The 144,179-nt window shown below is 41.2% G+C and overlaps 2 protein-coding genes across 2 annotated transcripts; both read right to left on the reverse strand.

Annotated features, from left to right (window-relative positions):
- Nucleotides 1-19,443: 19,443 nt before the first annotated feature.
- LOC149167840 (golgin family A protein) lies at nucleotides 19,444-120,765 on the reverse strand. Its single transcript, XM_089433187.1, has 6 exons — nucleotides 120,303-120,765; nucleotides 59,224-59,346; nucleotides 21,095-21,277; nucleotides 20,890-20,971; nucleotides 20,647-20,711; nucleotides 19,444-20,038 (listed from the first exon to the last, which is right to left on the reverse strand). Exons 1-6 carry the CDS (start codon nucleotides 120,579-120,581, stop codon nucleotides 19,634-19,636), a joined length of 1,137 nt encoding a protein of 378 aa, XP_089289313.1. The 5' UTR covers nucleotides 120,582-120,765; the 3' UTR covers nucleotides 19,444-19,633.
- On the reverse strand, nucleotides 88,442-88,873 carry LOC149167841 (uncharacterized). The gene has a single exon (XM_089432624.1). The coding sequence runs from the start codon at nucleotides 88,853-88,855 to the stop codon at nucleotides 88,442-88,444; it is 414 nt and encodes a 137-aa protein (XP_089288750.1). The 5' UTR covers nucleotides 88,856-88,873.
- Nucleotides 120,766-144,179: the final 23,414 nt, after the last annotated feature.

A 144,179-nucleotide genomic window follows, 5' to 3' on the forward strand; every position in this document is an offset into this window, starting at 1 on the left:
GTTGGGCATTTTTTAGAGATACAAGGAAATCAAACAGAGGAATAAGGCCATTCATGACAACATATCAACTCAGTTCAGAAAGCAATCTTCCTCCATTCAACATAAACTCATCTCAGCATATGATACAGCGAAGGGAAGAATGCATATGGCATTCTTGTCGGCCTAGGTCCCTCAACCAAATTCAACCACAGATTTCAAGTAGACCACTTTTGAATTTGATGCAAACGATGTCCATCCTTTACATCAAATAGATATGCACAGATGGGCAAAAGAGATGGTATATTCAACTTTCACTCAAACTGCCATCATTGCCTCAAAACTACATCTTACTCTAAATAATGTGAAGTCTCAACTCAAATTGGAGAAAATCTCCTCACTTGCCAAAGATAACATAATCAAATACTTGGAGGAAATGGTGGTCAAAGCAGGCCTTGATCCAGACAATGCAAAATCTACAGAAGAAATAATTAGAAAGAAGAATGTTGATATTGCAGCATTAAAGAAGAAATTGAAGCTGCCAGCAACAGAAGACCCCCAGGCTAAAGAACTTGGAGAGACAAAGATACAAAAGGAAGAGATGCTAAAGCTGCTAGAGGAGCAAGGTGCCCATATTAAAGCAATGGAAGAAGAAATGGATAAGCTTATAAAGGAAAAGGAGTAGAATTCACAGCTTGCAATTGTTCCTCTTGATGCAGTTCTAATTGCATCTCTACTACATATAGGATTTCCTAGAGAAACTACTATAGCAGGAACATCATCCTCAATGGTGCTTCCCACATCAGTTGTGGATGACTCAGTGAAATTAGATCAGTCTATGGAAAACATGAATATACAAGCAAAAGAGCTAAAGAAACTGAAACTGGAGATAAATGTTTTACAGGAGCAGAGTCTAAAGATTGAGAATGCTTATTTAACAAAAACATAGAAGACCCAAACACTGTCCCAAAGAGTGCAGAAAATGGAAGAAGACTGTGCCATGGGAAAAAAATTGGCACAAGTGAAATAAAATATCTGGAAAACAATTAATGAAGACATGGGAGAAATTAGGCCTTCAATCCAAATTATTTTTCAACAGAAGAAATTTTTTGAAAGGTCAACTGAAGCCATTGAGCAGGTTAGAAAGCAGCTAGGAGATAAACCAAATGAGGCCACTGAACTTATTAAATTTCTAAATTCCAAGAACAGTCAAGAATTGGAAGAATTACAAATTGAAGATAGGACTGAAAAAATTTTGGAAGTTAGGAAAGTGTTGAATAAAAGGAACCTGATGAGACATCTTGAAGAGAAGGGACAAAACATGAACACATGCATACATAGATTCTTTGCCAAGATGGAGCCTCTCTACAAGAAAGGACTTCCAAACTTGTTAGTAATTAATGACAATCTCAGTATGTGGCCAGATTATAGTGCACATATTATGAACAAAGCGAGAGACAACTCGAAATTTATAGTCGGAAGACTCAACATGATAGGAAGGGAATTCCTAGAAGCACTATCGTTTGATCTTAACATCTATTATGCAATTCCAAACTTGTTCATCACCCAACCGACATTTTCCAGGTATACTGAAGTTGACGAAGTGTACAGGAAATTAATGAAGATGAATATCCCAAGCGAGCAGTGCTAGGATAAAATTTGTGAGTTAGTAGAGTAAAACGTAATTCAATAGCACAACTCAGCATTACAAGATATCCAGTTTTTCAGCACCAGATAGCCAGTTGTTCCTTCTTTTCAGTGCCACCACTTCAAACAATTCAATTTTCCTCATTTCATTGTAATAAGTTAGCTTAATTTAGTCCTATCATTTTATAGATACATCCTCGTCATCCTGACAGGATATTTTTTGTAAATTAGTTATAAATACTTCAATTGTTGAAGTAGTAGAGGTAGGTTTTTGTATGAAGAAACACTATTTATATCTTTTGCTAAAGCATTAGTTGATTTTCCAAAGTAATAAAAAAGCTCTTTCACAGGATTCATGTGTCAAAGTGGTGGTGAAGTACATCTATCTATTATATGTGTTTATATCTCTATGTTTATAACATATAATTGTTTTCTAAAATCTGAATTATTCAATAGATAAATAAAGGGAAGAATTTGTTTAAATCTACACTCTGCACCTGGCTATGAATAATTTCTATGTTTTCTTCTGATCTTTGAATATAGAATTCAGGTAACAATGCTTTATATTTTAAAGTGAACCTTATTCTGTTCTTCTTCTCCATTTCACAGACTTTAAATAATCCAGTTGGTTTGGCTACCTTTCCTTGTGAGATCTATCTGTAGATACTCTATTAAATTTGTATTTTATGTAACAGAGCCCATAGCCAAATGGAAATCTAAGTTATCAACCAACCACTCAAATACAAATCAAACCTCAAACTTAATAACTAGCCCAATATTCAATCAAATAAAGTTATATCTTATAGAGAGAGACCTCTCTGAAGCTGGCAGGGCTAGATCCCAGCTTCCAAAGTTGGTTTATGGTTCCCTTGGTGATTTTCTTCTGCAACCTCAGAAAATTACTGAGTGCTAACAGGGTCCCTAGGGTCATTTTGGTCAAGTTTTGGGTCAATTTTGTAATATCTTTTTGTAACGAATGTAAAGTCTCTACGAAATGTGGAAGCGGAGCGCGAAGCTAATACAAGTCAAAGGGACTTTAGTCCCTTGGGTGGGTAGGTGATAGAGTGGTTTGGAGACCTGCCCATGGTCCGCGAACCATGGTATTGTAAAGAAAATGCTATATATAGATGAGTCATAGTGAATCTTAAAAAGTATCAAATAGTGAAGAATCATTCAAAGGGAAAGGTATTATAGCAAGAAAGGTTTGTTTCCTGTACTTAGGTGAAAGGGGAAGGCTCCTGCAGTTGAGTGTGTGAAGACCTTGGTAAGTCTGCAGGATGAGTGCGTAGGCCCCTACAACTGAGTGCATAGGGAAAATAAGTTTGTATCTAAATGATTATACTTAATAAAGATTATTTTGAGCCAATTGTGATGCATCTGTGTCTTAATTATTACTTTTGAAAAGTTTATGTAGCTTCACTACATGTTATGATTTGTACAAATTAATGCTTATTTACTGTGCGAAACTAGTATATATGTACTCTTTATGCATGTTAAGGATAATTAAGGACCTTCGTGAAGATCTGGAAGTCATTTAGATAGATTTACAATAGTTTTTTGTTCAGAAGGGTTAAAGGTGCATGAAGGTAGATCTAATCCTTGAGGACTACAAGAACACATCACACAGGCCTCTGGATGCAGAAACCTGGTTCTAGCATCCCCCAATATTGCTTCAGGTGAGACTTCAACTTGCACTACATGGGTTGTTGCCAAAAGGGATAGCAGTTAGGGTTTTTTTGGTTGACATAGATAAAGCTGAACCTAGGTTAGGCCCAATCAAGCCAACAAATGGTTCTGTTGCCAAGACCAGGATCTGTTCGAGGAATATGTGGTGTTGAATAAGTGGTTTCCTACTAAGAAGGAAATGCAGAAGTGGATCGATTGAAATTTTCACGTGTTTGTAGGTCAGGATTAAAAAAACCCAAAGTTATCCAAGGAATAGTGGTTGAATAGATAGCTGTCCACAGACGAGGCATAAGCCTTCTTCTGTTTCTTCCCTTGCAAACTACACGAGTCGCTTTCCAGACTAGAAAATAGTTAGGGTATGTGAAGGCTTGACTACCCTATTGTGTGGAATCCAGAGCTGGTACAGCGCCTAGAAGCTTCAGAAAATAACATCGCACGGGTTGTGATCACTAGATTGATCGTATCTTAGGAGGATTCGTCATTGAGCTCGCGATTGATATGACCATCAACTATAGCGAAGTAGAGCGCAGGTTCTTCAAGGGACTGCAAGGTAAGTATTTAAAATCTCTAAAAACTTGGATTTAGATGTTGTTGTATGAAAAAATATTTATTCCATTACCTTGATGTTTGAGACTACACGACGCGAAAAACCATTCAAAAGGAACGGAGAGTCAGGCTCTGAATACAGTCTGCCGTTAGGATCCTCTTCTAGGGATGGCGAAGGAACTATTCTAAATACATTGTGAAGTGCGTTGCAATTGGTAAGTCAAGATATCATTGGGATACCTCTTCCATCCACTCCACCTCGACCTCCACCTCCACCTCCGCATCAACCATTCAACACGACGAGCACCATGAAGATGCCAATATTTAAAGGAGTAGGAAGCAAAGACCCCGAGAAATTATGGTTCGTTACATATGTCGTGTGGACAACACAAAAAATTAATGATAATAATATAAATAAAGCATAGCTGGTCACAGCACTGCAGGATAGGGCACTAACTTGGTATATCAAGTTTTGTCAAGATAGGCCTAGTGTGACGATGGCAGAGACTCAACAGGTGTTGAAGAGTGAGTTTAAGAAGCTTAAGTCTCAGGCGCAGTCTGTAATCGAGTTTAAGGAAATTCAACAGAGGGTAAATGATTCATCATGGGATTTCGATCAGAGGCTAAAATTCCTAATCGGGCAAGCTAATATGAAGATCACGTATGATCAACATAGAGACTAGTACATTGCTTCGTTGTTGCCTCATGTGAGATTACCATTATCACAGCAGAAGATAGGAATGAAATCAGAAGCCATGGAGATCATGATGAGGTTGGAAGCCTCACTAGTTCAAGATACGAATGTTGGAGTACAACAGATTTAGTTGTAGCTTGCAAGTCTGCATATGGAGTTGCAAAGTTTGAAGATAGGAAAGGATGCTCAGATCGAGGTGCGTGCTGAAGTGTGGTGCATAAAATGTAAGGATAAGGGATATGATAAGGATCATTTCCCTGTTTATCAGAATTATTTGATCGGAGGAGGTCGTGTGCCTTTGAAGCTTGAAAAAATTGTGGGACCAAATGCAGGAGTACCCTTATGGTGCACTATTTTCTAAATAGTTGGGAAACACGTAACTGACCATTGTCACATTTTGAAAAAGTTTGTTCAGACTCCGCAACAGCTGTTTTGTACCTTCTGTAATTCAGTTGGACATGATGATATTAATTTTTGAAGCTACAAGTTAATGATGGAGCGAACCCCTACGTATCGAATGTAGGCAGAAAATCGGCCTCAGGATCAGGGAGCAGGTGCGACCCGTGGAGGATTCTAAGGTCGTGGAAGAGGAAGAGGAGGAGGGGTTGGCAGAGGTCAGGGAAAAATCATTTGTTACAACTGTGGTGAAGTAGGACATTTTGTGCATGACTATCAGAACCCAAAACATCCATATTGTCAGTATTGCAGACAATTTGATCATGTGATAGAATATTTCCCAACACTGATAGCCAAGATGCAAGATAAAAAGATGAAACAACTTACACAAAACATACAAATGATGACGACAGAGCCTCGCAAGGAAGATCACAGCAGTAATATAGTGATGCGAAGTGGTATGGCCACAGGGGAAGATAACAAAAAGAAGCCAGAGACCGAAGGATGGGTGCACACGGATGCCTAAAAGGAAGTCAAATTTGATCTCAACTGGGCTAGAGAAACTTTTATGGTGGCCAAGAAGAATTTTTCTGAAGCTTCTACATCAGGGAGCAAAGAGAAATCGACTAAAAACAGTGAAGTGTAGGATGTGGATGCATTGCTATTAGCCACTTTTTTGAAAACTTGTATGAAATTTTTGAGAGATAAGAAGGCAGTGGAAGGGCTCCAGGAGCTGATTGATAATTGTTCAAGAAAAATTAAGATTCCTTTAGAAGAACGCGTTGTGAGAAAGTTGGGTAAACATAAGAAGCGGATAGGGCATGAGATGAGGTTGATCGCGTAGATTGGAGAGTATGAAATGGATCAAGTTATCTTGGACTTGTGATTTGATGCGAATGTATTGAGTAGACATGGGAAAGGATGGGGATACTTGCGCTACAATGGCCTCCTATACAACTATGCATGACCAATCAACAAAACATCATTCCTATGGGCCACTTGTATGGGGTAAAAGTAGACATTGAGGGAGCGAGCTCTCTGGTTGATTTTAAGTAATTGAAATAGTGGATGACAACAATCCTTACCCTGCGCTAGTAGGAATTGATTGGGCCTTTGACATGGATGAAGTAATTAATATGAAGAAGTGAAGAATAACATTTTAGAAGAAGAATCTTAGGGTTATTGTGCCATTGGATCCTGCTAAAGGAGCACGCTACACTGAACCAATCCACGACTATGAGGAAGATGATGATTTGGATCAGATATACAAGATTATTGCACACGATGAAGATTGGATCAATCCCACTACTGATGGACAGATTACATGGGATAGGGATAGCTCATGTGCCTCAGATTCAGATGAAGAACTTGAGCACTGGCAGAATAGGCTACATGAAGTCTCTACACTATGTTGCAATATGATGACAAAATCGTTGCAGCGTGTATCCACAGAGGTAAGGAATCTTCCACATTATGTTGGCCTAGATGATGTTAGTTTATTTTTGGATAAGTTTGAAAGGGAGGTTCCTGAAGAACATCAATTCCAAACACTTGATATGGCACTATGTGCTATGCCTTCCCATTAGTGGGGTACACATAAGGATAGCTTCGCTGACTGGAAGGAGTATAAGAGAATGATGAAGCTAATGTTTGGATACTCTGATACTCATATAACTAAGAAATATAGTAGAAAGGATGATCCACCCGAACACTTAGCTCGATGGACTAAAGATTGGGGAGAAGAGCCTCAACCCAAATGGGTACATATCTTTTGTCATACCCTAGATACTATTCCCATGAATTGTTACTTGGAAACAGAGCTACGCCATGGGACGACTGAATGGGATATCCTAAGGGAAAGTTTCTTGTTAACTTTCAGCTTTGGGGATGGATTTCATTGTATTGATGAAGCGCTCTAGGAAATCAAGGCCACAATCTTTAGGACACCTGAGGAGTTGGTAGAATGGGTCCAACAAAACTAGAATACACAATTGTGCCATGCATTGGAATGCTACAATGCGACTGTAGAAGAAGGAGAGGATCCACGAAATATCAACATTCCAGAGGCCGAAGGACAACGTGAGGTTCAAGGACCTAAAGTAGTGAACCTTGATATAACAGAACCCCTAAGGACTAGGCAAGTAAACATTGGATCCGACGCACAACCTAAGCTTGCAAAGATAGGTGATTATTGGGATGAAGATACAATTGATAAAGTTGTGGAGTTGTGAAGTTGTTGCGCAAATATCAGGACTTGTTTCCCACCAAGTTCTCGGACCTGAAGGGAATTATAGGAGATCTGGGTGTAATGAAGATCACTCTAAAGCCCGATGTGAATCCTGTGAAACAAAGAGCCTGTCCTCTAAATCCTAAGTATAAGGAGAAGGTGCGTAAAGAGCTGGACAAAATGCTGGAGGCCAGAATCATTGAGCTAATAGAAGAGTCTAATTGGGTAAGCCCTATGGTTGTCCAGGAAAAGAAGTAGCAAGGTGAAATTAGGATATGTGCAGATTTGAGAAAAATTAACGAAGCATGCATTCATGACCCATTTCCAACGTCATTTGCAGATGAAGTTTTGGAGAATGTCGAAGGGCAGAAACCTTATTCGTTCACTAATGGGTTCTTAGGGTACCATCAGATTAAGATCACGCTGGAGGATTGTAGCAAGACTACCTTCGTAATGGAGTGGGGATGGTTTCAGTACACAGTGATGTGATTCGGGTTGAATAATGCGCTTGCGATCTTCTCTAGGGTTGTAATTGCAATGTTTAAAGAGTTCATCCATAAATTCTTAGAAATGTATTTTGATGACTAGAATGTGTTTGGATTGGTAAAACGCCACGTTGCAAGTCTATGCCTTATGTTGGATACTTGTCACAAATACCAGATTGCCCTGAACTTTAAGAAATGTATATTTTGTGTGCCTTATGGGATCTTGCTAGGCCGTGTGGTATGAAGCAAGGATTGATGGTAGACCCTGTAAAATAGTAAAACAGTTGCGCACAACGCTAGGCCACACCAGCTACAATAGAAAGTTTATCAAAGATTATGGGCAGATAACTACACCGATGGAGAAATTACTAATGAAGGAGGCGACTTTTTGTTGGGTTGAGGAGTGTCAACACATTTTGGATGTGTTAAAGGAAAAGATGGTGACTATGCCAATTTTGGTGTTCCCAGACTGGAAGAAAGAGTTTCATGTACATGTGGATGCCTCCTATATTGCGTTGGGCGAGATATTGACCCAGCCAGGGAAAGGCGAAATTGATCATCCTATATCCTTCGCAAGAAGAAATTTGTCAAAGGCCAAGAAGAACTATTCACCTACAGAGTGCGAAGGACTAGCGATGGTCTACGCGCTACAGAAGTTTTGAAATTACCTATTGGGTGCGCATTTTAAGATGTATACAAATAACTCCACTCTCAAGTACATAGTCAACAAGCCTTTGTTGGGGGGGAATATCTGTAGGTGGTTATTGCTCTTTCAGGAATATGATTTTGACGTGATTGTGAAGCCTGATCAATTGAATGCGAGATCGGATCATCTATCCAGAATTGAGACAAGCGAAGAACCTACTCATTTGGAGGAAGTATTTTCAGATGCACAAATATTTGTTGTACGTGTACCAAATGATCATTTTTTAGATATAATTCAGTTCTTAACCACTGGTACAACCCTAGAAGGATATTCTACACAATAGAAAAAGGAATTGGTGGTCCACACCGTTGATTTTTCTGTAATATATGGACACTTGTATAAAATGGGCAATGATGAAATACTACGTTGATATGTCCTCGAGTTTGAACGATCCAGCATCCTCGCCAAAGCACATGGAGGAGTGGCGGGAGGACACTATGCAGGCAGGGAAACCACACAGAAGATTCTGTGTGCAAAATTGTTGTGGCCAATGGTGCATAAGGATTCTAAGGCATATTGCAAGGCATGCGATACTTGTTAGAGTATGGGGAAGCCATCACAGAGGGATGAACTGCCCTTGAACCCAAAAAGCTCATTGCAGGTATTCAACAAATGGGTGATTGATTTTTTGGGTCTGATACAACCACTAAGGAAGAAAGCATGAGCGCGATATATTATTACTACGACCGAATACTTGACAAGATGGGCAGAAGCACAACTAGTGAAATATTGTAGCGCTACTACAGCTGCGAAGTTCCTATTTGAATATGTGTTGACAAGGTTCGAGTGTCCTAAGATACTGATGAGCAATAGGGGTACACATTTTCTAAATGAAACTATTACCATGATGCTCGAAGAATTATAGGTTGTTGTGGCCAGCGACAACCCCCCTTCTTATTGAGTGTTATTCCTAATACTAAATAAGTGGGGACCCTTAGTTAAAAAATCTAAAAAATCAAAGTAGTGGTTAAATTTCCTTTTCAAATAAAATTACCATCATAAGCTTAGGAAACCTCCCTTGGAAAATCTAAAAAAGCTAAGTTTTATGATAAGGTAAAACGCAAATCTTTCCTTAGGAAATATCGCATAAGATAACGGAATGCCACCTTACAAGCACAATTACAACATTTGCGAGATCGCGATATGCGATAATAAATAGATATCACATCGCATTTAGTACAACTCACATTGAAACACTTCAATTTGCCAATATGCGATGAGACCAATCGCCAGATCGCATTTCGCAGAAAATAGGTTAACAAAGATTGTCATGCATAACATTTTGCGATTTGCGATATTGTGATTTCGCGATATAGCGATGCAACGATAATACGATAATGCGATGTCATGAGTAGCTAACTTTGCGATTCTGTGATTTTGCGATGTTGCGAAGCAATCGCAAAATCGCTCCATCGCAGATCTTTCGGGCACACTATTCAAGAAAAGTATTTTCCATAAGCTGACACCTGGTTATGCGCTTTAATGCTAATAAATGAGTTTGTTGTTAGTTATTAATGGAATGTGGGTGCATGCTTTTCAAAGAATCATTTCACGTAAGGTGGTATACTTGGTATGTCTGCGGCATTTAAAACTTTCCCATCACCCTTCCTTGTCATTCATGTTCGCTTCATTTGTGAATTGCAGGAACGGAGAATAGAGGCCAATACAAAGCAATACGCAGGATCAAATGGGAAAGAAAAGCAAAGCCCTGAGCTCAGAAGAAAAGGAAATGGCGCCCTTATATATAGACACAGCCTGTAACAAAGACGTGGAAATAGCTACGTGGGAAGGCATGTATAAGTTGCTCGAAGAGGAGAATCCCAAAGTAATGGAAGTAGTTGCTACCGCGGGCTCAAATGGTTCTTCTGAAGCATCTCTCACAGAGCTAACTTGCTCATTCTTTCACCGGATATCAGAAAGGCCTAAAATTCTCCCATATACAGACATGGTGAAGTGGATACCAGACAACGTAGAAATTAGAAATAGGCAGTTCAAAATTCAGGGTCAAGGACTCATCAGTTCATTCGCTACGCAGGATTTAAAGCTCATGTATCATCTACCGGAGCCACAAGAAACTTATAACAAGCAGTTTATGGAGAAATTTGTAAAGGAAAATCAGGACCTGGCAGAAACCACCAAAGACTGGTCTAGGAGGGACGAAGCGCTGAAGAAAGATAAACACGGTATGTATAGTACTGGTTCTCTTACCTCCCTATATTGCTTTGCTGCTGCCATGCTCTGTATATTGTTTGGAATGCCAGATATCAACAAATTTTCATCAGAATGGCTACCATTATTAGATGCCACCACAAATGCCACCATTGTATATTGGGCCAAAATCTTGTCTGATAACCTAGTCACGGCCATTGTCAGTTACCGGTCCAAAAGAGCTGCAGCTCAGAGAATTTATCCTCCTTTTTACCTATCTGCCTATGTAATGGATGCGATATGTTATGTTTCTAAATTTCCTGTTATGGGTTGGAAGTGGACAACTCAAGACCCCTTACCCATCCATGTCTATCATAAAGAGTTGTGGGACTCTCAGTTCACTCCATACTTCTACCAGATTTGTCATGGAATTATGCTGCCCTTGTACAGAATGTTATATGATAAAGATGCTCTGAGATGCTCTCTTGAAGCAGAGGTAGACATCCTCCCTGTCGCAAGATGGTTCAGGGAAGAATTGTTTACTTATGTTAGCGTATTTGGAAGTTCTGCTTCCTCTCATGTCCTACCTTTGTATGTCCCTGATAAACTGTTAGCTCGAGAGATTGCCTATCAAACCTGTGGGGAAGGCGGTCTAACTAAAGATTTGAAAGACAAAAAGAAAGTTATATGGCCACAGTTTCCTATAGCCTGTGGGGCCTTTTTGCTATTTGATGTAGGCCACGCATTTACAGAAGTAAAGAATATGACGTGTTTACAGTTATTCAAATTTTCAGGAAGACCATTTGACCCTAATGAGGTTGCCCAAACTTTCACCACTACAATCAAGATAAAGGTGTTCTCTGGAGAAAAGGATTTATTCAATGATATATTCCAACAGAAAAGCACACTTGAAGAAATTCTGCATGCAGCCCAATTGCAATTCTCTCCAGAAGAATTTCAAAAGTTCAAAATATACAGGGAAAGAAGGTTAGCCAGTATTCCTTTAGAGAAACTACGCCTAAAACCCGCAAGGGAACCAACTCCAAGCATTAGTCTTAGCGGGAGTTCAGGCACTAACGGATCTAAATCCAAGTCTGAAAAAGAAATGTCTAAACATTCTAAAAGATCCGGAAGTGAACAGGATAAGAGCGAAGGGTCAGTAAAGGATACTGCCCAGTCAACAAAATTTCTACAGCAACAAGTTTTTGCCTCTCCACAAAGAGATCCTCCCCCTCTCGTCATTCAGCCACCGCCAGTCACAACCGAACTAGACAAAGAATGGGAAACCTTCAATGACCTGATCAATCTTGAAGGGAAAACCCTAAAAACACCTGTGAGCGATGCACAGGTAACAATAGAAGTAGTCACAAGAACAGTGAGCGATGTCTCAGATATGGAGCATATTCCTATTGCCCCATCCTCTGAGCTTATGCTCAAAATAGAAGAAATTCCTCCCCTTGTTGTGTTTTATAGCCCACAACACAAAGTAATAGTAAGAAGACAGAGGAAGAAAAGGAAATTGGAAAACGTGCTCCCTCAAGACACAGAACAATTAGATGTCTTGTGGCAAGATCCCACTAGCAATCCTACTGAGAATCTCACCAAACTATCTCAGATCGCAGGAGCATATGCCTCTGCGACTATTGATAAAGCATCTAAGGTACAGCAAGCTAACGCCAACAATGAAGCATAGAAATAGCTTGAGAGGTTGCAGCAGGACTTCCAGCAAATGCAGATAGGATATCAGAAAAGTTTGGATGAGAAAGGAAAGCAGTTATAGGATCTACAGGAGATGCACAAGGACAATCCTAAACTTACAGAATTTATCATAGAGTCCATTTCCTTGAATGAACAATTACTACAATAGCAAGAAGCATTGGGCCAAAAGATATCGCAGTGGAACTATTATTGTGAAATAAGTGATAAGATCACTAATCAAGTGGTAGATTTACGAAGTGACTATCACCTAATTGATAAACAGGTGACTGAATACTTGGCTTGGCAAGAAAAAGACAAGGGAAAAAGAGCAGGTGCACCAAGAATCAATGAAAACCACAAAGAAATTCTCTTTAGCAAATGGGACGAGCAAATCAGGGAGGCAGAGCAAGCAGCAGAAGGAGCAGCCACGGCAGCAAGCAGTATTATTGATTGTGTAAATGAAAATTTGCACAGGGCAAATTTGATCACAGAGACCACTCCAGGATATTTACCTAACGCACAGCAACTAGAGGCAAATTGGAAACAGAGAGCTCAAGAAAAGGCAAAAGCAATCCAAGGGTTAACCAAGTTGAACTGGGATTATTACAGGGCATACTTGGTAAAGCCACATAGCCAGTGGATGACTGTTAAGTGTATCATTAATTCAGCCGAAAAAAATGGTGCCAGCTCTTGTCGATTATGTTTTCTCAGCTCAGCTAAAAGCGGAAGTCAGCCAGCCAACTCTTCTCAAATAGATGCTGCATGGGTGCGATTTTAAAGACCAAATACAGAAGTAGTTTAATTTTATATTCAATTTTAGCTTTAATTTTGTTTTATTTTCTTGAAAAGAGGACGGTCATTTAAACCGCATCCTATATTTTTGTACTAATTTATTTTTAGAATTAGTTAGTAGTATTTAAACCCTTCTCATGCATTTAGAGAAGGGTCTTGAAATTTATCAAAAACTTATCCCCAGAACATGCACTTCTGTACCCTCTGAGGACTGGTTTTGATGAATGAATGGAACAGGATTTATCGATATTTGCATTTGATTTGATGTTGCACTTTTGTACTCTTAGTGGATATTTGATCAAGGAGAAATAAATCGTTATCACTTGAAGCTCATGAGTAGGACTAGTTATAAATGGTATTTCTATCTCTTAACTATTTTTGCCTTGTGTTAGAGTGATTTCCAGTTCAGTTATTTATATATTAATGTATGAATGCCTCAGTTATCATTTGGCACTTTTGTACAGTGATAGCTATTTATTTATGCTTAGTGTATGAATAGCTCATTATGCGATATGTTTTTCACAACTGTTTCGTCTAACTTTTTATACGAAGTGGTTCATCTTTATTGAATTCTTTTCTCATAATCGCTGAATGATCTTTATTACCAGTTGTTGTTTGAAATCATTTTAGATCGCATAGAAGAAAGATCACACCCCAGGTTAGCGTAGATTTACATATTTTTGTTTATTAGAATATATTTTCCTTATTATTAGATTAGAATTAGAGTAGAAGTATTCCATTTAGAAACTATTAGAAATAGAAATATTCATCTTTCTCACACACACGGAAATTGAGAAACTGGTCCCATATCCCCAGTCGGACCCACTATACCAAACGGAAAAGGAGCTGCCAACCAAGGTCTGGACCGGGCGGGTATCCCCCTTGTTGTAGACCCGATTTTTGGGGCTTCAACACAGGTCTATCATCAAAAGAGTACGCCCTATCATCCTCAAGCAAATGGTACGGTTGAAGCATTCAATAAAATCCTAGAGAACACATTAACCAAGGTATGCAATGCACAATAGCGATTGGGATGTATGCATACCCGCGGTCCTATGTGCATATAGGACGACGTGTAAAAAGTTGACAAGCAAAACTCCATTCAGATTGGTCTATGGGATAGAGGTTGTGATGCCCATGGAGTATATTGTGTCGAGTCTGTAGATTGCAGCATTGAATGATATGGCGGATCGTGAGACTATGGAGGAATTCCTTGCGCAGTTGTTGGAATTAGAAGAAGACCGATTTCTAGCAGGATTTCACCAACAGGTGCAAAAAGAGCGTGAGAAGGCTTGGCATGATCGACATATTAAGTTGTGCACCTTCAAGGTAAATGATTTAGTCCTACTTTATGATAGAAAATTCATGAAGTTCCCTGGGAAGTTTCAAATGCATTACCTGGGACCCTATGTAGTCAAGGAAATTATAGATGGTGGTGCAATTCAACTTGCGAAGCTGAATGGGGAATTATTTCTAGGTAAAGTTAATGGAAGTCACTTAAAGTTGTAAAAAGGGGATCTCACCCTTGTGTAATGACTACATGATGGCGGGATAGTCTTAGTACTCCAGGCAGTTGCAAGGAAGTACGAGACTATTAGCTACACTACCCAAGAAGTGGAAAAACGATGTAAGGGGGCTGCACGATGGAAGTAAGGGGGTTGTGTGATGGAAGCAAGAAGCGCGCCAAGAGGAGCTGTGCCAAGAGGGCTGCTCCATGAAGGGTGGGGGCGAGGAGAAGAGAACTTCCTTTAAACTACAAAAGTTGACCAAGGAAACGACTTCTAGACCTCAAAAGAAGCAAAAATCCAACAAGGATTCACACGTTGATCCAATGGTCCTCACAGACGGGGACTTGGATGAAATCAGAGATAAGGTCTGCGACACCACAATGGAAATGTCGCAATAGTTCGAACATATGTAGCAGCAAAAGTATGACAAGGTCAAAGTGACAGCACGCACCGTCGCCATCACCCAGAGGTTGGCGAAGCTACAAGGAGCAAAGGCACTGAAGGAACAAGTGGACACAACACAAAACAAGGAGGAAATACTGAAGGCCAGATTGGGGCTTTGGATAGATGAAGCCTATGTGCTCACAGCCACCATTGAAAGAAAATTGGCTAGTCTGTAGGAAACACAGCAGAAAATACAGGCACATAGCGGAGGACCAATGACGGAGCAGCTGGTCGAGCAGGTTAAGCAAGTGGCGACGTAGTGTACCGTCGAGGTTGCAGTAGTACAAGTGGAGCTGGGAGGTCTTCACAACAAGATCTTCGTGCCAGTGGAGTGACTCGGGGGCTTGTTAGGAACATGTCCCCTAAGGTCAATTTTGGGGTTAAAAGCCCAAGTTTTGGGGTTAAAGGCCCAAGTTTTGTATAAAGAATGTAAAGTCTCCGCATTTTGTGGTCGCGGAGCGCGAAGATGTAAAGAGTCATCAAGGGTTTCTGCCCTTAGTTTATGTAACTTGTGTCGACTTTATGAGATCCACCCTTGGTCCGTGGACCATGGGATTGTATAAAAAGGGAAGTCTTAGAAGAGTCTAAGGCAATTTTAGTTCAGTTCATATATGTTTTGAAGAGTCATTGATGTAATGGGTCTGTGAGAGCTAAGAGCGAAGAGTCTTAGCGTAGGAAAGAGGCTTTGCAGTTGTGTGCACAGAGGCCTAGGGTAGAAGTCTGCAGTTGAGTGTGCGGACCCCTGCAGCTGTGTGCGCAGGGTAGTTAGAGTCTGTAAAAGAGATCTGAACATCAATAAAGAGAATTATTCTGGAATTACCTGTGTATGAGCTATTTTTCTTCTATTATGAATGCATGCGATTATGTAGTGTTGAATACTCGGTTTATGACTTAATGTTGTATTGATGCGTGAATCTATGTGTTTTACTTTGTTATATGAACGCAAGTAAGAATATATGTTTACGCGAAGATAATCATAATGCATGTTGAAGTGATCCATTACTTAAGCTAATATGGGTAAATACAGCAGTAAGAGTAATTACAGAGGCGCGTAAGTGTCTGAGTCACCTATTTAGGGTAAGCAAAAGACAGTTGTAGACTTTCGCAGAGGTCCAGAGGACGACTAAGGGAAGTATATCGATAAGCCCTAAAAGGATTATTAATCTGCGCGAAGGAAGGATTAGGGTATAAGCAATATCACTGCCATCTCAGGGTGCGGAAACTTGGTTCCTGCATTCCCCCATACTGCTTCGGGTGAGACTTCATTCCACACTCCACAGATTGATGCCGAAAGGGCCAGTAGTGTAGGGTTTTTCTTGACTACTTAACATTGAACCTAGGTCAGGGCCCATCAAGCCAACACCCACCAAAATGGGAGTTTGGTACATGGATCCTTCTTCCATGGTCTACATCCGCTCCAAATTGTTCCTTGTTGCCTTAAAAAATAGTCTTTTCCCGAGTGCTGATGGATTAACTAGTGTGCATCATATCGGGAGAAAAATTGGGAACCGCTGATGGATTAAATGTCAACGTTGTCTTAAAACAGAGCAAAATCCACGTTGACAATTTAATTGTCAGCACTCATCCAAAATGAAACAAAAATAGCATTGACAGATTGATTGTCTGCACTTTATCAAAATGTTTCCAAAACATTGCTTCCTACTATGCATTTGGTTGTCCATATATTAACACGAACCTTGCAACTCTTACTATGAAATCTGGATACGAAACCCTGGGTGTTTGAATGGCCTTATACTTACCATGATGACTTGAACATGACCAATTCTGAGCTATCCACACAACACACTTGGGTGCCTTCCCTTTTAATAGCTCACAGGAGGGTTATAACACACACACACAGTGTTGCATTTATTTTTATTATTTATCTTTTATTAGCTCGCAGGAGGGTTATAACACACACACAGTGTTGCGTTTATTTTTATTATTTACACCGTAGGATATATCCCACATCGATTGTGTAAACAATTTTATTGCTTTTTATATGTTCCAACGCTCTCAATCACCCTCAACACATAGTGCAACGCCCCTTGTGGGCTCGACCCTTGGCTTTGATGCTTGGCTTGTGTTGTGACTAAAGATGAGTGCTTGACTCCTATGTGTTGGCTTGCAAGTTTGGCACTTGGTGCGTGGTGGATTTGAAGAACAATTAGGCCTTCGAGCCCCTTAAATTTTTTAAATAAGAATTAAATAAAACCCCTTTCAATTAGCCCTAATTCCATAATTTTGTCGTTGACAAAATTATCACCAACAACTAGTTTCAAGCACTACGAATTGGCCAAATTTTTAGGCACTACGAAATAACTTGGCAATGCCCATGAGCCTGCATAAAATTTATATAGTGCTAACAAGGTGTGTGCCCTTATTTTGTGAGTCTATAGCCCCCTCTGGAAGGGACACCTCACTCAAGTTCTCATTTGTCTTATCTCATCTCAAACCTTTGATCTAAATACAAAATGTTATAAACCTAAGAGCATTTAATTTTCACATTCCCACCTCTACCCCTTGTTTCCTCCTCCAAGGCATCCCTCTAGGGAAGTCTTATTGTCACCCTAGGCAGTTTTATGTATCACTTCAATTTTCCCAACAACACTTTCTTTTCCCTAGGTAGATCTTATTTATATCTTCTTCTTGTCTTTTATATAGGGTCAATTTGTGCTCCTCCAATATATGGTTATAATTGTAATTAGCACTCTGATTGACCTATTTATGGTTATTTGTTGGACAATAACATTTTTTCTTATCTTATCCTATCTCTTGTGAACGACATCTTTCTCATAGGCACACTTAAGTATTTCTATTTTTCAACACTTGTTATTGAGTTTCGCATTTTATCTCTACCACCTTTAGACCTATCTCACTCTAGTGCATTTGTGAGGAGGCTATTTCAGGATTTGGATGAAATTTGGCCCCATCAATTATTTTGTTGACCCTTATAAATCTCATCTTCTTATTGACTACCTTCTTAGATTTGTAGAAAGCTTGTGGGAAAATTTTAGAAGTATCATAAAGGCATTCTGAAATATGTATTTGATCATATCCTTCAATGGCCATCTATAAATGCCACATATGCCACTCTATCTACAATCTCGCATACCAAACTACAAAATTAAAAGAGGTCCGTGAGAGAAGAACTGTGCAACATATTGCAACATGGCAAATCCATTAGGACACTTAGTTAAGTGTAATCTCCAAGTCAACATAACCAAATACAGCTTTTGTCAATTATATATGTTATTTAAGTTTTCCTTTGACATTTTAGCTCTTGAAAGCTCCAAAGACGTTTGATATATGGATATATGATGATGGTTATCTCCTTTATGTGAAGTTCAATTGTAAAGTGTTAAGAAGAGGAATAGGAGATTTGCCCGATCGACAACAAACCATGATGCCTTGAAAAACTCAATAGATTTCCAGTAAAAGTGGCAAGGTAAAGTAGAGGAATAGGAAATTTGCCCAACAATAAACCATGATGCCTAGAACAGCACAATATATTTCTAGCATATGATCATGCGTCAACAATTATATCCTCTAAATGAAAAAGTGCTCATAGATGAGAAACTTTAGGGAGTGAACAATTTGTTGAATTGCACGTCATCCAAGTGCAGTAAACCACGACATCTAAAATGGCTAAGTTTCATATCGCACTGTCTTTCTTTTAGCACTAAACGTCCTTGACAGCTTACATGATAACCATGGAGTTTAAACTGAGTGGATTATAAGATCAACTATAAAACTTAGAATTAGTAGAGTCCCGAAAGAAATGGTTTAGAACCAGACGATGTGCAAAGCTTAGACACTTCCATCCAGTGCCCCAGTGGCTCAGTTATACTACGAACATATTGATCTAAATGAACACCTTGTATGTTGCACTTTATATTTGATGCCTAAATCAGTTACTTTAGAGAAAACTGGGGGACTGAAAAATCCCAGAAAATGTGAGGAACAAACTTGTTAAAACAAATTATGTAGAATTACAGCAAATGAAACGTAGTTACTATTAAGGGTAATTAGGCCCAACGGAAAAGTCCTTGTCTTTTTATTTATCTTATTTGTATTTAATAATTTCCCTTCTCACTGAATATATATTATAAACGGACTAATAGCAGCCAATAGAAAGATGCCCCTTTAAACCATACAATTCAAAACAGGATGATAACTGTCCAAACATAGACCAAAAAATTCAAATTCCATATTGCATATTCATATATATATGTCAGTTGGATGTAATTTGGTTGGTTGGGAGAAATGTTGTTATCTTCCCCACCCATATTCAATTCTCGCATGTGACATGTTGAGCTCATAATTAGTAAATCCTTGTAATGGCTTCAAGCCTTGTTGTCTGAGAGCCCCTCAAAGACCAAAACATGTAGATTACTTATTTATATATATATGAGAGCATAATAATTAATGTTAAATAAGCCTATCATCTTTCACCAAAAAATGATAAAACAAATTCATAGCATTCACACTATGGGCAACATTGCTGTGGGAGATTGATAAAATACTTGTCTTTGTAGTTTCTTGACATGGATTTCCTCGATAATTTTACAAATTATTTCCAACCAAAGTGTTCAGGAAATAAATTGTTTATAGAGATAACATAAGTTCATCCATAAGACACCATGCTACATAGAAGCTTTTTTTCCTAAAATCTTAATGTTATCGACCCAACTGTGCAAATGAAATTATAATAAACACAACAATATGAAGGGCTAGGATATACACAGCAATCAAGGAACGGAACAGCATAAATCTCCGATGGCCTCCTGTTTTGAAGCAAAAAGCATCCACTGCCTGTGTAAGCTTGCTTCCACTCTCTAGAAATGCTTTAACCACCCTTGGACAGATTGCAGTTTTTGAAACTTCAGAATGCACCTTTGATTCGCTGATGTCATAAGTTCCACTTGCAGGGGTCATTGTTGATATTATCCCAGAACTCCCTATTTTGTTTCTCTTAAAGTTTGTCTCCGCATTCACAAGATGCAATTGCCTTCTTGTCTCGTTTGCTGCTTCTAACTGGAACTCAAGGGCATTCCTCTCGTTCGCAAATGCTTCTGCCTGTGCCTGCCACGGTTACAGTTTTTAATGAGATGCTATACACTTCTATATAGGAATCCAAGAAAGCCTTTAAATAGTTGAACTTGCTTAGTATTTGGATTTCTTATGATCCAGTTAGCAATTCTCCAAAAAGGGGGTAAGAGGAAAACACAATAGCCAAGGTTGATTTCTTTGCCAACAAATTGCAGCCATTTATTTATGATTTCTGATTATCAAAGGCATGCCTATTTTGGATTTCCACATCAAACTTATTAAATAATAAGCAGTTCAAACTGAAAACTGAAAACTGCAGGTGAACCAAGAAATCTATACTTCATCAATGTATTATCACCACCAAAATTTAGATACATTATGAACCCGCCCTTCCCGTGACAATTTTCTCATCTCTGGTTGACATGATATGCTATTACATTTTCTCCTAGGCCCAGTTTCCCATAGGCACAAAATGTCTCATCAGAATGGAACCTTGGCATCCCTAGGGGAAAAAGTTATGTTCTTCATTGGGACTAAACTCGGGAATTATAGTTGAACAGCTGTGAACAATATCTTCACATAATCCTCTGCCCACACAAAATGACTGCTTTAAAGCCTTCTGTTAGATTATTTGTAAATACCTGCTTGGTCACTAGTTGCTCTGTCAAGCTGCGCAGTCTACGCTCCAACTCCTTTTCCCTTTGTGCTGCATTCAATGAAAAAGACAGGCTTATATTGTACATTTCAAAAGACAGAAAATAAAGTTTAAAAAATAGATTTCACTGTTAACTTTAATGTAAAATTCACAAGGTAATAACTAAGACCAATAAGCCTCCTATAAATGAGGGAGAGAGAGATATCCTCATCGTAAACATCAACCATACCTGGTGACAGTTGTTGTGCTAGATTATGCTGCATGATTGTCCACTTTTCCTCTAGTTCTATTAACTTTTCTTCCCACAATTTCTAGAGAAAATATCAACCATTGCTTAGGCCTGTACTTTAGTGTTGAGAGTAGAAAAAAATGCATATGCATCCTACTTTTGTTTTTTAAATATCTTACATTAATAATGCTAGACAAGAACCTACCAGCTCATTTCTCTTGTTTTCTAGATCCTCTAACTTCACTGTTACCAGAGATGATAAATAGAGTGAATCTTGTTCACTGTCCCTCTTGGGTTCATCTCCAGGTCCATTATTTTCTCTTTCTTGAAGTAAAGCTTGTAATTCCTCTAATTCATTTCTTTGATTCCTCCCGAACTCATCAATGTCCTGTGGATTGTGCACATTTAGAGGTGACACAAAATAAACTTTCAAAGAAAACTTCTACCAGGAAATTAACAGTATTTACAGGATCACACAACAAAAAATTTCTAGTGACAGAAAAGGTAACTTCCAACAAAATGCATAGCAAGGGAGAAAATGAAGATATTAACTGACAAGATTATACCTTAGCTCCATTGTGTTTAGTCATAAAATTCTTCGATGTCTCAGAGTACTTTGGGAAAACTGCAGCATGAGCTTTTAGATTATTTCCACTTTGCCATATACAGAGAATGGCAATAGTATTTTGAAAATAAGAAACTGCCAGCAATTGTCATGGCAGACTTTATCAGAAGGCCAGTCTATCACCAAATAAACTGTTGGCCCTCCCACTCTAATGTGTGGTAGACAATGAATACCTTCAGGATAACATAGTAAGCTTTACCCAATATTATGTGATCCTTGCAAGCAAGTCAATAATTCCCAAAAAATAGTCCACTTTCAGCAGAAACGATGTCGGAAGATTGTCATTTATAAATTTTCCTTCTTAACAAAATGAACAGGACTCGTTTTCTTTGTCATTACCAACATCCTAATTCCTTTGCAAAGACATCAAAGTAGATAAAATCCACTAGCATGAGGGTGTTAGAAATTATGGTCATACTTAGGCCATTATTAAATGTTCTCTTCTTACATAATGAAGTCATAGTAAATGACTAACTCCCTTCCTTTGATGACTAAACTGAGAAGCTAGGTATTTGGGAGTTATCAAATCTACTCTAAATACATCTCCCATGTTCACTATATATTGAAACACTATGCATGAATGAATGATCCAATATATACTCTGTCCTGTTTTGTCTTGTTTATTATGCCTACGTGAGTATATATAAATATGATACAGTATCAATATCAGAATGAATAGAGAAGTCAGTGAAGGAGTGGACCCAAGGGACTTGTTACCCAGTGACTGTTGTGTTGATTTTTCAAGTGCAATAGATACAAGCACTAATTTCTGAAACACTGATAATTACTTCTAATGATATAGATATTCTTTTAGCATTTCCAGTTTATCATTAAGCAATTACATTTCAGAAATTAAACTACAAATGCATAAGGACAGTAGAGATCACAATACACAGAGAACACGAGATTTACACTGGAAAAACCCAGAAACCTTTTTCCTTAGAGAAATTATTCAGTTCAACAAGAGATACACCTAATACTGCTAGTCAACTATGAGGTCAAACTGACCAAAAATGCTATGGTCAAACCTGGTCAAAAAGCCCTCTTGTCAAGTCAATCTTCTGCTCTTCAACTTTGGCCCTCTCTGATCTACCTAGGCTGAATTTCAGTCTCCCAGAATATGCCCAGAAACTCAGCCCTGCTGCATGTTGAAATTTGGCAGCTCAGAGAGAAATTCCCTCCTTTGGGAAGCCCTCCTCGCCCTCTGGAGACCCTGCTAGCCCTTGAAAGAATTTAATTTGCACAAGCAAAAATTATTTTAAATCTAGAACCAAATCATCACAAAAAGTACAAGTCGGCCTGGGAAAGGAAATTCGTCATCCACAACAACATATAAATACACCCAATGTCACATCACTTGGAGGCATCACATCATCATATATTCTCTTGATTGATTCAATTAGCTCTGAAATCGCAGGTCTGAGCTCACACATGCGAAAAGGAGAGGAAAATATGTTGACTAGCATTGACTTCTGTTTGGGACTGTTTTGACCGGCGCTGACTTTGGGTTTTTGGCTTGGTTTGAGTTGGGATTTGGATCTGTTCTTGGAGGCTAAATTAAGGAGAGAGAAGGATGAGTGTTTCTGGGCACTTAGACCAGATACCTGAGGCTGCCATTGACCACAGGGTTGACTTTGACTTTGACCAATTTCAGCAGCATATTTTGGGACTGTTTTGACTGAGTTTGACTGAGCTAAGGAGGCTGAGTTTTCTGCTGCTTTGACGGACTTTTTGGAGCAGGTTTGAACATTGACCAAGGGCTGGTTAGGGCTGTGTTGACTGCTGCTGACTTTGAACAAAAAATAAATAATTCAAGTTGGACCAGATTTGACTCTTGGGCTCATCTTTGACTGAATATTGGATAATTGGTTTGGATAGTCAAGGATTTGACCTTTGACTTGTTATTGATGTACTTGGACATTGTACCTCTCTGCTGAACATTTGATGTAATGTCCCTTCCTAGAATAATTTCCATGAGTTTACTTTCACAATTTTCGCAATTTTGTTTATTATGGGACCCACGAAATTTTGGACTAAGACTTAGGAGATGGAGGCCGAAAATCTTTTTGTTTGTGGGATGTGGGGGCCACACCCACATGAAGTACGCATTTCCTTAGAGGGAAATTCGATTTGCTAAGGTAGGAGGTCGAAATGCTTGATGGAGGGGCCCACATGGGAAGGCAGCTCAAAAATTATAAATAGAAGGGGCCTAGCAGCTATTGGGGTCTTTTGTCAATCTAATATCTCTCTTGTTGCTCGAGCTACTTAGCCGGGTCACAGTGTTGTTCAGCACAGAGCTTTCCAAGGGGAGAGCTCACCCTTCTTTCGGTGGAATACGAGTGCCACACTAGGAAGGTAAAATCATGTCATTTTGGAGGAGGATTTGTGGAGCTCGGGGTACATCGTACAGCCATTCATTCAGCCAATTTCGTGCTCCAAGAGGACGCAGTAGGAGTAAATCATACAACTTATTTCAGCTATCTTCCGGGTGGCATTTGTTGGGAGAAATTTTGCTTAGCAAGTCTAGGGGAAGTCCAAGCTGGGTGAGGAGTTTTGGGGCCAGAGATTGTTGCATTAAGGCAGGACGAATTCTTCTTACTCAGGGCCAGTGTATGAGCTAATGTCTGGGCACACGTGGGAGGTTGAGGTCCGAGGAGAGGCATTTGGGAGCTAGGTTGTCCTGGGAGTTTGACGAAATCATTCGGGGAGTAGAATTCAGCATTTTTGGGGTGACTGGAGGGCTGCTTCAGCAAATTTCCAGACAGGCCGTATTTTCCAGCCAGTTTGAGGAGGATGTGGTATTTGGGTTCAATTTTCGGAGGTCAGAACTAGACCAAACCCTTTCTAGGTTTTGGTGGGTTTATTGAGAAGAGCCCAGGGCTAATTTTGCAGAATTTTTTGAGCACCGGAAGTGGGTCTTTCAGCAGTTCTTTTCCAGCAGACAGTGCAGTTCCTCTTGGGCAGCGCAAGGCATTTTCATGGCAGCTCATTCTAGCATCTGAGCGTTGTATTCTCCAACCTGGGTCTTGTCTAGCTTGCCATTGAGACAAGCCCAAGTGCACTCCTTCCATACCCATTGTACTATTGCACCAAATATATAATAAAATGGCTTAGTTGGATGGTGTTTTTTGGTGATCACATGGGTGTTTACTTATATTTTTGAATTTTGTGAATGCATGTCAGTGATTGCTTTGTTTATCATTGATTTTCCTAATTAGGAACATTACAGTGGCATCGGAGCTCCATTCTTGGCTTAGTCGTGGTTGATCTCTCCTATGAACGAGGAGGATAGGAAAAACATTACCTATCAAAAGCAGAGATACCGGAGCAGGGAAAGGGATTGGAGATTACACCCGATACTAAGACACCCGGGAAGGCAGTAGTGGTGGCAAATATGGGAGTAAGGAGGAAGCAGCATTTGACAGCCCCTTGAAGGTCATGAATGATCTAGCCAAAGGGCAGAAGGAGATGCTGGAGGAACTCAAGCAGCAGAATAGGGGCAAGAGCATCCATCGTGAGTTCCTATTTGGGGAGACTTCAGGAGCCTCACAACAATATGACCACCCTTCACCAGCCACCAGTGGGCCAACCAGGACCACACTGCCTACATTTTTACCTTCAAGACCGAGTGAGCAGGGTGGGTCAGATGATCAGATGCCCATGGGGGATTATTTCAGAGAATGGCAGTCCATGGGGGAAGATTTCAAAGCAGCCTTGTCTTTCAGGGATTACTGCCAGCTCAAGCAGAACGAGAAGGGAAGGTACAGTGGGGGGTCTAACCCGCAGAGTTCAGAGTTGTAGCGTACCATTGGGACGATGTATTTTCCCACGTATGATGGATCTACCAAGTGCACAGCTCAGGCTTGGGTGGAGAAGTTGGATACCTATTTCTAGCTTAATCAAATGTTAGTGGAAGCCATCAAAATGGCTACCTTGCACTTGGAGGGAGAGGCACACAACTGGCGGTTTCATGGCTTGACCATTCTGGGGCATGCCAGCATGACCTCTTATGAGGACTTTACACAGAGTGGTGGAGCGTTTTGATAGGAGGGATCTGGAGCAGTGATGCGGAGGAGCGCCCCCCCCCCCCCCCTTCGAACCCGCTCCCGAAGCGCTCTCCGGGCGGGAGCGGGTCGGGAGCGCGCTCCCCAAATCGCTCCCGGACGGGAGCGATTTTCGGGAGCGCGCTCCCGTAAAAAAATTTGCGCTCCCTGGTCTGTGAGGGAGCGCTTCAGGGAGCGATCGCTCCCGCGCTCCCGGAGCGCTTTTTAATGCCCGAGCGATCGCTCCCGGGCATTAAAAAACGCTCCGGGAGCGGTTCGGTGGAAAAAAATTCCGCGGACCCGAAAAAAACAAAAAATTTAACTAATTTTTTTGGGTTTATAAGCCCAATGGGCCAAAACAAAATCATTTCAATGAGATTGAGCTTGAGTTTGAGAGCAAAGGAGCAAGGAGCAAGAGCTGAGGAGCAAGGAGCCAGAGCTGAGGAGCGAGGAGCAAGTGCCAAGGAGCGAGGAGCAAGCTTGCAGAGGTAAGTAACTTAATCATTTAGTTAGTTTGTTTAGTTTAATTTACCTGTTTGAGTTTAAAGATCATTAATTTAAATTAAATTAATAAATTAAATGAATTAATCCCAATAAACTAAATTAATTTGCAGATTCAAGACTCAAACCCTACAAACATCAAACACGATGGACCTGGGGATTTTTATTGGCATTTTCCTCTTCCTGGTCCCTTTTCTGGTTATTATGGTGGTGGAGAGTAGGAAACGGAGGGGGCCTGAAACTGAAGAGGTGGATGAAGAAGCCGGAGGAAGTCAAATAGGTGAAAACCCCAGTGAGGAGGATGTGGAGGGTGAACATGAGGGTCAAAAAACTAAACAAGACCAAACTCCATTGTGGAAATATGTTCAGAGGCCTGAAACAGGGAGAGGGGGTGGAACCACTAAATTTCATTGCCCCCATTGCAACAATGATTTCACAGGCTCATACACCCGTTTGAGAAGACACCTTTGCGGGAAAAGGGCATGGGATGGAGAGAAACAAATAGGAATCAGAACTTGTGACGCGGTGTCAACAGCAGATAGAGCCAAATACATAAAGGAAGAGGAGGACACCCAATACAAAGCAAAAAGATCAAGGGGTTTCTTTGAAAGCTCACAAAGAACTCCTTCAGCATCCTCCCAAGGCAGTGGATATGGACATGGAGGCTCAGGGTCATCATCTTTACGCCGTAGAACCATATCAGATTTCCTTGATGAGGGGTGTAGGAATGATGTGGATTCAAAAATTTACAGGTTCCTCTATGCAAATGGGATACCATTCAATGTTCTACGCTCACCTTATTGGCACGAAATGGTTTCTGCCATAAATGATGCCCCTAAAGGATACAAGAGCCCTGGGTATGACAAGGCAAGAACAGTTGGCCTTGATCATGAAAAAGCAAAAATATCACATTCTTTGAATAAAATGACAAGTTCTTGGACTGACAATGGGGTGTCCATTGTATCTGATGGATGGACAAATGTAAAAGGCAAGTCATTGATAAGTGTTCTTGCTGTGTCCCGAAGTGGTCCCATTTTTCTAGCTGCACATGATTACTCAGACAAGTTCAAGACCGCTATCAACATTGCAGAAGCATTGCTTGAAACAATTGAGCGTATTGGCCCATACAATGTCATCCAAGTCATCACTGATAATGCTCCTAATTGTAAGGCAGCGGGAGCAATTATTGAGGATAGATACCCGAACATATTTTGGTCTGGATGTTTGGTTCACACATTGAACCTTCTGTTGCATGATATTGTCAAAAACAAAAATGAACAATACCAATGGATTGGTGATTTGTACAAGAGAAGAAAAAAAATGATAAAATTTATTACAAATCATAGCAATACCCATGGCCTTTTCCGCAGTCACTCGAGATTGGAGTTGCTGAAGATTGCGAGGACTAGATTTGGTAGCTATTACCTCACCTTCAGGCGCCTTTTGAAGGTAAGAGAGGGTTTAGCTAGCATGGTATCAAGTCCAAATTGGCAGGTGTTAAAGGAAAGGGCTACAAATGTAGCTGACATTGCAGGTTTTGAAACGGTGGAGGAGGCCGCTCTTGATGGGCAGTTTTGGACAACTGTGAGACAGGTATTGGATTTCACCAAGCCAATTTATAACATGATTCGGTTTGCAGATACAGACAAACCAGTGATTGGCGAGGTGTATGAGCAAATGGATACCATGTTGGGGGAAATAAAAGACATTGTTAATAACAGAGATCCCGACTTGTACAATCTGATTCACGATTGTGTGTGTGAACGGTGGAAAAGGCTTAACCTTCCACTACATTGCTTGGCGTATATCCTTACGCCAAAATACTACTCAGATTCTTGGTTGGGCAAACCTGCAGCAGGGGGTGGTGTTAGGACCAAACCCCATTTAGATCGAGAGGTAACTAAAGGATATCTGGATGCATTAGAAAAGTTGGTGCCTTACAGGGAGGAATGTGCAGCTGTGCGCCTTGAAATAGGCAGATACTTCACTGGCAGTGGTTTGTATGGTAACTTCCATGCAATGGACGACAAAGATAAATTTGATTCTCTCACATGGTGGGAAACATATGGCGGCGACGGACTTTTGCGAAAATTGGCATTGAAAGTTCTTGCACAGGTTGTAAATTCTTCTTCTGCAGAGAGGTGTTGGAGCACCTACAGTTATATACATAATGTGAAAAGAAACAGGCTCAACGAAAACCGAGCAGAAAGCTTGGTTTATGTGCACTACAATTTGAGGTTGTTGAGCCATTACTGTGATCGGGCTAATGAAGATCCCACATATAAAATTTGGGACAATCACCCTGAGGACGACAATTTGGAGGATGGCATTGTACATATGGAAGAACTAGAAGATGAGCTTGTACGGGATGAAGCTGAAGCAGCTGCAGCAGCCATGCCACCTCCACCTCCACCATCCAGTAGCAGTTCTCGGGGCCCGAGTCTTGTTCCATTGCTGTCGCCACCTCCATCGACACCCTCGCGTGGAGGCTCTAGTTCTGGTCGTCGGTCTGGGCGGGAGACTCCTAGAAGACCGCCAAGACCTACTTATACTCCTGGAGACTCTCGTGGCAAGGGCCACTTGTAGATTTACAGTTTACTTGTCTTTTTTAGTTTCTATTAGACTTGTCACTTTAGTTTTCATAACTGTTCAGTGTTGAGTTTTGAGTCCTTGACTCTTGACTCTTGACTCTTTCATATCATTATGACATTATGATATTTTTTGTAAACATTATATCACTGTGACAATGAAAATTTGAAGTTTGAAGTTGGGCCTTGGCAATTATAACTCATTGGTAATGATTGTGAATTATGAATATGATGCTTTGTGAAAGACTAAAGTTGTTTCATTTCATCTCATTATTCATGTTTCATTTTATAAATTTTTAACATTTCATATCATGTTAACAGTTAGAAGTTAGGACTTAGAAATATCTTCGATATTACTTCTTGTAATGGTTAAACTTGGCTTACAAGTACAACTTGTTACTTTGGTGATCAATGATGATAAATGTTATTGAATTGAATGTTATTTTAATTTATTATTTTACTAAGGTTGATGACGATTATAATTTCTAGATGATTGATGTGATATGGTTCAATGATCAATTTATGTTTTTTTATGTTTTTTATGTCTATTTCATCATTCTACATGTTTTTGTTGACATATATGTATCAAAAATTAAAAAATATAAAAAATATATATATTTTTAAAAAATCACTCCGGGATTCGCTCCCAAACCGGGAGCTTCTGAAAATGGTCGCTCCCGCTCCCGCTTCCGCTCCCGCTCCCCGCTCCCGCTCCCGCTCCCAAGTAACACTGATCTGGAGGCTCATTTCAGAGAGTTGACCCAACTTAGGCAAATTGGCCATCCAGAGCAGTATATATCAGATTTTTTGAGGGTCTCAGTCATGGTGCCAGATTTGTTCGATGCGAGGAGGGTGTACACATTTGTAGAGGGATTGCTTGATCCATTGCGTGGACTGGTGAAATCTCGCAGACCCACTACTTTGCAAGAGGTTGTGACTTGTGCTAGGGATTTGCAAGGGGCAATCCCCAAGACTTGAGCACCCATACCATCACGGGCTCCCTACCCACAAAAGGGGCATGACACGAGGCCCCCACCACAACGAGCAACCAGGGGCATGGGCAGTTAGATGAGGAGACCAGGAGAGACCTCCGGAGGAGGAAGCTATGCTTCACTTGTCAAGAGCCTTGGGCACTAGGCCATAGATGCACGGTGGGCAAGGCCCATTACATTAAGGTCTTCTCTGATAGTGACCAGGAGGATGATGTGGAGTTGGAGATAGGTGGGGGTGACAGCGAGACTCGTGCAGAGAGGGGACCACCACCACCACCACCTGGGGGAGCACCTTTCGCACCATCTGGGGGAGTCTTAGCTTCTTTGCGTGGGGTTCCCAAATTTTTTACCCTGAGGATCAGAAGCACAGTGGAGGGGCAACGTGTCTCAGTTTTGGTAGACAATGGGGCCACCCGCAATTTCATTAATGCACAGATGGTTCAAAGGTAGGGTATCACTACAGAGGAGTTTGAGGGGTTTTCGGTCCTAGTGTTGGGGGATAGGACCATGCAGTGTACCCGATATGTCCCCGCTTTGACAACGACCATGGGGAGTTACTTAGTAACAGATCATTTCTTCGTGGTGGATGTACTGGACACCAATGTGGTGATGGGTGTCCAGTGGCTCTACTCCACTGGGTGGGTCACTACGGATTGGACGAAGTTGGAGATGGAGTTTACCGGGTCGAATGCAAGTTGGTTGTTCTTCAGGGTATGCATTCATATCCTCCACAGACAGTTTCAACGCACAGGATGGAGGCTGACTTATGGGGACATAGCATGGGCAGTGGAGTTGAGGATTTCAGAGGCTGGGGGACAGCCCAAACCACCACACCCCCGACATACAGGCCATTGTGGACAGGCACCCGGTAGTGTTTGGGGACATACCACCAAGGCATCCACCTAACAAAGGAAATGAGCACACGATTGAGCTAGAGCCGAGGGTACAAACGATTATTACCACTCCTTATAGACATCCCAAGGCCTACAGGAATGAGATTGAGCGAGCCATTCAGGAGTTGTTGGCACTTGGGCATGTTAGGCATAGCTCTAGCCCCTTTGCTTCATTAATTGTTCTGGTGAAGAAGAAGGATGGGACATTGCGCATGTGCATAGATTACAAGAAGACCCTGAAGAACCGCTACCCCATTCCACGCATTAATGCGCTGATGGATGAGCTCAGAGGAGCCAAGTACTTCTCTAAGATAGACTTGCGTTCGGGGTACCACCAGATCAGAGTGAGGGATCAGGACATCCCCAAGATGGCCTTCAGATGCCACTATGGGCATTTTGAGTTCTTGGTTATGCCCTTCGGGCTAACCAACGCACCTGCCACCTTCCAGTCCTGCATGAACCATGTGTTCCACGGGCAATTGCAGAAGTTTGTATTGGTATTCTTCGATGACATCCTGATTTACAGCAGGACCTAGGAGGAGCACCTACAGTACTTGGAGGTGGTTACGCAGTTTATAGGAGCAGCAGTTCTACACCAAGTTGTCAAAGTGCGAGTTTGGGTTGACAAAGATGCGTTATTTGGGGCATATTATTGGGGAGGATGGAGTGAGGGTGCATGAGGAGAAGATCAGGGCCATCCGGGATTGGCCAGTGCCTCAGAATGTGACTGAGTTGAGGAGCTTCGTGGGCATATGCACCTATTACAAGAAGTTCGTGAAGGGCTTCTCACAGTTGGCAACTCCCCTCACAAATCTAACCAAGAAGGTGGCCTTTGCTTGGACAGATAAAGCACAGTCAGCATTTGACCGCCTCAAGGAGGTGACGAGCAGTTGTCCAATATTAGCACTCCTGGATTTCACTCAGCGCTTTACCTTAGAGTGCGATGCATCAAGTGAGGGAGTTGGTGCAGCACTATCAAAGGACGGTCGCCCCATCGCTTTTGAGTCGGAAGCTCCTCCCGCATGAGAGGTGGTATTCTATTTACGACAAGGAGATGTTGGCCATTATGCATGCATTGGCCAAATTCCGATAGTATCTAGTGGGAAACAAATTTAGAGTGAAGACTAACCACAATAGTCTTCGCCATTTTATGGGGCAGCAGGGCCTCAATGACAGGCAGCAGAGGTGGGTTAGCAAGGTCCAAGCCTACGATTTTGATATTGAGTATGTCAAGGGCAAACATAATGTGGTAGCAGATGCATTATCCAGGAGGCCTGCGACACTTTCACTCATGAGCATCTGTCATGATTGGAAGGCACAGCTGTTGGTGGAGTACTCCAAAGATCGGCAGGCGTGTGAGATTTTGGAGGGTGCACATGCTGATGAGTGTTACAGGGTGATGGTTGACGTCATATACTACAAAGGACGCATATTCTTGGTGTCGGGTTCACAGTTGAGGGAGAGGATTCTCCACATAGCCCATGACTCTCCATTGTCGGGACACCAAGGGTTCCGAAAGACGTACATGACAGTCAGAGAGTGCTTCACATGGAAAGGCCTCAAGGGAGATGTGTTGAGGTATGTGCAGGAGTGTGAGGCTTGTCAGAGGAACAAGGGAGAGTTGACCCATTCGGCCGGGTTGTTGCAACCACTTCCCATTCCTGAGGGGAAATGGGAAAGTATCTCTATGGATTTTATCACAGGCCTTCCTATGGTGTAGGGCAGAGATTGTATATACGTGGTGGTGGATCGTTTGACCAAATATGCACACTTCTTTGCTATCCCAACCCGGTATTCTGCTTCACAGGTAGCGGAGCTGTTTTTCAGAGAGGTCTTTCGTTTGCATGGTCTCCCCAAGACCATAGTCAGTGACAGGGACAGTCACTTCATGGGAGCATTTTGGCAGGAGCTTTTCCGATTAGTGGGCACTGAGCTCACCCCTAGCACCAGTTACCACCCACAGATGGATGGCCAAACCGAGAGAGTCAACAAATGGTTAGAGGGCTACCTACGAACTATGTGACCGGACAACAGAGGTCGTGGATCTAGTGGTTGCATTTGGGCAAGTATTGCTACAACACCACCCACCACATGTCCATTGGTATGTCACCTTTCCGCGCTTTGTATGGTTATGACGCTTTGTCTTTTGCTGACCTTGTTTTTGGAGACAGTCAGGCCCCAAAGGCCAAAGATTGGATCCAAGAGAGCCAAGACATCCTCAAGGCTCTCAAGGACAACCTGCTGACAGCCCAGAATCAACAGAAAGTGTATGCAGACAAGCACAGGATTGAGAGGCAATTTGAGGGGGACTTAGTCTTCCTGCGGCTACAGCCATATAGACAGTCTACGCTACAACAAAAGGGGGACGAGAAACTACAACCCTGCTTTTATGGGCCATACCGGGTGATTAGGAGAGTTGGAGAGGTGGCCTATGAGCTGGAGCTTCCACTGGAAGCAAGATCCACAATGTCTTTCACATCTCATGCCTCAAAAAGGTGTTGGGACAGCAAGTGACAGCAGCCACAGAGTTACCTCCAATAAATGATGAGCGACATCTTGTGTAGTCGGAGGCCATTTTGGAGACTAGAGAAAGGAAGTTGAGGATCATAACCATCAGGGAATATTTGGTACGCTGGAGAAATTTACCAGATGAGGATGCCACTTGGGAGGGTGAGCACATACTTCAACATCCAACATTGCAGTTGCTTGGGAACAAGAAACATTTGGGAGGGGAGGACTGTAATGTCCCTTCCTAGAATAATTTCCATGAATTTACTTGCACAATTTTGGAAATTTTGTTTATTATGGGACCCACAGAATTTTGGACTCAAACTTAGCAGATGGAGGCCGAAAATCTTTTTGTTTGTGGGATGTGTGTGCCACACCCACATGAAGTACGCATTTCCTTAGAGGGAAATTTGATTTGCTAAGGTAGGAGGTCGAAATGCTTGATGGAGGGGCCCACATGGGAATGCAGTTCATGTTAAGGTTTCTAAGTTTACTTAGTTAGAAACCCTCCATGCACTTTATCTGATTTATTCCTACCTACTTGTTATTTTCCTTAACAAGTTATTTACAATGTAAATACTGAAAATAAACACCAGTGCATGCTCAACATATTACAGATCGGCAACTAAAAGAAACAAGAACAAACACACCAAATGACACCATTATTTTTGGACCAATGTCCTCGGAAAAACCTAATGCGGGAAAACCGGTGCAGTTATCTGAGGGTTTTCTTATTAAGCAATATCAGAGTACAATCTGGGTGCCGTAACTGGCCTACCCAACAAAGAATTTCCTTAGCAACTATACCTCACATTTTGAGAGAAATCTCCAGGTTGAAACCCCAGAAAACCTTTCCGGCAACTCCTCAGCACAAAACTGCTCCTGCAACCCCAACGTCTACCCAATCTGGACTGCGGCAGACCCTCTATGTCTCACGCTAGCCCTGCGTCAGCCCCAGGAGGCCCTACGTCAGCTTTGGGAGCCTCTGCGTCAGCTACGCTGGCCCCTCTGGTGCTCTGTGCAGCACTTGGCTGCCTCTGCATGGCCCTGCGTGAGCCCTTGCTGGCTCTGCATCACCCTCCTTGGCTGCTGCGTTGCTCTCCCGGCACAATCTCTGCCTTCTCTGTTCCTCTGTACTCAATGCCCCTCAACTGCTCTCTCGATCACTGATTCTATCTCTCTTAGCAAACCTCGCTCTAGAGAATAAAATGACTGATCATCTAGTGTGCTCTCCAAGTGACCCTCAAGCCTCCTCTTATACTTTTCCTGTTGACATCTCAACGACCAAGATTAAGTCCCTAATCAACGGCTAAGATTAGATCTGGCTTGATCCATGTCTTTTGGACCACTCTAACACAAATTCATATTAATACACATTAATATTTTATTTTCCCTAAGTTTAGACTTAGGGACTCCATTAAAAATATTAATTATTTTAATATCTCCTAATCTGTTTAAAATCTGCCCAAACCCTTTCTGGGTATTGGAGATCTCATGTGCCCCAACCTCTCCACCAAATTTCGTGGCTAGAGCACATCCGATGCTACCCCAAATCAACACTCCCTCTTAGTGAAGATTGTGCTCTAGCAATACTCCTCACTGAGTATTACTCTGATCATCCGACATTGGTACCTGTGCTGATGCTAGGCCTTCCTGCCCAACATCCTCTGCACTGTTGCCTCCTGTACAGCTGCCCATGGTTCTGCCACTGCCACTGCTGCATCTGTACGACAACTCCCTTTGCATCCGTGCTGCTGCTGGTCCTTTTTCCCAGCACTGCATCCGCACTGCACCTCCTCTCATCATGCTGCATCGTGTTGCCCACTGCTGCACTGCAACTCAGTTACTGAGAAGTAAGTAACTGATCTCCCAACTGACCTCCCTGTTGGGCTAGAAACACCCACTGATGCTGAAACTCCCTCTGCCGCTGACAAGTGCTCCCTCTTTGACCTCTCCGCTGCTACAACAACTCCTTGCATCTCGCACCGTTGCACACCTCTCTATGCTTTCCTGCACTGGTGCAACACTCCTGTGCCTCTTGCACTGTTGCAGCCTGCTAGCTTGTGTTGTCTTGGGACTCCTACACTATAGCTCTCTCTGTCGCTCCATCCGCATCCATCTCTACCCACCCAACCAGTCCTGCTACTCCTCGTCGGGGCTCCCATAGCAAGGTCTAATCCAAGAGATTGGATACCTCGAGGATCCTACCCCTCATCGCCTGTAGTCCGCCTGACTACAGCTCGATGTCTCCCCACTTCCGCTCAAGTGGTGCGTGTGCACTCATGGCACAGTCATCGTCTGTCAAAACTTCCTTCTCTGCCCGTGCTGGCGCTGCCTTAGTCTCGGAAGACTCTCCCTTACTCTTCTTCCTTGGGCACTGGGTCGCATAATGACCCATCTCCCCACAGTGGAAGCACTTGATCTTGGAGAGATATTTCTTCTTCCGCTTCTCCTGCTTTCCCTCAGATGCTAGGGCCACATCCTCCTCCTCCTGCTTGACCTTGATCCCTTTGCTGCTGCTACCTGTCTTTGACTGTCATCTAATCTCTTCCTGGCGAAATGCTACCCACATCTCATCCCAAGGTAGGAGAGTCCCTCTGCCCAGGATGTTCTGGACAAACACTTCCCACTCTTCTGAGACAGCATTCAGGGTTGTCCTCACCATAAGCTCCTGATTCGGTGTCGCTCGTATAACAGTGAGTTGATCTCGGATCTCATTCAGTCCTCCAAGGAAGGAGTCAATCATTTGACCCTTTTTCATCTGATACGACCTCATCTGGTTCTCGAGCAGCATTCTTCTTTACACAGAAGTATGCTGCTACAGGTTCTTGAGAGCCTCCCACATCTCAACTGTCGTTTCCTTCTCGGCTATATGTGGTACCACATGATCCTTAACCCCGTGAAAGATAATGCACTTGGCTCTCGCCATCACCTCCTCGTACTTGTCGTTATCATTGGGGTCGACTGGGATAGCTATAACCTTCAAGGCGAAGTTCTTAACACGATCCCTGTCAAGCACTGATAAGATTCTGGTCTTCCAGACTGCGAAGTTCGATGCTCCATCCAGTCTATCCTGGTCTCTTACCCCGTGTAGTGCCATGACGCTCCTCTACTTCCCTCCTGGAAGTTATTTGTTCGACTCCTCTGAGTCTCTACTTCCCGTCTAGAAGTTCTCTTCTGGACTCCCTCTGAGTCCTGATTTCCCTCCTGGAAATCCTTCTGTCGCTTGTCAAGATGCCCCCTACTCTGATCGTCTTGTGCAACTGCACTGCTGATCAGGGTTCCTCGGCTAGAAACCCTTGGTAACAACTCCTTTGGCCCTGCTCCGCCAGGTATTGTTCTGACTACAGTACCTCACCAGCTCCACTCTGTAATATTCCTACAGCCTTCTAGACCCCAACAACTGCCTCTCTGTGAACTGCGTCAACCCCTCTCTGCCTCACGTTGCCTCTGCGTCACCCTAGATGGGTCTGCGTCAACCCTAGGATGCCCTACGTTATCCCTTTGGCCCTCTGCGTCAACAATGCTGGCCTCTCTGAGGCACTGCGTAGTTCCCAACTGCTTCTGCGTGGCTCTGGTTGGCTCTGCGTCACACTTTCTTGGCTTCTGCGCTGCTAGAAACAGCTTCTGTCACCTCGGGATAGTGGTTTTCCGTTGTTATTACTCTGCTCCGCTGATGTCTTTTAGTCCTCCTATGATCTGCAATCATGCTCTGATACCATGTTGAGGTTTCTAGGTTTACTTAGTTAGAAACCCTCCATGCACTTTATCTTATTTATTCCTACCTACTTGTTATTTTCCTTAACAAGTTAATTACAATGTAAACACTGAAAATAAACACCAGTGCATGCTCAACATATTACAGATCGGCAACTAAAAGAAACAAGAACAAACACACCAAATGACACCATTATTTTTGGACCAATGTCCCTGGAAAAACCCAATGCGGGAGAACCGATGCAGCTATCTAAGGGTTTTCTTATTAAGCAATATCAGAGTACAATCTAGGTGCCCTACCTGGCCTACCCTACAAAGAATTTTCTTAGCAGCTATACCTCACAGTTTGAGAGAAATCTCCTGCTTGAAACCCCGAAAAACCTTTCCAGCAACTCCTCGGCACAAAACTGCTCCTGCAACCCCAGCGTCTGTCCAATCTGGACTGCGTCAGCCCCTCTCTGTCTCACGCTGGCCCTGCGTCAGCTTTTCTTGGCCTGCATCAACCCCAGGAGGCCCTGCGTCAGCTCAGGGAGCCTTTGCGTCAGCTACGCTGGCCCCTCTGGTGCTTTGCGCAGCACTTGGCTGCCTCTGCATGGCCCTACATGAGGCCCTTGCTGGCTCTGCGTCACCCTCCTTGGCTGTTGCGCTGCTCTCCTGGCGCATTCTCTGCCTTCTCTGTTCCTCTATACTCAATGCCCCTCAGTTGCTCTCCCGATCACTGATACTATCTCTCTTAGCAAACCCTGCTCTAGAAAATAGAATAACTGATCATCTGGTGTGCTCTCCAAGTGACCCTCAGGCCTCCTCTTATACTTTTCCTATTGACATCTCAACGGTCGAGATTAAGTCCCTAATCAACGGCTAAGATTAGATCTGGCTTGATCCATGTCTTTTGGACCACTCTAACACAAATTCATATTAATACACATAAATATTTTATTTTCTTTAAGTTTAGACTTAGGGACTCCATTAAAAATATTAATTATTTTAATATCTCCTGATCTGTTTAGAATCTGCCCAAACCCTTTCTGGGTATTGGAGATCTCATGTGCCCCAACCTCTCCACCAAATTTCGTGGCTAGAGCACATCCGATGCTACCCCAAATCAACAGCTCAAAAATTATAAATAGAATGGGCCTAGCAACTATTGGGGTCTTTTGTCAATCTAATATCTCTCTTGTTGCTCGAGTTGCTTCGCCAGGTCACAGTGTTGTTCAGCGCAGAGGTTTCCAAGGGGAGAGCTCACCCTTCTTTTGGTGGACTACGAGTGCCATCCTAAGAAGGTAAAATCGTGCCATTTTAGAGGAGGATTTGTGGAGCTCAGGGTGCATCGTACAGCCATTCATTCCGCCTATTTCGTGCTCCAAGAGGACGCATTAGGGGGATATCGTATCACTTATTTCAACTATCTTCCGGGTGCCATTTGCCGGGAGAAATTTTGCTTCGCAAGTCTAGGGGAAGTCCAAGGTAGGTGAGGAGTTTTGAGGCCAGAGATTGTTGCATTAAGGCAAGGACGAATTCTTCTTACTCAAGGCCAGCGCAGGAGCTAATTTATGGGCACGCGTGGGAGGTTGAGGAGAGGAGTTTAGGAGCTGGGTTGTGTTGGGAGTTTTAGGAAATCATCCAGGGAGTAGAATTCAGCATTTTTGGGGTGATTGGAGGGTTGCTTTAGCAAATTTCCAGACAGGTTGTATTTTCCAACCGGTTTGAGGAGGACATGGTATTTGGGGTCAATTTTCGGAGGTCAGAACTACACCAAACCCTTTCTGGGTTTTGGTGGGTTTATTGAGAGGAGCCCGGGGCTAATTTTGAAGAATTTTTTTGAGCACCAGAAATGGGTCTTTCAGCAGTTCTTTTCCAGTGGACAGTGCAGTTCCCCTTGGGCAACACAGGAAATTTTTGTGGCAGCTCATTCTACCATCTGGGCATTGTATTCTCCAACCTGAGACTTTTCTATCTTGCCATTGAGGCAAGCCTAGGTGCACTCCTTCCATACCCATTGTACTACTGCACCAACTATATAATAAAATGGCTCACTTGATGGTGTTTTTTGGTGATCACATGGGTGTTTATTTATATTTCTGAATTTTGTGAATGCATGTCAACTATTGCTTTGTTTATCACTGCTTTTCCTAATTAGGAACATTACATTTGATGACAATCTAATAGAAAAAGGATTTTCCCCCTTACTGGGTTTTTCCATTGTCTTTGGCCAAATCTTGTGTCTTTATTGTTCTTGGTTGTCTTTATTGCTTTTGGTTCACTGTTCTATCGACAATTGCTTATTATTACAGGAAGATTGAATTGCTATTGAAAGAAAAATTGTTATAACCTATAAGTGATTGTTACAGCATAGAACACTGGAAAATTAGCATGGTATCATAGTTGAGGTGAAGACAAGCCCAAGGAGACAAGAGACAAAGCAATCACCTTTGAAGAGATCCTATTTGAAGAAGCTCATTTGACTTGGTCAAGATGTCTACTTCTTTCTTCAAGGACGGAGAGAAGCTGAATGACTCATCAAATTTTGTCGCTTGGAAAATCAGGTTGGAGGTGACCTTGGATGAGAATGATGTCTTGGAATATGTGGAAGGAAAGGTACCTAAACCTCCGAAAAATGCTTTGCTACTGTCAAGACCAAGTACAAGAAAGGTGAGATAAAAGCAAAGAAAATAATTATTGATTCTTTGAGAGATCATTTGCTAACTTATATTTCAAAGTCAAAGAAATCCAAGGAAATCTATGATAAGTTGGTTGGGATGGATGAGGTCAACAATTTGAATCATATTCTTTCCTTGAAGAATCAACTCAAGGACATCAAAATGAACAAGGAGACTATGCAATCATACTTCATGAAAATATCACAACTCAAGGATCAACTATTGACCATTGATGAATCTATATCTGATAAAGAGTTGGTACTCATAGCTCTTGGAAGTCTTCCTCCAATTTGGGAGACATTTATTACTACTATTAGCAATAATGACAGGTTCCCTTCATTTAATGAGCTCATTGGTAAGTGCACTCAAGAGGAGACTGTGTAATGTCCCTTCTGAAATTAATTTGTTACAGGTTTATTTATTCTACAATTTTGACAATTTTGGAGGCCATGGGACCCATGTGATTTTTGGAAAAGACTTAGGGAGGAAAAAGGGGTCGGAATGTTTTGTTGGCATAGCGTGGGGGCCACCCACATGAGGAAATACGCACCACCTTAGAGGGAAGTTCGAATGACTAAGGAGGGAAAGTTGAATTGCTAGTTGGAGGGGGCCCACATGGTAGAAGAGGCCCCGAATTATAAATAGAGGCTCAACCTCATTTGGCGTCTTTGGACATATTGAACTCAACCTTAGTTGCTCGAGCTGCTTAGTCGAATCACCCATTGTTTAGCACGAGTTCTCCAAGCAGAGAACTCACCCTCTCTTTGGTGGACCACGAGTGCCACCCTAGTGAGGTTTCTTTCTATCATTCTAGGAGATTGCAAGTGGATATTCAGAGCTCCCAACTCAGCCATCATTCAGTCAGTGCGTACTCCAGAAGGACGCAGTAGTGGAATACGCAGTAGATAATTCAATGGCCTTCCAAGGAGCAATTGTCAGAGGAGTTTTGGAGAAGGAAGTACAGGGGAAGACTAGCCTTTAGGAGGATTTTGGGAGCTGGAGATTTCTGTTTGGGAGCAGTGTGATTGCCAGCACTCAGGACCAGCGCAGGAATTCATCACTGGGCACACGTGGGGGAATTCGTGGGTCAGTTGTGGAGTGAGTATTTGCCGGGAGAGATAAGGGGAAGTTCGGGGAAGATTATCTCAGCCATTTTGGTGTGTTTTGGAGGGCTTATTCTAGAGATACAGGCAAGTCGTACACTTCAACAGTTGGAGAAGGGCGTGGCTCTTGGGAGGCTGAATTTTCGGGGTCAAAACTAGGCCAAACCCTTTGTGGGTGTGGGTTTTGGTGGGTTTTGGTTGAGGAGCTTGGGGCTAATTTCACAGAATTTTTTGGGCAGATTTGAGGGGTTAAACAAGGGTCCCAACTCAGCGAACAGCTAGAGAAGCTAAGGTTGAATTTGGCCCAAAATTCAGAGGTCAACATTTGGCCAATTCCTTCGTGGGTTATTCTATGTATTTGGTGGAGAGGCCCAGGTTAATTTCCCGGAATTTTCTAAGCATCGGAGGTGGGGTTTCCAGCAGCATCTTTGCAGCAGACAACATAGTTTCACCAAGGCAGCATAGGGCATCATTGCAGCAATGATTTGTGCCATCTAGGCTTGACATATTACCATCGGGGCTTGATCACGCTTGCCATTGAGGCAAGCCCAGGTACACCACTTCCACATTATTGTACTTTTCTCCCAGATTATAATAAAATGGCTCAGCTGTTGGTTATTCCTGGACTCTTTATGGGTGTACACTGAATGTTTTAATTTTATGTTGTTGTTTTTATTGTTTGCTTTGCATAGCACTATTTTTCCTAGTTTGGAACATTCCAGTGGTATAAGAGCATGACCTTAGCCCAGTTGTGGGTAGCCAGAAGATCAGGGAAGATTTGGGTGTGAGTGCACAGTGGCGGGTAAAACCGTAGAAAAACCCATCACTCAAGGGAAATCTAGTATGCATAAATTCTGGGGTGGATTCCATTGGGACAATGAGAGGTTGGCCCAGTTGAGGAGGCCCGAGGGTGATAGACCAGACCCATCCCCACCATTACAAGAGAGACGCTAGAGGTGAGCATGTCGTGGGGGTGCATCCATCTACATCAAGTGGGGAAAGTCAACAGAATTAGGGCGCTAGATCTCCTGAAAAGGAGCAGGCAGGACAGGGACAGTTAGAGAGTGAGACCAGGGGACATTTTTGCTGGTGGAGACCTGGATTTAGATATTAGGAGCCTGAGGAGGAGGTTGAGCATGATGTTGAGATCCCACAAGATGGTGAGGACTACATCGATCTACCCAATGTGGCACAGGAGTCACCATTATTCGAGACCTCTTTTATAGCCCCAATTCACACCTTGGTGGAGAGGAAAGAGCCCACACACATAGAGCCATCCGTTGAGGAGATGCCACCCATGATTGAGATGTCGATAGTTGTTGAGGTGTCCAAGCTGTGACCGAGTCTGCAGGTGATAGATATCCACAGCAGTTTCATCAAATCTAGTCCAGCCTTTTGGCATTGAGAGAGAAGGCCATGACAGTACGAGAGTCCATTCTACAACAAAAAAAGGAGTTGAAGGGCATGAGAGTGGTTTGTGTTGAGTCAACAGTCGAACTGACTTGGGTTGGGGTATGGTTGGATTCCCTAATGGTACAACTAGAGTGCACTTTAGAGCATCATAGCAGCCCTCTGCAGACATACATAGATGGGGCTTGTAGCATTAGTAGTTTACCTCTGCACCCCGGAGAGAGAGAGGCAGAGCCACCCCGACATATTTTATGTGTTAACCACGCTAATGAGGTGAGGCGACATGAGCAGTGCAGGGTGCAGCATCTGCAGGATGGAGGGCTTGCCCTGCGTATAAGAGTTCGTACATTCAATCCCTCTCTTGGGGTTGGATGGCAAGAGATTCTGAGTTGGTACCAAGTGGAGTGGGCTATGGAGATGGTAGTGGACCCAGGTGGAGCTCAGCAAGAGTTTCCAGGCTCTGGGGATGCCGAAAGCCCCCACTGGCATTGGGATCCGGGACGGACCACCTATCATTTCCCATGTATGCCAGTTGACTACAACCTGGATGGTATAGTTGACCTAGTAGCTAAGCACGTGCATTCGCTAGGGGAGTTTGGGTGAGCAACAGTGGCCAACCACCTTATGGGCAGACTCCTTGTGTTGTCTTGGTATGACGGTTATGAATGGGATCACAAGAAGATCTGACTACTATGGCAGGAGTTTGTCGGAGGAGGTGGCATCGGCAGGCCACCAGACAATGCCTTGTATGGAGCTGGAGATTCCTCACGCTTGTGTAGGGAACAAAGGACACAGAGGAGCAGAGCAGTGGTGGCATCACTACTGGTACCTACAGAGATTCATTTCTTGGGCCCCTCAGGGAGGATTTGGAGGGGAAGTCCCCTCATCGGAGAGCATGGTGATGCAACGGTGGAGGTGATGATACGAGTTGGATGCGAGCCGACGCATATGGATACAGTTTTAGGCCATTTCGTTCAGGGATGGGTAGGAGCATCTAGTGTGGAGCAGTGGTCGACAGATGGACATGGAGACGCATGGGGTTGTGTCGTGGTATGTTGGACTGCGTTGTGGAGCGGGAGTGCCTCACATCGCACTGAATACGTGTGGGGAGTGATAGGTGTAGTGACACAGGTGGGACACAGGACAGTACAGGATGGCATAGATGTAGTCGAGGGTATCCAGTGGTGTACATGGGTAGGCCGCGGTGTACAGTTGCATGTCCAAGGGTGTTGGCATGATTGGTGGTATGCAGGGGGGTATGGTGTTGCACAGCGAGATCTGGGAGTGTTGCCTCCAGGGAGACCCATGGACGAAGACACCGAAAATACCTTTGGGTGTAGTCCACCTAGGATCGACGGGGACATAAATGAGTGATACTTGATGGTATCTGTGGGGACTCACACGCCTAACCCTCTTCTACATCCCCCACGGGCGCAGTCGATTTTGTTGTTGACTTTTTGCACTCTGGGCATGAGCAGCGGGGGACGAGGCACTCACCCGAGATATTTAGATGACACTCAGCGCACTAGGGGAAAGACTTCTAAGTAGTGGCATTAGGTTGGAACGTCAGTTGACCGCCACAGGTTGGCGGATGAGGTGATCATCTGCAGGGGTGGCATATCGTTCATCACCGAGCCTACGTCTGGGGAGCTAGTCACAAGGGAGACATGTGTCACTCTTTCCTTAGGGCATGTCGGGACCATGCATGAGCAGAGGATATCGGGTACGGCTGAGGGAGTTTCCCAGTATGTGTGCGGGCTCTAGACATTATATTGGTACATTATCGAAAGGGTGGATGGTAGACCCAAGAGAGTTGGTTGGCAAGGACAGGAGGGATCAACATACCCTGGGTCGATTACGAGTATCGGATACCCATCTATTGGTTGCATTTAGGGGTAGCTATTTGGCACACGTGGCTTCTAGCGATCATCGGTACTACACAGTGGCAGGTACAGGGCAAATTAGCATGCATCAGATTAGCCCACGATATATGGAGCCTATATATTGATCACATGCAGGGACTAGAGATGAGGCATGGATGGATTCCTGTAGTTGTCAGAGCTATGTTGCAGCAGGCCCAACTAGGGGATGCAAGGATTCAGTTGGTTGATAGATCACTCTATCTCGTGATGGTCAAAGTCATGGCAGAGAGCGGTCTAGTTCACTCTGGGGTTGGCATATGGGGGTACACAATGGCCTTCATCGGATGGCGAGGCAAGCTTTCTTTGTGGTTGCATCGGTTCAGAGTTAGATTTAGATGGGTATACTTTGGCGTTTGGAGATGTCTGGGCAGGATGTGTCTCACCTCTATCAGTATTCCACCATCGAGTTCTGGATGCAGTGTACACACGATGGGCAGTCAGCTAGAGCCAGAGTGGTGCAACGACAACATGGTGGCACTCTTCTATGGCTAGCATGGGACCCAGACATCACAGTACTAGACAGCTCAGCGGCCATTAGGGGTGAGTCGGCTGCAACAAGGCGGAGTCACTCAGGTCTTCCTTTGGGATTTAGTGAGTCACCGATGGCGTGGAGGACTTTAGGTATTTATACCAGACAGGATAGTGAGTGGAGTGATGGGAGCTTCAGTTGGAACAGGATGGATTGGGATCCTGGTATTGAGGGATTTTGTCATGTCAGGACAACGCAGGGACCTAGGATGACTCAGTGGCACATTTGGGACCTCGATATTACTGATGGTGATCAACAGACAGAGGAGGCGCTTGTTCAGGCATTGTTGAAGGACAAGCGATTTTTGGTGCATTGGAGGAACTTGCCAGATGAGGATGCCACCTAGGAGGGTGAACACGTATGTGAGCATCCGGTGCTGAAGTTGTTTGGGGACAAGCAACATTTAGGAGGGGAGGACTTTAATGTCCCTTCTAAAATTAAATTGTTATAGGTTTATTTATGCAACAATTTTGACAGTTTTGGAGGCCATGGGACCCATGTGACTTTTGGAAAAGACATAGGGAGCAAAAGGGGTCGAAATGTTTTGTTGGCATATCGTGGTGGCCACCCATATGAGGAAATACGCACCACCATAGAGGGAAGTTCAAATGACTAAGGAGGGAAAGTCGAATTGCTATTTGGAGGGGGCCCACATGGGAAAAGAGGCCCACGAATTATAAATAGAGGAGGCTCAGCCTCATTTGGCATATTTGGACATATTGAACTCAACCTTAGTTGCTCGAGTTGCTTAGCCGAGTCACCCGTTGTTTAGCACGAGTTCTCCAAACAAAGAACTCACCCTCTCTTTGGTGGACCACGAGTGCCACCCTAGTGAGGTTTCTTTCTATTATTCCGGGAGATTGCAGGAGATTGCAGGTGGATATTCAGAGCCCCCAACTCAGCGATCATTCAATCAGTGCGTACTCCAGAAGGACACAATAGCGGAATACGCAGTAGATAATTCAGTGGCGTTCCGGGGAGCAATTGCTGAAGGATTTTTGGAGAAGGAAGTATAGGGGAAGACTAGCCCTTAGGAGGATTTTGGGAGCTAGAGATTTCTATTTGGGAGCAGCGTGATTGCCAGCACTCAAGACCAACACAAGAATTCTTCATTGGGCACACGTGGGGGAATTTGTGGCAACTTCTAAGTAACCGGATTCGTTATATAGGGGCCACGTGTCCGAATCCTGCGAATCGGACACGATTCACTGGGGATTTGAATCCCAGAAAGGGACACGTCATGTCCTAACGGGATTCGTACGAATCCCGTTAGGACACAACGTGTCCCGATTCTGCAGGACATTAAGGCTGATCTCATCACTTTAAATAGATATTATAAGACAAGAATAAGTGATAAGTATAAGACAAATGCAACCTGCAAGTGAATTAGAAAAGCTCAAAAATCAATGAGAGATGACAAGGATGGATGAGATACAACAAGCTATCAAGAGATAAATGCAAGAGGAGATCACAATTAGGATCTGCTTTAATGAAACTGCAAATGTGAAAAGTGTTTGTATCTACTTTAACCAAATACCATTTGTCAATCAGGATTTCAAATAATAAAACGGTGATAGCAATACTTCCCTCTTGCCTATGTGTGCTTTATTAGGATTTCTCTTTTACTTACCAGATTATCAAGTAGAACAAGAGAAGTCTTCAAGATTTCTTAAGCACAATCAATAGGATAAGCTAATCATGTAATGAAATGCAAGAGAGAAGAAATGTGCAATTCAACTAGTGAAGAAATGTGAGAGGGACAAATAGTAATCCAACAAGGCTATCTTCGAGAATCAATGCAATCTGCTATCCAATATATTTTCAACATGTCACAATAATGCATGAGAAAACCAATGGCAATGAAGGACTAATGAATGCACCAGACTTTAAGATATACCAATGTTAGTCCACTGTCAACAAGAGATCAGACTGCTGCAGTTTATTGCCAAGTATATAACAGTCAATTAAATGATGAGATCATCCTTAATGATGACTTAATGAGAAAACTACAGTTGTCAGTGTCTTTATCTTACTATCTTGTAGTTGTAAGTTGTCTTTCATTTATGAATCATGATTTATGTGACCACTGACATGTATTTGAATTTTGTATGTACTATGCATGCTATAGATGAAGATCTATGTTTGAAATCAATGAATTTGTATCGTTAATTAGAATTTGTGTAAGAATTATCTAATTTTTAATATATATATATATATTTAATAAAATAATATATAATGAATCCTACGTGTCATATTCCGGGGGGTCAACATGTCCAAATCCGACATTCGAATCCCCGTATCCTACGAATCCCGAATCCCCGTGTCAGGGGACTTAGGTCAGTTGTGGAGCGAGTATTTGCCGGGAGAGATAAGGGGAAGTTCGGGGAAGATTATCTCAGCCATTTTGGTGTGTTTTGGAGGGCTTATTCTGGAGTTACAGGCAGGTTGTACACTTCAACAGTTGGAGGAGGGCATGGCTCTTGGGAGGCCGAATTTCCGGGGTCAAAACCAGGCCAAACCCTTTCTGGGTTTTGGTGGGTTTTGGTTGAGGAGCTTGGGGCTAATTTTGCAAAATTTTTTGGGCAGATCTGAGGGGTCAAACAGGGGTCCCAACTCAGCCAGCAGCTAGAGGAGCTAGGGGGGAATTTGGGCCAAAATTTCGACTTCAATATTTGGCCAATTCCTTTGTGGGTTATTCTAGGTATTTGGTGGAGAGGCCTGGGATAATTTTCCGGAATCTTTTGAGCACCGGAGGTGGGGTTTCCAGCAGCATCTTCGCAGCAAACAGCACAGTTTCACCAGGGCAGCGCAAGGCATCAATGCAGCAGTGATTTATGTCATCTGGGCTTGACAAATTACCACCTGGGCTTGATCACGCTTGCCATTAAGGCAAGCCTAGGTGCACCACTTCCACATTATTGTATTTTTCTCCCAGATTATAATAAAATGGCTCAGCTTTTGGTTATTCCTAGACTTTTTATGGGTGTACACTGAATGTTTCAATTTTATGGTGTCGTTTTTATTGTTTGCTTTGCATAGCACTATTTTTCCTAGTTTGGAACATTACAGACCGGGATGATATCTAGAGGGAGAATTCAAAAAGATGAAGAAGGAGAACCCTCTGCATTTATTGCTCAAGACAAGAAGAAGAAAGGAAGAGGAAGTCCATTTAACTCAAGAAAGGTTGCTCCAACATCCAGAGACTCTAACAGAAGAACGTAAAGGGACAAGGAATTGTTATATATTCAATGTTTCAATTGTCATAAGCGAGGTCACTATGCCCGAGATTGCCCTGAGAAGAATGATGCTTCTAGATCTTATAGCAATAATCATGGCTACAACAACAACAAGTTCAAAGATAGAAGAAAAAGAAATGCTCATGTTGATCATGATGAAAGCCACTGTCCTCAAAAGAAATCAAGGAACTCAAGGTATGAAAATAATGCAGTTGCTACTCAATTTGAATATTTTCTTATTTCTTCTCTTTCTAGTTCCTCTCCTCCGGATTCGTTTGATAGTTGGTTGGTAGATAGTGAGGCCTCTAGGCACTTCACTGGTTACCATGAAGTCCTCTCAAATTTGGTTGAGAGGGAAACAAATTTAAAGATCATCCTTGGGGACAATTCTACTTATCCTGTGAAGGGCTTTGGTTATGTTTCATTTCATTTGGATTATGGGGAAATTATACATCTACAGGATGTTCTATATGTGTCAGGATTGAAAAAGAATATTGTGTCTATATATGCCTTGGAGAACAAAGGGATGAAGGTTGCTTTCATAAATGGAAAGTTTCTTACATGGCCTATGGAATCTCGTGTCATGTTCCTTTTTTTGGTTTCCCTTACGGCATGGTCAAGATGGACTTCCAGGGTTGGAGGCAGCTAGGTCACAAGAGTTAGTTTACACTATCAGCGGGTTCGGGGCTTTTGGAGGGGTTTTGAGGAGTTTATATGAGGTCTAATGGCATTCGCTTGGTATATTCCATCATCCGCACAGTTTGTCTTTCATTCTGGTGCATTTCGACAAATTTAAAAAAACAGAGTTATTAATGGGTCTGACTCAATTATTACACTTAAGTTGGCATTCTGGGAGGAACACTTGACATAACACCTTATCGTAATAGCTCGTTGGAACCGAAACGAGAATATCTACAGGATGGGATGGTTAGAAGTGAATTTCAGTGGCCTGAGGAGGCATGGTGGCCAATTTACCCTTTTCCCACATTAAAAGGATACTTTAATTGAATTAAAAAGAGAGAAATGTATCTGAGGTCAAGAGTTTCGTTGGGGCAACATAGTACCAGAGGAAATACATAGCTTCATTTTCAGCAGTAGCAGCACCACTAGACACCATAACAAGGAGTGACAAGAGTTTCAGTGAGGAAAGGGTTAGCAAAAGACCTTTGCTAAGTTGAAGAAAAATAGCCAAGCATCGATTCTTGCAATATCAAACTTGCAGTAGCCCTTCAAAGTGGAGGCAAATGTGAGTGGATATGTTATTGAAGCGATCTTGATGCAGGGAGGAAGGCTTGTGTGCTATCATTCTAAAGTAATTCATGAGGCGATTCTCAACTACCCTATCAATGAAAAGGAGCTTTATGCCCTAGTACAAGCTCTCAAAAAGTGGAAACACTATATGATGGGAAAGGAGATAGTAATCCACACAAATCAACAGCCATTATAGTACCTCTTGAATAAGTTACAAGAACCCAAGCATTAGAAGTGGATGGGGTTTTTACAACAGTTTCATTTAGCGATCAAGTACAAGAAGGGCAGCACAAACAAGTTGGCCAACATGCTTTCAATGCTACCACATCAAAGATCACAGCTTTGGGAAATCTAATGCACATGGAGCCTTTCACCCATGATGCATACAAAGAAGCATATACGAAGGACGAGGACTTCAAGGAGGTGTTGATGAGAAATATAACTAGTGTCGATCTTCATAATTAAATAATGATGTAATGTATTTGTCAAAAGAAAAATAAATTTTATTGTAAAAGAAAATTTGACTTATTAACGCATGGTTTTCATGCTTGGGTCAATGGTCAATAGGTCAAAGCACCAATTGAGTGCTCTAGGATTTTTGTACTAAATCAAAGTCAAGATATATTGGACCGTTCTTGGGAAAAGAAAGTTATTTTTATCTGTCTTGTACTCCTCCATCAAGTCGGCCTCCACACCTTTCAAGTCGGCCTCACACTATTGTCAAGTTGGCCTCTTTGACGGCTCACGTCCTCACTCAAGAAGAATATATATACTAGTGCTATTCGACCTATTGAGAGAATACATCACCATCTGCAATTCGAAAATCAAGAAGGACGTGCGAAGGTGACAAAATAGAAGTCTTTTGTCATCTCTATGAAGAAATTATCATAGCGAAGAAAGGAGAGATTCTTGGAGCCGAAATTTTGTCTCAAATGCAAAGAGAATAATAAAGCTGCAGGGCTGAAGATCAAGCTTTAGAAGTATGGATCAGATCAGCACTCTTGTTGACTCGTTTTGGAGAAACAAACTTTGTTGACTTGTGAAGAAAAGGAAGGAGAGATACTTGACTAGGAGGCTGACTTGGTGGATGGAGAATATCTATGGTCCTAGTTGTCTCAATCTGATTTGAATCTACTAGTGGAAGAGTTTGACTGGGTTTTCCCCTTCATAGGGGTTTTTCCCTCGCTGAGTGCCTACATCTTGTGTCCTCTTTTGTGTTTTTCATGTTTTTGGCATTTATTTGATGATAGAGAACACTAATATAATCAACAAAAGATAGACATAATATCACAAATAAATGTCATGAAAGAGAAATCAAAATAAAATTGCCCTAATGGATTTCTCAACATGGTATCAGAGCTAAGGTCAAATGAATCAAGGAAGCTAGAAATATCAGTGTTGATTGGAAAAAAAAAAAGTTTCAAGTCTACCTTTGAAAGGCTGAACCCTTTAGAAAGGGAACCAAACTAATGTGGCACATTTCTGGGCATGATCATAAATCCTTATCTCTGCAATTAGGCCGCAGACCTGGGTTGAACAATGAAGGAACCGAGGAGCATGTTAGATGTCCAAATTGCTAGACTACTTGTCTATTCAAGGTCGAGTTCTTTGAAAAGTAAAGCAAAGTCCTGAGCATAAAAACACTTCTGAAATCCAAAGGACCTGTGTTCCAAAATGACCGAATTCTGAAGTCTAGAAGGACTAAAGATAGTTCTTGTAACCAGCAAAAGGTTCAAGAATTAAAAGCCCAGGGACCTAATTATTTAAAGATAATATAGGTCTGTTATAAAATCTCAGTCACTCCAAAAAAAAAAATCAACGGAGTCGAGACCATTGTAGAAAAGGGACGAGCATCTGTGAAAACATATATAAGATCCGAACTTCAATAGTGACATAAAAAGTCTTCTTGGAGGATCTTAGTTCTTGACATTATAAGACCTATTGTGAGAAGTCAACTTCAGTGAAACAAAATCCATCAACCTTGCAACATTGAAAAGGGATTGAGGCCTACATTCCTAGTAGATGTCTAACCAAGTAGAAGAAAACATTTGTTAAGCAAAAGGAAGTAAGCCTATTTGAAGATACCTGTGCATAGCAAGGCTGAGACCTATAAATGACAAAGAAGCCAATCTCTGTTGTACAAGACATTGAAGAAAGGAAGACCTTGATAAGCAATCTTAGCATCCCTGTCTCAAGAAAGGAAGAAATCTACAAACTTGTTTGTCTTACACCAGCTTGTGGAAGTAGATTTGAGGATCTCATCAAAATTATGTTATAAATTGTTTATTTTGTTTCTTTATGTCTAATTCATCTAACACTATGACTACAGTTTGCAAGAAGAGCAATAAGCTCAATGAAGCATCAAACTTTCAAGCATAGAAGGCTGAGTTATGTAATCTTGAGGTATGTATAGAATAATCATTTGTTAAAAGGTCTAGCATGAAATGTTTTAGGGTTTGATTACTCATAATTCTAGGGTTGGCTAGTTTTTATTGTAATGAAGATTGTTAATATTTAGGGATTATAAACCCTAGATAGTACATATGAAAAACCCTCACCTTATTTGCATGTTCCCTCTATCTAAGAATTGCAGGTATATGACAATCCTTTGCAAAATAAAATTAAATGATTGCTCTTTAGAGATATTTAGGGTTTGTACTCAAAAATCCTTAGGAATTCATTATCATCTCGTTCTTGTACTTGTATATTTTGGTTGTGCTTGTTAATAAATATTGCAGGTATATATTGAAGGAAGCAAAGATAAGGTAAACACGTTGATCTTAGGAATAGCAAGTTGGCTGTGTGGGCACATGTTGACTCATATGGAAATAGACCATGAAGATGCCAAGAGGGAATCCTTCAATTAGGAAACCCTATAAGGCTTGTAAAAGAAGAATCTCAAGGTATGTATAAAGATTTGTAGCTAAACTTTTTCATTAAAAGGTATGATCATTTTGAAATTTGCCTTGTATTACTAACTTTCTTATTTTTAGGGTTTTGAATCATAAAGATTCTTGTTAAGGTGATTAATCACTAGATTAAATCTAACCTTGTCATATTATCTCTTATCATTTGTTCATTTTGGTGAAACCCTAACCTTTAGGGTTCACTGTAAAACCTTAGGCTTTTGATGCTTAGGGTATGTTAATAATGAAACCCCAGCCTTTTAGGGTTTGTTGTTGTTGTCTATGAAACCCTATATTTTTAGGGTTTGGTGAATTAAGTTTTATGACAAAACCCTTGAACAATTAATGAAAGATCCTAGGAAATGAAACCCTGGGTGTATGTGCTTATGTATGGTTGAAACCCTAGGTGTATGTGTTTTTGTATGTTTGAAACCCTAGGTTGGTCAAATTGTTGTATATCTAACATTAAATTTTGTTATTTGTATCTAAGGTTTATGATAAAAACCCTAGTAAGAGATTGATATAAGGAAATATTAATGAAACCCTAGATATGAAATGCTAGAATGCTAACTTGATTGTTGATATACATGATTTAGTTTTATTGATGAAATCTAGGGTTTGTAACATAATCCTAGTAGAGTTTGACATGAAATTCTAGGGCATAATATTGAAACCCCAGATGTAAAATGTTATGATTGCATTAGTTGTTGATATCTAAGGCTTTAAATCTTGACGATGGAATCAAGGGTTTGTGACAAAATTGTCGAAGTCTAGAATATGAAAGATATAGCCCTTGTTGATTGTAAAAGAAAAAGAAATTTTGTTGTAAAAGGTCAATACTCAATGGTCAATAGGTCAAAGCACCCATTGAGTGCTCTAGGATTTTTGTACTAAGTCAAAGTAAAAATATATTAGACCCTTCCTGGGAAAAGAAAGTTATTTTTATGTGTCTTATACTCCTCCATCAAGTCGGCCTCCACACCTTTCAAGTCGGCCTCTTTGAAGGGTCACGTCCTCACTCAAGAAGAATATATATATACTAGTGCTATTCGACCTATTGGGAGAATACATCACCATCTGCAATTCGAAAATCAAGGAAGGAGGTGTGAAGGTGTCAAAATAAAAGTCTTTTGTCATCTCTATGAAGAAATGTTAAAATTGGAAACTAGGGCCAACTTCCACCTTAGGACAGCTCATATGATGGAGATGATTATTGCATTGGATTCCTTTTTTCGAGAGGTACAATTTTGATAACAAGATCATCTCATTCTGACAAGCGGAAATGGAATTTTGAATTTATTATTTTTCATGGACAAATTGTCAAGGTCAGTCTCAGTCAAGTATATGCTCATGAAGCCTAATGGATGTGCCTCCTCACCCTCAATGAAGTGTATAAATAGAAGTGACCCTTCTCTCATTTGGACATCAACTCATCACATCATCTTCTCTCTCCTCTCTTGATTGGTCCGTACACCTTGGAGGCTTCTATACTTCACACGTGTAGAAGAGGACGAATTTCTAAACTGGTTTTGGAGGCTGGAAATCTCAGAGATTAGGGCAGCGTAGACTGGGGTTGTTTGACCATCCTTTGACTTCGATCTGGAGGACAAAATTCCAATTTCTGCAGGCTGCATTCTTTGGCATGATTTTCAAGGTGTTTGGGGACTGTTTGACCGTGTTGACTGCAGCATTGACTTTCTGGTTTGACCGCAAAAATTACAGCAGACTTTGACTGGGTTGACCGAGCTGTTTTTGGGTTGACTTTGACTCCCTTGGCAAGCCGCATTCTTCTGCTGTTGACCGAGCTGCTTGGAGGACATTTTGGGGCAGCTTTGACCACTGTTGACTTTTTGGTTAGGGCTGCATTGACTGCTGATTTGGCAAGACTGTTTTGGGCATGTAATTCTGATATTTGTACTCTCTCTGCTGAAATATTGAAGAATAATAAGAATATTTGATCAAAGGGTTTCCCCACATTGGGGTTTGTCCCTAGCATCTGCCACATCTTGTGTCATCTTGTCTTGGCTTGTCTTTTGCACATGTTTTTATGTTCTATCTGCATTTACTATAATGTGTTTAAGTTAATGTGATTGCTACTGGACATAATTGGAAATTGTCATTGGGCTGATAAGGAACATTGAAGTAAATTGTGCTTAAGCATAGAACATACCATTGTTATCTAAAATTAACAAGAAATTATCATAGCGAAGGAAGGAGAGATTCTTGGAGTCGAAATTATGTCTCACATGCGAAGAGAATAATGAAACTGCAGGGCCGAAGATCAAGCTTCAAAAGAATGGATCAAATCAGCACTCTTGTTGACTCGTTTTGGAGAAACAAACCTTGTTGACTTGTGAAGAAAAGGAAGGAAGATACTTGACTAGGAGGCTGACCTGGTGGATGGAGAATATCTATAGTCCTCGTTGTCTCAATCTGATTTGAATCTACTAGTGGAAGAGTTTGACTAGGTTTTCCCCTTCATAGGGGTTTTGCCCTGGCTGTGTGCCTACATGTTGTGTCCTCTTGTGTTCTTCCGGTTTTTGGCATTTATTTGATGATAAAGAACACTAATATAATCAACATAAGATAGATATAACATCACAAATAAATGTCATGAAAGAGAAAGTAAAATAAAATTGCCCTAATGTTGCCCTAATGGATTTCTCAACAAGTGCTTCTGCAATTGCAAAACCAGAGTTATGTGCACGATGGCGACAACACAATTGACTATCATCTCCAAAATGGGTACTCTACAAGTTGGACAAGTTATGTGTTCTTAAAGTTGAATTGTTGCAACTAATGACAAAGGCTCACACCTCCAAGGTTGCAGGGCAATTTTGTGTAGGGAAGACAATGGCCAACTTACAGAGGTATGTGTACTGGCCCAGAATGCAAGAAGATGTAGCTAGGTTCATAAGAGGATGTATGCTTTGTTGTACCAGCAATCCTAGTAATAGGGAACGGGGTCTTAAACATCCTTTACCTATACCCACTCCTCCTTAGGAAAGCATTTCCCTGGAATTTGTGGGACGTTTACCAACAACCAAGAATGGACATGACTACCTGTTTGTGGTAGTTGATAGGCTCTGCAAGATGTGCATTATCATGCCCTATAAAGAGAGCATCAGCAGGCAAGAAGTAGAAAATTGTTCTTTTAAGAGGTCTGGGTGCACTTTGAGATACCAAGGAGCATCATTTCAAACAAGGACAGACGCTTTCTCAGTGCATTTTGGACTACATTGTGGGAGATGATGGACACGAAGTTGATGGGGTCTATAGCATCCCATCCACAAACAGATGGGCAAATAGAAGTAGTTAACAAGACTTTGGTGTAGCTTTTGAGGGGTTACAAGCAAAAGCATCTGAAGACTTGGGATGACAATCCAGTATATATATAGCACTCTTATAAGTATGCACTTCTACTAGTAAGTCCCCATTTGAAACTTGTTTTGGATATTTTCCACCTTCACCTTTGGATATTGAATATGGGTAGCAAGGAGTGAGGAAGGATCTCACAAGGGATGCTTTAAGGGTAGAAAATTTTGTGAAGAAGATTAGATAGATACATATGCAAGTAAAAGAGGCACTGAATAAGTCACAAGAAAAGTACAAGGCCAGGGATGATCGACATAGAACAAAGGAGTTATTCAAGGTAGGAGAAAGAGGATGGTTACAGTTGAACAAGGAGAGGCTACAAGTTCCTAGTAAGAAAATCAAGGTTGTGCAATATGTTCCCTTCAAAATATTGGAAAATGTGGGAGATAACGCTTATAGACTTAGTCTAACCCCATACATGTGCATTTACATAGTACTGAATGTGGAAAAATTAAAATTCTACGAGCCTTCCATGTTAGATCAGGTAGAGGAGCACATACTACATTCTATAAAGGAATTAGCACCAGATGCTCAAGCAAAGTTAACAGAAGATACAATTTTACAAAAGAGGGTCAAAACTACAAGACAAAGGCAACATGACCTTTGGCATATTGGGTTGAAAGGACAACTTCCAGGCAAGGCTAAATGGTATTCTATGGAGAAGGTAGAAGAAAAATTTGTTCACCTCATTCAGTAAAAGCTTTTGAGGACCAAAAGCCTCCCAAAATGGGTGGTTGGATCATTATATTGTTTGTCATCCATCTTGATGCTTTCAAGGTGTAAAAATCACAAAAACTAGCATACAGGAGCAATTTTAGCGATGGGACCCAGTTTGGAGAATTGGGGTCAAAAACCTTGTAGGGCCAATTTGAGGCCCTAAATGGCATTTTTTGGGAGTAATACTTTGCCACTTTAGTGCCACACTCCATGGCACTATTCTACATTCCTAGATCTTTCCAAGGGTGCAAGAATCATGTCAATCAGAGTTTGCACTCAAAAGTTATGACTCCAAAAAGTTGCCCTATCATGTTTGACCACCATAATTCATGAGGATGCCATGTCAACCCTTATTACTTATGGAAAATGGGCTAGCCCCGTTGGCACTACAAAGAAGACTCTAAAAGGGTCAAGTTTCAACTCATATCAAGGGTTGAATGGGTCAAACTTAACCCTTAGTTGGCTATCGGGTTGTGTAATAACCAGGGCACTAAGAGGAAAAGGGGTTCGACTCTAGTCTAGTGTATGTTGTTCCATTGTAGAGCAGAGTAGCTGAGAGTGGATAGAGAGAAGGCAGAACAGAGATGGTTTGTGTTCTGTTGCAACCCATGGGCCATAGGTCTCACTCCTTTGTATTTGTGCCTTTTTATTCAGAGAAAGAAAGAGCAGAACAGCCTCATCTTCCAACTAGGCTTTCTCCTAAAAGGGTTTCCCAAGTCATATCTTGGTGTTACAATGGTTTGTAAATTGTGAGTGATTGTTTTATCTGTTCCCTATTTTCAGCATTTTATATATTGCATGTATAAGCAAAAAGCAGTAATTTAATAAATCCAGAAAATCTAAGAAAATTAATCCTCATAGTATATATTTTGGATTTCAATATATTTTTATTAGATTTATTGTGACGAACTGTCCAGTGGAGCATCCACGACAGTTTACAGATCACAACAATACATAAGCAACATTGACCCAAGTGGGAAATTTAACCCCACAGTCATGAAGTTTATTGATTATTTTTAGAAAATTGATATTCACAGGTCCCATGTCATGTACAGTTCATATGAAACCAACCAGTTTAGTGCCTTAACATCAAACTGGCCTAAAATGGCCTGAATCACTTGACCACGCCAGTTTTTCCTCCAAAACAATCAGACCAGCCAGTTCTATCAATTCTGGTGCCATTTCAATAAACATTGGATAGGATTGTGATAATTTAGTTAATATTACAATTTATATTTAAGATATGAAATCATGTTCTATCTCAATTTTTGGAAATCTCACCCAACCCCTCTTTTTTTGGGTTTGACTTTCCATGCCAAAGCCACAATGGCCAAAGAGGTCAAAAGGTCAAATCCACCTAGATCTGTTGGAGTTAGGCATACAAAGTGTTCATGAACAGTGTCTACCGCAAGCACCATTCACAGAATGTGAGGAAGCACCTAGAGGGTTTGCATGAGGAAGCTTTCCAGACACCCATACCCATGTTCTAGAAACTTGTGCAACATCACATAAGGGCCAGAATTTCAAATCAAGTCTCTAGGAAGCCTCAAGGTAGTTATGATGCTTACTTTTTGTATTAATTGTGAATTATACATATTATCTCATTCGAACCAAGATAAGGGATTTTCTCCTTGTGGTAAAGAATTCTTTTGTTAAAAATTATATCAATATCCCTACTCAGATGTTGTGCGCTAACCTAGGAAGGGCTCATTTTAATAAGTAGGGTAATATATCAAGTTATGGTGTATTGATTCAATGCTTATTAGACATTTAGTGAGAAGACGTACAGGAGATTATGGGTCACCAGACATTGTGTTGAAAATTGTTGAAAATATCTGGAATTTTGCCTATCATAAGGATGCCAAATATCTAGTCAAATAACATCACAAATTCTTCAGATGGAACTTATGACTAGATTATTTATACAGCCATTCAAGCTTCTATTTGAAACAAATAAGATTAAATATTATTGAAGGGCTAAGTAATATTTTTAAATATTTTAAGCTATGGAATTTCTTCCATTTTGGCACAAGCTGATTTCACATTTATGACCTGAAGTTTGAAAAAGGGCTCGAGTTCAAAAGGCTTACAAAAGTTAAAAATGAACGAAGTGATATAACTTGATCATAATGAACCAACTTTATCAGAAACCCTCTAGTGCACATGATTTACCATCTCCCAATCAACTCACATTATAAGATGTATAAAAAAAGGCCGATCAAAGTTATTGGATGCCCATATGAAGTTTTGTGATATTATTGTACAGGGTACTTGACTTATCATTTGCAGTCAAAGATGGCATAGATCAATTTCCAAACAGGATTATAGAACCATTCAATAAACTTCTATGACTTAAAAATAAGTTCCTTCTAGTATAACTTTTTAAGTTAACCCTTTTACACCCATAGCTCCTAGGATCAGATACAATGGCACATTCCTGTGCAAGTAGGTGGATGGTTATTTTGAATGTTGGTTCAGCTGTGGGTGTGGCAGCGCACTAATTAGAAAAGGAAATCCATCTATAATAAAATTAAAGTACAAATAGAAGGAGATTCAGAAACTTGTAGTGTGTAAGTATGTGACTCCATTCACACTATAGAAAGATGTTTGCTAAAATTGTGAACCCGTTAACAGTCTGGTCTATAGAAATCTTAGTTGTTAAAACTTGAAGTTGAAACTTTATTACTATCATAGGATCGGTAATGATCTAGTGCCACTTTGGTCTCGGTACTTAATTGCACCTAAGGTATCCGATATCGGATACCCTGCCATTGGGGTGTGAGAAGCCTATTAAAAATGATGTTAGAAATTCAAGCTGCAATTTTCAAACATGAAAATTCAGTCTTCCCATGCATTAAATTGGAAGCAAAGTCAAATGACTGCTAATGTCAGTCATATATGCGTATATATGTTATGCATCTGTGAAATGCCTCATGGCACACTTACACATATGCATTAACTGAGAGAATTGCAGAACTCAAACCTCATTATGTTTTTGAAGACTGGATTCTTACTTTTGTTCTGCTACCTTTCATAGCAGTGCTTTAGCTCCAAATTGTAATTTGCCATATGCAACTAAAATTTTAAGATTCTCAATTCCCATTTTTTGGAGTTTTCAATTAATCAATTACTAATCAACATGTTTGAACATCCCAGTGTTCTGATTTATTTAACTAGGGTGAGCAAACAATTTCAAAAGGGTAAGTCTTTTTTTTCATGATTTCCATATCTCCTAATTTACTTAACTGGAGTGGAAGCAATTTCAAGAGGATAAAACTCTTTTAAAGAGTTTAAATTTGAAAAGAAGTGTATCCTTAAATCATAAAAATATACAAAATATTACACACACTAAGCATACCTTCAGTCTAGCATCCAATTGATGCAGTTCCTTAGACTTTTCAGTGATTTGCTGCTGTGTAGCTGCAATTGCTTTTCCATATGCTGCATTTTCCTCTTGCAATGAAGCCTCCCTTTGTTGTGCCTAAATGAGCCAAAACTAACAATATTCAGAAATATGAATGATAAATGGTCAATAGAAGAGGTAGAAAAACACAAGGAATCCAATCTCAGAAGACATCAACCCATTTGAGATTTTAAAAATCTGTTGTAGGACAGATGAACTAGCATAATCAACAAAAAGTCCCAAGCAAAAAAAATGACAATTTCAACAACATTAGGAATGGTTCATGTATAACTTCAACAAAAATTATAATATATTATTTTAGAATAGAAATAATAAATATTAAAAAGGAAATTCTCAAGCAAGAAAATATCTTCTTGGTTTTCTTGGTTTAGCAGATTCAGACAAGGTGAGCAGGACCAAAATGGAAGGAAATTTCAGCTTCTTCTCCATGGCTATGGGCATGATCCCCATGCTCTTTCAGAAGCAGAAGAGTGGCCAAGACATATATGTTGTGTAAACTCAGTGGGATGACAATATTACTAGATTGTTTCCACCGAGAACATGGACCACTCATGTTTCAGATAAGATGGAGCACTTAGCTGCTGACATTGTGGTAATTGTGAAACCAGAGACCTGCAGCCCTATGTTGTGGTGGGCTGCTGTTCAGCATTAGCAGTTGGTCTCCTTGATATTGTAATGTCCTCTTCTAATTAAATTGCCCAAGGGAGAGCAAAGTATGCTATCTAACCCCATAGGCTATAGTCATTTGTAAAAGGGGAAACCCATTATTTGATTTTATTGGGGTAACATTAGATAATTTGTGGTAAACGGAGGAAAACTTGTAATAAAAGCCAAAGTTGGGGAGGGAAACTTGTTAACCCCTCAAATAAAAATAGGGAGGGCTGAACCCAAAGGGAATATATAAAAAGGAGAGAGGAGATTTATTTTAATCATCATGGATTGTTGATCTTTCTGATTTTTGGGCTGAGGCTTTTGGAGGGTTTTAACTTTTTAAGACACCTTTTTCCCCTGGTTTGTTTCGGTGGTGAAAGATTCCACCCTAGCCAATCCACCTTTCTCTTTACTATGCTTAGCATAATTTCTCAGGCGGCAATCATCAATTTTGTGGCAACAAGGATTTTAAGGTAGCAAGTCTGTGGTAGCAAAAGTTTCTAAGGCGTTTCTGGGCAACGAATCATCCCTGAGCCATTAACTCAGGTAGCGGCCTACCATTAAGATATTTTCTGTGGCAGTATGGAGTCAATTGTATAACGGATCCTTTCTGATGTCATTCATGACAGCGGATCCTTCTGAGGTGACAATTTTGGCAACGAAACCCTGTGGAGGTCTGGTCTGGGCAGCAGGGTATCTCTAAGGGCTGGAATTGCCCTCTGTGAGGCAGTGAAGCAGTGAATCTGGAGTGGCTACAGAGCGTGGGACCCCTGTCCTGTAGCAGTGAATTTGGGAACTCCCATTTGAGGTAGCAAGGGAGCATTTAGGGCCACAGAGGAACCTACAAGCCTGTAGCAGCAGATGTCAATGTGCTAGTAGCAGCAATAAACAGAGGCTGTGACAAATAGGAGGAACCAGCTGTTTGGGACTAAAGCAACAAGACCAAATCCAAGCCAGCTAAGTGACCAAGGATGCCAGGACCGTAGCTGGCTATAAGGTTAGATCAGTAGTATAGGGACAGCAGGGACTGCTGACACAATTAGCACTATAGATTGTGAAATTGAACTACAATGTGTTTTTGGATGGATCATGGACTTGTAACCCATTATTGAATTGGCTTATTTGTATGAGTTGTTGGTGGAATCAAATACTTGTTTACACTGTTCGTGCATTCAATATTATATTTGTTTGCAAAAATTGAAGGAATATTGTGATACTAGTTAGAATACAAATTTTGTCATGTGCTCTTTCCAACCCTAAGGGTAAATTTCCCAAAGGGGTTATTACAGTGGTATCAGAGTTGTGCATCCTACCAGCCTGTGAGTATATGAACTCTGGATGCTTTTGGAAGACAAGGAAAACATCACAGTCAGGAAGGAGAAGGGCACCCATAACTCAGTCATGGCAAACAGGGAAGAGCAGCCACCAGAAGCTAACCCTTTTGACATATTGGAGCTAGCAAGGGGGTGCCAACAGCTAGCCCAAGAGCAGCAGCAAATAGCTCAACTGTTGACACAAGGGCAGCAGCAAATGGTCCAATTTTTTGCCCAAGTTATGGCAAGTCTGAACAATGCGTGCAAGAATGCTACTAATGGATGTCATGGAGGTGACAGGAGTTTTGCAAAGGGGAGCAACAGCCATAATTTTTGCTCCTTTAACATCTTTGCACAACCTAACACAAGGGCAACCAGTAGAAGGAACCCTATGCCTCTACTACTCCAGTTTCTAGATATTCAAGGGGCAGCAAACCAAGGAATCACGGGACAGAACAGGGATTTTTCAAAATATTTTTGAGTATGCATCACTAGGAGAGGACGTTCGAGCAGCCATGACCTTTAATGAGTTCAGTAGCATTAAGTATAGAAATAAGCCCAGGGGCACATAGCAGAACCATGATCTACTGCACAAGGTTGGGAAACTGTCCATTCCCTCTTTCGATGGGTCATCTAAGTGCTCGGCAAGGGCTTGGGTACAAAATTTAGACACCTACTTCCAACTTAACCCAATGTTGGAAGCAGAGGCTATCAAATTTGCCACCCTACATTTGGAAGAAGTGCATGAATGGTGGTACCACAGATTGGTCACCCTGGGACATTCCAACATCACCTCTTACGAGGACTTCACACAAAGATTGATAGACCGGTTTGACAGGAAGGATCCAGAGATACACTTTAGGGAGCTAGCACAGTTCAAGCAGACCGGCACACCAAATGCCTACATTGAAGAATTCCAACAGCTAGTTATGGTGACAGACATATCTGATCAGAGATTGATCATGTTTCTTCATCATGCTCCTCACAGAAGGTTTAGCCGAACCCCTACGTGGTTGGGCCAAGGCCTTCAAGCCCGCCACCTTACAAGATGCCATCACCAAGACTCGAGATATGGGAGACGTAATACCTAAAGCTAAATTTCCATCCAAACCACTCATCCCTCAAAAGAAGAAAGAGCAGAAGCCTTTTCAGAGAGAGTGGACTGGTAAGGACAGGTTATATGATGAGACTTGAAGCAAGCTAAGGAGGAAGAAACTTTGCTTGACTTGCAAGGAACCATGGGAACTAGGACAAAGACGTTTGGGCAAGGGAAAAGTCCACTATATCGAAGTAATGTCAGACACTGACGACGAAGAAGATACAATGCCAGAACCCAACATTGAGCATAGCAGTTTCGAAGAGGAGCAACCTCATGAGGAAGTAAAAGGAGATGAAAGACCTTGTATAGGAATCAAGGGTGGTACTATTGCCACTCTTTCTGGAGTCCCTAGTGTTGAAATTTGTAACTAGGTTCGGTCTTCATAAATGTATTTGAGATGTACATATCAAAAGAATGAAGAAAATATTTTTATTATTATTTTTATTATGACTTATTAAAGCATGGGTTTCATGCTTGGGTCATCATGTTTTAGGTCAAAGTCCCCATTGAGGACTTCTAGGATTTATTCTGAGTCATTAGAGTCATTGTACATTTAAAGAGACCCTTCTTGGGCTTTCAGATCATGTAAAAAGAATTATTTTTGAGTCAAAAATGAATTTAGTCTCCTCCACACCAAGTCGGCCTCAAGACAAGTAATTCGACCTCACAAAAGGGCTATAAATACAAGGAGTTCGAATTCATTTGGAGCATCTCATTCTCTCACACATAGTTCGATCTTTGAAGTTGGAAGCTCGAAAAGTGCAAAGTTGTTTAAGGGCTTGAAAAGGAGGTAAAAGGAAGTGCGAGTTTCTGGAGAAGGTTAGAAGGCCTCAAGATCGAATTTTTGGGACAAGTCTCACTCAATTCTGAGGTTTATCAAGGGAGATCGAAGTCTTCCAAGTTTGGTCGAAGTTGTTGCTTCTACATTTGCTGGGTCAAAGCTGCTACTAGGTTGAAGTTGTTGATGCTGCTAGGTCAAATTTGCTTTGGAAGGGCTATCATCTGCAAGAAGGATTGAGGGTTGACATGTATGGAGGGAGTCTCTGTCTAGGTCTACAGTCTTGGATTATCTTGAGAAACTATTGAAGGAAGAATTGTTGACCGGGTTTTCCCCTAGATAGGGGATTTTCCCTGGTTATCCGCCTACATTTGTTGTCCTTGTGTTATTGTTTTGATAATTGCTTGATGTACTAAAAGATAAAAGAAGAACATAAAGATAAAAGAATTATAGGTAATTATCTATATAAGAAAATCTTTCTGCCTTTCTGATTTTCTAACACCTAGATATTACACCTTCAAGATCAAGGGGGTCATACAAGGGCAATGAATCATAGCTTTGGTTAATGGTGGAGCCACACACAACTCCATCGATGCAACTTTGGTGACAAGGAGAGATATTCCCACCGGGCAGTTTGAGGGCTTCAACATTGTGGTAGTTGACGGGTATAGCATGACATGCACGCAAGTGATTCCACGTTTGAGCATGACACTAGGTAATTACACATTCACTGATGATTTCTAAATAGTAGATCTTGCAGATAACAATGTTGTGTTGGGGGTACAATTGTAGTACTTGTTAGGAAAATTCTTAATGAATTACCAGGTGATGGAGATGGAATTCAAGGCCTTGAATGGCAATAAGGTAGAGTTGAGAAGTAGGTCCAATGGTATCAATAAGGTAGAGTTGAGAAGTAGGTCCAATGGTATCAACGAAGAAAATGGAGGCTATATGTAGAAATTTTATGTCCCGTAGCCCCAACCTAGTTTCAATTTTTCTTATCATGTTTAATGCCCACATCCCATGGTTAATTGTTGATTTAAACATGAATATAAAATTGCAATTAAAACACTTAATACTACCACTACTATTCGCTTTGACTTTCAGCTGATAAAAATTTCATATGCATACACAATAAATTTGGACACTGATTTTTGGTCAATCACAGACCCTGGAAAAACCTTGAAGGGAAAACCAATTAGGAAGAGGATTATATTTGCTTTTTATCTCAGAGAATTTACAGGATTAAATACAACACAAGGTACTTCTCTCTCCCCTTGGAATTCATGTCAACTTCCTAGAAATTTGTGTTGTTGTTTAGAACCATGTGCCAATGTTTAGACTTTTGGATCTAGAAAATTGTGCCACAATTCAATGCAAATACCCCGAAATTCGTGTCATTGCTCAGGAAATTTCTCCTCTAATTTCAAGCCATAGACTCAAAAATTTTGCCTCGAAATTTATGTCAGTCAACCCAGTGTTTAATGCGTTGAATCCCCTCAATTTAGTGTTGAGTTGATTGTTGTCCCTACCTCGATTTCAATGCTCAATTTACTAGATTCTTAGGCCCATCAGAGTTGCCTTTAATGCACTAGAAGTGCCTCGAAAAATGTGTTGAATGATCAACTAATGTACCTCAGTCTACGTGCTACAATTCTACATTGAAACTCGGGCCTGTGTGTGCTCTTCTCCTTGCTGCAAGTTGATCTCTCCTTCAGCAAAAGTTTGCTATCTCCTCCTCCTCACTTCTCCAACTCTACACATGAATAATGAATTGCTCCTTTGCCTCTCTCCTCTTTTTTAGTCTCGTTAATGATGAGAAGCCATGTCCTTAAGATCAAGGGCTAAGAATAGATCTCAAATCCTCTTGATCAAGCGTGGAGATCTAATCTCACATTGACCCCGTCTCATGTCTCTCCCTTCATTAATGAGCCCCTCCTAGTCACTTTAATTACTTTTTGTGTCATGTCCCTTCTCAAACACATTTGTAACAGGGTGTTGCTACACAATTTTGCACAATTTTGGCTAAGGAAGAGAACCCATAATTGTTTACCTAGGGACTTAGGAGGCAATTCGACTTTATTTGGTTGCTAGTGGAATGTGGGGGCCACCCACATGGGAGTTCGAATTGGCCCATTTGAATAGCTTGGAGGGAAATTCGAATAGGTGGATGGAGGGGCCCACATGAGGCTAGGGAGGCCCAAGGAGTTATAAGGAGGGAGCAGCTCTCATTTTGGATTCATTCTTACACCTTGCAATCAAAATTACTTGACTGTTTGCTCTGCTGTTTAGCTGAGTCAACTGGTTGTTTAGCCACGAATCTCTCAAGCGGGAGATTCAACCTCTACTTCGGGGGACCATCCATGCCCGCCCTAGAGAGGCAGTTCCATAAGTATTTCAAGAGTTCCGGGAGTGTGTTACAGCACTACCATTCAGCCACAACAGGGAGTGCGTATTTCTGGCTAGCTAGAGAATACGCAAGGGGAGTTTGGAGTTATCAGTGATCAAGCATTTGCTAGGAGAGTTAGAGGATTGGGAGAGCAACAAAGGGCCAGCCTTTCTTGCGAGTTTGGAGCCAGCAAAGCCAGCATCCCAACAGTCTGATTTATGGTTACTTGGGCCTGCACAGAGAGCCATCACTAGGCTCACGTGGGAGTTGGAGGAAGGAATTGTAGAGTTGAAGCTGGCCGAGAGAAGTAGGAGATCACTTGGACGGGCATTTGAGGAGGATTGTTGGAGTTGGGAGAGCAAATATTGAAAGGATCAGTCACAGCAACAGAATTCGAAATTGGAGGGCCAAGCTATGAAGGGTCAATTTTTGAAGGTTGGAACCAAGGGAAACCCTTTCTGGGTTTTTCTAGGTTTTGGGCAAGGATCACACTCCTAAATTTATAGAATTTTCTGGGCAGATCTAAGGGGTCAAACAGGGGTCCCAACTCAACTAGCAGCTAGAGGAGCTAAGGGGAATTTGGGCCAAAATTCCGAGGTCAACATTTGGCCAATTCCTTCATGGGTTTTTCTGGGTTTAGGCCAAGGAGCAAGGAGCTGAAATCTCATAATTTTCTGAGCACGGGAAGCAGTGATTCCAGCCCTTCGAAGTCAGCAGACATAGCAGTTTTCTGGGGCAGCACAGTTTAGTTTGGTGCAGCAGTTGTAGCAGCCTTCAGTTCAGCATTTTCTCACCTGGGTTTTGTCATGCTTGTCCATTGAGACAAGCCCAGGTGCACCATTCTATTTTACTATTGTATTTGCTCCTGAAGAAGTAATAAAATGGCTCAGCAGTTCTCTATTTCCAGTGTTTCCATGGGTGCTTAATGTATATTTCGTTTTTTTGATTGCTGGATTGTTTGCATGCTTTGTATATCACTTACATTCTTGTTTAGGAACATTACATTTTGTACCATGTACCTTTTTCTCATAAAGTCACTTTAATATTATAAAGTACAATGTACTTTTAGTACCACATAAAGTGACTAAAAAGTCACATGACTTTAGTAACCACATAAAGTCACACTAAAAAGGTGGGTTCACTTTGTGTTCCTAGGCTTAGGCAAATAACACTAGGAAACACCTACTTGGTACTTTTTTCAACACTTCCTCTTACTGAGGAAGGTGTTTCACACCACTCCCATCTTGTCTCTGAAATATACATGCATGCTGACTTGGTGAGAATGTCTACAAACTATTCATAAGTGGATATGTACTCTAGCTTCACTACCCCTCTTTGAATACAATCCTGGATGGAGTGGTACTTGATCTCAATATGCTTTGACCTATAATGAAATACTGAATTCTAAGTGGGTTTAATACAACTCTAATTATCACAGTATATCGTAGTTGGCCTCAACCGCTAACCAAATAAGCCACACAACATCTTGTGAAGCCAAATAGCCTCACAATTGGCCTGACTAGTTGCAATGTACTTAGCGTCCGCGAAACTCGGTGCCATTAATACCTGTTTCCTATTGAACCACGACAATACTTCCAAACCCAACCTGAAACAACATCTAGGTGTACTCTTCCTGTCACTATCACTGTGTTCCTAATCGAACTATGTACAACCTGTCAACCTGACACCATCCCCCTGAATATAGTCCAATCTATAATCCATTGTGCCCCGTAAGTACCGTAACACATGTTTCATAGCCACCTTGTGCACCCTCCTAGGCTCCATCATAAACTGACTCAACGTGTTGACTGCGAAACAAATATTTGGTCTAGTGTTAACAGATACATCAGTGACCCGATGAACTGATGATATAAAGTGGGGTCTACCAACTCGAAATCAAAAGCATGCAGCTTCTTCCAATTGGTAATCATCGAAGTCGCCATAGGCCTACAATCCTCCAAACGAAATCTCCTCAGTATGTCTCGTGCATGCCTGCCCTGGCCCAAGAAGATATGCCCATCCTCTTGCCAAACCTCCAAACTCAAAAAATGTTGGGAAATCAAAGTAATTGTAGATTATAGTTGACTTTCCTTCCTTGATAATTACTTGTGATATTAGTTGGCCTTTTATTACATTTATTTCTTCTTCATCAAGCAATTACCAAAACATGAAGATCACAAAGACACAAGATATAGGCTCCAAGCCAGGGCAAAACCCCTCCAAGGGGAAAACCCAGAAATAATACTTCTCTTCTTATAGAATCAAATCAAAGTGAGACCTCCAAGACCCAAAGACCAAAGTCAAGATTCCTTCCAAGCACCAAGTCAACCCTCCAATAGAATCTCTTCCAAACAAGTCAAAGTTTACCAAAGTCAACGAAGGTCAAACTCTTCAAGATCTGCTCTTGTCAAAACTTCAACCCTGCAACTTCAGGTCTGCAATTCGGACCTGCAACTCTTGGCCCTACAACTCACAAAGAAACCCTAATTCTCTCGCATGTGTAGGCAGAAAAATAAGATTTTTAGGTCTTCTTCCTTCGCTTTGACTTCTCCTTTTCTCCTTGACTTTTTGCTCTAGATTGCCTTGTTATCTTGCTGCAGATCGAACTTGTGAAGTGTCTCCAAATGAGTCAAAGTCTCATGCTATATATACACTTCTCAAGAGGTCGAATAGGCCTCTTCTAGGTTGACTTCTCCTTGGCAGTGTCAACTTGGTCTTGGAGGACAAAATGACTTTCTAGACTCGAAAATAATGATTTCTTTTGTTACAACAAATCCAAATAGGACTACAATACATGACAAAAAAAATTCTTTGACTCAACAATCCCTAAAAGCATGAAGAACATGCTTTGACCTAGACTTTGAGCATGAAACCCATGCTTGAATAAATTAAAATTATTTTTCTCTTTTTATATAAAATATACAATGTCATGATCACAAAAGTCATCATGAAGACCGAATCTAGTTACATTCTTCAACAAAAAATAGGGCATCAGTCCTATATCAATCATCTCAAACTCTGAAGCAAGATTTCTCTTGTAGTGCTCAATGAGTTTCTCCTCTTCTGTAATAAACAAATCATCCACATACAATACCAAAATGAGTGGATCCTCGCCAACCACAATGAAATATAGATTTTGATATGCATCACTCTTCTGGAAACCCATATGTTACAAGTAGGAATCAATCATCTCGTACCATGCTCTCGGTGCCTACATTAGACCATATAGGGATTTCTTAAGCCTACACGCATGAGACTCTCTCCCATGTGTTAATTTTCCAGAGTTTTATGCTTAGTACAATCACTTACAATAATTTCTTCTTCAATTAGCAATCACTTTATCTAGTGTATTCAATCTTCCAATGATAGTAAACAATTGTAGATGGAACAATAATCCAAATGCATAATAGAAGACAGCCAAAAACAAGAACAAGGGAGACATTAGATTTAGTCAAAGACCGGGGAAAAACCCCACAAGGGGGAAACCCTTTCCAAATTATTCTATTAGATTGTCATCAAATGTTCAACAAAGAGATACAATGTTCAAGTTCATCAACAAAGAGTCAAAGGTCAACAACTTTGACTATCCAAACCAACCAATCAATATCTAGTCAAAGATGAGCCAACAAGTCAAATCTAATCCAAAGTCAAAGTCTGCAATTCTGGTCAAAGTCAACAACAACAACAGCGTTAATCAGTCAATGGTCAACAATCCTCCAAACAGTTATGTCAAAGCAGCAACAAATTCAGCGCTCCAAGATCAGTCAAACCAAGCCAAAACAGTGAACAAAACTCCCACAGAAATCGGTCAAAGTCAACTTGTTGACCTACAAAAACCTTAGCCCAAAATCTGAAGTCAACGCTAGTCAAAATGCTCAGAAAATCTCAGTCAAATCAACAATCAACTCAGCGTCCCAAACATATTAGAAATTCGGTCAAACAAGGTCAAAACTTCCACGGTCCTTGCTAGTCAAAGTAGTGCCAAACAAAAGTCAAACTCGATCAACAGATTCTTCCTTTCTCTCCTTTTCACATGTGGCCTCAGACCTACAATTTCAGAGCTATATGAACCATAGAACAGAGGATATGAATGTGTGATGATGCTCCAAAGTGATGTCACATGTGGTCTATTTAAAAGTGATCGAGGAGGCTGAAATTGTCCTTTAGGTTGACCTATACCTTTTGTGGAGATGTGGTTCCATAATAAAAATAATATTTTTCCATGTTGAAAATTACATTCTTCCAAGGGCTAGTAGGGTCTTATCTAGATAAGGAAGGCTTCCCAGAGGAGGGAATTTGTCCCTAAGTTTCCAAATTAACACTCCCTCTCGATTAGGGAGAAATTTTCGACTACATCATAAGTTTGTCTCGGCATCATCAATATCATATCTCTGCTTATCTCAACTCATCTGCATGAACATTTTGGATTCTAAAGAAGAATCGTCATAGGGGAGATCCATCTACCACCCTATATCCAACAATAAGCGAGATACAACTTATCAGGTAAGGATCACAACCATCCTATTGTCTAATGACAATAGGCAAGATACCACTTGCCATGAGAGGTAAGGATCACATCCATCCTATTGTCTGTTGATCTTCCAATCCTGACCCTCAAAAGTCAATGGTAGAACACCTGCATCATCATCCAGCTTGGGGGAGATACCTGTCTTACCAGTCGTTGGATCACACTCACCCAAGTCTCCTCACCCATTGGCCAAATGGGGAGGGGCAATCCCAACAAGCCCAGCTTGTGGCTATGATGCCAACTGGAATATACTCTGTGTAATATCCCTAAGGGAAAATTAACAGTAAATATGCAAAGCAAAATAGACAAACACACCATGAAATCAAACCAAACAATCAGACCATGAAATTGGCATCTAAACTGCATTGTTTTATTAATGGAAAAAGGTGTACAACAAGGTGTTGGAATGTGTGCTCCTGGGCTTGCTCTAGGCAAGCTAGCAAAAGCCCAAAATGAACAATGAAACACTCTCCTCCAATCTGCTTCTAATTCGGCCCAAGTGTTGCGTTGTAAATGCCCATAAAGGTGTTGCTGCCTGAAATGATCTGCTATTAGAGCCCTCTTCGCTGCTCAGAAAATTTTGGGAAATTAATCTCGGCCTCTACTTAAGAAACCTAACATAACCCATGAAGGGTTTGGCCAAAGCTTGACCCCGGAATTTCGACCCTCTTGGGCTTGGCTGGCTCTCCCACTGGGTAAATCGACCCACCTAAATATTTTGCTCTTGAATGCCCCAAAAATGTCTGCAAACCATGTTAGAAGGCTCCCCAAGCCTTCCCTCTGAATTTCCTCCACAAACTCCCCTATCTCTGCAACTTCCCGGGTGCCTCTAGCTATGACTGCACAGTCCCTATGTTTTTGTAACTCTCCCTGCTATTGTAACTCAACTCGCTGTTGCTAGTATGAATTGGGATGAAGTAGAACTCCCTCCTTGGGCTGGCACTCGAAGTCCACTGAAGCAAGGGCTAGTATTTCAACTCGAAAACACCCAGTGTGTTGAACAGCACATGCAAACTTGGCTCACTGCTCAAGCGTACTCTTGTCAAAAGACAAACTCTGAAAATGATAAATGATGAGCAAAATGAGAGCCCCTCCTTCCTTTTGTCGATTTGCCTCCAAGGTTGCCCATGTGGGCCCACATTGAATTTCTCTCACCAATTTCGCTCCAATGAGAGCGTACTCTCCATGTGGGCCGAAATTCCTTTGTGGTGGCCCCCACACTCCACCAAAGCCGCAATCTTTCCATCGAAATCTAATGTTGGGGTGCTTTTCATGCCAAAAATTGAATGTGGGTCCCCTAAGCCCACTTCTCCCGAGTGAAACAATGTAATATTCCAAAATTGAGCAAAATTCAATATTCATTCAGTGAAACACTAAGTAGGAATATCACAGTCCTCCCACCAAAGCGTTGCTTGTCCTCAAGCAACTACAAAGAAGGATGTTGTAGTATATGTTCCCCCTCCCAAGTGGCATCCTCATCTGATAGATTCCTCCATCGAATCAAAATCCCCCTGATGACCCTCTTACGCAAATGTCTCTCCCTGGTGTCCAAGATGGCCTCATGTTCTAGCACTAAATACCCCTCATTGTTCATAGGGGGTGACTTCGTAACAGCTGTAACATGTTGTTCCAGTGCCTTCTTTAGGCAAGACATGTGAAAAACGTCGTGCACTCAGCTCCCCGAGGGTAGCTCCAGCTCATATGCTACCTCCCCCACCCTCAGAGAGACATGATAAGGCCCATAGAAGCGGGGTTTGAGCTTCTCGGCCCCCTTCTGCTTGAGCGTAGACTGTCTGTACGGCTGGATCCTCAAAAATACGAAGTCCCGAACTTCGAACTGCCTCTCAACTCTGCCCCTATCTGCATAAAGCTTCTAGTGATTTTGGGCCATTTGCAGGTTATCCTTCAGAGCCTTTAAGATATCTTGGCTCTCCTGTATCTAGTGCTTGGCCCTTGGGGCCCTACAGTGTCCAAACATAATGTCAGCAAAAGATAACGTATCATAACCATACAAATCTTGAAATGGCAACATACCTATAGACATGTGATGCGTAGTGTTGTAGCAGTATTCACCCAAGTGCAGCCACTGTATCCATGCTCTTTGCTACTTTATCACATAGTTACGCAAGTAGCCCTTGAGCCACTTGTTAACTCTCCGTCTGTCCATCTGTCTAAGGGTGGTATTGGTACTTGGGGTGAGCTCAGTACGCACCAACCGGAATAGCTCCTGCCAAAATCCACCCATGAACCTGTTGTCTCGGTCACTAACGATGGTCTTCAGGAGACCATGTAGCTGAAACACCTCTCTAAAAAACAATTTGGCCACTTGTGAGGCCGAGTACCGAGCTGGAATGGTGAAGAAGTGAGCATACTTCGTCAAGTGGTCCACCACTACATAGATGCAGTGTTTGCCCTATACTGTGGGCAACCCGATAATGAAATCCATCAATATGCTCTCCCATTTCCCCTCCGGAATGGGAAGTTGCTGCAATAGGCCCGTCGGGTGTGTCTGCTCTCCCTTGTTCCGTTGGAATGTGTCACACTCCCAGATATGCCTCAGAACATCATCCTTGAGGCCCTTCCACGCAAAGTGCTCCCTGATGGTCCGATATGTCTTTGTGAACCCCTGATGCCCTGCTAATGGTGAATCATGAGCAGCCTGTAGAATCTTCTCCCTCAGCGGGGAGTTGGGTACCAAGTAAATCCGGTCTCAGTAGTAGATCACCTCGTTCATCACCCAATACCGATCATCTGTCACCAACCCATCAAGGACCTCACATGCAAACTTGTCCTTGGAGTACTCCACTAGTAACTGCGCCCTCTAGTCCGAGGTGATGCTCATCAAGGAAAGAGTGGTTGGCCTCCTGGACAACGCATCAGCCACTACGTTGTGCTTCCCTTTGACATACTCAATGTCAAAGTCATACGCCTGTAGTTTGCTCACCCACTTCTGTTGCCTCTCCTGTAGTTGTTTCTGCTCCAAAAAGAACCTGAGGCTGTTGTGATCGGTCTTGACCTTAAACCTGTTCCCCACCAAATACTGCCTGAACTTGGCCAACGCATGCATGATGGTCAACATCTCCTTATCATAGATGGAGTAAAGTAGCTCATGGGGCAATAGCTTCCGACTCTCAAACGCTATGGGGTGCCCCCCCTACATCAATACAGCCCCCACACCCACTCCTGATGCATCACACTCCAACACGAAAGGTTGAGTGAAGTTAGGAAGTGCCAACACCGGACAACTACTCATGACCTCCTTGAGGCGATCAAATGCCTCCTACGTTGTAGTGGTCCACTCAAAGGCCCCCTTCTTCTTCAATTCTGTAAGGGGTGCGGCCAACTGGGAGAAGCCCTTCACGAACTTCCTGTAATAAGTGAAAATGCCAACGAACCCACTTAGCGCGGTCACATTCCAGGGCTCTGGCCAATCCCGGATAGCCCTGATATTCTCCTCATGTACTTTGACACCATCCTCCCCAATGATGTGCCCTAGGTAGAGCATCTCAGTTAGCCCAAACTCGCACTTGGACAGTTTAGCATAGAACCGCTGCTCCTCCAGAATGCGTAGTATTGTCTTAAGGTGCTGGAAATGCTCTTCCCACGTCCGGTTGTAAATCAGTATGTCGTCAAAGAACACCAACACGAAATTCCTCAACTGCCCACAAAACACGTGGTTCGTGCATGACTGGAATGTCGCAGGTGCGTTGGTCAGCCCAAAGAGCATAACCAAGAACTCGAAGTGCCCATAATGGCACTAAAATGTTGTCTTTGGGACATCTTGCTCTCTCACCCGGATCTGATGGTACCCCGACCGTAGATCAATCTTTGAGAAGAACTTACCTCCCCTCAACTCATCCATCAGCTCATCTATACAGGGAATGGGATAGCAGTTCTTCAGTGTCTTCTTGTTGAGGGCCCTGTAATCGATGCACATCCATAAGGACCCGTCCTTTTTCTTCACCAGCACAACTGATGAAGTGAAAGGGATAGAGTGGACCTGAGGTGCCCAAGTGCCAATAGCTCATGGATGGCCCTCTCGATCTCATCCCGATAAGCGTTGGGATGTCGATAAGGGGTGGTGATGATGGCCTGCACCCCTAGCTCCAACTCGATAGTGTGCTCAAATCCCCTGTCAGGTGGTTGTCCTGATGGTATGTCCCCAAACACCACTGGATTCCTGTCAAGAATAGCGTGTATCTTCGGATGTGGTGTCTTGGGCTTTCCCCTAGCGTTTGAGATCCTCAACTCCACAGCCCACTCAATGTCTCCATGTCTCAAGTCAGCCTCTATCCTGTGGGACGAAACAGTCTGTGGTAGATATGAGTGCATCCCCCGAAGCAACACGATCTTGCCATCTAGCCCTATAAATTCCATCTCCAACTTCCTCCAGTCTGTTGTGACTCTTCCAAGCATATAGAGCCACTAGACTCCCAACACTACGTTGGTGTCTGATACATCCACCACAAAGAAATGATCTATCATGGAGTAGTTCCCCATGGTCACTGGCACATAATGAGTGCACTGCATGATTCTGTCCCCGGGCACAAGAACTAAGAATCCCTCAAACTCCTCAGTTGTGATGCCCCTCCTCTGAACCAATTGAGCATCAATGAAATTGTGGGTAGCCCCACTGTCCACCAGAACTGATACACGTTGCCCCTGAACAGTGCCTCTAATCCTCATAGTCAAGAATTTGGGTACCCCACGTAGTGATGCAAGGACCCCTCCAGTAGGAGTGAAGGAAACTTGCCCTGCTGGTGGTGGTGGTGGTGGTCCTCCCCCTTGAGGTGTTGCGTTGTCCTCTCCACCCATCTCAAAATAGGTCTCATCCTTCGCATCATTGTCAAAGAATACCTCGATATACTGGGGGCCTTGCCCGCTACACACCTAGGGCCTGGTGCCCACGGCTCCTGACAAGTGAAGCACAATTTCCTCCTTCTGAGGTCTCTCCGAGCCTCATCATCTAGCTGCCCATGCCCCTAATTGGCTCTCGGTGGTGGAGCCCTGGTGTCCTTCCCCCTCTGCTGGAAACCCTGTCTAGGGGGTAATGGTGCCCGTGCCCTAGGTAGGGCATCCTATAAATCTCACTCTCCCTATCGCATCTTGTAATGCAGTGGGCTTGTTGGACCTCACTAACCTGCACAATGGCTCTGCTAGCCCATCCACAAACATGAAGATCCTCCTAGATTCTAACAAGTCAGGCACCATCACAAACACTCGCAGAAAATCTAAGATGTAGGCTTCTGCACTCCGGTCTGCTTGAGCCTTGTCATCTCCCCGAAGTACTCCTTCAGATCCTTCCTCTCAAACCGCTCCAACACCCTCCTGGTGAAATCATCATAGGCAGTTACGCCCGCATGTCCCAACGTTATCAATCTGTGGAACCACCAGTCGTGGGCTTCCCCTTCCATATGCAACGTGGCAATCTTAATTGCCTCTCCTTCTGTCATTTGGTTCAGCTAGAAGTAAACATCTAGCTTTTCGACCCATGCCTTGGCCGAGCTCTTGGAGGACCCATTGAAGGTTGGGAGAAATAGCCTCCCCACAATGCGTTGCAAATCTGTCCCCTGCATGTAACCTCCTCCACTCTGTCCCTTGGGCTTGTTGTTGCCCTTCAACTGACAGAAATCTTTGAAAGTAATGGCCCTCCCAAAATCAGGCCCATAAGACTGATACTCCAAGAAATAGTCCCCATAAGGTGCCTCCTCCTGCTCTGGCTGCCCACCTGCTCCAGATTGTAGGAATGTAGGAATGGTGGATCTAGGGGGTGTATTTTGAATCAATGGCATGTTGGCATGGAGAGATGCATGGTGTTGTGAGGTGCCAAATCCTTCTCCATAGTGGAAATCCCCTTGGACTCCCTTACCCTTGTTGCCATTGCCATTTCGCTGGCCCATTCCTTCAATGTTTCAAGACAAATCCTGCACTGCTTCAATAGAAGTTGGGCAAACTCCTTCTCCTCCTCCCTTTTGTCTCCTTCATTGTCCCCCATGTTGGTTTCTTCTACCTCCGGTTCTGAAGTCACGAGATCAGGGGTGATCTCTAAATGTCGTTCCTTGCTTCTATACCTCTACCTCCGATATGTCACGTTCTGCCTATCCTGAGGTGTTAAAGACTGCGCTGCTCCCACAGGCTGTGCCAAGTCTATGAGCTCTGATACCACTGTAATATCCCCAAGGGAAAATTAACAATAAATATGCAAAGCAAAATAGACAAACACACCATGAAATCAAAACAAACAATCAGACCACGAAATTGGCATCCAAACTGCACTATGTACTCATTTTATTAATGGAAAGAGGTGTACAACAAGGTGTTGGAATGTGTGCACCTGGGCTTGCTCTAGGCAAGCTAGCAAAAGCCCAAAATGAACAATGAAACGCCCTCCTCCAATCTGCTGCTAATTCAACCCAAGTGTTGGACTATAAATGCCCAAAAAGGTGTTGTTGCCTGAAATGATTTGTTGTTAGAACCCTCTCCGCTACTCAAAAAAAACTGGGAAATTAATCCCTGCCTCTACTCAAGAAACCCAACATAACCCACAAAGCGTTTGGCCAAAGCTTGACCCAGTAATTTCAACCCTCTTGGGCTTGACTGGCTCTCCTGCTACCAGCTGGGTAAATCAACCCACCTAAAGATTTTGTTGTTGAATGCCCCAAAAATGTCTGCAAACCCTGTTAGAAGGCTCCCCAAGCCTTCCCTCCGAATTTCCTCCACAAACTCCCCTATCTCCACAACTTCCCGGAGTGCCTCTAGCTATGACTGCACAGTCCTTGCGCTATTGTAACTCTCCCTGCTGCTGTAACTCGACTCACTGCTGCTAGTACGAATTGGGATGAAGTAGAACTCCCTCCTTGGGCTGGCACTCGAAGTCCACCAAAGCAAGGGTTGGGATTTCTGCTCAGAAACACCCAGTGTGTTGAACAACACATGCAGACTTGGCTCACTGCTCAAGCGTGCTCTTGTCAAAAGACAAATTCTAAAAATGATAGATGATGAGAAAAATGAGAGCCCCTCCTTCCTTTTTTGATTTGCCTCCAAGGTTTCCCATGTGGGCCCACATCAAATTTCCCTCACCAATTTCGCTCCAATGAGAGCATACTCTCCATGTGGGCCGAAATTCCTTTGTGGTGGCCCCCACACTCCACCAAAGCCGCAATCTTTCCATCGAACTCTAATGTTGGGGTGCTTCTCATGCCAAAAATCAAATGTGGGTCCCCTAAGCCCACTTCTCCTAAGTGAAACAATGTAATACGCCAAAATTGAGCAAAATTCGATATTTACTTAGTGAAACACTAAGTAGGAATATCACACTCTACTGCCTTCTATTGTTGTTGTTGTTGTTGTGCAAAAATGTTTTTGATTTGTTGCCATGTTAGTGTTGTTCCCTTCTCAAAAAATAGTTGAGTATATGCATAAACTGGTAGATTAATTGATATTTGCTTAATTGCTTCCCGAGTACTGGTCTCGACAGTTTCCTTTGATGCAGCTCTCTTAGATGCCATGTTAACTATGACTGCTAGAGAGATGCTCAACAATTGTTGTACCTACGGGACAGAGAGGACACTCATGGCAAGCAAATGTCAGCTAAAAATCAAAACAACTTCAAGACAAGATCAAGCAGCAAGTCGGCCTCATGATGGGAAGGATTGCGCAATTTTGACTAAAAGGGGTCACTGGCTGACTGTGGGAACTACGCACTCCGCAATCCCAACAGTCAATCGGGAAGCTTGATGACGAGAACTGCGCAATGTGCAATTCAATGAAGGCCAAGGCCAGGAGAGACTACGCATTGTGCAATCTCAGAGGGCCAAGCTGGGAGACTGGCTCCTGGAACTATGCAGTGCGCAGTTGGAGCCAGCCCAAGCTAGGCTCTACGCAATTCCAGAAGCCATGCCAGAGGCTTGTGTCTCCAGAATGTGCAGAGCTAGCTGTTTACAGTGAGATCCGGGCAAGGGGACCCAGATTTGCCCAAGGGGAGTGTGAAAAACAAGCAGATCTTAAAGAGGTTGTGTTGTTGAGTGCAAATCTGACTGACTGTTGATGCATGCATGTGAAACAAGTGCAGAAATTGATTAAACTGAAGGAAAATGAAGCATGTGAAAAGAGTCGTCGCAACAACCACTGTTGGTGAAAAAACAAGAAAACTCATGCAACACTTGGGAAAGGCAATCTATAACTTGAAACAACACTTCTACAAGCTAAAACAAGTTAAAACTTCAGCAGTCGTGCAAAGAAACAAGCGAAACAGCACTCACACAAGCTAAACAACCAAAAGCGACAGAAAAACAAGAAAATACTAGAAAAGCAAAACTCACCCGAAAAAGCGACAACAATGTTGTGAAGGTTCCTTGATCTCCTTGAGAATGCTAGTGCTTGATGATTGAATGTACAAATGATCTCTAGAGGCGTCCGTTACATAGAATTGAGCAAATTGGAATTTATGATGTGCATGCCTGAGATCAAGGACAAAAGCGACACTTGGTGGAAACTTCTAAAGATAGCAATGTGCCACCTTCAGGAAACTAATAATAGATCCCTACTTCCAGGGATGTGTTTTACCCTTTTTTGCTTTTTTCTTTTTCAAGAAAACTGCCATGCATTGCCCGGAAAGATTGCGCAGTTTTGGGAAGGACTGGACAACTCTCAGACTCATGCACTGCGCAATTTCTGAGCATAGTGAGGTCTACGCAATTTCTGGGCTCAGTGGCTCTAGGCTGCCTCTCCTATCTGCGCAATTTCCCAGCTCAAGGCTAGCTTCCATTCAGTACTGCACATTTTCTGAGCTCAAGGCTCACTGGTATTCAGCACTGCTCAATTCCCAAAAGCAAGGCCAATTGCCCTCAAGAATTGCATAGTTCTCTGAGGCAAGCCCGAAACTGTCAAGGGACCAAGTTAGGAGATCGGCTTGTGGGTTAGAAAATGAACTAAGTGAGAAAACACAAGCCAAGATGAAAAGAATAAGGCTCAGTCGAAGCACAAGTACCTGGTCAGTGCAAGATGAGCTATTGTGGTTTAGAAGGAAGGCTCCAAAATCGAAGCATAGGCAAAATTTTGGAGGGTGGTTGTAGTCGCTACAACATTGGCAACACGCTGGTATAACTCCAACTCTCTTTATGGACTTTGTCTCGTGCAAAGTGAGACTAACTCTTCCGAAAGTATTGTTCAGTTCTTCGATTATCATAGCTTCTTCACTTAGCTTGAGTTAAAGATGTAGTCCCTACCATTTTCTTTATCGGCAGCATACATACCAAGCCAAGTCAAACTAAGTTGTTTTGATTGGGGATGAGGAGTATATAGATGCACAAGTAAAATAGATTGTCCGAGTTTTAGTTTCATCTCTAGTGTTGCTCCGCTGCCAACAGACCTGGACAGTGCCCTGGTGGAGTCACTTCAAAACACAAGTATTGCTCCGCTACCAGTGACACTAGACAGTGCCCCGGCGAAGTCACTTCAGGAACACAGTATTGCTCCGCTACCAGCAACACTAGACAGTACCCCGGCAGAGTTACTTGCTTCACCTCTCTGCGCAGGAAGCCTTTCTCTTCTTTCGCCCTTTTTTTTATTTTTATTTTTTTCATTTTTCAAAGAACTGTGCATAAGCACTTATTTATTTCACGAGGCAGAAGAGGGATCCCAACTTATTGAGAGCAAAAGAGGTTGTCCCTTCAGAGAAGGATATTTATATATACCTCTGACATACTTGTTAAGGTTTTCCCCCTCTCCTTACTCTACTTGACTGAGTTGACAAGGGTTAACCGAAAATAGAAAATTGATTAGAGTAGGTGGTACTAGTTAAAAGTGCAAGCATCGTGATTTCACCATGACTCTCTCCGAAAGGAATGTATTTTCCATCAGGGTATCATCGACTAGAAGAAATGCAAGACTCACATAAAGAGAGGGAATAAACAAATAACCAAGTGTTGATAGTTGTACAAGTTCCTCTTGGATTTCACCTTGCTTGTCTAAGAAGCCAAACACGGTTTCATGCGGAAACTAACCTACAGGTGCAAAAGCAAACAAACAAAGGAAAGAAGCAAGACAAAATAAACAAATCAAGAAACAACAAGAAAAGCAAACACCACTCCTACTCCTAACCTAAGCAAAACATAGGCCAATTCACGTAAAGTGATACTTCCAATGCAACCATCGACGCATTGGTTGGCCCATGTAGGCAAGAGCATGATCGACAAGAAAGATATACAAGTAAACCAACATACCAAAAAGATTAAACAATGCAACCCAATATGTTCGAAGTTTGAATGCATCCACAGAAAAGAAAAAATGGAAAGCATATGAAAGGCACTTTGCGAATGTATCATGGTGTCCTAACACATTGCGAGTGTAAAACAAGCATGTACACACCTTCGAACTTGAAAATGAGCACACATAAAGAAAGAAGAAACTTTTGTTCCACGGCAGCGCTTGCTACGTACGACTCCTCCAATGCTTGAGCACTAGGATCATGTGATTCCGGTGGAGGATGCAAAAATGGTAAGATAAATTGATTTTCAATGTGAACAACAAAGTGATGAGGAACCTGGAAAGATTCAACAGATTTCTAATCAGAAGTGGAACTAACCTCAAGGCTACGAGAACCTGACATAACCATCAGCTCAGGCTGAAGTGCCTCGACAGCTTGAGGAGTTTCAAATTCATCATAAGATGGACCATCAAAGACCAATGGCTTTGAAAGATCAACAGTGGACAAATCAGAATCGTGATCGAATGAATAAACGAAAAGATCACGACAACCACAATCAGAAAGTTCAAGATGATGGATAGCGGCATCCTCATGATCTGACAAACCGTACAGAGGGGATGATGAAAAACGAGATATTTCACCCTCTACGTTCTCGGAAAGGTAAGATGAGAGATTGGGAGGATCAGGGAAAACAAAATTGTCCTCTCCGCAATCAAATGAAAAACTAGCATTCCACGTGTTCTGCGAATGACCGCAAATAGAAACATCCGGAAATGAATTTTCACAAGATGGAACAGAACTGACAGAATCGTGGAAGATGTCAAGATAAAGCAGACGAGGTGTGGACAGAAGGAGGTCATCCTCCACTGCATAGTCTTGTTCAGACTCCCACACAAAATCATCTAAAATGATATCGCAGGTTGGTTGTTCAACACCAACTCCGACAGAACTTGATCCTCGTGAACATCACAAGTGAGATCCGAGACGAATGAACACAACACACCAAAATCCGGAGGATCAAAGGGACCGAAGGATGGAGGATGAGGAGATAACACCACATGACAACCATTGGAGTTACAGTCCAAATCTGCACAAAAATCTTGAGCAAGTGGGGTAGGAGGAGATGATGATATATCAACAAGTGGATTTTCAACTTCTCCCACCTTGACTTGCGGAGTTAGAGTTGTTCGATAAGAAAGGGATGGAGGGTCACTTGAGACAGCGACCTTCTCCGTCTCAAATTTAGAAGCTCTAACACCGAGGTATGTTGGGAGAGGTTCGAAAGATTCTAACTCATGTGGATTCTCATAAACGTGAACAAGATATTGAAATCTTTCATCCAAAAATTCTTAGTCAACTTCATCTTCAAGAAATTCAAAACAGTAGTGAAGAAAACGATCGTGAAAATCTTGAAGAGATTCGTCAGGTGATTTTCGCAATTTAATATTTTGCTATTAAGGGCTTTACGGTCATAAAGAACGAAAGCGCGACATAATTCTCTAAAAAAGTGATCAAAAGAGTGTATAGAGGCTGCAAGCAATGTGTGACACCATTTCTTTGCACGCCCTTCGAACGTGAAAGCGAACAACCCACAAACAATATCATCAGATGGGACATCATGCCTGTCACAAAAGCCAGCAAAGGCAATTGTGTGCCTGAACAAGGTTGTTCCACCCTCGTCATTAAACTTATATCTAGATAAGTCATCTAAAATACTCGTCGGCACTTCAAAATGAGTAGAGTTAGAAAAACATGTCGGGGTTTTGATTTGGATAGAAGTCATGAAATATGTGCAGAAATTCAAAACAGACTTCAAGGGCTCAGCTTGTCATCTGGCCCTCCTTCTAGCGCCAGAAATGTTGACAGTGTTGGACCCGCCAACATTCATGGGATCTCCCGATATGAAGTCCCAAGTATGTTGAGAAATATAGGGCATCAAGTATTAGGTGATTTCTCTTCCTTTAGGTTATAACTGCTTGTGAGTACTTTTTACAGCTTTAGATTAGAATCTTCTTTTCTTAAGTTATTAGTGTTCTTCATCAAACAGCTACTAATGCATGAACATAAATAGACAAGAGACATAGAATGTAGGCTATGAGCCAGGGCCAAAACCTCTCACTTTTTGAGAGGAAAACCCACACAAATTCTTCTTATATAGATTCCAATTGACGAATACCAAGACCAAGACCCTTGACCTATTAGCCACTCCAAGACCAAGACACTAGTTCTCTTGACTATCTTCTGCTCTTTTCTTCTTCTTGACTCCTCTTCTGCTTCGACCTTCTTAGCACCAAGACATAGTTACCACCGAGACCTCGTCATTGATATGTCACAGAGATCTTATCTGTGATGCCATTGAGTCCTTATCAATTCCTTCATATTGTGGTAGTACTGAGCCTTTCTCACTGTGGAGGCACTGAAACAAAGTTCGGTGATAGCTCCAAAACAAACTATGGATAGACTGAGATCTCCTATCTGAGCACACTGAGATAGTCACCAAACTGTGATATCAACGAACTGAGGTGGCAACGAGACTGTAAGAAAACTGAATCGAATCATAGCACAGAATTAGCACTGCACTGTAGCTTCTACCGAACTGTGGTCTCCATACCAAACTGTAAATTCTATACCCTTGTCTGAAAATGTGTTTCTCTATTATGACACTGAACTGTACTTCTCTGAGATCTAAATGCATCACATCAGTCTCCTGTCTGAATTACAGAGGTATTTGAACTTGTCACTGTACTTAAGTCATCGAAATTTCAGAGATATCCGAATTACTTGACTGTGTAAATGTGAATACCCTACACACCTATATATAGTGGTTGTCCCATAAATGAGCCGACATATGTATTCAAACAGTTGTGTCTCCATTAGGTGAAGCTCACATGACTTTTCTACTTCATCTTGAGGCCAACTTGAAGAGGAGAACTTGCACTTGTCTTTGGAGGGCTTCTAGACAATTCTACAGACTCATATACATTTGTAATATGCCCAAGAAGGGTTCTTCATTCATGACATTGACTCTTAATGATAAATCCTAAAGGCTCTCAATGGGAGCCATCTAAAAAATAAAATCTCTTGCTCATGAAACCCATGAACCAAGCATTATAATAATTTTATTTTTCTTCTTTTCATCATTTACAAAAATCACAATTGCATGTCATTATGAAGACTTAACCTAGTTACATTTTTCAACAAACTAGACCTCACACCGTTTGGAGTAGGAGTCCCAACAGTGTGTGGTAGCATAATGCCTTGACCGCGGTAGTGCGCAGAGGAAAGTATGATAACTTTGGGTGAGAGAAAGTGTGCGACCCTACGGAGAGTCAAGTGTGATGCATGAAAGTTCTAACACAAGGAAGGGAAAAGGAAGTGTGCCCCTTAGAAGCCTCTAATAGTACGCAGCTTGAAAGGAACACACAAGCGGAATGACATCACAAGCTAAAATGCATAATAGTCCACAAATTAAAGTGGTGAGTTAATCCAACAACACACATTCAACCAGATTCACACAAATGCATACAAAGTAGTTCATAAGCATATGCTTAAGTTAAATAACATACATTGCCAACACAACCAAAATAGTCCAAATACATTTACAACATATGCATGAAAGCGTGCTGGCACTGATATTATTATTATAAGAAAAAGTTTCATCCATACATACACCATTAACGACCACTAGCCCCAATAATGGAACACTACAATCAAGAACACCTGCTCCTCTAAAGAAGTATACTCGCTCTACACTATGGAGAAGCCAAGGCTCTTCACAATACTCCCAAGCCTTCTCTAAACCTAAGCCTAGCCAAAAGCTTGGCTCCCAAAATCCTGTTCTATGAGTTATGAGGTTCTATTTATAACAAAGGGTGGGGTGACCCCTATCATTCCCCTTTGTGACTCTTTGACTTCCCTCATGACTCTTCAACTTCTTCACAAAATGACACATTACATTACATGATGACTTTTCATATTCCAAAATCCAATATTGACACTTGGAATTTCACTTAATACATATTTACAAATAATATTACATTTTCCACATGTACCCATATAAAACAAAATAGGCTAGAGACAACCTAACAAGACACAACACTATGACTCTGGAGTTTGGGGAAAGTCCAGCTCAGCAACATCCACTTGATGCTTCTCGGTCACATATCAGTGCCAAGCTTGGTACTGTGTGATGGTGTCCCCAAATTGTTTGATGGTGTCTTTCTGGAAGCAGACTCTTGCCTCCATGGCATTTGGGTATATGGTCTTGGAACCTGTATCCAACTCGTTCTAAAGCATGAGCAGCATGGTGTTGACCTTGACAAGACCACCGATGTACTTCTGCATGTTGTGTGCGTTCAACTCCAAGTCTTCCCTGGTGGCCTCTCGTCTTAGTTGCTCCACGCACTCATCGATCTCTAACCGGACATCGGTGAGGGAACCGATTGATGGGATCCTGTGCTTTCTGACCATGACATCCAAGCTATTGTACAACCGCACATATGAGGCTTGTATGCTACTGATGAATGGGGCGAGCTCCTCGTAGTTCTGGATCAACATTTAGAGCTTTTCTTTCTCCAGCTCTGCCTATGGCTTGATCTTCTCTGCTAAGTCAAGCAAGGCCCCTTTGTACCGCATTTTCCACTCTTGTACATGGGCGATGGCAACATGTATGTTCTTGAGAGTTTGAACAAACTCTTTGCTCCGCTATTATAGGCCATGCACACGGATAACTGCTTTATGCACGGTGACAAATCCATCATAGAGCTTCCACATGGTATCACCAAGTGTTGATACTTTAGCAAGTATCATTGTCCTCATTTCCCCCAATGTGGAAACTGCATTCTACGTTGATGCTCGGAGTTGTTCTGCCTCTTGCCTAGTAGCCTACAAGTTATTTGCCAGTTGTTCATTATCAGCCATCAGGTACTGAACATTTGAGCTTGTTTCTCTTACATAAGCCAAGTTGGCTTGGGCAATGGCAGTTGGATGCTTCCTAGTGTCTGACACTATCACCCTTTCCTTGATGAATGTAGGTGATGCGTGATCATCCGGAAAGTGCTTCCTCCGCGCCTATATAATCTTCTTCTACAACTCGTCAAATGATAGATTGTACACATCCATGACCAGATCATCATTAAGGAGAACAGCATCTCCTTGCTCGCTCAGGGCTGGTTCTGACACTGGAGGTGGTGGAGACTGAGAGATGACTTGTGGTGCTCTCGGCATCAGGTCAGTGTCTTCATTTTGTGGCTCTTGTTCCAACTCCATGTCTTTCACTTCAATCAATTGCTCAATCTGCTGAGCAAGCTCCCGATCCTGCATCTGTTCACCCTCTTCCTCAATTGTTGGTTGTTCTGGCTCATCAACCTGTATTGGCGTTGTTTCCTTTGTCATCACGCCTTGCCTTTGTTCTTCTTCCTGCTTCTACTTCTCTTCTCTTTCTCTCCTCCTCAACTCTTGTTCTTCCTTCAGCTTCTTCTCTGTCTCTTGCAACTTCAGTTATGCTTCCTACAACCTCTACTTTTCTCTCTTCCTTCGCTCTGCTCTCTTCATCTGCTTCTCCCTATTTTCTTCCGCTACCAAAGCTGCCTTCTCCAGGATAGGATCTGCCTTCATCTTGCAACTTTGCTCTCCCTCTTGATTGTCAACAATCTTCCTCTTTCCCTTGTCCTACACTGGATTGTTGCGTTCTGTTGTTGTTGTTATTGTGCAAAGATGTCTTTGATCTGTTGCCATGTTAGTGTTGTTCCCTTCTCAATAAATAGTTGAGTATCTGCATAAACTAGTACATCAACTGATCTTCCCCAGTACTGCTCTCGACGGTTTCCTTTGATGCAGCTCTCTTGGATGCCATGTTAACTGCGACTGCTGGAGAGATGCTCAACAATTGTTGTACCTGTGGGACAGAGAGGACACTCATCACAAGCAAATGTCAACTACAAAGGAAAACAACTTCAATACAAAATCAAGCAGCAAGTCGAGCTCATGATGGGAAGGATTGCGCAATTTTGATTGATAGGGGTCACTGGCTGACTATGAGAACTGCACACTCCACAGTCCCAACAGTCAGTCAAGAAGCTTGATGACTAGAACTGCGAAATGCACAGTTCAGTCAGGGCGAAGGCCAGGAGAGACAGCACAGTGCGTAGTTGGAGCCAGCCCAAGCTAGGCTCTGCGTAATTCCAGAAGCCAAGCTAGAGGCTTGAGTCTCTTGATTGCGTAGAGCTAGTTGTGCACAGTGAGATCTGGGCAAGGGGAACCAGATCTGCCCAAGGGGATTGTGAAAAACAAGCAAATCTAAAAGAGGGTGTGATGCTGAGTGCAAATCTGACTAAGTGTTGATGCATGCATGTTAAACAAGTGCGGGAATTGATTAAACTGAAGGAAAATGAAGCATGTGAAAAGAGTTGTTGCAACGGCAACTGTTGGTGCAAAAACAGGAAAACTCATGTGACACTTGGGAAAGGCAATCTATAACTTGAAACAACACACTTCTACAAGCTAAAACAGGTTAAAACGCCAGTAGTCGTGCAAAGAAACAAGTGAAACAGCACTCGCACAAGCTAAACAACCAAAAGCGACAGAAAAAACAGAAAAAGAATAGAAAAGCAAAACTCACCTAGAAAAGCGATGACAATGCTCCGAAGGTTCCTTGATCTACTCAGGAATGCTAGTGCTTGATGATTGAATGTACAAATGAGCTCTATAGGCGTCCATTACATAGAATTGAGCAAATTGGAATTTATAATGAGCATGTCTGAGATGAAGGACAAAAGCGACACTTCGCGGAAACTTCTAAAGATAGCAATGTGCCACCTTGGGGAAACTAATAATAGATCCCTACTTCCTAGGGATGCTTTTTTTCTTTTTTTCTTTTTCGGGAAAACTGCCATGCATTGACCGGAAAGATTGTGCAGTTCTAGGAAGCATTGGACAACTCTCATGCTCATGCACTGCGCAGTTTCTGAGCACAGTGAGGTCTGCGCAGTTTCTGAGCACAGTGAGGTTTGCGCAGTTTTGAGCACAGTGAGGTCTGCGCAATTTCTAGGCTTAGTGGCCTCTGGGTTGCCTCTCCTGTCTGCGCAATTTCCCAGCTCAAGGCTGGTTGCCATTCAATGCTGCACATTTTTTGAGCTCAAGCCTCACTGGCAGTCAGGACTGCGCAATTCCCAAAAGCAAGGCTAGTTGCCCTCAAGAATTGCACAGTTCTCTGAGGCAAGCCCGGAACTGTCAAGGGACCAAGTCAGGAGATCGGCTTGTGGGTTAGAAAATGAGCTAAGTGAACAAACACAAGCCAATATGAAAAGAATAAGGCTCAATCGAAGCACAAGTACCTGGATCAGTGCAAGATAAGTTGTTGTGGTTTAGAAGGAAGGCTCCAAAATCGAAGCATAGGCAAAATTTTGGAGGGTGGTTGTAGCCGCTACAACAGAACCATAAAAGAGAAGATATGAATGTGTGATGATGCTCCAAAGTGATGTGACATGTGGTCTATTTATATGTGGTGGAGGAGGCCCAATTTGTCCTTTAGGTCGATCTGTACTTTTTGTGAAGATGTTGTTCCATAATAAAAATAATATATTTTCATGTCCAAATTAAATTCTTGCAAGGGCTAGTAGGGTCTTCTCCAGATGAGGAAGGCTTCTCAAACGAGGGAATTTGTCTCTGAGTTGCCAAATTAACACCATGCACCTCAAATCCCTATGGCTGCTCAATGTAAACCTCCTCCTGTATGACCCCATTGAGAAAGGTGGTCTTCACATCCATCTGGCAAATCTTCCAAGCCATCTCTACGCAATGGAGATCACTGCTTTGATCGAGGTGTATCGAGCCACTGGCGTGAAGGTCTCCTCATAATCAACTCCCTCTACCTGTGAGAACCCCCATGCCACAAATCGAGCTTTGAACTTCTCCACGTTGTCATTCGCAACATGTTTGATCTTGTAAAGCCATCTAAAAGTCACCACTGACTTCCCCTCAAGTCTCGGCACTATCTCCCAAACATCATTCTTCATGATGGAAGCATACTCCCCCATCATGGCATCCCTCCAGATCTCCTGATTCGCAGCCTCCTCATAGCTAGCTAGCTCAGTCTCCACAACACTTGCCACATAGCCACCCAACCACTCTGGTGGTATGCTCCCCCTAATTGACCACTTGGGTCTCCCCACTGACTGCATAAGTAGACTAAATGGATGGACCAAAGTATGCTGCTCTAATGGCTGAATGAAACTCGCCTTGAATGTACTCTTGTAGTCCTATTTTCAATTGAATTTTTCGAAAATGTTGTGTCTTGTGAGTCGAACTAGGGTACATTTCCATGGCTGTGAAGAATGAAGTAATGCCCAGTTTATTTAAAAAGGCATTAGCTATTGAAGGTGTAGGTGTTCGAGAAGCGATGGCCATACTAACACCCTTTTCCTTCAGGGCATTCAGTATACCCTTTGCCTGAGGATAAAGGGATGGATTTTCTCTTGGTGATCTACATTCACAGTAGAAAGGCCAGAGAGTGTAGTCGAGATCGAAGACGATCAAACTAGGGAGGATTTGGCATACGTTGAGTCTCCCATCCCCGACCCCTCGGCTCTTTCTATCACTCATTGTATGAAGTACACTTCATAAACAATTATGGGGATTTTTTGTTGTGGCCAACTCTTCCCGCGCATCATTCTTCTCGGCTAGGCACCACAATCTTCACACAAGCTACCAGGTCGATGTATGGCATAGTTACTTAGTAAATTTTGATAACATCCGTTGGGTCACTCTACGGGCATATCTCGACTTGCTAGCTCTTTCACTGAAAACCCTTGGTCTCATACATCCAGGTGTGTGCCTCTTTCGCATGAGCCCATAGCTAGCACTTCGATTTCATATTGAAACCCTCAAGCCATTCTCTGTGTAAGGCGTTCATGGCTTTTCACTGAGTTGGGTATCGAGCCACCCTTTACGTAAGTCACCAGGTCGACAGCGCCACCGCCAGCTCCTTTCGGGCCTCATTGCACAGAAGACTTCATAGCCCTACATACATTGGGTCGCCTACGAGCCGCCAATGAGATTCGAACCGCACCCATCTCCAGATCCCATGAAGGGCGAGTGGACTGAGAAACCCGTCAGGGTCTATGCGGATGGAATTTATGATTTGTTTCACTTTGGGCATGCGCGATCACTGGAACAGGCCAAGAAACTGTGAGTATTTGTTTGAGAATCTTGCGCCAATGTATTTGTTATGGTTTTAATTATGTCTTAAGCTCGGGCAATATATTTATGGTGTGACCATTAAGTTAAACTATGCTTCATTCATAAATTGGGGAACTGCTGGATATTGCTCATTCGGTTTAAGCCCTTGGTAGAACATGTTGCCCTGTGCTCAGATTTCTAATACTATACGAGGCAGTGATGTGACAAAATCCATAGGATTGAAATCTTGACTTCTGTATTGTAAGCCTCTTTCTGTTGGTTTATAAGCCATTGAAGGCACCAAAAACCACATACAATTCTGTGATAAACACAGTGTGAGCCTTGGAGGCTACCTTAGCCAAAAGGCAACATTGTGAGAGAAGGCTACAGTGGACAGCAAGCACGCAATGAGGGAGGAAGCAAAATATATTGAGCTAAGTAGCATTAGCTAGAACGCAGCAGAAGGCATTGTCTCACCCAACTGTGAAGCAGAAAAACACTGGAGTACTCAGCAATCGCCAGGAGTAGTGAAAGAAAGAAATGCCTTTAGCTATTAAATGAACCTGGCATTTGCAGCTTCTACACCTTCTGAAACCTGCGTGGAGGAGGACTGGATTAAAGGTGTGTGTTACATCATAAAGCGATTTTTTATATAAAGTGATATCAAGCCTTTGGAGGAATAAGGACATGTTTTAATATTTGGAGTGAGAAGTAAAAAGTGATTTCTTGTACATTTTGGAGAGACAAGGAGTATTTGTAATTTTTTTATGTAATGGAGTCATAAGTGAATTTTTGTGATAGGTGAAAGTCATTATTGTAATTCAAAGTAATATTTTACTTTGAGAGTGATTGAGTTAGTGCAGGCAGTTTTTGAAGACAATTTGCTTCCAAAGTTTGCAAGTGTGACATTCTCATTAAGAAATTTCCACAACAAAGTTGTGACATTGAAGAATGATGTACTCCAGTAATTAATAAAATCATAATTTTTGTGGTGCTTGAGTCCTAAATCCACCCGAAATTGACTAAGGGGATCTTAGATACACCGTGTGTAATGAATGCGTGTGCATGACTTGTATTCAGATTATCAAAACGCTCTCTTTGTATTATGCTTAAACAACTACATGCACATAAGCAAGCTTAAGTATAAGAACGCTTAATCAAGCTCCTGTAATCAAGCTTAAGTACACAAGCACAAAGCGTCACATCATCAACTTGATAAGATGATCTTCCAAGCAAGCACATTTCACATCATGTAATCAAAGCAATCAAGTTAAGGACGCTACAAAATCAAGCATTTAAAGCCAAGACAACATCAACATCATCAACACTTTTTGTATCACTTGTAGATAAACATTTTTTAATTGAATTGTACGGGTGCATTCTCAGTTGTAACCGACACCCTAATTTGAATTGTTAAGGTGAATACATTAAGTCAAGTAAGTCTTCAACTGAGTCATCAAGATTGAACTTGTCATTTGTCTCTTGGGTGCATTTTTTACAGTGTTCAACACCCTCCCTGTTTTAAAAGCATCACATTCAGCGAGTACATTCAAGAAAGCACAAAGTGTCAGTAATCAATCAAGCAAATTCAAGCAAGCCATCCAGCAAGCAATCATCATCAAACAAGTGTGAATTCTAGTATTCTATCTTCAAGTGAGCATCAAATCAAGCAGTGTTTAACGCAAGTGCAATAAGCAATAAATCAAGGGAGTGTGTCATTCAAACAACAAAGGAAGCGACCGTGTCATTCAAACAACCAAGCGAGCAAGCATGTCAAAATCAAGTGTGGAAGTTCAAAGCACGACATCTACAACAAACGAGCCAGTGTGAAGTTGATTGAAGCATTCACAAAGTGTTAGTGAAGCATTCAAGCAAAGCGATCGTCATCAAGCGAGCGTGAAATCAAGAGTTCAAGCAACCAAGTTATACAACTCTAGCATGTGTTTAAAGCATCAGCAATAAGCAACAATACAAGCAAGCCTGAATTCAAAGTGAGCGAGCTAACACGGAGACACACATTCAACTGTCCCAAATTCTTAACAATTTGATTTTATCATCAGCTGGTGACATGATGAACATCAGCAAAACAACTCTTGCTGATATTCAAGTGCATCCTCAACATGCACATGAAATGATTGAGTTCCTTCAACTGGAGTCGCAACTACAAAGAACTGAGTTGCTAGAGAAGAGTGATGCTTCCAAGTCTTTCAACAATACAAATACAGCGGATGATTCCAAGTCACTGATCCAACCAACTTCAAGTGTCAAAGCGGTCCCTGATCGAGTTCAACTTTCTTCCAAACCAATCATCAAGCCATGGGAAGAAATCCAAAGTAACAGAAATCGACGAGGCTTAGGATATGTCAAAGATGACGCCAACTTGCATATCCCAGATTATTCAAGGCCCATTAAGTTTGTCAGTGCAAGGTTTCTTGCACAAATCACATCGGCTAGTTCTGAGAAAGTTGAAGACAAACAGAAATACATGCAAACTGAAGTTGCAGTCAAACCAAAATGCCTTCATTGTCAAAGAACCGGTCATCTGGAAGATCAGTGTTTTGATCTCCATCCTTGTCACCATTGTGGCAAGTCAAATCATTCATCAGCACAATGCAGCAAACAACAACAATCAACCAGATTGAAGATAAATTATTCATGGATTGATCCCTAGGAATGGTCATCCACGGTCAGAAGATTGTATAAGTTTTACAATCGAATTCACTCACACATATTGTAGCCAACAGTAAAAATGAAGATGGTACTCTCGTGCAGTTGAACAGGGGAGTACACCAGTGAAACACTGCTACACATTAAGGGGAGGAGTTCAGAAATAATTTGAAGAATATTGTCTCTCCTTTTAGTTGACAAAGGGGGGAAAATGTCAATGAAATTGGCAGTGGTTGTCAGACTGAAAGTCTCGACAACATTAGCAAAGCAGTCAGTGAGCATTTTCATCAGCGAGTGAGCATCAACAAATTCGCTAGTGGGCGATCAACAGCAAAGTCAGCAATGAGCAGTTTTCAAACACAGCAAAAGCAACAGTGAGTTGTTTTTCAACGTCATCAGCCAGTGGGTGATCATCATCAGCAGATTCGCCAATGGGCATTCATCAACTTTTGTCAGTGGACAAACAAATACGCCAGTGGGCGTTCATCAAATTTTTTCAGTGGACACAGGATGTTGATTTCAAGCAAAGGACAGTTGGATCCTTTTGCAGCTTGGCACGTGATGGAGTTGTCAAGTGACATTCAAAGATGAATCAGACATGCAGCTGACTCATGGTCTCTTCATATTGCAGTTTCTTCAGCATCCAGCTTTGGCGGTTTTTCAGGCAAATGTTTTTTGAGGATCAACTTGAGAACTTGGAAGAGGGTTCCTTGTTCTTATTTTGGATTTATCATTGAGGGGGGGAATGTTAGCCTCACTCTCATAATAAAACAATTATAAATCCAAAATTATAATTAAATAAATCAAATCTTGAGAATTAGGAGTTAGTTCCTCAAACTAGGGAGTTTAGTTAGGATGAGAGATTCTCTCCAACTAGTTCTCCTAGATTAGTGTTTTGTTGAGAAAATATCTCAACCAAGTTTGTTCAAGATAGACGCACTATCTTGAGACAAACTTCCTCATGTATTTATTTGTACTATTATCATTATTTGTACATTGGATTGCATCATGAGAGGAATACAGTGAGGCTGAGGCCTTTTCCGCCATTTCTATGTTTTTGGTATTATTTTATGTGTGTTAATTTTATTTATTATTCTACACTCAAATCATTGGAAGATATAGAGACAACCAAACTGACTGAGGAAGCTCTAAAGAATCAAATGGCAGGGGGTGGAGTGGTGGGAGGTGACGGTGAGAGTGATTCTTCTTCAGCATCAATTTCTACAGTCAACCCCATAGTTCCCTCATCATTTTTTGTTCCTAGAACCACACCTGGTGTACAACTATCTACCAGGTCAACGCTTAAAAAAAAATAAGGAAGAAGCTGACAAGCTGCTGGGCAGGTGTCTTCTTTGGAGTAATGTTCCCTTCAACATTGTCAAGAACAATCCATTTTTTCAGCCCATGAATGATGTTATTGCTATTATTGGCCCGGGGAAAGCCCCTTCCTATGATGAATTTGGAGGGCTTATTCTTCAGAATAAAAACGTTGAATGCACTGCAAGATTGGAGGAGTTCAAGGCATCATCGGCAGAGACGGGATGCACTGTGATGTCAGATGGTTGGACTGATCAAAAGGGTAGAACCCTTATTAATTCTTGGTTAATTGTCCAAAGCGGACAATTTTTATGAAATTTGTTGATGCATCTGCACATATCAAAGATGCACGTTTATTATGTGATTTGTTGGACATGTTCATTTAGGAGGTGGATCCACAACATGTTGCCCAGGTCATAATGGACAATGCAGCAAATTATGTTGCTATTGGCAAGATGCTTATGGAAAGTCATCCTAACTTATTTTGGACACCTTGTGCTACACACTGCATTGACTTGATGTTGGAGGACATAGGAAAAAATCCTTTTTTCAAGGATATTATTGAATCGTCAAAGAACATTACAAAATTTATATATAATCATGCAATTGTGCCTTATTTGATGACAACATTCACCAACAACAAGGAGTTGGTGCGCCCTGCTATTACATGGTTTGCCACTAGCTTCATATCTCTTCAATATCTCTTGAATTCTATGTGGGATGTGAAAAGAATGTTTCTTTCAAAGGAGTGGTGTGCTTTATCATTTAGCCGCAAACCAAAGGGAAAGGCCATATGCAAAGCTAGTTTCATGCCAGAAAAGCTTATGGGCGGGAGTGCAAGAGTGTGTAGCATTACTGAATCTTTGGTAAAGGTTCTTTGATTAGTTAATGGAGACAAACCTACAATGGGCTACTTATATGAGGGGCCATGAATAGGGCCAAAGAATCCATTCGCAACTATTATGATGATAAGGGGGATAAGGGGTTTGAGAAACAACAACTGATATGGAGAGTGACTGATGAGCGATGGAACAATACACTCCATCGTCCCATTCATGCTACAAGGATCTACCTGAACCCCGCATTTTCTTACTCATTTGGTGTCATATCTGATGCTGAGGCCATGGATGGATTCTTCACTTGTGTTCAGAAGATGGTGACATCTCCAGCGAATCGTGCAGAAATTTCTAAAGAAATGGAGATATACAAGATGGCAAGTGGCACATTTAGCTTTGACATGGCTATCCATGATAGGAAAACCAAAATGTCAGGTAAGCTTTAGTTTGTTTCAATTTTCAAATTTCATTGTCTCTTCATACTTTGCTTCAACTTTCAAATTTCAATTTTTTTCTTATGTTTCTCTTATTTGTTGTAGATGCGTGGTGGAGAAGCTATGGTGGCAAAGTACCCAATCTCCAAAAGCTTGCCATTCGAGTGCTCAGCCAAACATGTAGCTCCTCTGGATGCGAGTGCAACTAGAGTGTATTTGAAAAAATACACACCAAGAAGCGCAACAGGTTAAAAATTTTCCAATTAATTTTTTGAATTCATTAAATAATAAAAAATATAATTTATTATTTTTATAATTATTAATTTATAATTTATGACCCTCGTACAGGTTGGAGTCCCAGCGCCTTAACGACATGGTCTATGTCTACTACAATCTCTGATTGTGGGTGAGGCAACTTGAGAGGACACCTGACGTGGAGGCCATCTCATTGGATGGGATTGACACCACTTTTGCATGGAGGGTTGAGGCCGAGAGGCCTATCATGGAATCGGCCCCTAATTGGTTAGAGGAGGTAGTGGAGGGGAGAGCAGTTGCAGAGAAGGAGGAGGAGGAGCAACAGGAGGAGGAGTTGACACCACCTACCATGGTCACTAGTAGAGGACATGGTCTACCTCCTCCAACTCCTAGTTCTTCACTTTCTAGAGGACATCAGAATCCAATGCCAGCCCTAAGACCTTCTTCATCTAGAGGGAAAGTTGTTACATTTTCTCGCAAGAGGGGCAAAGGAAATCATTAGTTACTTGGTTCATTTCATTGTATATGACTCGTGATATGAAATACATTATTATATTTTTTGTTGAAATTTTGAGGCTAAGTCAGGACTCACAATTCAGGACATGCTTCACTATTATGTGTGATGTAGCACTAGACATATTACACATCTTATTTATTAATTCTCTTTTCATATTTATGTGTCAATACATTTATTTTATGTTGTGGATGCTTTAGATACTAAAAAAGTTGAAATGAATTTTTTGCATTTTTTTAATTTTGCCAATTTTTATGATTTTTTCCTTTTTCGGACCATCGTTGATTTAATCCTTATCATGACTATCGCACCATTAGTTATCGATGTTGGGTGTTCATTTGGTGTTGGGCTTTGCTTTGGAGCTAAATTGTGAATTGTGATGTTTTTCATGGCTTTCATTGTTCAAACTTCAATGTTAAATCACAATATTTAAGCCTAGTGGGTTAACATGAGTGGATGAGTACTATGAATTACATGTAAGAGGTCAAAGATCAAGCCGTCGAGTTGGATCCCTCTTTGATGCACTTGATATTGTGGGCTTCATTCAATATCTTTTTCAAGTTAGGCATAGAAAGGTCTATACCACCCACCTTACACTCAATACCATCCTCAAAATGAGGAGAGGTGTTGAAGTTTGTAGGTCAGGCAAGTACTTCTGCAAAAGCCTAAGTGTTTAGGCCTGCAGAATTCACCCAAAGTATCCTTAAGACAGTTGCGCAACTATTGAGTAAGTTGTTTTTGTAACTTAGCCTAATTCTAACGTAGGAAAAGCACATAAATGTTTGGCTATTAAATAAACTTAAGAAGAGTAAAGTATTTACTTTAGTGATTATGTTTTATTCTTAACCATTGATCTCAAGTGAGGCAAGATCTAATCTCCGCCATCCATCACTTTGAAGATTAGGGTTAGGGATTTAGCTCAACAAAAAGTTATAAAAGCAAGGCCAAGTAGAGGTGAAAGACACACCATAAAACAGCACAAGCCATCGAGAAAGTGATTTTCTCAAGTAAGAAGTGAGATATTCAAGTGTATTGGGTCCAAGGAAGGTACAACATTGGAGACCTAGATCAGCCAAGTAGATCAAGGACAGATCTAGGGCCTGATCCACAAGATCAAATCCAGGTTATGCCGTAAATGTATTTTCCTCAGTTGGGCCATTATCCCAAGATGGAAGCCCAAGTAGGTTCAAATTATTAAGTTAATGAAGAACTGTCGATTGGGAAAAAATTTGTATGTCACATGTGATTGAGATTGGTTAATATTTTTTATTCCGCTGAATAATTGTGTTAAGAACCTAGTTGTGCTTTTATTTATTACGTCAGTAATAATCTGCTAGGAACTAATTGCCAAGTGCTAGGTTCAGGAATTAACAAGATGACTGGTGGTTTCCCAAGGATCTATATTCCAAGGAAAAAAAATCAAAACATTTGATTTAAAACTTGAACTTTTAATCATTGTTATTTTTTTATATATTTAGTGCAAGGTCCCTTATGTTTGAAACCCTTGTTGTACCATGGCATACCTCAAATTTTTAGGAAGGTTCTCGTCGGGTAGATTCCCTTGAAAACGAGAATGACAAGCTCCGGGTCGAAATAAACACACTCAATGACAAAGTTTCCTTTGTGGAAGGGGAAAACTTGTCCCTTCGGAAATCAGTGCAGGGAGACCCCACAGAGACAACTTTACATGCAGAAATCCAGGAGATCAAGAACAAGCAGGAGGAGATTATATCACAACAGGTCTCCCTCAAACAGGAAACAGAAACACACTTCAGCTCATGGGCACAGGTGGTTCGGGGAAAAGACAAATCCCCTCCTATCACAGCAGTAGAGGAAGTCATACAGGCCAAACTCGTGGAAGAACGATCCCATAGAGCAAGAGAGCTAAACCTCAAAGTGAGAGGTCTCCCTCTCCCTTTTTCTTCAGCAGATCCGATGGAGGTGGCCACAGGGTTCTTGAGAGACACCCTCGACATATCCGATATAAGATTAGACAGAGCTTGGCTGGGACAAGATTCCACCTTATTTATCCGATTCCATAATACCACAGATCGCCTATATGCTCTTCGAGCTAAACGGAAGCTATTTGACCTTCCACACAGGATATTCCTTGATGAGGATCTCACTCGGGCACAGGTGGCTGAACTCAAACAGGCTAGGGAACAAGTGGCTGCAGCAAGACAAGCGGGAAAATGGGCAGTCATAAGGAACCTCCATGCGGTCATTTGAGACTCCTTCCCCCCAGGATGGACACCTCGATCAGGCAGTTCCAAATGACGGGTCCGCCGGGGAGGCGTCGAACAACAGGGATTTCAATTCACTGCTGGAACAGAAATGGGTCTTTTTGGTCTTCACCTGGGCTACTCTACGACGCCCTTGAGTCAGCAGATATCCTTCTAGTAACAGAGACCCACGAGAGCCCGATTCGGCCTCTCCCAGACACAACCGGGTACCAATGGCATTTAGTATGTAGACAGGAAACAAGAAGTTCAGGGGGGGTCAGAGGGTCAGGGGGAGTAGCGTGCCTAGTCAAAGACGAGCTCAGAGACAGAGTCACAATGGCAAATACAGATGAGTACGCCAGATACATGTGGATCCGAATCAGAACTGGAGCCCCACCCCTGAAGGATATCTTTATTGTTGTTTGTTACTTCCCCCCAACCACATCTCCGTTTGCCATCCACGACGGTGTAGAAAGGGACCCCTTCACCAACATATATCCAGACAACACTAAATACTCAGCTGAGGGAGGAATTATCATTATGGGGGACTTCAATGCCCGTACCAAGGATCATCAGGTCCCACTCCATGATCGGTCCGAGGATGTGTTCTGCACTAGGGGTGTTGACCTGGATTCAGAAGGCTTGCAGAGAATCTCGGAGGACGCTTTAGGCCCCATCACAGCCTACAGTAGGCATCTTTTGCAATTGGGCGAATCACATGAGCTGATAATTTTGAACGGCCTCTCGCGCTTCCCGGAATCCCACTTCTTCACATGTAGACCTCATGGAGGAGGGGCTAGTGTGGTGGATTACACCTTAACCGATCGAACACTGCTCCCTTTTATCCGGAATCTCTCTGTATCACCCATCCCTCTAGCCGACCATGCACTGCTTTCACTTTCTCTTCAGTTTGATCCCCCCCGGCCAACCCACCCCCCTCCCCGATCCCCGGGTAGAACCATCTTCCTTTTTGATGAGGGCGACCCCGATATTTTCTCCTCCTCACTAAGACAAATCCTCCCCGACACGGATGACTTCTCCCGTCTCGACACTGTTTCAGATAAGTACCACTGTCTCTCCTCGGCAATCTGGGAGTCGGCGCTTAAATCCTTTCCACACTCCATTCGGACCACCTCGACCTCCCGCAAGACAGGAACTTCCCCTATGAACAAATGGTATGATACAGATTGTAAACTCCTCCACCAGGATCTCCGCCAAGCCTTCCGTCAATCCCTTCCCTCCTACTCTACCATCCAAAAGCATTACCGTCGCCTCCTCCGTCACAAAAAACGACAGTTCATCTCCCAACAAAGACGGGAGCTTTCCGCCCTCCTTACCCATTCCCCCAAGCAATTCTAGGGCAAGATCCTCCCCCGACGCTCTCCTCCTCCTGCTGATCTCGACCTAGTCTCCATGTTCTCTCACACCTCCCGCCTTTACGACATTCCCGGACAGTCCCAGATCCAAGTCACATCTCCTCCCCTCTCCTGCCACCTGTTCACCAATAAAGATGTCAGGGAAGCCATATGGGCGATGAATAGTAGCAAAGCAGCGGACGAGGAAGGATTCCAAGCCGAATTCATCAAACAAGGCCTCCGATCCTTAGTCGGATATCTGGCAGATCTCTTCAACCATGTGGTCCGAGAAGGGTTCCCCCCCATATGGTCCCACCATATTATATATCCCATCCATAAGTCAGGGGATACCTCGGACCCCAACAACTACAAGACAATTATGGTGGGTCATACATTCTCAAAACTCTATGCCACTATCCTTCATAGAAAGCTTTCCAACGATTTTGAAGGAAGAGATCTCAGGGCCAGAGGCCAAGCTGGTTTCAGGCCAGATCATCAGACCATTGACCACATCTTTACACTCCGTGCAGTGATCGAGGAAGCACGCCACCGGTCCTCGAAAGTGTACTGCTGCTTTGTGGACTTCCGGAAAGCCTTTGATTCAGTCCCGAGAGAGGATCTTCTACAGTGACTCAAAGACACCAATATCTCAAACTCCTGGCTGACTGCTGTCATGCGCCTTTACGAGTCTGTCCTGGGCCGTCTTCGCACTGTGGGGGGAATATCTGAGTTCATTCGGAGCACGATTGGAGTTAAGCAGGGGTGCCCACTCTCCCCCACCCTATTTGGGATATATATTGATGAGCTTGAAGCCTTTCTGCGAGAACACATACAGGAGTCTGACGGTTGCTATCTTCATCAGGTTTTGATCTATATCTTACTCTTTGCAGATGACATTGCACTCTTATCCTCATCACCAGAAGGTCTCCAGAGGCAGCTGGATGCATTAGCCCTTTTCTGTGATCTCTGGAAATTGACAGTGAACATGAGCAAGACAAAGGTAATAGTCTTCAACGGGACGAAGAAGTCTCAGGATCTCCGATTTCTCTTCAAGGGAGAGAGAGTGGAGATTACCAATAGCTACACGTACTTGGGAGTACAGTTTTCGGGCCCCCGGTTCAGTATGCGGCCAGCTCTGCAACCTCGGATCAATAAGGGGTATGGCTCTCTAGCCATTTTAGAGAGACAATGTTTCCGCCATCACTTCCAGGACATCTCATCAAAGTTGAGCCTTATGGACACCCTGATCCGACCCACGGTCCTGTACGGATCGGAAATTTGGGGCCCCTCCTTGCTTGAGTCAGATTGGGCAGCAGTTGAGAGAGTCCAAACCCTTCTCCTCCGACGTATTATCCGCTGCAAGCATACTATCCCACAACAAATCATACTGGCCGAATTTGGTGTACAGCCCTTCCGCCTTGAGACAGCCTTCAGACTGGTCTCCTTTCTTCACCGAGCCCGGAGCTTCGCAGATACATTGAAAGGACGCGAAAGGTACCCTTATCTAGCCTACTGCTCTTCCGAGGCCATCGACCGCACCCAACCAGGAAAAGCCAAGTGTTGGTATACAGGAGTCTCGAAGTTCCTCGAGTCAGTGGGTCTCCATATAGATCATCTCCCCCCCTTTCGATATTCCCTGAACGCCCCCAGAGGACTCCCCCCCAGGCAAGAACTAAATAAGATCATCAAGGAAGACATCTACAGGCAGTTTATCCAGGTCACATGGATTAACCCCCCGGGGGGTCTGCGCCCAAAGATGGCGTTCTATGCAGAGCACTTCTTGATTATCAGGGACGGGCTTATAGTTCGCCCCCAGTACACGCTTCGACACTGGATGCATGCTCTTCGGATCCCCCTCGGGCAGTTCAGAGTTGGATCACATAGGCTTCGGGTAGAGACAGACCACCAGATAGAGAGAGTTGACAGGACTTGCCGGCTATGCCATACACAGGAGGTGGAAACCGAATGGCACTTCATCTTTGGTTGTCCGATATATTATGAGATCAGAGGTCGCTTCCACTGTCTGTTCAGAGGAACACAGAACCTATCCAGCTTCTTCAACTACACGGACCAGAGATGCATCGCACTTTACATCCAGGAAACTCTAAAGCATCGGGAGCGTATCCTCCAGCCTCCCATCCGACCCAACACTACTCGTCAGATCACCTCTTTCTTCAGCACACTTCCCTCAGCCCGAGGAGTTAAGAGATCAACCAGTCCAAGTACCGATCAATCCGGCTCACACAGATCGACAGACCCTCGTTCAGTTAAGGGGAGAGGCCCCTTGCTTACGAGGGCCCAGCAGCAGAACCGTTCCAGGCATCTCCCCGATAGGCGGTCCAGAATCATTAGATCACGGAGACAACACAATGGGAGACAACCAGCGCCCACCACTTCAAACCAGCAAACCCTACTGAACTACCCACAGTTCTTTTCTCTCGGCCTCGGATGTTAGGAGTAGTGGACTCACACATCCGAGTCCCCAGGATCTTCTTCACCAGTGATACTACGATGCAGTCTAGAGATCAACAGGCGCGACCGGGATCGGAGCTCCATACGCTCTTCCCAACCCGCCTCGTTTTTAGTTTCTATCTTCCTTTCAGCATTTGCCTTTCTGAGGAAACCGATTGGTTATCCTGCTGGGCACGGCCCCTTATGTAACCGGCAGTCCCATTGACCTACTTTGTGGTCATTCGTTGGACATTAATAAAATTATCTTATCTTATCTTAGCTACATGTACAAGGTACATACCTCTATATACTAGAAACTTATTGTAACATGGTGGCAAACCATCTAGAATCTCTAGCTCAACTAACCCATTCCAAAAAACATATTCAATCTATACAGTCCAAGCCATTTGTAGTTTAACTTCTCTATCTTTTCTAGGTACATACCTCTACATACTAGAAACTTATTGTAACATGGTGGCAAACCATCTAGAATCTCTAGCTCAACTAACCCATTTCAATAAAGCTTATTCAATCTATACAGTCCAAGCCATTTGTAGTTCAACTTCTCTATCTTTTCTAGCTATCATACAGCAGAACTAGTTTCCCCTCCACAAAAGTGCAGCCTTGAGTCTGCTGTCATGATTTCACTTCATCTTGTCCTTTGCCATGACCAGCTAGAATTCAGAACATTACCTGTCCTCTTATAGTCTCTCAAGTTCTTTCAACATGTTCTTTATCAATTCCAATCTCTGCCTTATTTAGCAACAGCAGATTTATTATAGCTGTAAATTTGATTTCTAGTTTTTTTCTTAGAAACTAAATCACATAACATATCAACCAAGTTGTCTCAATAAATCAACATAAAGAAACAGCTAGGAAACTACTCATAAACAATGAGAACACAAGTCTAATTTTCAGATTTGTAACATAAATTTGGACAATGGTACACTTCATATTACAACATAGATGAAGATGCAATACAATACCTTAGCTCATCCCAAGCTGGTACAACAAATCCCTTTAGCTCATCCCAAGAAAAGACTCTCCAATTGCTCCCCAAACGTTAGCTAAGCCATCCACCATCAACAACAAACCCTAACTAGCAATACAAAAGCCTAGCAAGGCATCCCACAAAGCTATCTAGCCACACTAAAAGCTCCACAACAAGCTAGCATCAATACCAAAAAGTACACACTTGGATCTCCCACTTGCATCACACATGCCATCAAGGAGATTTACCATGTATACATCACACAAACTCCACTTGCATCCAAGCTCTACGAATCTTGCTCTAGGGTTTCATCCCACAAACCCTAGGTCTAGTCCAAGCCTCACAGCAAGACTTCAAGACAAACCTTATCGCTTCAAGCATTCTCTAAGGTTTATTTCATACTAACCCCAAGTATTCCCACTAATATATCACAGAAGCACAAAGACTCTAAGACAAGCACATCAAGATTAGAAATGCATACATGAGTAGTTCAATGTGACAATGTGTGATATTCCTACTTAGTGTTCCATTAAGGAAATATTGAAATTTTGATCAATTTTGGCATTCACATTATCTCACTTAGGAAAAAGGGGGCCTAAGGGACCCATCTGTGATTTTTGGCCTAAGAGACACTCCAACTATAGGCTCAACTAAAAATTGCGGCTTTGGTGGAACGTGGGGGCCACCACGAAGGCATTTTCGGCCCACAAGGAGAATACGCTTTCATTTGCTCGAAGTAGGTGGGTGGAAGTCGATGTGGGCCCACATGGGCAACCTTGGAGGCAATTCAATAAAAGAGGGAGGAGCTCTCATTTTTTATCATCATTCATCATTTTCGAATTTGTCTTTGACAAGAGTACGCTTGAGCAATGAGCCAGGCCTGCATGTGTTGTTCAGCACAACAGGTGTTTCCGAGCGGAAATCCTAGCCCTTATTTCGGTGGACTTCGAGTGCTAGCCCAAGGAGGGAGTTCTTCTTCAGCATAATCCACACTAGCAACAAGAGGTTGATTTGCAGTAGTAGAGAGAGCCACAGCAGCGCAGGGACTGCGCAGTCATTGATAGAGGCATTCCGGGAGTGTGGGGAGATAAGGGAATTTGAGGTGGAGAATTGGTGGGAAGGCTTGGGAAGCCTTCTAACAGGGTTTGCAGGTATTTTGGAGGCATTTCAGTAGCAGATCATTCAGGAGGCCGAATTTCCCAGCTGGAGAGCTAGTCAAGCTCAAGGGGGTCGAAATTCCGGGGTCAAGCTTTGGCCAAACCCTTCGTGGGTTATTCTGGGTTTCTTGAGTAGAGGCCAGGATTAAATTCCCAAAATTTTCTGAGCAGTAGAGAGGGCTCTAGCAGCTCTTCATTTCAGGCAGCAACACCATTTTCTGGGTTTTACAACACAATAGTTGGGCCGAATTGACAGGGCTTGAAGGAGGGTGATTCAGGGATCATTGAGGGCTTTGCTAGCTTGCTAAAAGCAAGCCCAGGTGCACACATTCCAGCACCTTGATTGTACACCTTTCCCATTTAATAAAATGAGTAGACAGCGTTGTTGTGGAAGCATTTTCGTGGTCTGATTGTCTATTTCGATTTGTGTGATGTGTTGCCTATTTTGCTTTGATTATTTACTAATAATTTTATCAGAGCTATAGACTTGGCACAGCTTGTGAGAGCAGCACAGTCTATGACACCGAAGGATAGGCAGAACGTGACATACCGGAGACAGAGGTACAGGAGCAAAGAACGACAGCTAGAGATCACCCTTGATCCCGTGGCGACAGAACCAGAGGTAGAGGAACCCAACATGGGGGATAACGAGGGAGACAAAAGGGATGAGGAGAAGGAGTTTTCCCAACTCCTATTGAAGGCAGTGCAGGATTTGTCTCGGAACATTGAAGGGATGGGGCAGCGAAATAGCAATGGCAACAAGGGAAAAGGAGTCCAAGGGGATTTCCACTATGGAGAAGGGTCCGGCACATCACACCACCATGCATCTCTCCATGCCAACATGCCATTGGTCCAAAACACACCCCCTAGATCCACCATTCCCACGTTCCTACAATCTGGAGCAGGAGGGCAACCAGAGCAGGAGGAAGCACCCTATGGAGACTACTTCCTGGAGTATCAGTCTTATGGGCCTGAATTTGGGAGGGCCATTACTTTCAAAGATTTATGTCAGCTGAAAGGCAACAACAAGTCCAAGGGACAGAATGGAGGAAGTTATGTGCAGGGGACAAACTTGCAACGCACGGTGGGGAGGCTATTTCTCCCAACTTTCGATGGGTCCTCCAAGAGCTCGGCCAAGGCCTGGGTCGAGAAGTTGGATGTCTATTTCCAGCTGAACCAAATGACAGAAGGTGAGGCAATCAAGATTGCCACGTTGCACTTGGAAGGGGAAGCCCACGACTGGTGGTTCCACGGATTAACCATGTTGGGGCATGCTAAAGTGACTGCTTATGATGAGTTCACCAGGAGAGTGTTGGAGCAATTTGAGAGGAAAGATCCAAAGGAGTATTTTTGGGCGCTGACTAAGCTCAAGCAGACCAGGAGTGCAGAAACCTACATCTCAGAGTTTCTGCGTTTGTCGGTGATGGTCCCGACTTGTAAGAGTCTAGGAGGATTTTCATGTTTATTGATGGGCTAGTAGAGCCATTGCGTGGGTTGGTGAGGATCTTGTGGAGAGATAAAGTTGTTAGTCAAGGCCTTGCTATGTAACAATGTTGGTTGATATGATGCTAAACAGATGGGTTACCAATGCGACTCTTATATGAGAATTCTTCAAATTGAGAATGACCAAGGACCATTATCAATATCTCCCTAGTTAAGAGGGAGTGTTGAAAAGTGTAACTAGGTTTGGTCTTCATAATGACATGTGTAATTGTGATTTTATGTAATTGATGAAAAGAAGAAAATAAAATTATTTTTGTAGTACTTGAATCATGGGTTTCATGATCAAGGAATTTTATTTTAGATAAGGTTCCCATTGTGAACCTTTAGGTTTTGTCATCTAGTCATAAAAGTCAATTTGAGTCAATGTCATGTATGAAGGACCCTTCTTGGGCATGTTACATTTTTGTATGAGTCATTAATGTATAAGAAGGCCCTCCAAGACCAAGCAAAGACACCTCCTACAAGTCGGCTACAAGATGGAATAAAAGGTCTTCACCAAATGACATGTTGGCTCACCCTCCAACAAGTCGGCCTAATTGATGGGGAAACAACTATAAATAGGGCAGTTCGGATTTCATTTGGAACAGAGAATTTCGGTCAAGCAGGTCTGAAATCAAGAAGTGCGAAGATCACTTGGGAAGGAGCCTAATCATCAATGAAGAGAAGAGGAAGAAGAGCGAAGTCCTTAGCATCATTTTCGGATTTGTTTTGGGTTTGTTTTAGGGTTGTTCTTCTGTCACATGTGCGAAGAAGAAGGGGATCATCTACTGCAGGAAGGCCGAGAAGGTTATAGTTATCCAAGGTAACCGAATTGGGAGAAGGACAAGTCAAAGGGAAGCCAAGTTATCCAGAAGATGTCTCCTTCTAAAGTGAGGATGAGCTACAGTTTCTGATTTAGAACCGAAAGTTGCAAACCTAAATCAAGGGGCCGAAATTCTGAAAGATAACTGAGAAAGAAGAAGAAGCAAAGGGTTTGAATATCGTTGACTCAAGGATGAAGAGGAAGCTTCGTGTCTTGGTCTTGGAGTGGCAAATAGGTCAAGGGTATCGGTCTTGGTATTCACCAATTGAAGTCTCTATAAGAAGAAGAATTTGTTTGGGTTTTCCTCTCACATGGGAGAGGTTTTGGCCCTGGTTGATAGCCTATATTCCATGTCTCATCTCTTTATGGTTTATGCATTGGTAGTTGTTTGATGAAGAATAACACTAAATTAATATAAGTAAAAGAAGATCCTAATCTAAGGAGTAAAAAGCATTCACAAGCAGTTATTAAGAGAAGAGAAATCACGTAAGCTTGATGCCCTAGATTTCTCAACATGGTTTTAGAGCTAAGGTGACTAAGTCAAGGAAGGGCATCTTATCAAGGGACACTCAAGGAAAAAATCTCGAGGAAGGCATCAAAGCAAATCTAGAAGATCATCAACAAAGACAAGATCAACAAGGAAGTAACAAAACCCTAGATCAAAGAAGAAATCTACACCATCAAGAAGTCTTGGAATCCTCAAGTCATCTCAAGAGACCATAAAGACCCTACTGAAGTTGAAGGACTTATACATCAAGTTCCTTCCTAGAAAAGCAAGACCAAGGACGTTGTCATCAAGATTCTAAGGTGATCTCTCTCTCGTTGAAGCAAGATCCTTACCATTGAAGACATCATCAAGAAGTCATCATTGATCTTCATCAACAAAGACTCCACCATCAAAGGATCCAAAGAGATCTCCCTCTCTATGAGATCAAGGATCATTCTTGAAGAAAACTATCTTCATCAAGGAGAAGTTTTCTATTTTCTATATCATCATCAACATCAAGGAAGCAAGGAGCATCCTATCAAGTAAGTATATTTATGTCCACATCTGAATCTGTCAAAATGTCTTTTTGCAAGGAAAGCAACAAATTGGTTGGGGCTTCAAACTATCTTGCATGGAAGAAAAGGACAGATCTGAATCTCATTGAAAATGAGGTTATGGAACATGTCAAAGGATCAATCACCAAACCAGCAAAGGAAGATGCTCAAGCACTTGCAAAGTATATGAAAGGGGAAGTTAGGGCTCAAAGGATTCTCATAGAATCCATCAAGGATCCCCTCATCCCATATGTATCAAAACTCGAAACTTCAAAAGAAATCTATGACAAACTGGTAGAGTTGTATTCTGTAAGCACTGTTGAAGAAGTCATCTCATTAAGGCAAGAACTCTACAAGCTAAAGATGTCAAGGGAAGATGGAATAGCCTCATACTTTATGAGGATATCTTAAATCAAGGATCAACTTCGATTTGAGTGAAGTCATGTCTGATAGAGAAACGACTACAGTTGTACTAAATGCACTACCAAGGGGTGGGGTGACTTTACTTCAAGTATTTATGGGAAGAAAGAAGCTACTCCATTCCAGGATCTATGGTCACTGTGCAAGATTGAAGAATCTAGACTAAAGGCCAAATCTAATGTGGGAGCAAGTGAGCAAAATCAAGCTTATGCTACAATGACAAGAAGAAAGGGAAAATTTGGGAAGTCTGGTTCTCGGAAAACGAAAAGGGACACGGCTAAGATTCAATGCTATGGATGTCAAGAACATGGGCATTACAAAAGAGATTGTCCTAAGCTTGAGAAGGAAAATAACAAAAGAGGTAGAGAAAAAGCACATATCATTGAAGAAGTAGAGGAAGCTGAAAAGAAGAAGTCCAAGAAAGAGGAAGTAAGAGATCTTTACTATGACTAAGAGAGTCTTCCTCACCTAATTTCTTTTCATAGTTCCTGAGTCTTCTGTTGGAAGATATGGATATCATGATTCAATAAGAAATATGATGGGATGCATCATGGCATCATAGAAGCATTGAAAACAAGAGCTCGTGACATCATCATAGAGAAGCATGAAAGATGGTTGAAGCATGGCAGTCAACTATGGAATGATATAGCTCTTGGAAACCTCATTTGTAACATAGGTAGCACTTATGGAAAAGAAAGAAAAAAGTCATCTAGTACAAGCCTCATCATACATCTGTCAAAAGGGAACATCTGTTGGATGGGGATACTCCAGATCCTCAAAATTCTCTGATGGAATCTTCATCGAAAGGTTCATCGATCAAGAGGGGAAGCAACTGTTTCATCAAGAATTTCAAACTTGTGGAATTCATGGGATGATGGTATGATGGCATAAAAGGTGAAGCAGATCAAGGGATTGAAACTCTTTTCAATCAAGGAAGCTGTTGACGGAAGTCTGGATGACATAAAGGAAAATGAGGTATGTATGCTTACATTCGATTTTGTAAAAGTCATGTTGTATGGTTGCAGATAACATGGATCAATGCTCTATCTTGAGAGCATAATCGAAAGAAAGGATCTCCTCCTTCAAAGGGATGCAGGAATGCATGGGTCACACATACACTGGATGAAATCAATATAATATGTGCTCATATGTAATATGAGGTGGTTGACAACAATTGGAGGAAATCTGATTGGAAGTTCCTGGAAATGAAATGTGTGAAGAAAGGAAGAGATCGTGGGATATGCAACCATGAAAAAGGCAATCAACATCCAAAGACGAAGAGATCTGACTAGGATATCTCCAAGAAAGATATGTAGACTCTGATGAAGTCTAAAAAAGAAAGAGACCCTTGACAATATATATCTTTGGGAGATGTGTCGATATGTATGCAGGATATTGATGCAATCTAGAAGATGTCATGATGAAAGACCATCAGAAAGGTAATTATAATTTAAGTGTCCATTTCTTATTTTTGAACAAATATCTGGATGGGCTTATGCAGGATTGCCGAGGGAAGATCTATGGATGTCTTCCACCACTGATCCCCATGTAGTAGGATGAAAGATCCTTAAGGAAATGTGGCATGAAGAAGGCAACATGGCATAAAGGAAGGCCAGATATGAACTGATGTCTTCCACCATCGATCCCCATGTAGTAGGATCTTTCATGGCATGAAGGAAGGCCAGATATGAACTAATGAATCACTTTCCTATGAAAGGAACAATGACATGATTGACTCATGGACGAAAGTGATGGATGGTCTATGCCCTACGAAGAAGTCCCAAAACATGAAGACTCCTGAATAAAGAAGAGAAGTTCATGACATTGTGAGGAGGAGTTCTTCAAGCAGTTGGTTGTCCCATCATCTCCACCTGAGGAGTTGTTGTAGGTCCCTAATTAAGAGGGAGCCTGGAAAAAAGTTTCATACTTGGTAGAAACTTGGAAGCAAAATTCCTAAGCCAAAAGGGAGCTTAGGTACATTCCTTCCGTAGGAATGAGTACATTCCTTTATTGGAATAGATATGTACTCCCTAATTAAGAGGGAGAGATAGACACATTATTCTTGTCTTCACTTGGGATGAAAGAATGGAGGATTGGGTAAACATCTAGCATCCGATGCTCTTTGAGGATGAGTTAGGGCATCCAAGATAAGAGTAGTCGTAGAGGACCAATATTCTTTGAGGATTGGGAATCCAAGATAAGAATAGCTCTGGTGGAACACAACTTGAGAACTCGGGTGGGGTATGTTCCGAGAGAGACAACGATGAGGGTGCTTATACATCATTGGTCTTGACAACACTGAGCTCGGAGCTTGTGGAGAGATAATTGTTAGTCAAGGCTTTGCTATGTAAAAATGTTGGTTTGTATGATGCTAAACAGATGGGTTACCAATCCGACTCTTATAGCAGAATTCTTCAGATTGAGAATGACCAAGTACCATTATGAATACCTCCCTAGTTAAGAGGGAGTGTTGAAAAGTGTAACTAGGTTCGGTCTTCATAATGACATGTGTAATTGTGATTTTATGTAATTGATGAAAAGAAGAAAATAAAATTATTTTTGTAGTACTTGAATCATGGGTTTCATGATCAAGGAATTTTATTTTAGTTAAGGTTCCCATTGTGAACCTTTAGGTTTTGTCATCTAGTCATAAAAGTCAATTTGAGTCAATGTCATGTATGAAGGACCCTTCTTGGGCATGTTACATTTTTGTATGAGTCATTAAATGTATAAGAAGGCCCTCCAAGACCAAGCAAAGACACCTCCTACAAGTCGGCTACAAGATGGAATAAAAGGTCTTCACCAAATGACATGTCAGCTCACCCTCCAACAAGTCGACCTAATTGATGGGGAAACAACTATAAATAGGGCAGTTCAGATTTCATTTGGAGCAGAGAATTTTGATCAAGCAAGTCTAAAATCAAGAAGTGCGAAGATCACTTAGGAAGGAGCCTAATCATCAGCGAAGAGAAGAAGAAGAAGAGCAAAGTCCTTAGCATCATTTTCGGATTTGTTTTGGGTTTGTTTTAGGGTCGTTCTTTTGTCACACGTGCGAAGAAGAAGGGGATCATCTACTGCAGGATGGCTGAGAAGGTTATAGTCATCCAAGGTTACCGACTTGGGAGAAGGACAAGTCAAAGGGAAGCCAAGTTATCAAGAAGAAGTCTCCTTCTAAAGTGAGGATAGTTAAGGGTCAAAGTTGGTCAACTATATGAGCTAGGGTTTCTGATTTAGAACCGAAAGTTGTAGACCTAAATCAAGGGGCCGAAATTCTGAAGGATAGTCGAGAAAGAAGAAGAAGTAAAGGGTTTGACTATCGTTGACTCAAGGAAGAAGAGGAAGCTTTGTGTCTTGGTCTTGGAGTGGCAAATAGGTCAAGGGTCTTGGTCTTGGTATTCGTCAATTGAAGTCTCTATAAGAAGAAGAATTTGTTCGGGTTTTCCTCTCAAGTGGGAGAGGTTTTGGCCCTGGCTGATAGCCTATATTTTGTGTCTCTTGTCTCTTTATGGTTTATGCATTGGTAGTTGTTTGATGAAGAATAACACTATAATAATATAAGTAAAAGAAGATCCTAATCTAAGAAGTAAAAAGCATTCACAAGCAGTTATTAAGAGAAGAGAAATCACTTAACCTTGATGCCCTAGATTTCTCAACATAAGGGCCTCCTGCATGTAAACGGGTAGACATCTCTTGTCTAAGTACCTAAAGAAACTGGATTGCATCTAGATCCCCCTGAACAAACAATCAAATCTCCCACGAATCTCATAATAAATGGGGCAATGGAATATGAAGTGCTCCTATGTCTCAACCTCATGAAGATGACATAGCTCACAGATCCTCTCTACATGTATAGTCGAGTGATCAACCTCAACTCGAAGTCTATGTGAACCCGTTCAAAACTAGCCTAGGAGGACGCGAAGAGAGTGTGCCCCAATGATGTGTATTTGAGTTGGATAATGAATTTGTACTCACCTCTATGAAGTGTCTAGCACAGAAGGCCATCCTTAAAGGTAACCTACACTGAGGGTTTGTCCAAATGACCTAAACAAATTGTTTGTATATGTCATCCTAGAGGATCCTATTCAACTTCTGTCTAGTAGGTAGGAGGTGCCCAGGTGCATTCATGGAGTATCTAAAAGGAGGAAGTTGATCCATCAAAATACCAATGAACTCCAAAAGGTCTAAGATCCATACAAGCCAACACCTAGTATGACCATGAGGTTAGATAAGGCAATGGACTTTGATGAGCAATGCATAGTTATGGGTACCAATCTTGACTCGTCATTGAATTCATGAAACACCAAATGTAGGGCAAAATGTGAAACCAGGCAAAAAATAGCCTCAAACCGAAAGGGACAAGCACCAAACTCTGCAAGGATAAAGTGTTGGGGCACAATCTGTTTGCATCTAATAATGTGTCCAACGAGAAGAGTTTGTACACTCACAAATACAGGCCAATTAGTCTCCAATATACAAGGTCCCCTAACCTTTGAACCATAGAGTACTGTGGGTCAAATAAGGGAATCCATAAGAGACATCTTGGATAGAATGTCCTAAAAATAATGGTGAAACCATTGTCTCTCAAGAGCAGCTAAGGATCCATAACCCTTGTTTACACAAGGTTGACAAGCATGTCCAAGATTGAAGGGAGGCTTTAAGAATTGTACCCCCAAATAAGTGCAAATGTTGGTGACTTGAATCTCCTCTCCCCTGAAAAAGAAATGGTGGTCTAATAGAGTCTTCTTCGAAGCAATGAAGATCATCACCTTGGTTTTACCCAGGTTGACCATCGAATGTCGAAGATCACAAAAAGGTGTCAGAGCATTTAGTTGTCTTTGCTCAACCCCTCTGAAGCGAGTCCTAGAGTACAACATCATCAGTGAAGAGCAGGATAAATAGCAAGACCTAGTAGAGGAGGCACCCATCATTGTCCTAGATATGATCCTGCAAAAGGACTCAAGCTCATTTGTGTGGATACCAAAAAGGATGGGGTATCGGGGGGCACCCCTGTTTGGCCCCAATGGTACTCATGATAAAGTCGAACATCCCATGTGCAATGTGGCGATGACCATGAACCGACCTGTACAAGCACATAATGGCAATCAAGGGTGTCTCAGAAATATTGATGGCTCTGAGTCTCTAGAATAAGGCCTCGCGGGGAATAGAGTCGAAATCATTCTGGAAGTGTACAAACCAACAACAGACTTTCTAAGAGCGATGGCACGCCTCAATGATGGCCCATAGCGTAAGGATATGGTCAATGGTCTGATGTGCTAGTGGAAGCCCTACTGGTCCACTAGCTCTAAGGAGTCTCCTTTTAAGCTCCCAAAAGAGCTTCATATGAAGGACTATAACATAGAGCTCGGAGAAGGTGTGGCCCACCATAATTGTTCTATGGTTATTTGGATCTACACTAGGATCGGATTTATGGCTTGAGCGAATAGTGTATGTGACTATTACCCTCGAAAAGTGGGTAACCGAAAAGAGAAAATTGTTCTCCTCATTTGACAACGATCTAACTAGTGTCCTTCTGATGGACTTTAGATAGATTTATACCAGATTTCTCTACCTATTGCTCCAATCAGTTCTCTTACCCATCTAGCATTCTTCTTGAACGAAGGTGGGTCACCTATCAACAAGTACTCTAACCATTTTAGCAATCATGTGTGTGCATTTAATGTTAAGGGCATATTAAAATGAATCACAGAGCAAACTAGATGATTGACCATTCCTGATTGTATCCTAGTCCCAACACTTCACCTGGGAGGTTAGCCTTTGACCCTAGTCCAATGGGACCTCCTTTGAGACCTCATGGCGTAGGAAGGGCACTAATAGGGGGCACTAGTTGATATAGCATGTCCATGATAGTCCATACTTACCACTTTCCATCCTTCCCTATTAGTCATCTTCAACTTTTGGGTTGATTGTCATTGGTCATTGGGATTGGCACCCTATATCCACATCCTTGAGTCAGGGCCCAGAAACTTGGCCCCAGAGGTTGATGCAGCTGAAAGAATGATAAAAGCATATAAAACCACAATGGGAAGAAAATGTAAAATGCAAAAGATGGTTGGGACTTGTTTAGCATGTGGGCAAAAGCCTAGCATGAACTCCACCCCACTCATTAGCCATCACCTAGTTCCTCAACATTTAATGTTTCATCTTAAGTACAGGAACCATTGAATGTCCCAATCCCAATGAGCGAGAAACAGTTACATCTTTAAGGAGTATTGGAAAAAAACAAAGCAAGCTTGGACTCCTAAGCTATGCACCAAAGAAAGATAAATATCATTGAAGTAAAAGGTGCACCAAAGGGGTGGAAAAAGCAGGCCAAGGAAAGGAGTAACTCATGCCTCCATGATTTCTCCCTCCTTACATCATTATACTCAAAATGTTAGAGCTCCATTAGTTGGTCTCATGATTGTGGCATCTTCCTTCAAGTATTTCCCACTTGACCACATAATCACATGCACCTATGTATTGATGGGTCTACCTAGGACATGTCACTGCCCTTGGGGCTAGGAACACCTAATAGGGTTGTTGACATAATCATCCCTAACATCAATGAGGTAACTTGTTTACAAATATTGAGCTAGTTAGACATTTGAAGGAATGTTTTGTGTGAAGTATTTTTATGTTGATATGGTCCATTATAATGCTTTAATAGTTTTGTGTCCCTAATGATGTTGATCTAACTTGATCTTCAGAGGTTTGTTCAAGTGGTATCACACATGCAACAAAGATCCCTTAAGGGATGGCTTGTCTCCTTTCCAACACATTCTAGAGGATTCTTTGCCCCATTCTAAGAGCAAATGTGACCTTGTAGCCCCAATATTACCCCTCTAGAGATAAGCATTGGGCCTTGAGCAAATTCCACATGGTTCCACACCTCTTCATGTATCATGTACCTCTATATGTTAAAACGCTAACCCAGGAAGCTTGGGCATTGGTTTCATTGATAATGTGCCCTAATGGACCCAGGTTGCCCCTAGGTTGACCTTAACCCTGTTTGATGAACGTTACCTTGTTCCAAAGCCCATATGAGGATGGATGTCACCGAGATGACTTGGAAGGGCTATCACACCATGCCTTGATGCCAATACCTACCATAGATGATGACACGTCATCCCTACGTGCCCTAGGAGGGTGACGTAAGCCTCTTTGCTAATGATGTCATGGTGGAGGAAGTTCCTTTTGGAAATGCACCCATACACTGATGAATTATTGGAGTGAGGAGCAGTCAATGGACCATTTCAACACTTACTTGGTGCAGATTGATCATTCTTTGAGCATGACATCATGAGAGTCTTATTTCCCACAAATGTGGGCTATTTTGAAATTTTTATTATGTTTTTGAGTTATCTCAAGGTTGACTTGTGACCTTTGACCTAGGTGAACGCTCAAGTAATTTTTTTTAGGGCTTTTACTTGTAAATTAATGAAAAGTGACTTGGTTACCCTCATATAAATAGAGGGGAGTCATTTTCATTTAACCATCATCATCATTCATCACATTTCTCTTCTCTTAAGAAGAATGCACTAGCTACTTTTCTTCCTCTACTTGGACGCAATATGATATTTATGAAGCAAATTGTCTTGGGAGGGAGATATGTGCATGGGGAGACTTCTTTGGGATTGATTAAAGTGATTCTTTTGGAATGGTGTAAGTTTCAAGCTAATTTTCTTCCACGTTTTATATTATGTGAATTAGGGTTTTCTATGTATGCCATATTAAAAAATGCAATATATTTCCTTCAAATATTTATTTCTCATGATATGTAATTTTTTTTGCAAGGATCCTTCAAGAGAACTTTGTTATATGCATCTCTTGAACTTAAAATCTCCCACATAAAGAAGTCATTGGGGTTTCAAAGTAGAGATCTTCATTCTCTCACCCTCTTCATCAAAGGCCCTCTTCATAGATCTTGCCCTAAATGACTCCATTGCCCAATTAGATCAAGGCACTAAACTATAGGTGTGATCAAACCCCTAATTTCTCTTTTTCCCTCTTTCCTTGGTAACTAGGATTAGGGTTAGGTTAAATTTGCATTTTCAAAAAATGTATATTTATATGTTATTTCCCTAGTAAAGGAATTGCATTTAATAAACTTGAAAAAGGTAAAATTTAGCATTAATTGCATCTTAAAACCCTAAACTAGGGCATATGTCATCTTACTTATTGTTGTTTTATGCATTTTCAGCCATCTAAATCTAATGTTCACTTGACCCTAGTTTTCCTTTCTCATAGCCTATTGATGCTTTGTTGATCTTATCCTTTATAGGCTACATTCTAGAGTTGCTATATGCCATCATGCACCCTAAATCTACATATCTTACACACCCTGACTTATAACAACACTCTTCTAAATTACATAGGTCTTAAGGAAGCATACTAGAACTTTGGGCAACTCTTATCTTAGCCTTTCTAGGCTATGTAGGTACCTCTCCTCAAATCATTGGAACATGTATCACCATTGCACCCTCATTAGTTGAATATCTTTCTGGTGATCTTTATAGAGAAGCCTCCCTTATGCAATTAAATTCACCACTAAACAGTTGGAGAGAATCCACCAAGGTGATAGTGGCGGTTGATCTCTTGTTTCCAACTTTCCATAAGACCTAGGTCGCCTAGTGGGGCTTTGCACTAGGCCTACTAGATTTTGTAGTAACAGTTACCAATCCTATGGAAATCTTGTACAAACAACATGGTTAAACAAGTCAGCTAAGTGGTAATATAGGGCATGAAGACCATGCTTGAAGAACTCTACTTGGAACCCTTCCTCGTCTACTACTTTGTTGGTACTCATCTCCCAAATAGCCTCCTGGATATCTCAATATGAGAATAAATAGAAAAAGTTGGGGAGGGGTGAGCTAGATCTTGGCCTATCAATGGGCATCATATAGAGTGGAGGTATGGGAAAACATGGAATCTGGATCGAGATCAAGCGGGAGGGAGAAGTGATGAGGGAAGGTGTGCCAAAAGTTTTTGAGGGTATGGTGAAGGGAAGCATGCAATTCACATCTCTTATGTAAGATTAAGAGGCATTTCTTGTGGTAGAGGAGGTGTTGATAGGAAGCTTTAAGGCAAAGATAAGAATAATGATCATCGGCATGTCTAAGCTAGTGATGGAGAGTTTTGTGATCTGCATGATACCACCATTTCATGGGGCATGAACTAGCTCTTGGGGAAATAGAAGTGGGTCGAGTGATGTGAGGGTAGAGAATTATGGCATGGATAAGGGTGTTCATAAGAGATATCTTGGACAATATGTCCTAAAAATGGTTCTGAAAACATGGTCTCTCGAGAAGGGTTAAGGATCCATAACCTTGTTAACTCAGGGCTGAAGGGCATGCCACATGCTAAAACAAGGTTGTATCCCTGAGTAAGTATAGGTGTTGGTGATCTCAATCTCCACCCCTCTAAAAAAAACAATGATCCAATAAGGTCTTCTTCAACCCATTGAAGATCGTGACCTTGGTTTTACCTAGAATGACCATCCACTAATGAAGGTCACAAAAAAGGACTAAGGCAGCTAGTTGTCTTTGCAACCCCTCTAGAGATAATGCCAAGGGGACACATCATCAATGAAAAGCAGGATAGATATCAAGGCCTGGTGGAGAAGCCACCCATCGCCATCCTAGATGTGTTCATGCTGAAAGGACTCCAACTCATCAATGTAGATGTTTTCCAAATATCCATTTGATTTGTACAAGAAACATAATGGTATTAGAAAGTCTCATTCACTTGCTTTCTCCTTCTCTCTACTTCCTATATGGGACAAATGATCTTGTCCCACGTGTGATTTTCTTGCCTTCAAAGATCTTAAAGTCATGTTCTCAAAACAACATGAGCCCCCTACTCAAAATTCCTAACAATGCTAGCTTGTTAATAAAATACCTCAAGACCTAATGAACCACATAGAAAAGGAACTTGTTAGCAAGAAAATAATGTTGAAACTTCTACAACACAAATATCATACCTAACACTTCTCTTTATGTCATCATATAAATCTTCTCTATTGACACTAGCTTCCTATTGACAACACATATTGGATGGTCCACATCTTTATCTCCTAGTTTTATTATGATAGCTCTAGTTGTTGTCCCTAAAGCATCCACATGGAAATGAACAAACACCAATCAAAATCTCAATATTGACACACAATCTTGTCTTCCGATGTCTCAAATGTTGTCTAACATTTTGCTGTCCAGTTGAATGTCATGTAAAAGCAGCTCCATATGGTTTGTGATACCTTCGTATCCTTTAACAAATTTTCTATAATATCCAATTTGTCCAAGAAAAGACGTTACCTTAGATTAGTTCATCGGAGGCTCTAAGTTGTCGATAACCTTTACCTTGTTACGGTCCATCATCATTCCATCCTTTAGAATGATATGCTTGAGCAGTTTTTTCCAAATTGCAATAAAAACTGAGACTTCTCTAGATTCAAGGACACACTTGTGCCTCTATGCCTACACAACATTACTCTCGAGTCTGCCAGATGATGGTCTAATCAGCCAAACAGTGCCTAATAATCCAAATACACTTCCAAGGACCAATAGATGAAGTCATTGAATATGTTTATTGTTGTCATAGCAAAGCATGGCAGTGCATTCATGAGTCCAAATGGCATCCCTCTATATGCAAGTCTCCCCACACTATTGCAAATGTCGTGAGCAGTTGGCCCTTCTCTGTGCTGGACACCTTATTATACTTTGAGTAATCATACAAGAACGAATAAATCTCGCATCCGGGTCCTACTTCAAGTACTTCCTCCTTGAATGGGGCTAGATGTGGATCTCTAATTCTTACCCAATTCAACCTTCAAAATTCCAAACAAAACAGAAGCTTCCCATTCTTCCTTGTCACCACTATCAAAGACACATTCACTTTCCCAAATCACATAAATAACTCCTGCACCCAACAACTTCTTCAGCTCTTCTGCTACCTTTGCTTTGTATTTGGAAATCCTTTTGTACAACCTCTACCTTGCTGGCCCTGCATCCAACTGCAATTCAATTCTTTAACTCCGGGTATTCATTCAGATTACCCTTTAAATCATGATAACTATACCTAACTATATTTGCTAACTCCTTCAAGAACAAGACTACTTCAGCCAGTCCTGCGGTCCCGAAAAATAACGAATTTCTATGTACCTTTGTCCTATCCCACAGTGCATTCATTGCACATTAATCATGAAAGATAAACAATGATAAATAACATATATTCAACGAATGTGAATATGACACAATGATAATAATCTCCTCCCATTGTATGAGAGTGAGACACATCCAGTTCTTGATATGGGCACACATCAGCAATGCAAACACTCACATACAAGAACAGAAAACCCAAGAGAGAGAGTAAGCATGCAAGTATAAAGGCGGTTCCTACAAGGTATACATATGTACACTATATATTATATTATGCATGTCATATTATGTGTATATAGAAGTACAAAATTGTTGCAGAGAGATCAAGTTTGACCAAATCTCCTTGGATTACAATAATATATATTATAAACACGACTAGGTGAGTCATCCAGTTTGATAAAGTCACCTATGACAGTTATTATTTACAATGAGATAAAGCAAGATAAAGTGCAAGGTGATAATTAAAATTATAATACACAACCTAACTAATTCCACTCGGAACTTAAGGACTCAGGCTCATGAGTTCTACTACTTGTGTTTCTACTGCACATGCATTTATATATTCTTAAAATTGTTTCCCTCATTGCCATAAAGGATGGAGTATAATAAAGGATAAATATTGATGACAGCCACAGAATGATAAATCTCCTTCAGAAGCTCTTATGTCAGATAAGTGACAATACAGCCTCCTCACTATTTCCGATGCAACCAACTGTGAATCAGTGAATAGTGAGAACTGACACTTCTTTCATTATCATCAAATTGTGTGTGTGCGTGTGTAAATAAGAGAGACTGAGAAATATAGACTCCAGATCTATTGTGTAGATCAGGAAAGAGTGTCATTTAACACAACCACGTCTTCGTCATCTTGATATATCACTATTGACAATCAGGCAATGACCCAATTAAATCATTGAAAGATGCATGCTTGATTGATGAAGCCTTCTTTGGTAGTAATTCAGTTGCAACCATTTTTGCCAATTGAGATGCAAATTAATTGGGCGCAATACGCCTTTGAATTCATGTTACCCTCAAAAAAGATTTTCTTCACATATGCTGAAACCGATTTCCCAGGCTCTTCTGATAATAAAACTTCTTGCAAAAAATCCGGTGAGTAATGGCAAGGGATATACGTTACATCAATAGATCTACTTCCCAGTTGCAGATAAATTAGAAAATTGAGTAATGATTAAGGGGGTACACTTAAAATCCATTGTCGATAAATTGGGGCATAGGAAGTTAATTTACATTTTCACAGATTAAGTGTGTGCATGTGTAGGAATTAATGGAGTATACTTTAAATCCATTGTCGATAAATTGGGGCATAAAAAGTTAATTTACATTTTCACAGAATAAGTGTGTTCATGTGTAGGAATTCTATCGAGGGAGGGCAAGACAAATTTAACAACACTCAACTGAATTTTATCTCGTTTCAAAAGGCCTAAACACGGAGCTGAAAATATTAGACAGAGCGAGAGATAGAGCAAATCCGTTTTGCTCAAACATATCAGAAAACTTTGTGACCAATTGAATACTTCACAGTAATAGGCAGGAGGATTCTCTCCATGTAATGAATGCAGAAGAAGGAATCAAGATGTACGGCCTGTCACATCTAATTTAACATTAATATATGAAAGAGTACCTGCAGTCGAGTAGCAGACAGGAGGATTCTCTCCATGTAATGAATGCAGAAGAAGGAATCAAGATGTACGGCCTGTCACATCTAATTTAACATTAATATATGAAAGAGTACCTGCAGTCGAGTAGCAGAGTGGGCATGGAGCTCAAGTGTGAGAGCAGAATTAGAGGCCGAGGTATGTGTGTGAAGATGGGGTAAGCTCTGAGGAATGCGCTGCCTCAACAGCTGGAGAGTACGTTGCAGAGATGTCGCTTTCTGATCCAATTCCCTCAGGTATGCTTCTTCTTCTCCACTGAATTTTGGCAACACGGTGTACTGCACACCATTACCATTCCCGTTCGCATTAGCATTTCCTCCAACGACATCTGCAGCCCAAGCCAGCAACCCCGCCATCCCCGCTTTGTCTGGGCTTACGATTATTACGGTTTAATATATATCCTGCAACCCTTCCATATTGTCGCCTCGTTAGATTACCGCGTCAACACTTTAAGCAACCGAGACCAATGCTTTCAGAATTAGTGCGGCCAATACGTCACCCAATTAGTTGTCCGATGAAAGAAAATGTAAACGTAACTTTAACACCGTAAATGACAGACGGTCCTCTGGTAAAGGAAATCCAATAAAAAGTCTAGCCTAACTATGCATAAATTTAACTGTATAAATTTCACCTGGAAAACCATGAAAATTTCAGTACGATTTTGATAGAATTTAGTGGGCAAATTTTGGTTAAGTTTCGAATTTTGGGTGTTCGAAGTTTTTAATGATCCTCAATCTATTTCTACCATCAAAAACAACATTCAACCATTCTTACTCTCAAAAATTTTAGAGAAAATAAAAACTAGTCCCTCAATTTTTGGCCAAATTGACGCATGGATATTGCAACTCATCCTTAAAAAAAAATTATATATTTTCTTTCTTCTCACTTTTTTTTTTATAATCATGATTACTTCACCATGTATATCAATATGTCAACCTAAAAAAAAATTATAATCATGATTACTGCACCATGTATGTCAATAGGTCAACCTAAAAAAGGGAGGTCTATAAAAAATAAAAATAAAAATAGACTACAAAAGCTAGAAAATCAAAAACAAGTTGAAGAAAATTACACCTTGAGAAACAAAATTAAAAAGTTAAAAGAAAAAACAAATAACAATTAGACCCTAAATATTACAAATATTAAATTAGACACCAAAACCATCAAAATGAATGAACAAGGTAATAAAGCTATATCATGAGCCCAATAAAATAGCCTTGAATCTTATAATTGCTAGTATAGCAGCATAGATCCATCTTAACCTCAGATCTACCAAGGGCCAGAGAAATCAAGTCTCTTGAAATGCAAACCTCTTTTTGAGTGCAAAACTTGAGGAAAAGTTTTCACCTTGGAAGATTTGATACCTTTCAACACTTGGTAGATTTAGAGTTAAAATGGATCTATGTTGGTTTTTACCTTACACAAAAAATTTATATATATATATATATATATATATATGTATATACCCCGTTTGTTATAATTTATCTCAAAAAAAATATTAAATATATAAGTTTTTCCTTTAACTATTTGAAATACTTATTGGTTTCCATGCTCTCAGACATACATAGTCATGTCTAGGATTTGCCATGAGACTTGTGGGGACCAAACCTCCCCACCTAACCATTGGATCACATCCTTGGGACTATAATTTTTGCAAGTCTATTTTAGTTTTGTAAGTATTCCAATTTCATGCAACATTTTACATATAATGTGATATGGGGAGGCTTTTGGGTTGATGGTTAATGGTAGTAAGTCATTACTTTTGTTTCAAACAGAGATCAGGAGGTGATAGAATTCATTGCAGGTATATTTGGTGTAAGTACCAAACCTCTGAGCGAGGGATTCACTTACCTTGGTTTTCATCTAAAGCCAAATAATTATAGGCTAGCGAACTGGAACTGGCTTCTCGATAAATTTCATCACAAACTACATGGATGGAATCACAGATGGCTTACATTAGGAGGGAGATATACCCTTACACGGGCGGTTCTCCAACAGATTTATGTGTATTGGGCACATCTTTTTGCACTCCCCTTGTTTATTATCTCCATAATCCGAAATATACTAGCACATTTCATTTGGGCAGGCAATAGGGAGACAATAAAATATCACTTAATCAAATGGGAAAAGATCACTCTCCCGAAAGAATTTGGTGGTTGGGGAATTCTAGATGTGAGAGTTTTTGGATGGGCGTTGCTAATTAAATCTCTATGGAGGGCTCTATTTCGAGAAGGCATATGGAGGGATATTATATTCGTGAAGTGCCTAAAAAGAAAGAGTGTCATAGATTGGATCTAGGAGGGCAACATTGGTAAAAAAATTGGATCATACATTTGTTCAAGCTTCCACAAGGTAAAACTTTGGTTTATTCAGAGGCTCGAATGGTCTTTCGGCAAAGGCAATTGCATTTTAATTGGGATTGATCAGGTACTGGGAGTTGATATATCCACACCCCTCACGGAGGACATAATTGACAAACTACATGTTAGGGGATACATATACTTGAAACAGGTAATACGGCATTGGTGCGAACATTTTCTTGTTTGGAAAGAAGCAGCTGATATTGGTTTGATCGAGCAAAGAGAAACAATATAGAATTGCTTCATCCAGGATCTCAAACAGGTGGGACTTTGTGTTAGGATCCTATAATTTATAGGATCAAATGATGATTGAATGATTTCTTTCAGTATTTCAGACTGTAAATAATATTGCATACTGCAAATGATTTCCTAAAAAAGATATATAAATAAAAATAAAAAATTAAAAGAGGGTATAAAAATAGAAAAAATAGAAAAAGAAAAAGAATTGATAAAAGAACCGCACAAAAAAAAATGTGAAAGTGATGTCAGTTGAAGTGCCACTAATAGTCCAATAATTTTGTAGAGAATAAATTCATGAAATTCTGTGCAGCTTGTTTAAAATGTCACAATACTTCTTCTTTTTTGAAACATACAGTTTAACCATGTTCAAACAAATTTCAATTTATGTCAATTAGATTAGGTTGAATAACTTAGCCAAACAGTGTAATCTTGACTGAGATTAGATAAGCAGAATAGGTGAATAAATTAATCCAACATTTTAATCTAGATTAATGTAGTTGTTAGATTAGTTTAGTTGTTTGAATAGATATTCTTAGTCCTTTAAAATGGAAAAATAAAATAGGGTTTGCACTCTCAAATGCACCATAATTGGTTAAGTTACATTAGTTTAGGAAAAAGTTGATTTATTATGTAAATGGTTCTTATGGTCATTTGTCCAAAGTTTGGACCTTATAGTAAAAATGTATGCGAAATATAATGTTTGATCCCGCTGGCGGTAAACCATGCACAAGTTCGCACCACCGATCGCACTCACCTTTACATCCAACTGCTTTAAAGTTTTTTCGGGCGCCCCCCCCCCCGCTATATTTCTCTTTAGCGACGAGGGTGGGGGAGAGGGGGGTGTCCGAAAAGCGGTTTCTTCGCTGCTACATGTCCATCCCTCCTGATTTCAAACCCACCACCCCTAATACCACAAACAGTTCCAACCCCCCTCCGAAAGTGGTTTCCTCCATTCACGCCGCAACCCGCCTTCCCGGTTACGTCACCCCCCACTCCACTACCACCACGTATCCCTCTACCTATCACTTCCCGCCAACAGTCTCGCACCTCCATCCGCCTATCATGAGCCGCCACATTAATGACCGTTACACCAATTTTGTTGTAGCTCCCTCCCGTTGTTGAGTAAATGCCCTCGAACATCCGTTTATCCAACGATCCCGCTCTAGTTATGAATCTATAAAGATCCATTTCTCCCGCACTCACATCCCTTTCTCATTTTCCTATTGTTACACTGCTCCCAAGCCCTCTATCTTCTTGCCTATCCAAGACTGTTTACAGAGGAGCTCCACCCAAGTTTTTTCCCGCGAAATTTACTATGACCCTCTGTAATTCTCGACCTACCATACTTTGTAATTTCATTTTGTTACCATGATGGCCCCCAAAACTGCCACTGTGGTAAACCCCATGCTCACTCCCCCTCAAAAAATAATCACAAGAATTCAGTTTTACAGAGTTTATTGATTAGTTTGTGTATCGAGCAACTTGTTTGTTGAGTGGCCAGCAGATTCCAAGAATCAGTGAGGATATTCAGAAAGTGTTGCATCTCAGTGAATAGGTGAAGACAGGAGATTGGTACCTATACCAATCATTTACAGAGATCAGAGTTTATGGCTCAGAGCTACCACCATATAAGCTGCCCAAGTACCTTCCAATGAGGATATTTTCCTTGGAGTACATCAGGCAAATAATCCACTCAGACAACATCCATTTTGTGGCAGCTAAGAAGAAGTCTCAATTTAGAATTAAGACACAGATAGGACCTTTTATCTGTAACAGTAGAGCAACAGGAGAGGAAGTAGACCTCCTGCTGAAACAAATGAATTTCCCTCTTAGCTTTACATGGTCTTATGACCCCTTTGGGGTAATTTCTAAGCTAAGAGTGGAACAGAAGGCAACTCCCTATGTGCATACCCAAAGACCAAAAATAGAGAAGTACATGAACCAACAAAATTGGGTAGAGAACACATTGCAGGAGGCCAAAGAGCAGGTGCTTTCCAGGATTGCCTCAGAGACTCCTATACCTAGAGAAAAGACCGAGAAGAGACCAAGAGAGGAGGACTCTCCTTCAGTCACAAAAGTCTCAGCCAAAGAATTCAAGATCTACACAAAGAAGACTAAGACAAGTTCTAAGATAAACTTCCCACTTCTGGAGGGAACACAGGGAACCATTGTACTCTCTGGACTTCAAACTTTGAAGTTTGACAACAGTACCATTGATTCTCCATCATCCTCGACTACTAAAGGATTCTAGCTACAACATGTCACACACCAGAGACAATCACAAAACAAAGGCAGTTGAATATTTCTAGAAATATAAGGAAATTAAACAGAGGAATGAAGCCCTTCATGACAACATTTTTGCTCAATTCAAGAAGCAGTCTTCCTCAATCCAACACAGGCTCATTTCTGCATATGACACAAAAAAAGAAAGAATGCATATGGCATTCTTACAGGCACAGGTTCCAAAACCAAAATCAGCAGCTAACTTCAAGTAGACTACCCTTGAGTTTGAGGCAAAGGATGTTCATCCTTTGGATCAAATGGACGTGCACAGGCAGACAGGAGAAATGTTCTACTCAACCTTCACACAGACTGTCGTCACTTCTTCCAAACTACAGCTTTCCTTGAACAATGTTCAATCTCAGCTTAAGCTAGAGAAAGTTTCCTCTCTTGCTAAAGACAATGGAATTAAATATTTGGAGGAAATGGTGATCAAAGTAGGTTTTGATTCTGGTAATTCAAAGGCCATGGAAGAAATTATTAAGAAGAAGAATGCTAACATGGCAGCCTTGAAGAAGCAATTGAAGTTGCCTGCGACTGAAGATCCCGAGGCAAAGGAGTTAGGAGAGATAGAGTTACAAAAAGAACAAATGTTGAAGCTACTAGTGGAGCAGAGTGCATAGATGAAGGAGATGGAAGCAGAGATGGACAAATTGATCAAAGATAAGGAGCATAGTTCACAACTAGCAGTGGTTCCTCTTGATGCAGTAAAAATTGCATCCCTACTTCAAACAAGAATTCCTACAACATCTAAAACATTAGGAACATCCTCTTCTACAGTACTTCCCACGTCAACTGTTGATGATTCAATTAAGTTGGCCAAATCCCTAGAAAACATGTCTATACAGGGATAAGAAATAAAGAAACTAAGACAGGATGTGAAGACCTTATAGGAGCAAAATACAAGATATGAGAATTCCCTCCTAACAGAAGTACAAAAATCCCAGACCTTTTCCCAGAGATTGCAGCAGATCGAAAAAAGCATTGCTATGGGAAATACCTTGGCCTAGATCAAAGAAAATATTTGGAAATGAATCAATGAAGATATGATAGATATTTTTCCTTCAATACAAATTATATTTGAGCAGCAGGAACTGATTGAAAGATATACTGGAGCCATTGAAGAAGTCAAAAAACAATTGGGTGACAAACGCAGTGAAGCTATTGAGCTTATCAAGTTCCTCAACTCTAAAAACAAACAGGAATTAGAAGAGCTAGATATTGAAGATAGAACAAAAACTATATTGGAAGTCAAGAAGGTGCTGACTAAGAGAAATTTGGTGAGGCAGCTTGAAGAAAAGTGTTAGGCACTGGACATTGGCGTACATAGATTCTTCAACAAGCTAGAAGCCCTTTACAAAAAGGGACTTTCTAATTTATTGGTGATAAATGGTAAGCTCAATATGTGGTCCGATTATAGTGAGAAATTAGTGATCAAGGCTAAAGACAGTTCCAAATTTACAAGTGGAAGAATCAGCATGACAGGAAAAGCAATCTTGGAAGCGTTGGCATATGACCTGGACATTCAGTATGAAATTAATCACATATTCATTTCCAAACCAACATTTGTTAAACACACTGAAGTGGATGAGGTTTACAAAAAGTTACTGAAGAAAACTATCCCGAGTGAGCAGCATTGGGATAAATTATGTGAATTATTGGAGTAAATAGTGGATTTGGTTGTGCAACTCAGCATCAACAACACAACAGGATTCGAAGGGCCAGACAGTCAAAAATTCCACAAATTGAGTCCCAACACTTCAAACAGTTTGAATTTTCCTAAATATTTGTAATAAGTTACATAGATTCAGTTTAGGAATTCCTAAATACATCCTAGTCGGTTTGACGGGATTTTTTTGTAAATGTCTTGTAAATACTTCTATTTTTGATGTATCAAGGGTTGATTTATACGTGGATTTTTGCATTCCATAACACTATTGTACTATTTTCATTCAATGGGTTGATCAGTAATAAAAAGGACATTCTTCACAAGATTCATGTGTTAGATTGTATGGTGATGTGCTTCTTTCACTGTTAATGTGTTATTACTTTGTTTCCATGCTTATGTTTTCTGAAATCTGAATTATTTTACAGAAAGTTGATGAACAAAATTTGTTGAAAAATACACTTTGCTTCTGGTTGTAGATAATTTCTATGTTTTCTTTTGATATCATGTTAAGGAATTCTTAATTTCTCTTTAACTTCTATTGAACTTATATATTTTCTTCCATTCCATTTCACTTAAATATAAAGGATCCATTTAGTTTAGCTACCTTGCCTTGTGAAACTCCTTTTAAAAGCTAAAACAAACCCCTTTTGAACTGTAGACTCCATAGCCCAATGGAAGGTTCAGGCACTTAATCAACCAATCAATTTAAAACCAAACTTCGAACACTCATAACTAGCCTAATATTTAATACAACAAAGTTAAATCTCACAGAGAGAGCCCTCTCTGAAGCTGGCAGGGCTAGATCCCAGCTTCCAAAGTAGGTTTGTGGTTACCTTTGTGATTTTCTTCTGCAACCTCGGAAAATTACAGAGTGCTAACATTCTGGCGACCATACTAGGGACTTAAAACAATCCTTCATTTCATTTTCACAAGGTTAACTTCCCTAGTTTATAAAACTTTATTTCAGGAAGAACAGTGATTCAAATTTTAGAAATAAAGGATTAGAGGTTGTTCTTCACTTTTAAGATTTGGCTCCAAAAAGAATTCATACCAAATCTAATCCTGATCCAGAACCACCCGAAATTTTAGACGATCCTGAAAAGATACTAAGGAAAAGAAGTCTAGCTGAAAGCCAAGGAAGTAACAACCCCCTTTCTAGGGAAAATTCCCTTCCTGAAAACCTCGATACCATACAAGATATTCAGTTTGACTTACCATTCGAACACAGTCTATTCAGGACCAAATCTGAAATTTTTGTTGATCAGACAATAATTGATGAAACTATTCTGCAACCCTACAAACCTGTAGAACCATTTGTTGAACCTGATTTGGATTAGCAAGCCCTCCAGAACTTTAAAAAATTGCAGGATCTTGTATCAACACTTGATCAAGTTGTGCACCAAGCTTATATTCAACAATCTGTTGAACTTTCTGCTCTTACTATTGCAACATCATCTTACTCTTCCCAATCAGTTCATCCAACATCAATTGGCCCCACCCCTTCTATAATTTCTACTACTCATCCAATAGTATCTCAAACAATAATCCAACCTATTCCCACAAATCCTATATCTACGCCTCCCTCAAGACCACACATTTTTCCACCCAATATGGTTGTTCGTCATGCCCCCTTGATTTTACCTACCCAGTTGCATGATATGCCCCCAGATTATCAAACCCAAATTCCTCAATTCGATAGCACTAGTGCTATTAATGCACAACAACACATAGACAAAATGAATGATTTCTTCAATCTCGATGAAGTAGATGAGAATGATGTAAAACTGAGGCTTTTTGCCCAGATTTTAGGTGGAGAGGTAAGAAAATGGTTCATATACTTAGCAGTAGGTAGTATAGTTGACCTTGCTATCTTTCACCAATCTTTCCTAAATAGGTGGAAACTAAAAAGAGTCCTCTCCATATCCTTAATGAATACAAAAACCTTAAGAGAGGACCTAATGAAATTGTAGAAGAATACTGTGACAGATTTAATAAAGTTTACAATGCAATTCCAGCTGCCATTAAACCTCCCCTGGCTTGGCCCTGATACATTTCCCAGAAGGATTTGATGTTGATATGGCATATCAACTCAGAGAAAGAGATCCCACTACCTTAGAGGAAATGCAAGCTAATGCACTCAAAGTTGAGGCTAATTTATTAGCCAAAAAATCAAAATTGAAAGCTGACAAAAGGGTTACTATCAAAGAGGAACCCTCATCTTCTTCTACCACTGATTATAAAATAGACAGTCTACTTAGAACTGTGGAGAAAATGATGGATAGAATAAGCATAACTGATAGGGCTCCTCCTAGAGAAAACCAAACTGGTCAAATAAAAAATCCAAACTTTAGAAGAAACCAACCCCAGATCAAACAAAGGGACCCAAAAGGTCCAGACTAGCCGATAAGACCTCCTTTCTAAGAGAATTACACAGATGATGAGGCAAAGATACTTGATGATATAGATGATACTCAAATAAATTTAATGGGAGTAAATGACAATGATTCTACTTTTCTTACTCAAGAAGAACAAGACCTTTTTCTGCTATCCCAGGATGAAATAGAACCTGAAGAATCCGAAGAGTATAAAAAAGGTTTTGAAAATGAAATTATGGAAGTCCATAAGCAATACAATCTAAGGAGTAGGAAAACACCTGATACTCCAACTAAAAAGTCAGTTGATACACATGCTAAGAAGAACATTGAGATTCTTGCTAGAAAGAATCTCGAGGTTCCAATCCAAAAAAGACCTGACATTGTATCCAAATCAATTCAAACAAATGATCCCTCCGCTAGCCAACAAAGAGACATATCCCAAAAGGATTTGGTTGATAAACAAGAGGCTGCCAATTTAAACAAAACTCAGATATCATTTAATATAGAACATGAATTGGCAAAGCTCAAAATACCCATTCCCCTTACAAAACTGATGAACAAAACGACATACAGATCACAAGTAATGAAAGCTTTAAGCATAGGAGAAAATATTGATACAGTCAATGTATCAGATGATCAACCAGAAATATTGTTTGGCCCAGAAGTCGATGGTAAGCTCCAAGATGGAGATGTACCTCCATTTTACATTAGCTTAAACATTCATGATAAAATCTTACACAACACTATGCTTGACTCAGGGGCCTCTCATAATCTCATGCCTAAGGTAATCATGGAAAAATTGGGATTAGATATCACTAGAAGATACAAAGATCTGTATTCATTTGATTCCAGTCAAGTAAAGTGCCTTGGACTTATTAAGGATTTATGTGTCAACTTAGTCCAAATACCAGCCAAAAGTGTGGTAATGGACATAGTTGTTGCTGACATACCTCCTAAATATGGCATGCTGCTTTCACGTTCATGGGGAGCTAAACTCCAGGGAACCCTACAAATGGATATGTCCTATGCTACAATTCCAATATTTGGTCAGAATAGGAGACTATATAGGGAAAAACTCATGAAATTCATGGTCACAACTCAAGAGAGACCTCATAATTATCCCTTATATTTTGTCCATTTGGACCTTGATTCCTTTATTTTATATAATGATGGAAATGTATAGGAACAAGTTCCTAATCAAAACACTGCGTTATGTCACACTGAGGAATGCCAAACATTAATCAGTGAACAAGATAACTCAGATGAAACTTTATGGAATTTGAGTTTTGATGGATCTATTAGTAAAGAAGGGTCAGGAGCTGGCATATGGGTTTCGAATTCGAAAACTAATCACGCAGAGGGTCATTCCTATAAATTGAATTTCCAATGTTCTAATAACGTAGCAGAGTACGAAGCCTTAATATTAGGGTTGCAGCTTTTAAAGAAGTTGGGTGCTAAACAAATTGCCATTCATGGAGATTCTGAGTTGGTAATAAAACAAATTAAAGGAGAATATTCTGCTAAACATCCCAGGATGAGAGCCTATAGGAATGTTGTGTTGGATTTTCTGGAATCTTTCATTGAATATAGTATGTTTGTGGTTTCTAGAGATCAAAACATTCTGCCTGATGGTCTGGCTACTTCGGCAAGTACTTGTAAATTACCATTTCGTCCTACTCGCCAATATACTGTCGAAGTAAAGAACATACCTATTGTACCTGATAATATTAGATACTGGCAGGTTTTTGGAAATGATGCCCAGATTGAAAAAAAATTGCAGTCTAAGGATGAGTTTGAATATGCTTATATAGATACATAATTTGATTTAGAAGATATTGTACATAATAGTGTGAATAAATTAGAATTAAGAGAAATAGATCAAGAGAAACAAGAAACATAAATTTTACAACTGAAAGACAATGTTTTGCCAAGGGGATTAGCTCCATTAGAAGATTTGTTTGACTTTAATGATGTAGCTAAGAAGCCCAAAATTGAACCCATTGGAGCTGGAGTTGAGGAGTATAATATTGGAACTAAACAAGAACCTAAGATAATTAAACTGTCCAAATCTATACCCCCAGCAGAAAAGCTAAAGTACATTAAATTGTTCAAAGAATTCATAGATGTCTTTGCCTGGAGTTATGAGGATTTAAAGTCCTATGACACCAGTATTATACAACATAAGATTCCCTTAAAAGAAGATCATAAACCTTTTAAGCAGAAATTAAGGAGAATCAACCCAATGCTTATGCCTCTTATTGAAAAAGAGGTTAAAAGAATGTATGATGCAAAGATCATAGTGCCCTTAAGATATTCCAAATGGGTGTCTAATTTGGTTCTGACTAGGAAAAATATTGGAGAAATCAGACTCTATATTGATTTCTGGAACCTGAATAAATCCTCTTTAAAAGAAAATTACCCTTTGCCTAAGATGGACCATATTCTACAGAAGGTGGTTGGATCCAGAGGAATTTCCCTTTTAGATGGATTTTCTAGTTATAATCAAGTCTTAGTACACCCTAAAGACCAAGAGAAGACAACATTTACTACACTTGGGGCACTTTCATGTATGTGAAAATGCGTTTTGGTCTAATGAATGCTAGTGCCACTTTCCAGAGAGCAATGGACTTTACCTTTGCGGATGAAATGGGTAATTTTATAGTCATATATCTTGATGACATCACTGCTTTTTTGAAAACATATGAGGAACACTTACTTCACTTGAGGAAAGTCTTTGAAAAATGTAGGAGATTTGGTATCTCCCTCAACCCAAAGAAAACAGTTTTTGGTTTACAAGAAGGAAAACTGTTGGGACACATAATTTCAAAGGAGGGAATCAAAATAGACCCTAACAGAACCGAAGCTATATTAAAAATTAATCCCCCTAGAAATGTAAAGGAAGTCCAATCTTTCATTGGTTGGATCAATTTTCTGAGGAGATCCATTCCTAATTTAGTAGATCTTTTAAAGAATATAACCAACATGTTAAGGAAATACACTGAGGTGAAATGGAACATTGAAGCTAAACAATCATTTGACAAGGTAAAACAGGCTTTAACTCAGGCTCCTGTATTAATTAGTCTAGATTTTATAAAAGATATTTTGATTTTCTCATTTGCTTTCGAGCACACGATTGCTGCAGTTCTCTTACAGAAGAATAGTGAAGGCCATAAACAACCTATTTCTTTCTTTAGCAAAGCTTTGAGAGATGTTGCATTAAAATATGACATCATGGAAAAACAAGCTTTTGCCCTGGTAAAAGCAATAAAGGACTTTAGAGTGTATATCCTTCATTTGCATATGATTGCCTTTGTTCCAAATGTAGTGGTTAAAGATATACTAACCCAAAACGATCCTGATGGGAAGAGGGGTAAGTGGATTGCCATTATATTAGAATATGACATTGAAATCCGACCTAACAAACTCATTAAGGGTCAGGGGTTAGCAAAATTAATAGCTGAATCTAATTTACATGCTTTGGATATAAATTTTCTAGCAATATTCAATGAACTAGATGAGCTGACAACTCCATGGGTAACATAAGCTTTTGCTACCTCTCCCTGGTATGCAGACATTATTTTTGTTCTACAAAATTTACAAGCTCCTAGTTTAACTAAAATGAAAGCTAGATTTATTAAACTCAAAGCTGTGAAATTTTGTATTCTAGATAAAAATCTGTATTGGAAAGATGCTGGTAGAATTTGACTAAATTGTTTGTTGAGAAATGAAGCAGATAAAGTGATGCAGGAATTTCATGAAGGAGACTGCGGTGAGACACTTGTATTGGAAGACTACTGCCAACAAGATCCTAAGTGCAGGGTTCTATTGGCCAACCTTATTTTATGATGTCCAAAAGAAAGTCACCTCATGCCACAAATGCCAAATATTCGAAGGCAAAAGGAAACTATTGCCTTTACTCTTAAAGCCCATATCTGTTGAATCTCCTTTCCAACAATGGGGCCTTAACTTTATAGGAGAAATTCATCCTTCCTATTCTGCGCAACATAAGTGGATTCTTACAACCACTGATTACTTTACAAAATGTATAGAAGCCATACCTACTAGACAAGCCTCTAATGTAGTAATCATAAAATTCCTAGAGAACAATATCCTTTCAAGATTTGGATGCCCTAGGAAAATCATTACAGATAATGCTGCAACATTTAGGTCAAAGAGGATGGTATATTTTTGCAACAAATATCAGATAACTTTGGGACATTCTACAACCTATTACCCTCAGGGAAATGGACTGGCAGAATCTTCCAACAAAAGCTTGGTTAATATTATTAAAAATTTGTTGCAGGATAACAAGAAATCATGCCACAATAAGCATGTAAATTCATTATGGGCAGACAAAATTACTACCAAGAAGTCAATTGGCATGTCTCCATACCAGCTAGTTTATGGAATAGATGTTTTTTTTCCAACCTCGTTAGGAATTCCTATTTTGAAAATGCTTCAAGAATTGGAGGTTGAACCAAATGATCTACAGAGGAGAATAAATCAAACAATTCACCTGCAACAGTCAAGAGAGGAGGTTCACAATAGAACTCAGTTGATCCAGGAAAGTATCAAGAAGACATTTGATAGAAGAACTAAGGTTGATGATTTTTAGATCGGAAATCATGTTCTGAAATAGGATTCTAGAAGAGAAGAGAAAGGCAAGCATGGTAAGTTTGATAATTTTTGGATGGGACCTTACATTATTCATGCTTATAGAGGTAATAGTGGATTTTTTCTAAAGGACATGGATGGAACGGAGTTACCGGAGGACCTGTCAATGGCAGGATGTTGAAACATTATGTTTTTCAGGAGTAAAAGCAGTTTTAATCACACCCATTATATATACCATTTACTTTGTACTGTCATGATTGGGTAGCTTATGTCTGAAAGTTGAAGCCTGTGGAGAAGGCCCTAAGCTTTTAGTCATTTTTCCACCATAACTACAACAATTACCAAAAAAATCAGATGCAGTAAAACACTGAAGACAAGGATTCAAGGCTACTAGTCTACTATTCTTGACACCTCACAAGGAGAGTGCCATCCCCAGCTGGAGCCACTCTTAGGGTCTTATAATTTATGTCAACAAATGATGATTGAATGATTTCTTTTAGTGTTTCAGAATGTAAATAATATTGCATACTGCAAATGATTTCCAAAAAAAGATATATAAATAAAAATAAAAAGAGGGTATAAAAATAGAAAAAATAGATAAAGAAAAAGAATTGATAAAAGAACCCCACAAAAAAGAATAAATGTGAAAGTAATGTCAGTTTAAGTGCCACTAATAGTCCAATAATTTTGTAGAGAATAAATTCATGAAATTGTGTGTAGCTTGTTTAAAATGCCACAATACTTCTTTTCGTTTGAAACATATAGTTTAATCACGTTCAAACAAATTTCAATTTATGTCAATTAGATTAGAGTGAATAACTTAGCAAAACAGTGTAATCTTGGTTGAGATTAGATAGGCAGAATAAGTGAATAAATTAATCCAATAGTTTAATATGGATTAATGTAGTTGTTAGATTAGTTCAGTTGTTTGAATATATATTCTTAGTCCTTTAAAATGGCAAAATAAAACAGGTTTTGCACTCTCAAATGCACCCTAATTGGTTAAGTTACATTAGTTTAGGAAAAAATTGATTTATTATGTAAATGGTTATTATGGTCGTCTGTCCAAATTTTGGACCTTATATTAAATAGGTATGCGAAATATAATGTTTGATCCCGTTGGTGGTAAATCGTGCACAAGTTCACACCCCCAATCACACTCACCTTTACATCCAACGGCTCTAAAGCCTTTTTAGACCCCACAACTATATTTCTCTTTAACGACCGGGGGGGGGTTCGAAAAGCAATTTCCCTACCGCTACGTGTCCATCCCTCCTAATTTCGGACCCCCCCCCCCCATCTAATACCACAAACAACTTTGACCCCCCTCTGAAAGCAGTTTCCTCCATTCCCACTGCAACCCGCCTTCCCGGTTACATCACCCCCCACTTCCACTCAACCGCCACCCAACTACCGCCACGTATCCCTCCGCCTATCACTTCCTCCCAACGGTCCCGCGCCTCCATTCACCTATCATGATTCACCACGTCAACGACAGTTACACCAATTCTGTTGCAGCTCCCTCCCATTGCCTCTGTCTCGTTGTTGAGTAAATGCCATCGAACATCTGTTTATCCAACGGTCTCACTCCAATTATAAATCTATAAAGCTCCATTTCTCCCACGCTCACATCCCTTTCTCATTTTCCTACTGTTACATTGCTCTCGAGCCCTCTGCCTTCTTGCCTATCCACGGCTATTTACAGATGAGCTCCCCCCAAGTTTTTTCCCCCGAAATTTACTATGACCCTCTGCAATTCTCAACCTATCATCCTCTATAATTTCATTATGTTACCACGATGGCCCCCAAAACTGCCACTGTGGTAAACCCCATGCTCACTCCCCCTATGGATTTAGACCACATCCCCCTAGCTGACCGAGACTATAAAATTGCCAAGACACAGTGTGAATTTGACCTCTTCGAATTACGCTGCTGGTTTCATGACACTTACCTTGACCAATCTGATGAGATCAACCTTTGGCAGTCTAGACTACCCTTTTTCGTCTTCCCCCAGTCCTACTATTTCCCTGAATTATTCCTCAAGTGTCATGCCTCTTATCTCTCAAGTAAGAGGGTTATCATCTCCCCCAATGGTGAAATCCTTTTCACCATTACCTCTGAAAGTATAAACCAAATGTTGCAGGTCCCCTACAGTGACTCTCTAACTCCCTTTTCCCTTGAGGCTCTCAAATAAATCTATCAGAAACTCTCCTTTCCTCAGAGAGCCATAATTTTTGAGGTCTTTCTACCAGATGATTCTCAACTCCCCAAGAAGAATCCCCCTTATCCCTCTTCTATTTTCCCTCAAAGAACCAAACATATTATTTATGTCTTGTCCTACTTTCTTGATTACTTTTCAGATAAATGGGTAGATGAGCCTATTTTAGGCTTTCTATCCACTCTTTCTACAGAAGAAGGACTATCAGTCACCTTTGACTATGGTCACTTGTAGATGTAAGTCATGAAAAAGTCCTTTAGTTTTTAACTGAAGGAATGTTCTGATATTCTTCCATTCTTATGTACATGTTCATTTTCTTCCAGACAGGCAGGTTTTAGGCAGGTTTCCCTTTGTAGTGAAAAAGCTCAATCAACAAGGAGAGCCTCAGTCCATTATTTTCTAGACCTCTATCATCAGAAAATAATCATAGGAATTCAATTTTACAGAGTTTATTGATCAGTTTGTGTATCCAGCAACTTGTTTTCTAAGTGGCCAGCAGACTCCAAGAATCAGTGAGGATATTCAGAAAGTGTTACATCTCAGTGAACAAATGAAGACAGGAGATTGGTACCTATACCAGTCATTTATAGAGATCGGAGTTTATGGCTTAGAAATGCCACCATATAAGCTACCCAAGTACCTTCCAATGAGGATATTTTCCTTGGAGTACATCAGGAAAATAATCCACTCAGACAACATCCATTTTGTGGCAGCTAAGAAGAAGTCTTAATTTAGAATTAAGACATAGATAGGACCTTTTATCTGTAACAGTAGAGCAGTAGGAGAGGAAGCAGACCTCCTATTGAAACAAATGAATTTCCCTCTTAGCTTTACATGGTCTTATGACCCCTTTGGGGTAATTTCTAAGCTAAGAGTGGAACAAAAGGAAACTCCCTATGTGCATACCCAAAGACCAAAAATAGAGAAGTACATGAACCAACAGAATTGGGTAGAGAACACATTGCAGGAAGCCGAAGAGAACGTGCTTTCCAAGAATGCCTCAGAGATTCCTATACCTAGAGAAAATACCGAGAAGAGACCGAGAGAGGAGGACTCTCCTTCAGTCACAGAAGTATCAGCCAAAGAATTCAAGATCTACACAAAGAAGACTAAGACAAGTTCTAAGATAGACTTCCCACTTCTGGAGGAAACACATGGAACCATTGTACTCTCTGGACTTCAAACTTTAAAGTTTGACAACAATACCACCGTCTCTCCATCATCCTCGACTACTAAATAGACTCTAGCTACAACACCTCACACACCAGAGACATTCACAGAACAGAGGCAACTAGATATTTTCCAGAAATATAAAGAAATTAAACAGAGGAATGAAGCCCTTCATGACAACATTTCTGCTCAATTCAGGAAGCAGTCTTCCTCAATCCAACACAGGATCATTTCAACCTATGACACAGAAAAAGGAAGAATGCATATGGCATTCTTATAGACACAGGTTCCACAACCAAAATCAACAACTGACTTCAAGCAGACTGCCCTTAAGTTTGAGGCAAAGGATGTTCATCCTTTGGATCAGATGGACATGCACAGGCAGGCAGGAGAAATGGTCTACTCAACCTTCACATAGACTGCCCTCACTACTTCCAAACTACATATTTCCTTGAACAATGTTCAATCTCAGCTTAAATTGGTGAAAGTTTCCTCTCTTGCTAAAGACAACAGAATTAAATATTTGGAGGAAATGTTGATCAAAGCGGGTTTTGATCTTGGTAATTCAAAGGCCATGGAAGAAATTATTAAGAAGAATAATGCTGACATAGCAGCCCTGGAGAAGCAATTGAAGTTGTCTGTGACTGAAGATCCCAAGGAAAAGGAGGTAGGAGAGACAGAGTTACAGAAAGAAGAAATGTTGAAGCTACTGGTGGAGCTAAGTGCACAAATCAAGGAGATGGAAGCAGAGATGGACAAGTTGATCAAAGATAAGGATCAGAGTTGACAACTAGCAGTGGTTCCTCTTGATGCAATACCAATTGCATCCCTACTTCAAACAAGAATTCTTACAACAACTACAACAATAGGAACATCCTCTTCTACGGTACTTCCCACATCAACTGTTGATGATTCAATTAAGTTGGCTGAATCCATGGAAAACATGTTTATACAGGGAGAAGAAACAAGGAAACTAAGACAGGATGTGAAGACCTTACAGGAGCAGAATACAAGATATGAGAATTCCCTCCTAACAGAAGTACATAAATCCCAAGTACTTTCCCAAAGATTGCAGTAGATGGAAAAAGACACTGTCATGGGAAATACTGTGGCCCAATTCAAAGAAAATATTTGGAAACGAATCAATGAAGATATGATAGATATCTGGCCTTCAACAGAAATTATATTTGAGCAGCAGGAACTCATTGAAAGATCTACTGAAGCCATTGAAGAAGTCAGAAAACACTTGGGTGACAAACCTAATGAAGCTACTGAGCTTATCAAGTTCCCCAACTCTAAAAAAAAACAGGAATTAGAAGAGCTAGAGATTGAAGATAGAACAAAAACTATACTGGAAGTCAAGAAGGTGTTGACTAAGAGAAATTTGGTGAGGCATCTTGAAGAAAAGTGTCAGATACTGGACATTGGCGTACAGAGATTCTTCAACAAGATGGAAGCCCTCTACAAAAAGGGACTTCCTAATTTATTGGTAATAAATGATAAGCTCAATACGTGGTCCAATTACAGTGAGAAATTAATGATCAAGGCTAAAGACAGTTCCAAAGTTACAAGTGGAAGAATCAGCATGATAGGAAAAGAATTCTTGGAAGTGTTGGCATATGACCTGGACATTCAGTATGAAATTAAACACATATTCATTTCCAAACCAACATTTGCTAAATATACTGAAGTGGACGAGGTTTACAGAAAGTTACTGAAGACAACTATCCCGAGTGAGCAGCACTGGGATAAATTATGTGAATTACTGGAGTAAGCAGTGGATTTGGTTGTACAGCTCAGCATCAATAGCACAACATGATTCGAAGGGCTAGACAGTCAACAATTCCACAAATTTAGTGCCAACACTTCAAACAATTCAAATTTTCCTAAATATTTGTAATAAGTTACATAGATTCAGTTTAGGAATTCCTAAATACATCCTAGTTGGTTTTGACATGATTTTTTGTAAATATCTTATAAATACTTATCTTTTAGAAGTATCAAGGGTTAATTTCTGCCTGGATTTTTGCATTCCAGAATGTTGTTGTACTAGTTTCATTTGATGGGCTAATCAGTAATAAAAAGGACATTCTTCACAAGATTCATGTGTTAGACTGTATGGTGATGTGTTTCTTTCACTGTTAATGTGTTATTGCTTTGTTTCCATGCTTATGTTTTCTGAAATCTGAATCATTTTATAGAAAGTTGATGAACAAAATTTGTTGAAAAATACACTCTACCTCTGGTTGTAGATAATTTCTATATTTTCTTCTGATATCATGTTAAGGAATATTAATTGCTCTTTAACTTCTATTGAACTTAAATCTTTTCTTCCATTCCATTTCACTTAAATATAAAGGATCCATTTAGTTTAGCTACCTTTCCCAGTGAAACTCCTTTTAAAATCTAAAACAAACCCCTTTTGAAGTGTAGACTCCATCCCAATGGAAGGTTCGGGAACTTAATCAACCAATCAATTTAAAACCAAACTTCGAACACTCATAACTAGCCTAATATCTAATACAACAAAGTTAAATCTCATAGAGAGAGCCCTCTCTGAAGTTGGTAGGGCTAGATCCCAACTTCCAAAGTAGGTTTGTGGTTACCTTTGTGATTTTCTTCTGCAACCTTAGAAAATTACATAGTGCTAACACTTTTTAGATCAAAGAGGGAGGACTTTCTCACTTGGGGTGGTGAACTTCATAAGGATTCAATGGTGGTTGCGGACATCTACAGGTACATTATGTGCACTAAATTAACTTTAAATGATCCATGTTGGTTTATGAAGGTTTGGAAATGGAACATCACCCTAAAGATTATTCTCTTCAACCGGTTGGTCTGGCACAATGCAATATTGACCTGGGAAAACCTCTGCAAGATGGGAATCCAAGGTCCTGGATGGTGCGCACTATGTCGTGGATCAACCGAGACAAATCAACATCTTTTCTTGGAATGCATGACTATTGTTCATGTATGGAAACAAATCTTGCAAATTTTTCATATTCCTTTTAGAAATGTCCTCCCATTAGAAGTATGTGTTCGTTGGTGGATTAAGAGGGGGGGGCAACATAAGACTATTCATCTCTTTTTATTATGGGAAATCTGGTGAGCAAAGAACTACTACATATTTGAAGTTATCCCCATAAATATACACAAAATATGTTTCAACATTGGGACTTGGATGGACACTCAAGCGGACAACATTTAGGTCGACAAAGATTTACAATATCGTTTTATTCCTCTGTTTATCTAGTTTCCTATTGGATATTTTGATGGAGCTGCAAAGGGAGGTGAATGCAGTTATGGGGCATGGCTTAGAATTTCTTACAAGACTCACTACAAAACATCTTGGCATGGTGGAAGCGGTACAAACATGAGAGCGGAGATTTTGGCCTTATGGGGACTTCTCTGGTTTGCTAAAAAAAAGTCTTTGGATTTCATACATATATATGGAGATTCAAATTCCCTCATAGATGGTGTATTGGGGTGCACAAATTTCACTCCTCCAAATCTTGGCAACTAGATGAACCACATCAAAACACTTAAGATGTCCTTTCAAAGCATATCCTTCCAACACATCTACCGAGAGTCGAACATTGTTGCTGATACATTGTCAAAAATTGGTCTAAATGATGTTGCATGTGTTATGAATTACAGGTACTTGGAGGATAATACTATCAAGGAGGAAGGCTCGATACCGCTCCCATAGTTTTAAGTATATTGTTTTATATTGGTGTAATTTAGAAAGGAACATTTTGAAAATTGTTTGTCGATATTAGTATAAGGGCAATTTTTTAGAACAATAGTTATAATTTTAGAGTCCTATGTGATGGATAAGGAGGGACTACTCTCTTACATTTGGGGCCTATATTTGAAAGTTTATGACAAAGGTATTGGTGTCTTTAATTAATATAAACCAGTGTTTTTTCCTTTGAAAAAAATAAAATGTTGACCTTTGTTTAATGAGTTTTATGTTTTGACAGATAATTTTATATGATTTTTTTTAATTACAAGGAAAGCTTAATCTAATATTTTTTGTGTAATACTTGGTGAGGGATCAAAGACATGCTGAATGAGAAATGGGTCGTTGGTAAGTTTTATAGTCAGGTGAGTTCATTGTCCCAATGTGAAGTTAGGTTGAATTTACAAACAAGTAATCTTATTTCATCACCATATGTTTTTTTTTAACAGAAACGGTTATGGATTGTTTGTATTTAACTTGGCCTGAATGCCGAAAATCTGATTACATTGGAGATCTCTTTGCCCTGTTTCCGCTCACTGCAGTGACTAAGTATGTAGCTGGAGCTTACAGAATTCTTTCTTGCTAAAGAGTCCATGGAATCAATTTCAGAGATTTTCCCCCACTTGAAGGTGCAGACAAATTTATTTAATATCAAGCAGTAGAACATGGCAGCGATCAGATTATGGAATGGGTTCCCATGATTCTTTTCCGTCTTTCATCTTGGTTCCGACAGCGAGGAGGACACTTTGTTGGCTTCTATGTTTGCCTCTTTATTATGGGTTCTCAGCACATGATAATATCTCAAATCCTGAAAGTAGCTTTCCAAGCCTTTGATTCTGGTTATCAGTCTTGCTAGATTAAGATCCAGAGCTGGGGATTTGGAAGCCATTGTGTTTATGATGATCTGGGAGTATCCTATAACGTTGGCTTCTTTTATGTTTAATTCTTTGAGGATCTTGAGACCTTGAAGGAGGGCTAAGGCCTCCGCTTGAATGCTGGAAGAATATCCGAGACCCCAGGCATAGGAATGGAATTTTTCTCCTATTAAATTTAAAACAACACCTCCTGCTCCAGCTTTGCCCGGGTTACCCTTTGCTGCCCCGTCAAAAAAGAGGGAGTGTCTTGCTTGCGTTTTGATCCAGTCTTGAAAATCACTTTCAGACTTCCTTATCTGCCAGTCTTTAATGATAGGGGCGTTTCTGACTGCTGGTTGGAATTGAAGGCCTAGAATCGATCCCCAAATGATGTCCTGTTGACTGAGGTTGGAGTCATCTTTTATATCAGCCAAGCACTCCTTGATTTGGCATTTGATTTTGTTTTCTAAAATCTTGTGATTCTGCTTTGTATTCCTGAATATTCTTCTGTTGTGTTCAAGCCATGTTTGCCAGCTTATGATCTTTGGGAGGACTGCCCACGCTGTTTTAATGGTCTAATTTTTAGGAGCTGGGCCAGGGTATTTGGTTGCCCAGTTTGAAAAGAGATCCGCCATGGTGCTAGGGAGCTTGAAATTTGGATCTGGATTTTGTATAAATGAAATTCATACATGCTTGGAGAAGTTACACTCAAGAAACAAATGAACTGCTGACTCTGCGTTCTCACTACACAATGAGTAGATGGAGGGACCGTAGAAACCTTTCTTCTGTAGAATGTCATAGGTTAAGATTTTGCTGTGGCAGAGCTGCCAGGCAAAGAAGTCAATTTTGGGCCATGAAGGAGTGCGCCATACACCTCGCCATGGAGCTGGATTGGGGGGAACATATGGTCGCTCATTCAATTTGATATACCCTAGGGAGACTGCGTAACCTCTGATGCTCGTTCCCCATCCTTTTTTATCTCTTTTCCTCTTATGCGTGGGTGCCATTCCGTGTAAGCAATCCAGTAACGTGGCCTATTCATTTGTCAATTGCTCCGGCACCTCGATGCGTTTCAAACCTGTCCATATATCATTGTTCCATAGTGAAATATCCCACAACGTGCACAAACCCTCTCTGTCCATCCAGCTACGCAACGTGTTGATGGAGGCTCTGTTTTCAACTGGTTCTTTATTCATGGTTATGTTAGTCCAAATGCTGATCTTTTTACCATTACCAGGAATCCAATAGGAGTGTGTTGTGATTAGAGGGACAACTTTAGCATACAGCTTCAGGAATGTCGAGTTAGGCCTTTGAATAACATTATCCAAACATCTGGTGCGGGATCCCCTGAAATATTTTTTCCAGAGAGCCACTTGAGCCCAGCCCGGATTGGGTGCAATGATTTTCCATATGATCTTTGCTGCCATTGCCACATTCTGCTGGCAGAGATTTTTAAAATTTAAGCCACCCTCCCACAAAGGCTTGGTAATGGTTTCCCAGCTGATAAGAGGAATTTTATTTTCGTTTTGTTTTCCTCCCTTCCAGAAGAACCTCCGAATATATTCTTCCATTTTTTTGATGATGATTGCCGAAGCAAGGAGCCCAGTGAATTGGAATAAAGGGAGACTGATAAGCACTGATTTAATTAAAACTGATTTTCCAGCAGTATTTGGCCAAGAGTAGCCCTAGGCTTGAATTTTTCCAACTGTGGGAGCCAGTCTTTGCTTGTAGGTCTCTTATGGTGTATAGGTAGTCCCAAGTATTTGAAAGAAGACCAGGAGGAAGAGGCTGCGAAGCCCAAACATCTAGAAATATCAGATAACACCCTTGGGGTAATGTTCCAGCTGTATATGTGGCATTTGCTCTTATTTATAGCACTGCCTGAGGCCTTACTGAATTCATCCAAAACCACTTTGAATTTTGTTGCATAGGTGAGAGTGGCAGGTCCCAGTAACAAAGTGTCGTTCGCAAACAAGGCATGATTTATGTTTTTTACCCCTCTTGCAATACACAGTCCATTGATGTCTTGATCTTGCATCTTTTTGCTTAACAGGAAGCTGAGGACAGAGGCTTGGATGACAAATAGCAGAGGGGATAGAGGACACCCCTGTCTAAGTCCTCTCGAAGCTTTGAAAAAGTCAGTGGCTCTTCCATTCACTAGAGGGGCAATCCATGGCTCCGAGATGCATGCCCGGATCCATTTAATGAAATTTTCTCCAAACCCAAATTTGCTCATAACATTTAAAAGAAAGCTATGATTTACTCGATCAAATGCATTGGCTAAATCAAGTTTAATTACCATACCTTGCTCTTTTCAGAGAAGACTTGAGTGAATTGCCTCTTGGATGAGAATGAAGTTGTCCACGATCTGCCTTCCTTGGATGAAGCCTCCTTGGTTCTCAGGGATTATTTTGGGAAGGATGAGCTTCAAT

This window comes from Pinus tabuliformis, chromosome 5_1, assembly GCF_031772625.1.
Source record: "Pinus tabuliformis cultivar Carrire ecotype Pingquan chromosome 5_1, CPIR1, whole genome shotgun sequence".
Taxonomy (NCBI): domain Eukaryota; kingdom Viridiplantae; phylum Streptophyta; class Pinopsida; order Pinales; family Pinaceae; genus Pinus; species Pinus tabuliformis.

Bases quoted from the DNA above. Each gene is read 5' to 3' on its own strand.
- LOC149167841 (XM_089432624.1), bottom strand. From the start codon at position 88,855: ATGAGTGATAGAAAGAGCCGAGGGGTCGGGGATGGGAGACTCAACGTA.
- LOC149167840 (XM_089433187.1), bottom strand. From the start codon at position 120,581: ATGGCGGGGTTGCTGGCTTGGGCTGCAGATGTCGTTGGAGGAAATGCT. The intron at 20,972-21,094 runs GTAGGTTCTTGT...TATTTTCTCTAG, and splicing joins AAAACAAGAGAAATGAGCTG to AAATTGTGGGAAGAAAAGTT. The intron at 20,712-20,889 runs GTATGGTTGATG...CATTGAATGCAG, and splicing joins AGCACAACAACTGTCACCAG to CACAAAGGGAAAAGGAGTTG.